The 144,179-nt window shown below is 40.2% G+C and overlaps 1 protein-coding gene, 1 non-coding gene and 2 pseudogenes across 12 annotated transcripts; 1 reads left to right on the top strand and 3 right to left on the bottom strand.

The window, feature by feature from the left end:
* Positions 1 to 1,976: 1,976 nt before the first annotated feature.
* Positions 1,977 to 3,112, bottom strand: LOC125911447 (proliferating cell nuclear antigen-like; annotated as a pseudogene).
* A 33,915-nt stretch (positions 3,113 to 37,027) lies between these two features.
* Positions 37,028 to 117,989, top strand: SAP130 (Sin3A associated protein 130). 11 transcript variants are annotated; one of them, XM_049615798.1, is made up of 21 exons: positions 37,028 to 37,170; positions 38,806 to 38,923; positions 46,847 to 47,082; positions 47,803 to 47,961; positions 49,250 to 49,370; positions 50,402 to 50,526; positions 52,179 to 52,303; positions 65,555 to 65,702; positions 65,865 to 65,955; positions 66,161 to 66,265; positions 70,814 to 70,955; positions 73,486 to 73,607; positions 78,989 to 79,291; positions 80,204 to 80,381; positions 87,103 to 87,207; positions 100,201 to 100,559; positions 103,923 to 104,171; positions 104,337 to 104,462; positions 115,462 to 115,565; positions 116,670 to 116,783; positions 117,043 to 117,989. In XM_049615798.1, exons 2-21 carry the CDS (start codon positions 38,812 to 38,814, stop codon positions 117,199 to 117,201), a joined length of 3,183 nt encoding a protein of 1,060 aa, XP_049471755.1. In that variant the 5' UTR covers positions 37,028 to 37,170; positions 38,806 to 38,811; the 3' UTR covers positions 117,202 to 117,989. The 11 variants fall into 11 exon arrangements, with proteins under 11 accessions (XP_049471755.1, XP_049471752.1, XP_049471761.1 ...); XM_049615795.1 differs by lacking the exon at positions 37,028 to 37,170 and adding an exon at positions 37,779 to 38,006 and having other exon boundaries at positions 80,207 to 80,381; XM_049615797.1 differs by lacking the exon at positions 37,028 to 37,170 and adding an exon at positions 37,783 to 38,006 and having other exon boundaries at positions 49,250 to 49,361; positions 80,207 to 80,381.
* LOC125912000 (small nucleolar RNA SNORA62/SNORA6 family) lies at positions 93,737 to 93,890 on the bottom strand. Its single transcript, XR_007454568.1, has one exon. It is a non-coding gene; the product is annotated as a small nucleolar RNA SNORA62/SNORA6 family (small nucleolar RNA).
* A 7,950-nt stretch (positions 117,990 to 125,939) lies between the features above and the next one.
* LOC125911445 (archaemetzincin-2-like) lies at positions 125,940 to 134,475 on the bottom strand (annotated as a pseudogene).
* Between the last annotated feature and the right edge of the window lie 9,704 nt (positions 134,476 to 144,179).

Raw genomic sequence — 144,179 nt, 5'->3', positions numbered from 1 at the left:
CAAGGATGCATTGTGGGAGATGAACACGCTCTATATGGCCACTGATGATGCAAGTAAGCCATGGAAATGTGGACATCCGGAGTCTATGGATGGGGCTGCACATTCAGGTCATGAGCTAGAGTTGGGGTGGGTGGGGGAGGTGGTGCCTAAACATGAAATGATGTGATCAGGGAAGCCACAAAAGTAAGCCAAACATCCTCAGGAGGCAGGAACAGGTCAATGGGGCCTGGAACAGAAAGGTTTCCATTTGTGCTGCTGACAATATTAGCTGTTTTTCAAAATGACCATCAGCTCCTTGGGTGGCCTTCTGGCCCTGGGAGTAAGGCACCTTCTTCTGGCAGGTGCTCAGCCATCCTGAAGTTACAGTCCGGGGGTCAGTTTCCTGGCCCAGTTACCAGTTCAGGACACTACCCAAGAGCTGCACTGGAAGAGGTGGCAAATGAAGAGGCAGGCTGTGGGAAGACATCAAGTCAAAGTTAGAACAAGGAAGTACTCGGTTAAAAGAAACTGGTCAGAAGGAGAGAACTGGTGGTAACCAAAAGGGTAGAAGCTGAAAGAAACAGATGAAAAAGACTCAGGGAAAGTGTAGCAGGGAGGCTGTGAGGCTATAAGAATATAGCTGTAGGGGCGCCTGTCGTAGGTTAAGTGTCTGACTCTTGACTTGGGCTCAGGTCATGATCTCACGGTTTTGTTGGTTTGAGTCCCTAATTGGACCTCTGCACACTGACCACATGGAGCCTACTTGGGATTCTCCCTCTCCTCGCTCTCTGCCCCTCCCCCACTCATGCTCTGTCTCTCTCAGAGTAAATAAACTTAAAAAAAAAAAAGAATATACCTGTAGAGAAGATTTTGTTAACAATTTATCTGCCACAGATTCCCTTTGACAGTCTCATGAAACCTGTAGGGCATTGCCAGAAAAATGTTCTTAAATGGTTTAAGACAAAATGCACAGGGCTCCAAAGGGAGCAAACTATATACAAATATGGTTATTATCAAAATGTATTTTTAAAATCTGTGCATAGTAATATAGGTGCTTCTTTATTAATATATTAAATAACAAGTTCAATCAGTAAATCTAATAACCCATATACTTTGTTTTTTAAGCTTTTCAAAAGCCAGATTTATTAAAGTATAATTTACATACAATAAAGTACAATTGGAGGAGTTTGACAAGTGCATAGTCTTGGAACCATCACCACATTCTACATACGTTAGTTACATCACTCCCAAAACTCCCATCAGGCCCCTTTTCCATCTCCTTCCCCACCCCCCAGGCACACAGAAGGTAATGAACAGTAACCTACTGGATTGTGAGTTCTTCCAGGTATTACACCAAAGAAACCAGTCATTTAAACCACGAAGGCCAAAATACACAGGGAAAAAGGACTTTAATGAAGCAATTCTCAATATGTAGTATGCCAGTTTGTGGCCTTGTGGCACCATTAGTAAGAACATTTCAACAATCTGTTTCACAACTGCTAAGATTAAGTCCCCAAAAAGGCTAGTTATCCTAGAAAAATTATTTTTGCACAAACATACTCCTTGGGCCTTAATTCATATCTACTAAATCTTTCAAGATTCTTTGAAAATGTTCCCTAGGCTAAAGAAACACTGCCCTATAGCACTGCTAGGCTTCTAAAACACACATGGCTTTGGGTTCATGAAGCTTCTTAAAGTTTTAGTTTTGCTAACAAAATTGGCAAAATAACTAAATATATAGGATTTGGTCTATACTTCTGTTCATTTCTTGAGTAAAGATAGAAGAACACCAAAGTAATTTTGGCAAATGAATCCTCTCCCCCCAGATATCTTGTCACTTACTGTATTTGGAATACTTTTAATGCCGTATCTAATGTATTATTTATCAGGCTCCTCTAGGCAGAAAAAATAAACACATTTCTAGAAAACAGTAGCTTGAACTGAATTCCCTAGGATACTTGCAACAGTCATGGTCCAAATGGAGGCACTGTGTTGTGATGTTTGAAATTCAAACAACTTTTATTTAAATTGAAAAAATTAAAACTGCATTTAGAGTCAAAACCCTTTTGTTATGAAAATCATGGGTATTTCTAGGTTAAGGCAGAGATATTTCTAGGTTAACAAGACCAGATTTGACTTCGGACTTTATTCTTTAAACAAACTGTACAGAATGGAGGAAGAAAAAGGTTATTTACATAAAATATCTACATATGTACTGAGAGGTACAAATTCGGAGACAGAAGAGACTTGAGTATGTGCTGGCATCTCAGAAGCAGTTCTCGAAGAGCTTAATTTTATTTTCTTGGATTTTAAGAATGCCTAAGATCCTTCTTCATCCTCTATCTTGGGAGCCAAATAGTACTTTAAGTGTCCCATGTCTGCAATTTTATACTCTGCAGCAGGGGTTCATCTGCAGACATACTGAGTGTTACTGTAGGAGAGAGTGCTGGGCTTTTGTAAAGAAGTTCAGGTATCTCAGTGCAAAAGTTAGCTGAACAGGCTGATTCATCTCTATGGTAACAGCTTCCTCCTCTTTATCGACATTACTTGTTTGTGACAACTTACTATTTCTATTTCCTCTTTCTCCACTTGCAGAAAACTTCACTCCATATTTTGCACAGGAAATTACAACAGCATCTCCAATATGACTGAGATCTCGGCATACACGTGCAGATTCACCAGAAGGCATATTTACTACATAGCTCCTCTTGTTCTGGAACTCCAAGTTGTTCAACAGCTAAATCCATTAACTTCATTCATAGTCTGAAAACTTTTCTTGGTTTGGAGCTTCGAATACAAGTGCCAGGGTGTCCGTATTATCTCCAGCCCTTAGGATAATGATGTCTTCAATGCCAGCACATCTTAGTGTTTTGGACATGCTGGTGAGGTTCACACCCAAGGCCAAGTTGCGGTAGCAGTGGTACATGTTGAAGTCCTCAGAAGGCAGGGTGAGCTGCACCAGGGAGACGTGGGAGGAGTCCAGGCTGTGCAGAGCTCACGTCCCAGCAGGCCTCGTTGATGAGATCCTTAAGCGCCTCCAGCACCTTCTTCAGGATGATGCCTGGACCAGGCGTGCCTCGAACGACGCAGCTACAGACGGAGCCCAGGAGCAAGTTGTAGCCTGCTCCGGCATCACAGGGTAAGAGCCAGCCAGCAAATGCAGAAGGGAAAGCCGAGATCCAGGGAGATAACCTACAAACCCATATACTTTTGATATAATGATGGTTGTAGTCTATATATCAAGGTTCAGTTTGTGTGACATGGTGTGGAAACATGGGTGATTTCAATTGGTGACAAAGTTACCAGTACTGCTAATATTACTGAAATCTGTTGCTTCCATCTGTAATTGATAGAAAAGGTCATTTTCAGATACACATTAGTGAAAATAAATATGTATCTTTTTCCTATCCAAGTTCACAGGCCCTGTGAATTCCATCCCCAAACTCCACCCTGGAACCCTATTCTAGACTTATTTTTGGAAGAAGCACAAAGCTTTGGAGACCATTTCTCTAACTTAAGCTTCTCCCTGTGAAAGGCAGGGCCAGAGTTTCTCCAGGTCTGCATAGTGCAAGTTTCTGGTTCAACTGGCTTGTTTCAGAGCTGAGAGGCAACAATCCTTCATTTCTTCCAATTCAATGTTTTTCCAACACTTTGACCTATAACCCATAATAAGAAATGCATCTTGCATTGAGACTCAGTACCCACCCATGCAACAGAAACTAAAATTTCACAAACTCTACCACCTATTATGTATATATTGCATATAGTTTGTTCGGGCTGCCAAACAAAATATCACTGACGTCAGGGATGAAATAGCAGAGATTTATTATCTCACAATTTTGGAGGCTGGAAGTCCAAGATCAAAGTATAAGCAGGTTTGTTTTCTCCTGAAGGCTCTCCCCTTGGGTGGCAGATGTGTCTTCACATAACTTTCCTCAGTGCACCTGCACCTTTGGTGTCTCTGATCTAATCCCCACTTCTTGTAAGGATACCAATCAGTCTGGATCAGGAATCCACCCTAAATGGCCTCATTTTAACAATATCACCGCTTTAAAGACCCTATCTCTGAATATAGTCACATCCTGAGGGACCGGCTGTTGAGACTCCAAGATATATGAATTTGGTGGAGAACACAAATCGGCCCATTACACATAGTAAAGTAAAATCATAACCACGCTTTCCTAAAATGTTATTTGCTAATATTTAAATGTAACACATACCCCTCCTGCCAGAATTAAGAAGACTACATTGCAATGTGTGTGCTTGCTAGTTGTAGGTTTAGGATGGCTTCAAATACAAGTTACAATGCAGTGTGCACAGCTAGCTCACATTCAAGTCTGTCTTTTGAGTTTTATCAGGTCTGGATTGTGAATTGTAGTTCACACCAATAGAACTGTGATTACAGAAATAATACATTCCTTTTCCTAGACAAATGAATTGTCTTCATCTCAATATCTTACCATCATCCTTCAATGTAAAGGAGAAACCAGATCATTCTTCAAGCTTCAAGTCTAATTCAATTATCAGCACATGTATATTTTCCCTAACTACATTTCTTTACTGTTTCAATTTTTTGTGGAAAATAAGGAACATAAGTTTGAGATACAGAATGTGAGATATAACAATACCTCCAATAGCGTTTGTTCAAACTATCTTCATTGTAACATTTTCTTCATATTGTAGTTAGGGCAATTACTTGATTTTTACTTGCTATAACATTAATGTCTTTTGAACACTTCAATATCCTAAATGTGTTGAAATCATGCTTCTCCTCTGATTTCAAACTTAGTTTATTTATTTATTTTTATTTTATTTATTTTTGAGAGAGACAGAGAGAGAGAGAGTAAGTGCACAAGCAGGGGAGGAGCAGAGAAAGTGGGAGAGAGAGAGAGAGAGAGAGAGAGAGAAAGAATCCCAAGCAACTTCCACACTATCAGTGCAGTGAGATCAGGTCATGATCTCAAGGTTCATGAGTTTAAGCCCCACATCAGGCTCTCTACTATCAGTGCAAAGCCTGCTTCGGATCCTCTGTCTCCCTCTCTCTCTGTCCCTCCCCCACTTGCGTGCACATGTGTGCACATTCTCTCTCAAAAACAAATAAACATTTGAAAAATGTTTTTTTCTAAATGAGATTTCTATTCAACTAAAAAAATGTACTTTTGTAGAAGGCAGGGAGTAATAATACAGTGCTTTTTGGATGAATTCAAAATTTTAAAACCATCAACTTAATATAGATTGCTATACACATAGGATATTATATATGAACCTCATCATAACCACAAACCCAAAACCTATAATAGGTACACACAAAAATAAAAAGAAAGAGATCCAAGCATAACACTAAAAAAGTCATCAAATCACAATGGAAAAGAGCAAGAAGAGAGGAATAGAGAAGAACTACAAAAACAACCAGAAAACAATTAACAAAATGGCTAAGTACATACTTATTAATAATTAATTCAAATATAAATGGTCTAAAAGTTCCAATCAAAAAACATAGGGTGGGGGAGCCTGGGTGGCTCAGTTGGTTAAGCATCTGACTTCCGCTCAGGTCATGGTCTTGCAGTTCGTGAGTTTGAGCCCCAAGTCGGGCTCTGTGCAGACAGTTCAGAGCCTGAAGCCTGCTTCAGATTCTGTGTCTCCCTCTCTCTGCCCCTCCCCTGCTTGCACTCTGTCTCTCTGTCTCTCTCAAAAATAAATAACCATTAAAAAATTAAAAAAAAACAACATAGGGTGGCTGAATGGATTAAGAAAAAAAAAATCACCTCTATGCTATTTATAAGACACTCACTTCAAACCTAAAGACCCACACATATTGAAAGAGAAGAGATAGAAAAGCTACTCCATACAAATGGAAGTGACAAAAAGCTTGGGTAGGTAAACTTATATCTGACAAAATAGACCTTAAAACAAAGGCTAACAATAGACAAAGAATGGTAACACATAATGATAAAGTAATCAATCCAAATAGAGGATCTAACAATTGTAAATATCTATGCGCCCAACATAAAAGCACCTAAATGCATAAAGCAACTATTAACAGACATAAAGGGAGAACTTGACGGTCATACAATAATAATGGGTGACTCTAACACCTCACATATCAATTTTGATATATCATCCAGATAGAAAATCAATAAGGAAAGAGTGGCTGTGAATCACACATTAGACTAGATGGATTTAATAGATGTATACAGAACATTCCACCCAAAAAAACAGCATCATACACACTCTTTTCAAGTGCACATGGAACATTCTCCAGAACAGGTCACATGTCTCCATAAAAAGATGAAACAAGTCTCCATAAAAGATTGAAATCATATCAAGTATCTTTTTTACCATAACAGATTCAAACTAGAAATCAATTATAAGAAGAAATCCTAAAGAAAAAAAAAAACACGCACACACAAACACATGGAGGCTAAACAACATGCTGCTAAACAGCCAATAGGTCAATTAAGAATCAAAAAGGAAGTGAATAATACCTTGAGAAGTGAAAATGGAAACACATGGTTCAAAATCTTTGAGATACAGCAAAAGCAATTCTAGGAGGGAAATTTATAGTGACAGAAGGCTAATTCAAGCAACAAGAAAAATCTCAAAAAAAATCTAAACTTACACTGAAAGTAACTAGAAAAAAAGGAACAAACAAAGCCAAAGCTAACAGAAGGAAGAAAATAATGAAAATCAGAGTGGAAATAAATTAAATAGAAACAACAAAAAAAAAAATAGAAAAAATCACTAGAATTAAGAGAGGTTCTTCAAAACTATAAACAAAATTGATAAAACTTTAGAAAGATTCATCAGAGAGAGAAAGAGAACCAAAATAAATCATATCAGTAATGAAAGAGGAGAAATTACAACTAACACTACACAAATACAAAGTTTTATAAGATATTACTAGGATAAATTGTATGCCAATAAATAAAAGCCTAGAAGAAATGGATAAATTCCTAGAAACACACAATCTTCCAAGACTAAATCAGGAAGGAATAGAAAATCTGGGGGCGCCTGGGTGGCTCAGTCAGTTGGGCGTCCGACTTCAGCTCAGGTCACGATCTTGCGGTCCGTGAGTTCGAGCCCCGCGTCGGGCTCTGGGCTGATGGCTCAGAGCCTGGAACCTGCTTCCGGTTCTGTGTCTCCCTCTCTCTCTGCCCCTCCCCCGTTCATGCTCTGTCTCTCTCTGTCTCAAAAATAAATAAACGTTAAAAAAAAAAAAAAAGAAAATCTGAACAGATTGCTACTGACAAAATTGAATCAGTACAAAAAACTCCCAACAAACAAGAGTTCAGTGGGGCACCTGGGTGGCTCAGTCAGTGAAGCGTCTGCCTTCAGCTCAGGTCATGGTCTCACAGTTCATGGATGCGAGCCCCACATTGGGCTCTGTGCTGACAGCTCAGAGCCTGGAGACTGCTTTGAATTCTTTCTGCCCCTCCCCCACTCATGCTCTGTCTCTCTCTGTCTCACAAAAATGAATAAATGTTAAAAAAAATTTTTAAATAAAAAAAAAAAACAAAAATAAGAGTTCAGGACCAGATGGCTTCACATCTGAATTCCACTAAACATTTAAAGATAAGTTAATACCTTTCCTTCTCAAACTATTCCAAAAAATAGGAGAGTAAGGAAAACTTCCAAATTCACTCTAGGAGGCCAGCATTACCCTGATACCAAAACCAGACAAGGACACTACAAAAACAAAACAAAACAAAACAAAAAACTACAAGCCAATATCCCTGATGAGCACAGGTGCAAAAATCCTCAACAAAATATTAACAAATGAAATTCAACAATACATTTTAAAAAGTCATCCACCACAATCAAGTGGGATCAATTCCAGAGATGCAAGGATGGTTCAGCATCAGCAAATCAATTAACAAATGAAGGATAGAAATCATATAATCATCTCAACAGATGCAGAAAAAGCTTTTGACAAAATTCAACATCTGTTCATGATAAAAAGTAAACTCAGGACAGCTGGGTGGCTCAGATGGTTAAGCATCTCAGTTCATGATCTCATGTTTGTGAATTCGAGCCCCACCTCAGGCTCTGTGCAGGAAGCTCAGAGCCTGGAGCCTGCTTCAGATTCTGTGTCTCCCCCTCTCTCTGACCCTCCCCTGCTCACGCTCTGTGTCTCTCTGTCCCTCAATAATAAATAATGTTTTAAAAAAATAATAAATAATAAAAAATTCAAAAATTCTCAACAAAGCACATTTAGAGGGAACAAGCTCAACATAATAAAGGTCATATATGACAAATCACAACTAAAATCAGTGAAAAACAGAAAGCTTTTCCCCTAAGGTCAGGGACAAGACAAGGATATCCCCTCTCACCACTTTTATTCAACATACTACTGAAAGTCCTAGTCACAGCAGTCAGACAAGAAAAAGAAATAAAAGTATCCAAATTGTTAAGGAAGAAATAAAACTGTCAGTATTTGTATGTGACACATTAGCATAAGTAGAAAACCTTAGAGACTCCACCAAAGAAAATTATTAAAACTAATAAAGTCATATGATACAAAATTAATCTATAAAAATCTGTTGCATTTCCAAATGCTAATAACAAAGTAGCAGAAAAGAAATTGAGGAAAAAAAATCCCAATAAGCCTAGTCAGAGAGGAAAATGGTGACAGACAAGGAGGACCCTAGGCTCACCTCATCCCAGCAATATAACTAGGTAACTATCAAATCATCCTAAATACCCCAGAAATCAGCCTGAAGACTGACAGAACAAGCTCCAGAACTAAAGGGAGACAAGAGTCCACGTTGAAGAAGGTAGAAAGTATGGTGAAGCAGCTTAGAGAAGAGATGGATCCTGGCTGCTGTTGAGGGAGGGGAGCTGTGGTCATATTAGAAGGGCAAGAGTGAGAAGCACACAGGCGAATACACAGGGAGAATATTTCCCCATAGCCATTGGCTTGGAAAGCAAGAGGGGCTGAATTCATGCCTCCTTGCAAATAGGGCAGCTTAAAGCCTGGAGAAGTAAAGGTCCCCAGACTTGGCTGGGATTGAGCCCTGCAGGCACTGTACTGCTCTTACAGAGAAGGCAGGCAAACAACCCTGGGGGATGGGTGACAACAGCATGGAAATGTCCATCTGAAGAACACATGGGACACACAGTGGAGAGATTATTCATTCTTCTCTTCTTGGAGAGTGTCCCTGAGAGGCAGTGCTCACAGGGCACCTCTCTGGGAACAAGGGAGCTGAATAGTGCCATTCTTCTCTGATGGCCCTCAATAGAAACGCAGATCCACCTGCAGGAAGCAACACAGTGTAGACATTGGCTACCTAACGTGCTTACACCAAGTCCCACTGCCTTAGGCTCTGATAGAACTGCCCTGCTCAGTCCCAGCAAGGCAGGCCCCTCCTGTAGAAGACCACACAAACTCCTGCCCACAACACGTCTCCTAACAACAGAATTTTGCAGGTCCTCAGTTCCAGAAGAGGTGGTAACAGGTCTCATTTCACAAGCAGACCATAGCATACCTAGTTAAAACTCACTACATCCAGGCCAGGAACAAGCATTGCCCACAGCAGGCAGGGAGAGCCTCTGCAGATGACTGGCCTGGAGGACAGAGCAGCCAGAACACAACAGCAGAGGCCATGTAACACATGCTAGAGGCATTCCCTGAAGTGCCAGACCCTGCACACTACAGGCTCTCTTCTTCATAAGGCCATTACTTTCAGGAAGAGGAGACATAACTGGGATTTCTAACACAGAGAAGATGGCAGAGACTTAGACAAAATGAGAAGACAGAGGAATTTATTCCAAATGAAAAAACACTATAAGGTCACAGCCAGAGATCCAAGCAAAACAGATATAAATAACATAACTGATAGAGAATTTATTTATTTATTTTTCAAAAGTGACATTTTAATTTGCCTGGTCAAACATTAGTTTACAGCCACAGGAGTAAAATTGCATTTACAACTCAAATTTCGTCACATTTAATGCTAGATATTGTGGAGCTAATATTTGGACATTAGTCTTTTGTTAAACATTAGCCAAAATAGGGGCGCCTGGGTGGCTCAGTTGGTTGAGCGTCCGACTTCGGCTCAGGTCATGATCTCGCGGTCCCTGAGTTTGAGCCCCGTGTCAGGCTCTGTGCTGACAGCTCAGAGCCTGGAGCCTGCTTCAGATTCTGTGTCTCCCTCTCTCTCTGACCCTCCCCTGTTCATGCTCTGTCTCTCTCTGTCTCAAAAATAAATAAACATTAAAAAACATTTTTTTAACATTAGCCAAAATAGATGCCTTATTATTTTTTAATTAATAGACCTTATTATTTAGTATAGATTTATTTTTAATATATTTTGTTATCTATTTATTGTTTAATTTACAGCCAAGTTAGCATACAGTGTAACGATGATTTCAGGAGTAGATTCCTTAATGCCCCTTACCCATTTAGATCATCACCCCTCCCAAAACCCCTCCAGCAACCAGCAGTTTGTTCTTTATATTTAAGAAACTTTTAGGTTTTGTCCCCCTCCCTGTGTTTACATTATTTTTGCTTCCTTCCCTTATGTTCATCTGTTTTGTATCTTAAAGTCCTCATATAAGTGGACTCATACGATAGTGGTCTTTCTCTGGCTGACTAATTTTGCTTAGCCTAATACTCTCCACTTCCATCCATGTAGTTGCAAATGGCAAGATTTCATTCTTTTTGATTGTCGAGTAATACTCCATTGTGTAGATATACCGCTTCTTCTTTATCCATTCATCCATTGGTGGACACTTGGGCTCTTTCCATACTTTGGCTATTGTCAATTGCGTTGCTATAAACATTGGGGTGCATGCGCCCCTTCGAAACAGCACACCTGTATCCCTTGGGTAAATACCTAGTAGTGCAATTGCTGGGTCATAGGGTAGTCCTATTTTTAATTTTTTGAGGAACCTCCATACTGTTTTCCAGAGTGGCTGCACCAGTTTGCATTCCCACCAACAGTGCAAAAGAGATGCGCTTTCTCCACAGCCTCGCCAACATCTGTTGTTGCCTGAGTTGTTAATGTTAGCCATTCTGACAGGTGTGAGGTGGTATCTCATTGTGCTTTTGATTTGTATTTCCCTGATGATGAGTGATGTTGAGCACTTTTTCATGTGTCTGTCGGCCATCAGGATGTCTTCTTGGAGAAGTGTCTATTCATGTCTTTTGCCCATTTCCTCACGGGATTATTTGTTTTTTGGGTGTTGAGTTTGATAACTTCTTTATAGATTTTGGACACTAACCCTTCATCTGAAATGTCATTTGTAAATATCTTCTCCCATTCCGTCTGTTGCTTTTTACTTTTGCTGATTGTTTCCTTCGCTATGCAGAAGCTTTTCATTCTGATGAGGTCTCAATAGTTCATTTTTGCTTTTGTTTCCCTTGCCTCCAGAGACATGTTGAGTAAGAAGTTGCTGCGGCCTAGGTCAAAGAGGTTTTTGCCTGCTTTCTCCTCTAGGATTTTGATGGCTTCCTGTCTGACGTTTAGGTCTTTCATCCGTTATGAGTTTATTTTTGTGTATGGTGTAAGTAAGTGGTCCAGGTTCATTTGTCTGCATATTGTTGTCTGGTTTTCCCAGCATCATTTGCTGAAGAGACTGTCTTTATTCCATTGGATATTCTTTCCTGCTTTGTCAAAGATTAGTTGGCTATACATTTGTGGGTCCCTTTCTGGGTTCTCTATTCTGTTCCTTTAGATACAGTTTTTGTGTCAGTACCATACTGTCTTGATGATTGCAGCTTTATAATACATCTTGAAGCCTGGGATTGTTATGCCTCCAGCTTTGGTTTCCTTTTTCAAGGTTTCTTTGGCTATTCAGGGTCTTTTCTTGTTCCATACAAATTTCAGGATTGTTTGCTCTAGCTCTGTGAAGAATGCTGGTGTTATTTCCAGGATATGTTTTTATGCGAAAAAAGAAAAAAAGCACAAAGTGCAACCTCAGAGCTGAGAGCATGGAGCCTGCTTTGGATTCTGTGTCTCATTCTCTCTCTGCCCCTCCCCCACTTGTGCTCTGTCTTTCTCTGTCTCCCAAAAATAAATAAATGTAAAAATAATTTTTAATTAAAAAAAAAGACCATAACAAGAGACAGAAAAGGGCACTATATAATTATAAAGGAGACAACCCAACAAAAACATGTAACAATTGTAAACATTTAGGCACCCAACAGGAGAGCCCTCAAATATATAAAACAATTAATAGCAAACATAAAGGAACTAATTGATATTAACACAATAATAGTAAGGGGATTTAATACACCACTTATATCAATGGACATGTCATCTAAACAAAAAATCGGGGGTACCTAGCTGCCTCAGTTGGTAAAGCATTCGACTCTTGATCTTCAGGTTATAAGTTAAAGCCCCAAGTTGGGTGCAGAGATTACTTAAAGTAAAATCTTTTGGGGCACCTGGGTGGCTCAGCCATTGGGCATCCAACTTCAGCTCAGGTCATGGTCTCGCAGTCCATGAGTTCGAGCCCCGCGTGGGGCTCTGTGCTGTCAGTTCGGAGCCTGGAGCCTGCTTCAGATTCTATGTCTCCCTCTCTCTCTGCCCCTCCCCCACTCGTGCTCTGTCTCTCTGCATCAAAAAATGAATAACCGTTTAAAAAAAAAAATTTAGAGAGGCGCCTGGGTGGCTCAGTTGGTTGAGCGTCCGACTTCACCTTGGGTCTTGATCTTGCAGTCCGTGAGTTCAAGCCCCATGTCAGCGCCTGTGCTGACAGCTCAGAGCCTGGGGCCTGCTTCGGATTCTGTGTCTCCCTCTCTCTGCCCCTCCCCCCCACTCATGCTCTGTCTCTCTCTCTCTCTCTCTCTCTCTCTGTCAAAAATAAATGAACATTAAAAAAATTTTTAATAAAAAAATAAAAATAAAAAAATTTAGAAAGGAAAATCTTTAAACAGAAAATCAGCAAGGAAACAATGGCTTTGAATGACACACTGGATCAGATAGACTTAACAGATACATTCAGAACTTCCCATCCCAAAACAGCAGAATGAATGCACATTCTTTTCAAGTGCACATGCAATATTCTCCAGAATAGATCATATATTGGTTCACAAAACAGGCCTTAGGCAATATAAGAAGATTGAAGTTCTACCATGTTCCTTTTCTGACCACAATGTTATGAAACTAGATGTCAACCACAAGAAAAAATCCGGAAAGACCACAAATACATGGAAGTTAAATAACATGCTACTAAACAATGAATGGGTAAGCCAGGAAATAAGAGAAGAAATGAAAAAATACATGGAAACAAACGAAAATAAAAACACAACAATCCAAAATGTTTTGGATGCAGCAAAAGCAGCCCTAAGAGGGAATTATAGAGCAATACAGGACTACTTCAAGAAGCAAGAAAAGTCTCAAATAACCTAACTTTACACCTAAAGGAGCTGGAAAAAGAAAAACAAACAAAATCTAAAGCCAGAAGAAGGAAGGAAATAATAAAGATTAGAGAAGACACAAATGATACAGAAACTAAAAAACAATAAAACAGATCAATGAAACAAAGGGTTGTTCTTTGAAAAAATTAATAAAGTTGATAGCCCTCTAACCAAACTTATCAAAAAGGAAAGAGAAAGGAACCAACAGAAGAGAGAAAAGAAATAACAACCAACACCACAGAAATACAAACAATTATAAGAGAATATTATGAAATGCCATATGCCAACAAGTTGGACAAACTAGAAGAAATGGGTAAATTTCTAGAAACATATAACTTCCCAAAACTGAAACAGGAAGAAATAGAAAACTTGAACAGAATAATAACTAGCAAGAAATTGAGTTAGTAATCAAAAAACACCTAACAAACAAAAGTCCAGGACCAGTTGGCTTCACAGAAGAATTTTACCAAACATTTGAAAAGTCAGGGGCTCCTGGCTGGCTCAGTGGGTTAAGTGTCCAACTCTTGATTTTGATTCAGGTAATGATCTCATTGTCATGAGATCAATCCCTGCATCAGGCTCTGTGCTGTCAATGCAGAGACTGCTTGGGATTCTCTATTCCCCTCTCTTTCTGTCCCTCCCCCACTTGCATGTTCTCTCTCTCTCTCTCTCTCTCTCAAAATAAACAAATAAAAGCATAAAAAACAAAGAAGAGTTAATATCTTTTCTTCTCAAACTATTCCAAAAGATAGAAAAGGAAGGAAAACTTCCAAATTCATTCTATGAGGCCAGCATTACCCTGATACCAAAACCAGATAAAGACACACACACACATAAAAGAGAACTATAGGCCAATAACTCTGATGAATATCAATGCAAAAATCCTCAACAAAATACTAGCAAACAGAACCCAACGATACATTAAAAAAAAATCATTCACCATGATCATGTGGGATTTATTCCTGGGTTGCCATTGAGGTTCAATATTTGCTAATCAACCAATGTGATACATCACATTAATAGAAGAAAGAATAAGAACTATATGATCATTTCAATAGATGCAGAAAAAACATTTGACAAAGGACAACATGCATTCATGATGAAAAAACACAATAAAGTAGGTTTAGAGGGAACATATCTCAACATAATAAAGCCCATATATGAAAAACCCACAGGTAACATCATACTAAATGGAGGAAAACTGAGAGCTTTTCCTCTATGGTCAGGAACAAGACAGGAATGATGTCCATTCTCACCACTTTTATTCAACATAATGCTGGAAGTCCTACCCACAACAGACAACAAAAGAAATCAAAGATAGGGGCTTTTGCCACGACGGCAAGGATGGATGAAGCAGAGCAGCGAGTAAGTGACATAGAAGACAAAATTATGGAGAATAATGAAGCAGAAAAAAAGAGGGAAACTAAGGCAAAAGAACATGATACAAGAATTAGAGAACTCAGTGACTTATTAAAAAGGAATAACATCCAAATCATAAGAGTCCCAGAAGATGAAGACAGAGAAAAAAGGGGAGAAGGTTTATGTGAACAAATTACAGCTGAAAACTTTTCTAATCTGGGGAAAGACACAGACATCAAAATCCAAGAAGCACTGAGAACTCCCATTAGATTCAACAAAAAACAACCATCAACAAGGCATATCATAGTCAAATTCACAAAATAAACAGACAAGGAAAGAATTATGAAAGCAACAAAGGAAAAAAGGTTCTTACCATACAAGGGAAGACAGATCAGGTTCACAGCAGACCTATCCACAGAAACTTGGCAGGCCAGCAAGGAGTGGCAGGATATATTCAACTTGCTGAATCAGAAAAATATGCAGCCAAGAATTCTTTATCAAGCAAGGCTATCATTCAAAATAGAAGGAGAGATAAAGAGTTTCCCAGACAAGGGGTGCCTGAGTGGTTCAGTTGGTTAAGCATCTGACTTTGGCTCAGGTCATGATCTCAGTTTGTGAGTTTCAGCCCTGCATTAGGCTCTATGCTGACAGCTCGAAGCCTGCTTCAGATTCTATATCTCCCTCTCTTTCTGCTCGTCCCTGCTCATGTTCTGTCTCTCTCTCTCTCTCTCTCTCTCTCTCTCAAAAATAAATAAATTAACTAACAAACATTTTTAAAAAATTTAATGAAAAAAAGAGATTCCCAAACAAAAAATAAAGGAGTTTGTGACCAAGAAATTTTAAGGAGGACTCTCTGAGGGAAGAAAAGATGAAACAAAACAAAAAGACCAAAAGCAACAAAGACTAGAAAGAACAAGAGAATACCACCAGAAACTCCAACTCTACAGGCAACACAATGGCAATAAATTCATATCTTTCAGTACTCACTCTAAATGTCAATGGACTAAACACTCCAGTCAAAAGACATAGAGTATCAGAATGGATAAGAAAACAAGATGCATCTATATGCTGTTTACAAGAGACCTATTTTAGACCTTAAGTCACCTTCAGATTGAAATTAAGGGGACAGAGAACCATCTATCATGCTAATGGTCGCCAAAAGAAAACTGAAGTAGACATACTTACTTATATCAGACAAACTAGATTTTTAAATAAAGACTGTAACAAGAGATGAAGAAGGGCATTATATCATAATTAAGGGGTCTATCCACCAAGATCTAACATTGTAAAGATTTACATCCCCAACATGAAGACACCCAAATATATAAACCAATTAATTATGAAACTCAAAATCAATGACAAGAAAAAATTCGGAAAGACCACAAATACTTGGAGATTAAAGAACATCCTACTAAAGAATATATGAGTTAGGGGCGCCTGGGTGGCGCAGTCGGTTAAGTGTCCGACTTCAGCCAGGTCACGATCTCGCGGTCAATGAGTTCGAGCCCCGTGTCAGGCTCTGGGCTGATGGCTCGGAGCCTGGAGCCTGTTTCCGATTCTGTGTCTCCCTCTCTCTCTGCCCCTCCCCCGTTCATGCTCTGTCTCTCTCTGTCCCAAAAATAAAAAAATAAAAAAAAAAGTTGAAAAAAAAAAAAGAATATATGAGTTAACCAAGAACGTAAAGAGGAAATTAAAAAGTACATGGAATAAAATGACAGTGATAACACCACAGCCCAAAACCTCTGGGATGCAGCAACGGCAGTCATAAGAAGGAAGTATATAGCAATCCAGGCCTTCCTAAAGAGGAAAGAAAGGTCTCAGACACACAAAAAAACTTTACACCTTAAAAAGCTGAAAAAAGAACAGCAAATAAAACCCAAAACCATCAGAGGATGGGAAATAATAGAAATTAGAGCAGAAATCAATGATATCAAAATCAAAAGAGCAATAGAACAAATCAATGAAATCAGGAGCTGGTTCTTTGAAAGAATTAACAAAATTGACAAACCTCTAGCCAGATTGATCAAAAAGAAAAAGAAAAGGACCCAAATAAATAAAATCAAGAATGAAAGAGGAGAAGTCACAACCAACACTGTAGAAACACAAACAATAATGAGATATTATGAGCCAGTATGCCAATAAATTGGGCAATCTGGAAGAAATGGACAAATTCCTAGAAACATATAAACTACTGAAACTGAAACAGGAAGAAATAGACAATTTGACCAAACCCATAACAAGTAAAGAAATTGAATTAGGAATCAAAACTCTCCCCAAAAACAAGAGTCCAGGACCGGATGGCTTTCCAGGGGAATTCTACCAAACATTTAAAAATTAGTCAAACACCTATTCTTTTGAAGCTGTTCCAAAAAATAGAAAAGGAAGGAAAACTTCAAACTGAATCTACAAGGCCAACATTACCTTGATTCCAAAACCAGACAAAGTCCCCACTAAAAAGGAGAACTCAGACCAATTTCCCTTATGAACATGGATGCAAAAATTCTCAACAAGATACTAGCCAGCTGGATCCAACAATACAGTAAAAGAATTAATCACCACAATAAAGTGGGATTTATACCTGGGATGCAGGGCTGGTTCAATATCCATGAATCAATCAATGTGATACATAACATTAATAAAAGAAAGGACAAGAACCACATGACCCTCTCAATAGATGCAGAGAAAGCATTTGACAAAATACAGCATCGTTTCTTGACAAAAACCCTCGAGAGAATAGAGATAGAAGGATCACACCTCAAGACCATAAAAGCCATATATGAAAGACCCACCGCTAATATCATCCTCAGTGGGGAAAAACAGAGCTTTCCCCCTAAGGTCAGGAACACGACAGGGATGTCCAGTATTGCCACTGTTATTCAACATAGTATTGGCAGTCTTAGCCTCAGCAATCAGACAACACAAAGAAATGAAAGGCCTCCCAGTCAGCAAGGTTCAGTCAAACTTTCACTCTTTAAAGTCAGCATGATATTCTATGTGGAAAACCCAAAAGATTCCACCAAAAAACTGCTAGAACTGATCCATGAATTCAGCAAAGTCGCAGGATATAAAATTAATGCACAGATATCGGTTGCATTTCTATACACCAATAATGAAACAGCAGAAAAAGAAATCAATGAATTGATCCCATTTACAATTGCACCAAAAACCATAAAATACCTAGGAATAAACATAACCAAAGAGGTGAAAAATCTATGCACTGAAAACTATAAAAAGCTTATGAAAGAAATTGAAGAAGACACAAAAAAATGAAAAAAAATTCCATGCTCCTGAATTGGAAGAACAAACATTATTAAAGATTGATACTACCCAAAGCAATCTACATATTTGATGCAATCCCTATAAAAATAACACCAGCATTCTTCACAGAGCTAGAGCAAACAATCCTAAAATTTGTACGAAACCAGAAAAGACCTCGAATAGCGAAAGCAATCCTCAAAAAGAAAACTGAAGGTGGACGCATCACAATTCTGGACTTTAAGATGCATTACAAAGCTGTAATCATTAAGACAGTATGGTACTGGCACAAAAACAGACACTCAGATCAATGGAACAGAATAGAGCTCAGAAATGGACCCACAAACAATGGCCAACTAATTTTTGACAAAGCAAGAAAGAATATCCAATGGAATAGAGTCTCTTTCAGCAAGTGGTGCTGGGAAAACTGAACCGTGACATGCAGAAAAATGAACCTGCTCCACTTTCTTACACCATACACAAAAATAAACTCAAAATAGACAAAAGACCTAAATGTAAGACAGGAAGCCATCAAATCCTCGAGGAGAAAGAGGGCAAAAACCTCTTTGACCTAGGCCGCAGCAACTTCTTACTGAACATGTCTCTGGAGGCAAGGGAAACAAAAGCAAAAATGAACTATTGGGACCTCATCAAAATAAAAAGCTTCTGCACGGCAAAGGAAACAATCAGCAAAACTAAAAGGCAACCGATGGAATGGGAGAAGATATTTGCAAATGACACATACCTTTGTTACTATCCAAAATCTATAAAGAAGTTATCAAACTCAACACCCAAAAAACAAATAATCCAGTGAAGAAATGGGCAAGACATGAATAGAGAAGACATCCAGATGGCCGACAGACACATGAAAAGATGGTCAACATCACCTATCACAGGGAAATAGAAATTAAACCACAATGGATACCACCTCACACCTGTCAGAATGGCTAACATTAACAATTCAGGCAACAACAGACGCTGGCGAGGATGCGGAGAAAGAGGAACCCTTTTGCACTGCTGGTGTGAATGCAAACTGGTGCAGCCAGACACTCTGGAAAACAGTATGGAGGTTCCTCAAAAAATTAAAAATAGAACTACCCTGGGGTACGTGGCTCAGTCGGTTAAGCATCAGTAAACTTCGGCTCAGGTAATGATCTCACAGCTCATGGATTTGAGACCTGTGACGGGCTCTGTTCTGACAGCTCAGAGCCTGGATCCTGCTTCAGATTCTGTGTCTCCATCTCTCTCTGCCCCCTCCCTCTTGCTGTCTGTCTCTCTGTCTCTCAAAAATAAATAAACATTTTTTTAATTAAAAAATAAGTAGAACCCTACGACCCAGCAATTACGCTACTAGGTATTTATCCAAAGGATACAGGTGTGCTGTTTCGAAAGGGCACATGCACCCCAATGTTTATAACGGCACTGTCAACAATAGCCAAAGTATGGAAAGAGCCCAAATGTCCATCAACTGATGAAAGGATAAAGAAGATGTGGTATAGGGGCTCCTGGATGGCTCATTCAGTTAAGTGTCCGACTTAGGCTCAGGTCATGATCTCACAGTTTGTGGGTTCGAGCCCTGCATGGGGCTCTGTGCTGACAGATAAGAGCCTGGAGCCTGCTTCAGATTCTGTGTCTCCCTTTCTCTCTCTTCCCCTCCCCTGTTCACACTCTGTCTCTCAAAAAAGAATCATTTTTAAAAAAAAAAAAGATGTGGTGTATATATAGACAATGGAATATTACTTGAAAGCAAAAAGAATGAAATCTTGCCATTTGCAACAAAGTGGATAGAGCTAAAGTATATCATGCTAAACAAAATTAGAGAAAGACAAATATCAATGACTTCACTCATATGTGGAAATTAAAATACAAAACCGATGAACATAAGGGAAGGGAAATAAAAATAATATAAAAACAAGGAGGAGAACAAAACACAAGAGACTCTTAAATACAGAGAACAAACTGAAGTTTGCCAGAGGGGTTGTGGAGGGGGGGGATGGGCTAAGTGGGTAAGGGGCATCAAGGTCGACACTTGTTGGGATGAGCACTGGGTGTTATACATAGGGATGAATCACTGGAATCTACTCCTGAAATCATTATTGCACTACATGCTAACTTGGATGTAAATTAAAAAAAAAAAAAAAAAAAAAAAAAAAAAAAAAAAAAAAAAAAAAAACTCTGGATGATTAGTAAAAAATATGGCATCAATATAAATGTTTGTTTTGTAGCCCAAATTTCTGGTGTACTTCTGTGGGGGATATCTTAAGATGTATTATAAAGGTTTGTGGAAATGGATTAGTATAATGATTGTTAGCTAATTGCCCAAATGAATTTCTCCCTTTCTTTCTACTAATACAGTATTTCTAAGGTAATAGACAAGTTGAGTCACAGTAGTGGGTGGTTAGAAGGAATTATTTCTTGTGTGTAAAAAAAACCAATATCAAATAAATAAATAAATAAAACCCCAATAACTTAGGGGTGCCTGGGTGGCTCACTTGATTGAGCATCTGTTTTCGGCTCAAGTCATGATCTCATGATTTGTGAGTTCAATCCCTGCATCAGGCTCTGTGCTGACAGCTTGGAGTCTGGAGCCTGCTTCAGATTCTGTGTCTCCCACTCTCTGTGCCCCTCCCCCACTCACACTCTGTCTCTCTCTCTCTCTCTCTCTCTCTCTCTCTCTTTCTCTGTACAAAATAAATAAACATTTAAAAAAAATTTTTTAAATAAAAATAACTTAAGAAATAATAAATCATTTTAAAAAATCAAAGGCATCCAAAATGGCAAGGAAGTGTGAAACTTTCACTACTTGCAGGTAACATGATGCTATACATAGAAAACCTGAAAATCTCTACCAAAAAACTGATAGAATTGATAAATGAATTCAGTAAAGTCATAAGATACAAAATCAACATACAGAAATCTGTTGCATTTCTATAAACCAATAATGAAGCAGCAGAAAGAGAAATTAAGGAATCAATCCCATTTACAATTGCACCAAGAACACAAAACACCTAGGAATAAACCTAACCAAATATTTGAAAGACCTGTACCCTGAAAACTATAAAACATTCATGAAAGAAATTGAAGATGACACAAAGAAATGGAAAGACATTCCATACTCATGGGTTGGAAGAACATACTGTTAAAATGTCTACACTACCCAAAGCCATCTACACATTCAGTGTAATCCCTATCAAAATAACATGAGCATTTTTCACAAAGCTAGAATAAATCCTAAGATGTATATGGTACCACAAAAGACCCTGCATACCAAAGCAATCTTGAAAAAGAAAAGGAAAGCCAGAGTCATCACAATTCCAGACTTCAAGTTATATTACAAAACTGTAGTAATCAAAACAGTATGGTACTGGCACAAAAATAGACACATAGATCAATAGAATAGAATAGAAAGCCAGAAATGAACCCACAATACATGGTCAATTAATCTTTGACAAAGCAGGAAAGAGTATCCAATTGGAAAAAGACTGTCTCTTCAACAAATGATGTTGGGAAAACTGGACCACAACATGCAGAAGAATGAAACTGGACCACTTTCTTACACCATACACAAAAGTAACCTCAAAATGGATGAAAGACCTAAATGTGAGACCTAAAAACATAAAAACTCTAGAAAAGAACACAGACAGTAACCTCTTTGACATGGGCTTTGGCAATTTCTTCCTAGATATGTCTCCCGAGGGAAAGGAAACAAAAGCAAAAATAAACTATTGGGACTACATCAAAATAAAAATCTTCTGTGGCACCTGGGTGGCTTCGGCCTCCAACTTCTGATTTCAACTCAGGTCATGATCTCATGGTTCAAGGGTTCAAGCCCTACATAGGGTTCTGTGCTTGCAGTATGGAGCCTGCTTGGGATTCTCTCCCTCTCTGCCTCTCTCTGCTCCTCCCCAGCTCATTTGCTTTCTCTCTCTTTCAAAGTAAATAAACTTTTAAAAAATTTTAATAAAAAAATAAATAAATCTTCTGCACAGTGAAGGAAATAATCAACAAAACTAAAAGGCAGCCTACAGACTGGGAGAAGGTATTTGCAAATGACATACCCAATAAAGGATTAGTGTCCAAAATATATAAAGAACTTATAAAACTCAACACCCAGGAGCACCTGGCTGTCTCAGTCTGTAGCTGATGTGACTCTTGATCGTGGGGGTATTGAGTTTGAGCTCCACATTTGATGTAGAGTTTACTTAAAAACAAAACTCAACACTCAAAAAACGAATAATCCAATTAAAAAATAGTTGGAAGACATAAATAGACATTTTTACAAAGAAGACATCCAGATGGCCAACAAACCCATGAAAAGATGTTCAACATCACTTTCATCAGGGAAATACAAATCAAAACCACAATAAGATATCACCTCACATCTGTCAGGATGGCTAAAATCAACAACACAAGAAATAATGAGTGTTGGTGAGGATGTGGAGAAAGGGGAACCCTCATGCACTGTTGGTGGAAATGTAATTTGCTTCAGCCACTACAAAAAATAGTATGGAGGTTCCTCAAAAAATTAAAAACAGGGGCGCCTGGGTGGCTCAGTCGGTTAGGCATCCAACTTTTTATTTTGGCTCAGGTCATGATTTCACAGTTTATAAGTTCCAGCCCTGCTTCAGGCTCTGTGCTGGCAGTGTAGAGCCTGCTTGAGATTCTCCCTCTCTCTCTCTGCCCCTCCCATGCTCTCTCTCTGTCTCAAAATAAATAAATAAACTTTTAAAATATTCAAAATAGGGGCACCTGGGTGGCTCAGTCAGTTGAGGTTCTGACTTCAGCTCATGATCTCGTGGTTTGTGAGTTCAAGCCCCACGTTGGGCTCTGTAATGACAGCTCAGAGCCTAGAGTCTGCTTCGGATTCTAAATCTCCCTCTCTCTCTGCCCCTCTCCTGCTCATGCTCTGTCTCTCAAAAATAAATAAACATTAAAAAATTTTTAATAAAAAATTAAAAATAGAATATCATATGACCCAGAAATTCTACTTCTGGGTATTTATCAGAAGAAAATGAAAACACTAACTCAAAAAGATACTTGCAACCCTATGTTCATTGCAGCATTATTTATAAGAGTCAATATATGGAAGCAACATATGTGCCCATCAACAGATGAATAGATAAAGAAGATATGGTGTATATACACAATGGAATATTACTCAGCCATAAAAATGAATGAAATCTTGTCATTCATGACAACCTGGATGGACCTAGAAGGTATTATGATAAGTGAAACAAATAAGACTGTAAAAGACAAATATCAGATTATTTCACCTGTATGTGGGAACCAAAAAACAAAACCACCACCACCAAAACAGAAAAGAGATTCATAAATACAGAAAACAAACTGATGGTTGCCAAATGGGCAATAGGTGTATAGGTGAAGTAGGTAAAGGGTACAAACTTCTAGTTACAAAAATAAATAAATCTCAAAGATGAAAAGTATGGCATAGGGAATATAGTCAATAATATTGTAATAACTTTGCATGATGACAAATGGTAACTATATTGTGGGGACCATTTTGTAGTATACATAATTATAGCATCACTATATTGTATGCCTGAAACTAATATACTATATGTCAACTACACTGCAATTAAAAACTAGGACATATTCTATATCCATGCATGATAGGTGAGTATTTCTTAAATGTCTACTTTGACACACAATATGCCATTAAATATGACACTGAGACATTTTCATTAATATTTATATAACAACTAAGACATTGGAATAATAGTTTTATTTCATTTTTATTTCTTTGAACACATTTAATGGGCTTTTTTATAAGTTCAGCATGAGTTAATTCTTATATGTACTTTCAGGTAAAAGTGAACATTCTTTTTCTTTCCATTCAAATATGCAACTGCTCTCACAACAGTTATTGAAAAGATAATTTTATTCCCATTGAATTACCTTTGCACAATTTGGAAATGCAATTTATTGTACAGAAGGGGGATTTGTTTCTACATTTTCTATTCTGTTCCATTGAATGACATAGCTATCCTTACTGCAATACTTCGTTGTCCTGATGACTGTAGCTTTACACTAAGTCTTGAAAGACTTGAAATCAGGTAGTACAGGTCTTCTGACTTTATCCTTTGTTTTTAAGATTTTTTTAGGTCTTGGGGACCCTGTGTGGCTCAACTGGTTAAGCATCTAACTTTGGCCCAAGTCATGATTTTATGGTTTGCAAGTATAAGCCCTACATAGGCTCTCTGCTGTCAGCATGAAGCCCGCTTTAGATCCTCTGTCCCCCTTTTTCTGCCCCTCCCCAGTTTGCACACGTGCATGTGCATGCTCTTTCTCCCTCTCTCCCTCTCTCAAAAATGCATATTTAAAAAAAAAAAGATTGTTTTAGGTCTTTTGCATCTCCTGATTCTAAAATGTGTATATCCATTACATGTGTATACAAACATACGTATCTCTTTTTACACTTTAGAACCAGCTTGTCAATTTCTGCAAGAGCTTGCTGGGATTTTGATTGGGATTATGTTGAATCCATAGATTGATGTGGGCAAAATTGTCACTTTAACATTTAGTCTACTAATCCAAACACATGGCATGTATCTCCACTTATTTCATTTTTCAGTTTCTATCAGCAATCTTTGGAGATTTTTTATATACAGTGTTTTGTAAATACGTATTTTGTTAATTTTACCCATAAGTATTTTATTTTTGTTGCTATCATAAATGGTATTATTTCTAAATTTCATTTTCTTAAAAGTTCATCACTATTATATAGACACAGAATTGATGTTTATATATTGACCATATATTCTATGACCTTGCTACATTCACTAACTTGGTTGTTGTTGTTCTCTGGTTCTCTAGCTTTCCAGGATATAGGCCCATTTGACTTTCCTTCACTGTCCAAAAATACCTGAAAGAGGCAGATTCCTAGTCCCATTTGTGCTGACTTTACAGGCATCTCAGCTATCCAAGGCTGTAGTGGTGAAGTGGTTGCAATAGTGGAACAAGATGACAAGTCCAGTATTGTCACTTTTATTTGGGATCAGACAGGAATACTTGTGTTAGAACTGTTTAACTGCACAGAATTCATAAAATAAGAAAAAAATTTAATATCAACTCTTGGAAATATTTTTAAATGTCTCTCTGACCCCTCTGGAATTTTCTATTTCCTCTTACTTCAGCTTCTCTATCCAGGAGACCCTTGGGAGCTGTGACTTCTGGTGTCCAGAGGTCTTCTCTGCCTCTCCCTCTGTGATTCCCTTGGTGCCACACTACCTCAGGGTGGCAACTCCAATCTGGCCAAGGACAAAACTGAAGTAATTTCCATTTCTTTCTTGCCAACGTGGGACATATTCTCGCTCGTGATTATTCTGATAATTCTTCTTGCACAGAAGACTTGTCTGTCAGGTCCCTGCTCAGCTTTTGGGGGAGGGGTGGTGGAGTAAGGGCATAGTAGATGGGAGGGCCTGGGACATTGTCAGAGCTGCGGGAAAAAGAGGAATCAGAAGAGCATCAGGGATAATGAAGGAACAGTGAAGAAAGGAGAGACTAAGTCAAGAAGGGTAAACAGAACAGCTGACCAATGCCTGAATTAGCTGTTTATATACACAAAAATGCTCTTATTGACATAGATTAAAATGTCATGATAAAATTTCAGACTTCCAAACAAAACTATAGTAGTTAAAACAAAATAGTATTGGCACAAAAAAATAGATGCATAGATCAATGGAGCATAATAATAGAAAGCTCAGAAATAAACCTACAGTTATGTGGCCAATTAATTTTCAACATAGCAAGAAAGAATATGCAGTGGGGGAAAAGGCAGTGTCTTTGACAAATAGTGTTGAGAAAACTGGACAGCAACATGCAGAAGAATGAAACTGGACCACTTTCTTACACCATACACAAGAGTAAACTCAAAATGGATTAAGGGCCAAATGTGAGACCTGAAACCACAAAAATCCTTGAGGAGAACACAAGCAGTAACCTCTTTGACATGGGCCATAGCAACTTCTCCCTAGATATGTCTTCTGGGGGAAGGGAAACAAAAGCAAAACAAACTATTGGGACTACATCAAAATAAAAAGTTCCTGCACAGCAAATAGTATCCCAAATATATTTTAAAGTTATACAACCCAACATCCATAAAACAAAGAATCCGATTAAAAAATAGGTGGGAGACATGAAGAGACATTTCTCCAAAGAAAACATCCAGATGGCCAACCGACACATGAAAAAATACTCAACATCACTCATCATCAGGGAAATGCAAATCAAAACTACAATGAGATTTCACCTCACACCTGTCAGAATAGCTAAAATCAACAACACAAGAAACACAAGTGTTGGTGAGGATGTGGAGAAATAGAACCCTCGTGCATTGTTGATGGGAATGTAAACTGATGCAGCCACTATGGAAGATATTATAGAGGTTTCTCAAAAAATAAAAAAAAAGAACTACCCGGTGACCCAGTAATCATACTACTGGGTATGCACTCAAAGAATACAAAAACACTAATTCAAAGGGATACATGGATCCCTGTATTTATTGCAACATTGTTTACGATAGCCAAATTATGGGAGCAACCTAAGTGCCCATCAATAGATGAATGGATAAAGAAGATATAGTATATATATGCAGTGTAGTATAATTCAGCCATAAAAAAGAAGGAAACCTTGCCATTTGCAACAACATGAATGGATCTAGAGAGTATAATGCTAAGCGAAACAAGCCAGTCAAGAGAAAGACAAATACCATATGATTTCACTCATATATGGAATTTTAAGAAACAAAACAAATGAACAAAGGAACAAAAAGAGAGACAAACCAACACAGACTCTTACTGTAGAGAACAAACTGATGGTTATCAGAGGGGAGGTGGGTAGGGGGATGGATGAAATAAGTGAAGGAGATCAAGAATACACTTATCTTGAAAAGCTCTGAGTAATGTATGGACTGGTTGAATCACTATACTGCATACCTGAAACCAATATAACACTATATATTATCTATGTGGAATTAAAATTTTCAACTTTAAATGATTAAAAGCAAATAGGAAAGTATACTCAAATGCTGAAAAGCAGGACTGCCAGCTCTAGAGCCATCTGAGGATTCTTCACAAGGATGCTAGACTCCAGAGAGTCAGGCCTCCAAAGGTGACCTCTATGGTGAAGAGTTCCTTTTACCAAAGCAGATAGTTTTTCTCAAGGCCAGCTTGCTGGAAAAAGAGGCTCTAGAACAGAGGTCTTTGAGCTAGATGGCTCAATCTAGTGTGAGAGAAAGCCAGGTGATTTCGAGATGTGTGGATCAGGAAGGAAAAAAGGGCCCAGACAGGTCTGGCAAGCCACCTGTGCTTTTCCCTATTCCAGATCCAAGAGAGGCTGCAGTGACCCAGTAGATTTTGTGGATCACCTCCTTCCTGAAGGGGCTGGACTCCAACTGGCTTAGCTGATCAAAGGTATTATCAGTGGAAGTAGTTAAGCAGTGGGGACTCCAGGGGATTTGCCAAACAAAGCTTTGTAGAAGGGGCAGGAGCAAGTCTCTGCACCTGGAGAGAGTGCCCACTGGACTTTTTTATATGGCCCATGGCTTCTGTGTGGCAAGTGAAAGAGGCGGTAGGGAATGTGTCCAGGAATGGAATCATATGCCAACTTTTCAGAGGGTCTGAGGCCACCAAGAGTCAAAAGGGTCCAGACTGAGCATCTGAAAAAAAGGCCCATGGAGTCCACAAAAGGCCTTAGGGAGAGGGAGTAGGTATGAGATCTGATTCTGCAGACTGTCGGGATGGCTATGCCCTGATACTGCTTGACTTCCCACTAACATTGTACTGGCACTCAGCATAGTAGCCTAGCATCTTTTTTTTTTTTTTTTTTTTTTTTTTTTTATTAAGATGCTCACTTTATTGAAGTGGTCTGGGACCAAACCCACAATGTCTCTAAGGTATGTTCCTATATGTATTTGTGAATTTTGTTTTTAAAAAATTTATTGGGTTATCATTGCCAATAGATATCAAACTAAAGTCGTTTTATAGCTTACTTTTTAAAAATTTAATTTATTCTTTAATTTACATCCAAGTGAGTGAGCATATGGTGCAACAATGATTTCAGGAGTAGATTCCTTAATGCCTCTTCCCCATTTAGCCCATCCCCCCTCCCACAACCCCTCCAGTAACCCTCTTTTTGTTCTCTATATTTAAGAGTCTCTTGTGTTTCTTCCCCCTCCCTGTTTTTATATTATTTTTGCTTCCCTTCCCTTATGTTCATCTTTTTTGTATCTTAAAGTTCTCATTATGAGTGAAGTCATATGATATTTGTCTTTCTCTGACTGACTAATTTTGCTTAGCATAATACCCTCCAGTTCCATCCACATAGTTGCAAATGGCAAGATTTCATTCTTTTTGATTGCCGAGTAATACTCCATTGTCTATATGTACCACATCTTCTTTATCCATTCATCCATCGATGGACGTTTGGGCTCTTTGCATACTTTGGCTATTGTTGATAGTGCTGCTCTAAGCATTGGGGTGCATGTGTCCCTTCGAAACAACACACCTGTATTCCTTAGGTAAATACTTAGTAGTGCAATTGCTGGGTCATAGGGTAGTCCTATTTTTAATTTTTTGAGGAACCTCCATACTGTTTTCCAGAGTGGCTGCACCAGTTTACATTCCCACCAACAGTGCAAAAGAGATCCACTTTCTCTGTATCCTCGACAACATCTGTTGTTGCCTGAGTTGTTAATGTTAGCCATTCTGACAGGCGTGACGTGGTATCTCATTGTGCTTTTGATTTGTTTTTCCCTGATGATGAGTGATGTTGAGCATTTTTTCATGTGTCTGTCAGCCATCAGGATGTCTTCTGGGAGAAGTGTCTATTCATGTCTTTTGCCCATTTCTTCACTGGATTATTTGTTTTTTGGGTGTTGAGTTTGATAACTTCTTTATAGATTTTGGATACTAACCCTTTATCTGATATGTCATTTGCAAATATCTTCTCCCACTCCGTCGGTTGCTTTTTACTTCTGCTGATTGTTTCCTTCTCTATGCAGAAGCTTTTCATTTTGATGAAGTCCCAATAGTTCATTTTTGCTTTTGTTTCCCTTGCCTCCAGAGACATGTTGAGTAAGAAGATGCTGCGGCCTAGGTCAAAGAGGTTTTTGCCTGCTATCTCCTCGAGGATTTTGATGGCTTCCTGTCTTACATTTAGGTCTTTTGTCCATTGTGAGTTTATTTTTATGTATGGTGTAAGAAAGTGGAGCAGGTTCATTTTTCTGCATGTCACTGTCCAGTTTTCCCAGCACCACTTGCTGAAGAGACCGTCTTTATTCCATTGGATATTATCTCCTGCTTTGTCAAAAATTAGTTGGCCATATATTTGTGGGTCCATTTCTGGGTTCTCTATTCTGTTCCATTGGTCTGAGTGTCTGTTTTTGTGCCAGTACCATACTGTCTTGATGATTACAGGTTTGTAATACAGCTTGAAGTCCGGGATTGTGATGCCTCCTGCTTTGGTTTTCTTTTTCAAGATTGCTTTGGCTATTCAGGGTCTTTTTTGCTTCTATACAAATTGTAGGATTATTTGTTCTAGCTCTATGAAGAATGCTGGTGTTATTTTGACAGGGATTGCATTGAATATGTAGATTGCTTTGGGTAGTGTTGACATTTTGACAATCTTTGTTCTTCCTATCCAAGAGCATGGAATATTTTTCCTTTTTTTGTGTGTGTCTTCTTCAATTTCTTTCATAAGCTTTCTATAATTTTCAGTGTATAGATTTTTCACCACTTTGGTTGGATTTATTCCTAGGTATTTTACGGTTTTTGGTGTGCCCCAACTTCTTCCTTCCTCCATGGAGATGCCCCAGCTCCAATGCTTCTGCTCCTCTCTGACTTTTCCAGTTGCCCCCATGGCTCCTCGGGAGCAACTCTGCTTTTACCCTCATACTCGATCTACCCTGATTCCTCCAGGGAGCTGACCTGTTCCATCTGCCCTGTGTCAGCCTGTATGGCAGGTCTGCCAACATGGCTTACCAGAACATGAACTCCTGGTGTGACCTGAGAGCATAAAGATAGGAAATGTCTTGTCTGGTGTCGGACAGCTGACTAGAAGCAGAGTCAGGGTAGAAATCAGATCCCCAAACCCCAGGACTTAATTAGACATGTAGCATGGTACATAGAATAATGGCCTACCAAAGATGCCCACCCTCCGATCCCTAGAACCTTACATGGCAAAAGGGGATTTGCAGATGTAATTAAAGTTATAAATCCTGAGATGGGGAGATTATCCTGCATTATTCTGGTGGGTACAGTTTAATCACATGAGTCTTTAAAAGCAGAGAGCTTCTCCCGGCTTGCTCAGAGAGATAAAATGGAAGAAGAAGAAGAAGAGATTCAAAACATGAGCGGGACCCTGTATTGCTGGCTTTAAAGATGAAGAAGGAGCCCAGATCCAAGAAATGTGAGCCCTCAGCTGACACCAGCAAGAAAAGAAGACCTTGGTCCTACAAACGCAGGGATCTGAATTCTGCCAACAAGGCACATGAGCAAGGAAAGCCTCCAGAAAACAGCCTGCCTGACACCAGGTGAGATTTACATTGGACGAAGGAGCTGAGAAACAATAAGACAATAAATGTGGGTTCTTTCGGTTTGTGGTAATTTTTTATAACAGCCACAGAAAACTAATTCAGATACATACTCAAAGGTTCACAGCACCCAAAGAAGAGCCCAAAGAGCAGACTCCAGAAAGGGTAGGAGCCCAGACATCTCTGGCATCCTATGTACCAGAACCTTGAAGGGTGCCATGAGATGACTGGGCTCCATTCTCATTCAATGTCTGCCATGTCTCCACATAAGTTTCCAGTTCATGAGAGAGAATTCACTCTTCCAGCAGGGCCCATACCAATCCTGGTGGTCAGGGGACAGGACCATGTGATTGTCATCACCATATGTGGGGTTGTGGAGATGAGTCTTTCCTAGGAGGAAGGACTATGGATTAGCCAAAACACCAGTTGCTCACTGGTAGTGTTCAGGCACATTCTTCTATAAAAAGTGTTTGAACGATGGTTCTTCACTGGGATTTCTATGGTCACACAGGCCTGGGAGTAAAGATATTGTCATAATAATGGTCACCACTTATTTGTTCTGTGACTCTGCCTCTACCCTTCTGCAGGGAAGTTTTATTGTATTTATATAATGTTCTCTGAGGGTGGTGATGGAAGTGTTTCATTGGGTTCTGTGTAACTAGCCTCTGTGGAGTGCCTGTCACTTAGTCTATCGGTGAAATGAGTGGCCCATTCTTCCTGTCTGCTCCATAGGCCATTCTTCCTGTCTGTCCACATGTCCAATGGACATGTGCCATTGTCTTCTCCTCTGGCTGCCGGGGTGATCTCTCTTGTCCTTTGTAACACCACAGACAGTAACCTAGCCTCTAATGTGGGCACACTCACAGCTCTGCTTCTGGCAGCCACCGCGGGATCTCAGGGTTGGGGGTAACAAATGACATTGGCATTTGTTACTATGGAAACTATTCACAGCTGTGTTAGTGGTTCTTTGACATCTCAACCTCCCACAGAGGCTGAAATGAAAAAAACATTCTTTCTGCCTTTTGTGTTTCTCTCTACCCTTTGCATGAGTTCTGTGAAATACCACTAGTTGCCTACTGAATGACCAATCTTCCCTTCCTTCCTAAAAATAGTGTCTTCAATTTTTAGCTAGACACATTTCTGTCAAGGAAAACACCTGCAGTCCCCAGACTCTTTTGCAACACAGTGTCTGTGTTCCAGCCACTGAGATATTAGTGGAATAGTCCTGTGCAGCTTCCAGTAAAGATGGGGCCTTTTTTGCTCCTTACTCCTGGCTAAAATACAGATGTGATGGTGTGGTACAATAAATAATTTGTCTGGTCTTTGTGCTGGGTTCCTGGCATCAAGCTTCAAAAAAGTTTGGGATCTCCTGGATGAGGAGGGTGACTTTGTTATGTTAATGAGATGATTCCTGGTGGGCCTTTAGATAGCTCTAGGATGGGGCAGAGGGCTGGGGCTTTCAGCTCTGGTGTTGGAAAAGGGGCTGGAGATTGAGTTCAGTCATCTGGCCAATGATTTCATTGCTCATGCTTACATAGTGAAATACGACTATAGATTCTAGACATTGAAGTTCAGAGAAGTTTCCTGGCTGATGAACACACTGATGTGCTAGGAGGGTGATGCACCCCAATTCTGTGAGAAGAGGGCATACAAGATCTGCATTTCCTCTCAGATCTCACCCTATGTGTGTCCTTGACAATAAAACTGTAATTGTAACTATAGTGCTTTCCTGAGTTTCATGAGTCATTCTGGTGAGTTTTTAAACAAATTTGTGGGAACCCCCCAAATTTGTAGCCAATTAGAGGTGCGAGTGGCCTGGGGACCCCCTGAAATTTATTGCTGGGGGCAATAAGTGAGGGCAGCCTGGGGAGGACCCTGCCCCCAACCTGGGGAGGCCTACACTAATGGGTGGTTAGTGTCTCGACTGAATTGCAGTCCACTTAGCACTAGACCAGCTGGGGTGGAACCAGAGTAATAGATGGCTAGAGCTGGTGCTGCCAACTTGGATCATGAAATTTGACAAAGCAGGAGACAGCAACTGGGATCTTTGTAGATGGCATGGCCACTGTATCACCTCTCAACTGCCTGCCTTCAGGTTCACACCTCACCTTGACAGGGTTAGGCTGCTACAGTGAGACTCACTCAAGTTAATGTGAATTTATCAACAGGTTGGGCATGGCTGTAAAGAAGATGGGTTCACTCTGGCTCATCTGTATATGCAGATGCTGTAGTTGAAGACACACAAACCTCCTCTGGGTCAGTTCTAGAGACTGAGTCAGCTGGTTGCTCTGGCTTTCTTTTTCTTCTTTAATGTTTATTTATTTATTTTTGAGAGAGAGAGAGAGAGAGAGAGAGAGAGAGAGAGAGAGAGATACCACAGGGAGGGGAAGAGAGAGAAGGACACAGAGAATCCCAAGCAGGCTCTATCCTGTCAGCACAGAGCCCAGTGCTGGGGCTTGAACTCAATGATCGTCAGATCACGACCTGAGCTGAAATCAAGAGTCAGACGCTTAACCAACTGAGCCACCCAGGTGCTCTGGTTGCTCTGACTTTCTAAGAGGTAATTGTCCATCTCCCACCCACTGTCTAATGAATTGTCCCTTATCTGTTTCTGCTTCTATGGTTTCTCCCGACTTCCAGTTGTCCTTGGGAACTCTATGCTGCTCTTTTCTGTCTATGGCTGCAGCCTGTTTCTGGCTCAGTTTTCTTATGGTTTTCATTGATGCTCAAGCTTTTCAGCTTCTGTTCCTTCTCTTCTTCTATATATTTCAAATTCTACTTTCAAATTCTGGAGAATTGAGACGTTTGGTCAATTACATTCCTTCTAGTTTGGACAGTATATTCCTTCAGGACAGCCTATAGAATAGATGCCCTAGGATCAGATGCCACTCTACTCTGAGTGTATTAGTTAGCTATTGCTGAATAACAAATCACCACAAACTCAGCAGCTTAAAACAACACATGTATTATCTCAATTTCTGTGGGTCAGGAGCCCAGGTGTATCTTAGCTTCATTCTCTGCTTATAGTTTCAAAGTCTACAATTACAAGTATCAGCTGGACTAAGTTCTCATCCAGAAGCTTGACTAAGTAAGAATCAGCTTCAAAGCTCACCCAGGTTGTTGGCAGAATTAATTCCCTTGGTGTGTAGGCTTGAAGGTCTAAGCCCTTGCAAGTGTTTTCTGGAGGCCACTCTCAAATCCTAGAGGTTGCTTACAATTCCTACAAGCCACCTACAGTCCCTTGCCATGTCGCTTGGCTGTTTCATCAGCCCAGGTAGGAGCCTCTAGATCAGGTGTGGCAGCAAGACAGTCTCATAGAATATGACATGTCATGGAGTGGCATTTCGTCACCTTTGTCATATTCTATTGGTTACAACAAATCACGGGTCCTCCTCATACTCAAGGGAAAGGAATTATACAAGGGAATAAACACCAGGAGGAGGATCATGAGAGGTCATTCTAGTGTCTGCCCACCACACCTAGCATACATGCATTTGGGGTAGGGACAGTGGTACAGAATGTGGTGCCAGGAGGAGACAGATGCTGAGTCTGGCCTCAGTAATAAACAGATGAAGGTCATAAAGACAATGGATATAAGAAAGTTCAAAAACATCACATCCTTTATATCTATAGTTCATTTAATCTATACAAAAAGATTGAGATAGGTAACGGTATTCTCCCTTTACAGATGAGCAAACAAGAAGGGACTAGGTTTCTCTGTATGAAGAGCTGGGCCAATGGGAGTTTCTGGACTTAGAGGAACTGCAAAGAGTATCATTGGACCACTGAGGCTCTTACAGACTGAGAACCATTGGGGTCCAGTGCCAAAGGCATTGTTTACATCACAAACACGTATAGGCCACCTGCTGACACTTGACTGACCACCACAGGACACTTGCATTGAGAACCTGTGCCCTTTGTTGGCAGAGGGGAGTAGTTACTTCCCTTTCTTTAGATAACCACCTAGTATATGCATACCTGTTGGTGTCTCTGCTCAATCCATCAAAACTGTCTTGTATGGGCAACATCATTTTCAAGAATCCAAGAGAGTAATGAGTCCCTGAAACTGATAGGGGGCTTGAATACCTGAGATATATGGAAGATTCATCCCAGCCAGGGCACCAGGAGGTTGTCTTCAGCACACCAAGCCCAGTAGATGGGGATTCTAAAACCTAGCAACACAACCATGGATTTTCCTTCAAGTGTACATGATATGAAGGATTGGAGATATGCATGAATACAGCAGCAGAGACTATCCCTAGTAACTAAAGAAAACTCAGATTTCACTCATGTACTCTGACTTGTTTGTGACTAGACTCAGCAAACATTTATTGAATTCTTCCTGTTTATTGGAGATATAAAGATCAGTGGTTTCTTTGCCTACTCCAGGAGAAATACAGAGTAGACAGTGCTACATTAGAGGTACTGAAGAAGTTCCAGGAAGTATCCTGTGGAGGAGAAGGGAGGAGAGGAATTCAGGGAAGGCTTGTAGTAGATAATAAATCCTTTTCTTTCCAGTTAGGTAGCGTAGAATCAGCAGGACTCTACCGGATGATCACTGAAGGTTGAGGCCTTTATAGAAGGCATGTCAGTCTTGAGCAAAACTCTGGAAGTCAAGCTGTTTGGAGATTTGGTGGAAACTACTGTTGAGAGAGTATCCTATGTTTGGGTAGGAGAGATTAAATTATTAAGACCTTGAATACTGGATTTAGAGATTTATTCTGAAGTTACTGAACGCCAAGGATGGGAAGAATGGACTCAGATTAATGTTTTAGAAAAATAACTGTGGAGGACAGATTGGGGGCAGGATGAGATTCACATGGGGGCACTCATTACAGCACTGCTCTAATCCAGACAAGAAATAGTGAAAGCTTGAGCCAAGGCTATGGTAACCATTGGAAAAGGGGTATAGAGGTACATATGGTGATGTTAGGAGATGGAAAAGTGGAAAATAACAACAATAAAACCACAGGCAGAGAGGATGGTGATGCCATTCATCAAACCCAGAAATCAGGAGTACATACATGAGACAAATCAATAAAGGTGTTCTATCAGTTACTTTTCAGGGGGTTGTAAGACATATTTGTGGACCTGTAAGTGTACAACTATGAGAGAAGTCACATTGTGTAGATAAGATTTTGAGTCATTTTCAAGAATGATATTTGAAAGTGTGAGAGTGCATTAAACCAGTTAGGAAGATAGTATAAATCAGAAGATGATTGGAGCCTTGGAGAAGGCTGTATTTGTGAGAAAGAAGAGGTACCATGGAGTTTGATAAGGATAGGAGTAGAACAAGGAGAAAGCGTGGTTATAGAGGCCAAGGGAAGAACACTTTAAGGAGGAATTACTGTCAACAAGGTAGAGGAGATGAGAACTAAGCAAGGACCACTGGGTGAAGTAGGTCACTGGCAACTTTTGGGGAGGAGTTTGAGAAGAGTGGCAGGAGCAGAATCCAACAAGGGGTAGAGACTGCCTAAGGAGAGAGCAGACTAAAGTATATCACATCAGTTACTTTCAGAAGAAATCTGAGAAGGGAAGAAAGTGAGAAAATGGCTTGAGGAAGGAGAGGGGTACTTGAGGCTCATCTTTGTTGCCTTGAGCTACTATCGTCCTACCAATCAGTTATCTTACAGAACTGTGCACGATAGAAAGGAGAGATTTAAGCCCCTCTTATTTCTAACTTGTCACAAAAGTCCAGGCCTAAATTACCATCTGGGAAAGGAGGAGGGGAACATAATACAGATCCAAATTTTGCTTCCCCAGTTTTCGCTAAGACTTCTACAGGTGTACAAACTCCAATCTTCCACCCCAAACAAAACAACAAAGCAACACCATCCCCCTTGGCTTCTTTGTAATCTGGAAAAAACTGAGCAAGTGCACAGTGCCCGAGCCTTGCGTCAGGATCCCCTCTCTAGCCGGCCTGATTCAACCCGAGGGTGTACCGCTCTGGGGCGGCCCAGCCCGGTGCGCAGTGCCTGAGGCGGCGCGCTGGGCGCAAACCCCACAGAATAGCTCCAGTTCAGCGCACCCGATTCTCCCACGATGCTTAGGCTTTGCTAGCCGTGGTTGGCCTTCGGTGGTGACATCAAGTCCCACACACCGCGCGGGGAAGTGAGCACAGTCAGGAAAACCCTCGGCCCTGCCTGCGGCCTCTTCGGCCCGCTGCAGTCGGCCTCCATTACCCTTTTCCCGTGCCGCACCTCCATGGGGAAAATGCAACCTAGTGCCATCAGCTGAGGCAAAGGGGTGGGATTCACTACCTTTTTACTAAGCAAAGAGAAAAGGCAGAATCCACTCTAGGCAGCAAAGGGGTGTGTTACACGGGCCGGGTCGCCCGGAGGTCCCGCCCAGGCCCGCCCTCCTGGCACCGGAGACTACATTTCCCACAGGACCCCGCGGCTCCGAGGGGCAGGCTCGTCCGCTCTCCGGCTCATACTGGGCGGTGACTGGCTTCCCCAGAGGGAGGCGGGGTCTACCCCAGCCAATAGATGAGAGGCTCGTTACGGCGGCGGAAGCAGCGGCGCTGGGCTGAGGGGTGGGGGGCAGAGTGCTAGCGCCCCGGCGGTGGCGGCGGGTCCAGAGCCTGAGGACGTCGGCCCCAAAAGCAGAGAGCGCACAGGAGCGAGCTCGAGGCGGCGCGGCGGCCCCTCGGCGCAGCACCCAGGTAATGGCGGGACGGGCGCCCGGGAGGGGAGGGGAGGAGACGAGGGGGCGGGGCGGCTGAGCCGGGCTGCAGCGTCCGTCCCGCTGAGCGTCCCTGGGGAAGGGCAGCGGTGCCTCGTCTCCTGCGGCTCAGATCTACGCTTTTCCATGAGCTGGGCTTGGCAGTTGGGCCGGCGGCAGGGACCCGGTGTCCTGCGGCAAGGAAGAGAGAGGCTCCAGGAGGGGTGGGCTGTTTCGGGCTTGGGGGCGTGGCGGGCGTGGGCCCTGGCGGGGAAGTAGAGCGGCTGGGGGAACGCCGGCGGGCGGGCGGCCCAGGGAGTTTGGCTCCTGGAGCAGTTTAAAGTGACTCTCCACATCCGGGCCCTGCGCCCGCCGCTTTCAGACCCCGACCGAGGCGGGGCCTCCCACCTCTCCGCCCCTCTCGCCGGGAGCGCTTGTCTTCCTCTGCCATTGGCTCAGCCTCGAGGGGTTTGGGCTGCCCCGGCGAGGCTCGCGCCTGATTGGCTGGGAGTCGGCGGGAGGGTGGGGCGGGATCAGAGCGCGCAGGCCTCTGCGGATTGGTGCGGGCCCTCGAATGACGCGCCCGGCGTGGGGCCAATGGGCGGGCGGGGGAGGTAGGGGCAGGTTAGGGGGCAGAGTACTGGAGCGGAGCCCCAGTGGGGTGGCGGGGGTGAGCGGGGCCGGCTGGGCTGGACAGCGGCGGGCCCGAAGTGGGCTCCGGTAGGATCCGTCTCCACGACTCCGGAGCCCAGCGCTGCCACCGAGATGGGCCCTCCGCGGCACCCCCAGCCCGGCGAGATGGAAGCGGGAGGTGCGGGCGGCGGGCGGCGGCTGCAGGTAAAGAGGCACGCCGCTTGTGCTAGGGATCCCTAGAATGCCGTCCTCCCTCTTCCCCGAGAGTCTCAGACACCCGAAGTGTGTCTGGAAACCTGTGTTCTCCAATCTCAGCGGTGGGCTTTGGGGTGGGGGTGGGGTTGCGTGCGAATCGAAAGACCGGTAGAGCTTGGCTCTTGAGGGAAAAGTGAGGGTCGATTTAGAGAAAGTGGTGAAGGTCTCTGGTTCCTCTGGCTTAGTGGGGGGTGGGGGTGGTCTGTGAGAGAAAGGCGGAGGAAATCGGTAAACGGAAGCCTGTGCAGAAAATCATTTGAGAGTTCTTTTGAAGTAGGTCTTGATGTCAGCTTTCTGATATCTTAGAACAAGGCATCTCCCCTCAGATTCCTCCTATGACATATACATGACAGCTGTGGTCACCTTGGTGTAAGCTTTAGTCTTTCAAAGGGACATGCTATTTTCCATAAAACTTTATACCGATGTATATGTATTGTGTTAATACCTGTCATGTGGCTGTTGTACAGAATTCAGTGTCGATTTTTTAGAGTGGTAAGCTGTATTTATGGAGTGTCAGTATCCCCCAACACCACACAAATGATTTTATTATTGAACCTATGTCCACTAAAAACTTAACAGAATTTAGTTTACTTCTGCACTGTATATTGATCACAAATAATTGTTCTAGGTGAATGATGCTGCATTTGCTTTTCTAAAGGAAAGTATAGGTACTGGAGATGCTTTAATTTCTCATTATTGATTCTAACGTGAGAATTTAGTAATAACCATATGACTGTATGCACTGCAGGTGGAAATGAGTTCTCAACAGTTTCCTCGGTTAGGAACCCCATCCACTGGGCTAAGCCAGGCTCCTTCACAGATTGCAAACAGTGGTTCTGCAGGATTGATAAACCCAGCTGCCACAGGTGAGATATGCGATGTTCTCCTATATTGCTTCTTGTTTTAAGAATGTTGCCAGTTTGGGGGGGTGCCTGGATGACTCAGTTAGTTCAGTATCCGATTTCAGCTCAGGTCGTGATCTCACAGTTCGTGGGTTCAAGCCCCACATCAAGCTCTGTGCTGACAGCTCAGAGCCTGGAGCTTGCTTCCGATTCTGTGTCTCCTTCCCTCTCTGCTCCTCCTCTGCTCACACTCTGTTTCTCTTTTTCTCAAAAATAAATAAACATTTAAAAAAAATTTTTTTTAATTAGCAAATTCCTTGTGGGATTTTAGTAAATACTAGGTTATCAAATTTGAATAAAGGATATATTATAATTCTAATCTAAACAAGGCTTTTTAAATTCCTTTTTTAATTCTTTCACTTGTACTAGAGTATACCAGAAACCTACGTTAAAGCATTCCTACAAGAACTATATTTTTAATACAGTAGTGTGTTCTCCTTTAATTAATGCCCAGAGTATTATAGTGCCATGAGAGAGTCCAAACTATGTAAGGCATAGTTCTTGCCTTTTATGAGCCTATGAACTAGGAAAAAGGTTTGAAAAAAAACAGTACATTTGACCCTTGAAAAATATGGGTTTGAACTCCATTAACATGTGGATTTTTTCTGAAAAAAATAGTAAAGTACTGTAAATGTATTTTGTCTTCCTTATGATTTTCTTTTTTCAATAATTTTTTAAAAATTTATTTTTAGAGATAGAAGGTAGGTGAATGTGGGGGAAGGACAGAGTGAGAGAGGGGAAAGAGAGAATCCCAAGCAGGCTCCACACTCAGTGTAGAGCCTGAAGCGGGGCTCGATCTCACAACCATGAGATCATGACCTAAAGCAAAGTCAAGACTGGGCTGCTCAACTGACTTGCCTCTTCCTTATGATTTTCTTACTAGCATTTTTTTTTGTAGCTTCATTTATTGCAAGAATATGATATATAATACTTATAACATACAAAATATGTATTAGTCAACTGTTACAGGTAAGGTTTCTACTCAACAATAGACTATTAGTAGTTAAGTTTAAGGAAATCAAAAGTTATATGCAGATTTTTGACTGCAGGTGTGGCCATCACCTAACCCCTACATTGTTCAAGGATCAACGGAATATGCACACATATATGCACTTAGTTTTTGGTTGTATACCCTTTGAGTGCTATAGGTCAGTGGTCCTCAGCAGGGATGATTTTGCATTCCAGGGAATAATTTGGCAATGTCTGGATACATTTTTGGTTGTCACAACTAGGGGGTGCTATTGACATCTGATAGTTAAATGTCAGGGATGCTGCTAAATGGGCCTTAGAGCTTCCCCTGCCCCGGTGCCCCAAAGTATCCAGTCCAGTCAGTAGTGCTGAAGTTGAGGAACTCCTTCAAGTGGTCTTTTCTCTAAATGTGTCAAGAAAAAAGTTGGCACTGCAAAGTGGAGTATTTCTTTTTCTATTCCGTTTTCTTCACCTCCTGCTTCCTAAGTTCCTTATCGTGGTAAATGGTACCACTGTCTGCTCATGGTACCACTGTCTGCTCAAACCAGGAACATGGCCTCGTCTTTAATTGCTTTGTCTCTCTCTCTTATCTGTGAGCTATGGCCCTTTGTCTAGTGTTTCAACCTCATTATCCCTTTGCTTCCCTCCTGCCAACTTTTTTTTTGTTACAAATTCATTTCAGTTCTCTTTAGACTTGAAATAACTTTAAGCTACTTTATGTCTGCTGCTTAATAGTAGCTACTCATTTTCTAAATGAATGACAAAAAGTTCCCAATTTTCTTGACTCTGAGACTTTATACATTCTGTTCCTTTTGCCACAATCTTCCTTCTTCCTTTTCACACTCACTTATCTGGTTAGTTCCTGTTCTTCCTTGAGGTTTCATCTCAGATGTCACTTTCTCTAGGAGGTGTTTACTGATTCCACCATCCGCAAGTCAGGGGTTGGACCTCCTGGAATGAGGGCTAGAACCACATCCACCTTGGGTACCTTTGTATTTGCTGTACTTGCTCCATCATAGGACACAAAGTAGTGGTCATCAAGTCCTTACAGAGCCACTTAAAGTTCTTTGCTTTTTAATAAATATTTTTGACAGTATTTTGTCTTTGATATAAATTCATAGAATAATTTAAAGAAACATAGCTTAGGGGCACCTGGTGGCTCAGGCAGTTAAGTGTCCAACTTTGGCACAGGTCACGATCTCATGGTTTGTGAGTTTGAGCCCCGCATCAGGCGCTGCACTGACAGTGCAGAGCTGGCTTGGGATTCTCTCTCTCCACCCCTCTCTCTGCCCCTCCCTGACTTGCATGCGCGCTCTCTCTCTCTCTCTCTCTCTCTCTTTTAAAATAAATAAATGAATGAATGAATGAATGAATAAAGGAGCATAGCTTAAAGGGAGTATTTTTGAATGTCTATTTGCAGAGAATTATGCTGCTTATTAAAAATGGTGTCATTTAGGAATAATTGCCCTCAGATTTTGTTGAGGAAATCATTGACTTAAAATTGTCTGTAATTTTACTTGTGAATAGTGTGTGTTTTTTCCTTCTATTGCTCTCAGAGAAGGAAACAAAAGTTTTCCATGAGGAATTAAATATTTTCTTGATATTTCCTATCGCTTTTATCAGAAGTAAAAGCATATCAGGATCTCAAACACGTTCAAATTTCAGAAGTGTAGACTACAACCAGTGTTCTTAACTACCCTTTCAGGATTCTTTTCAGGTAAAAATAAGCTGAAATGAAGAACTCAGATATCTGGAAGGAAATGATAAATGGTTTCAAAAAGATCTTAACAGGAAATGCTCAGTAAAGTGTATCTTAATGAAATTGTCAAAAATCAAAGTCTTCCTGGACAAATAGGTTTGGGGAAAGTTGTTAAATTGTCCATTCCCTCAAAAATTTAATTATGGGAAGATCTGTTTGGATAACAGGGAAGGTTCAAAACATTATATATAAAGAAAATACTAGGGTGCCTGCCTGGCTTAATCAGAATAGCATGTGACTCTTGATCTTGATCTTGGGGTGGTAAGTTTGAGGCCCACATTGGGTATAGAGATTACTTAAAAAAAATTTTTAAAGCCCTTTAAAGAAAAAAAGGGGGGAGCCAGGTGGCTCAGTCAGTTGAGCATCCAACTCTTGATTTCGGCTCAGGTCTTCATCTCACACTTAGTGAAATCTAGCCCTGTGTCGGGCTCTGTGCTGATAGCACAGAACCTGCTTGGGATTCTCTCTCTCTCTCTCTCTCTCTCTCTCTCTCTCTCTCTCTCTTCCTCTCCCAGCTTGCATACATGAGTGCACGTACACTCTCTCTCAAAATAAATAAACTTTAAAAAAAAGAAAAAAGCTCTTAGAACTAGTAAGTGAAATTAGTAAAGGTTTCAGGATAAAAGTTCAATGTATAGAAACCAATTATATTTTTAAATACTAGCAATTTTTTTGAAAAAGGAAGTTTTTAAAATGTCATTTGCAAGAGCATAAAAAAAAAAAAACAAAATATTTAAGGATAAACTAACAAAACGTGTGTAAGACTTAGGGTTAAAAACCTATGAAAAACATGGCTGAGAATAATTAAAAACCTAGATAAAAGTGGGGCACCTAGGTGGCTCAGTCAGTTAAGTCTCTGACTTCTGTTCAGGTCATGATGTCACGGTACGTGAGTTCCAGCCCCTCAACAGGCTCTGTGCTGACTGCTCAGAGCCTGGAGCCTGCTTTGGATTCTGTGTCTCCCTGTTTCATTGCCCCTCCCCTGCTCACACTCTGTTTCTCTCTCTCTCAAAAATAAATAAACATTAAAAAAATTTTTTTTTAACCTAGATAAATGAAATGATCAATCATGCCTATGGATTGGAACACTCAATATTTTTAAAATAATAGTTCTACCCAAGGGGATCTGTAGATTTTTAAAAATCCTGATGAAAATCCTTTCATGTCCTTTTGTAAAACTTGCCAGCCTGAATCTATATTTATGTAGAAACCAAAGGATCTACAATAGACAAAGCAATTTTGATCCCCCTAAAAAGAAAAGAAAGTTGGAGGACTCTACTACGTTATTTTAAGACTTGCTGTAAGCTTACACTAATCAAGACAGTGTAGTATTGGCATAAAGATAGAAATATAGATCATTGAAAGTGGAGGATCCAGAAACAGACCCATACATAATAATGGTCAACTGATTTCTGACAAATGTACATAGATAATTCAATAGGGAAATGATAGTCTTTTCAACAAAATAGTACTTGAACACCAGAATATCCATATGGAAAAAATGAACCTTAACCTTTACTTTTGCCTTACATGAAAATTAACTCACAATGTATCATTATGGACCTAAACGTAAAACTTAAAATTTCTAAAAGAAAACATGGAAACTGCAGTGACCAAATACTGTTTAGGTCACAAAAAACACTAATTATGAAAGAAACAACTGATACATTGTACTTCATCAAAATTAAAAATGCCTGTTCTTCAAAAGACACCATTAACAAAAATGCAAGCCACAAAGACATTTGGATAAATATATCTGCAGAGGACTTATATCCTAAATATATAAAGAACTCTTGTAACTTAATAGCTTTTGCTATTTGAGACACTCTGATTTTTTTTAATGGGCAAACTTTGAATAGACCGATCACCAAAGACACTATAGGAATGTCCAATAAGCACATGAAGGATACTCAATTGTGTTATTTCCTCAAGGCTATGCAAACTAAACCACAGAAAATACTACATATCTACTATACTGACTAAAATTAAATACCAGCAATACCAAGTTTGAGGTGTTCATGGAGCAAGTAGAATCCATACCTTCTTGTTGGGAACGCCAGATAATCTAGCTACTTTTGAAACAGTTTGGCAGTACTTCATAGAGTTAAATATAAACTTGACCATACAACCTAGCAATCCCATTCCTAGATATTTCCCCAAGATAAATGGAAATGTATGTTCAAAGACTCATACTTCAGTGTTCCTAGAAGCAATGTTCATACTTCAGTGTTCCTAGAATCAGTGTTCCTAGAAGCAATAGCCATAAACTGAAAACAACCCAGAATTTATCAGCTGGTGACTAGATAAAGTTTGGTTTATACATACAGTGGAAAACTACTTAATAAAAAGGAACAGACTGCTAGCATATAGAACAACATAGATGAACCTCAAAAACATTATACAGTTAACCCTTGAACAACCTGAGGGTTAGGGTCACTGGCCCTCTGAGTCAATTTGAGTATAACTTTGACTCCCCCAAAACTTTACTAATAGCCTAGTGTTGAGCAGAAGCCTTACTGATGACATAAACAATGGATACATATTTGTGTTTTATATATCATATACTGTATTTTTATAATGAAGTAAGCTAGAGAAAAGATAATGTTACAGAGAAAAGCCTAAGGAAGAGGTACACCTGGGTGGCTCAGTTGGTTGAGGGTGTGATTCTTGATTTCTGCTCAGGTCATGATTCCAGGGTTGTGGGATCAGTGCCCGTGTCAGGCTCCATGCTGAGTGTGGAACCTGCTTACGCACATGCACGATCTCTCTCTTTCTAAAATAAAGAAAGAAAGAAAGAACAGCATATGGAAGAAAAAATCATTTACAGCACTGTACTGTATCAAAAGCCACGTGTAAGTACAGCTGTGCAATTCAAATCCATGTTGTTCAAGGACTGACTATACTAAGAGAAAGAAACTGACACAACAGACCAAATATTGTATGATTCTATTTGTATGAAATTCCAGGAAACACAAAACTATAGTGTTAGAAAGCAAATTAATGGTTTCTAAGGGGTAGGAGGGTCTGAGGGAGGGAACTGACTGCAAAGGGGCATGAATGAACCGGTAAGAGTAATGGAAAATGTTCTCCATCGTGATTGTATTGTGGTTAGAATACTGTATACTCCTGCAAAAACTCATCTAATTTTATACAAAGGCTTAGTGGATTTTCTATGTAAATTATACCTCAGTAAAGCTGACTGACTAAAAAATGGACAAAATATAGAAACATACACTTCATGGGGCATCTGCATGGCTTAGTCGGTTAAGCATCCGACATCGGCTCAGGTCATGATCTCACGGCTCGTGGGTTCGAGCCCCATGTTGGGCTCTGTGCTGACAGCTCAGAGCCTGGAGTCTGCTTCGGATTCTGTCTCCTGTCTCTGCCCCTTCCCCACTCGCACTCTATCGGTCTCTCAAAAATAAATAAATGTAAAAAAAAAATATTTTTTTGAAAAGAAACATATACTTCACAAAGGAAGATACTTATGAATGACCTGTGATCACATAAAAAGAAGTTGCACATCACTAGTCATCATGGAGATGCTAACTGAAATCACCATGAGAACCCCGCTAAACACCCACTGGAATGTCTGTGTATCAAGAATTGTAAGGATAAGGAGCTGCTAGAACTCTGATCCGCTGGCTGATGGGACTATAACACGGTACAACCACTTTGGAAGGTATTTTGGCAGTCTCCTATAAACATTTACTTACCATTTGACCCAGCAGTTCTACTCCTAGCCTGTTGGTTAAGAACGTAAAAAAAAAAAAACAAAACTGTTGTTGAACTCTCTAGTCTTCGAATAGCCATTTTATTGTATGTAAATTGTACATCAATAGAGTGGTTTTAAAAATCAAAGTAAAAAAAATCTGAATGACCAGGGAGAAAAACCAACATATAACAAAATGTAAAATGTACATCTGTCTTTTCACGTAACACCTGTACTCAGAGATTTTTTTCCTGAGGAAATCGCTGGACAAGAACTCAAAATACATATGGATGTTTATCCCAGAGTTGTTGATAATAGCAAAAATTTGGAAATAACCTAAAAGCCCATCAGTGATATAATGGTTAAAAAAGCTATGGTATATCCAATGGGATTTCATTTAGCTTTTTTAAAAATTTTATTTATTTATTTTGAGAGAGAGAGAAGGCATGCATGGGAGGGGCAGAGAGAGAGGGAGAGAGAGAATCCTAAGCAGGCTCTGCCCTGTCAGTACAGAACCCAATGTGGGACTCGAATTCCCTCAATTTTTAAATTGTTTTTAAATAGTTACATGTTGTTCTGGTCCAGAATTCCCAAAGAAAGAGTGTATAGCAAAAAGTATCTCTCCTATCCCTATTCTCTCAGAATCTACTTTCTTTCCCATCAAGAAATCAAGATACTTTGGGAGTTATGTTTCTACATAAGAAAATAAAGGCATGTATGATTACTTTTTCACTGTTCTGTACCTTGCTTTTTTCCTTTAGATATGTTTTTGCATAATGCACATTACCGATTTTTTAATAAGAATACCTAAAAAGCTTCCTTGTCTTATTTTTATAGTTGCATGGTAGTCTGGGAGTATACCGGAATTTATACATCCAGTCACCTGTTGATAGATACGTAGGTTTTAAAAATTCCTTTACTGGAATAAAAATGGTGAAACAAATAATGTACACAAGTCATTTTACACATGTACTATGTATTTTATAGGATACATTGCTGCAAGTGGAATTGTTGAGTTTCAAAAGGTGTACATAATGATGATAGGATTGTAATAATGATAGAGATCTCCATGTTTGTTTTGTAGGAAATTTGTTTTGAAAAGCTGTATGTTCTTGGGCTTAAGAATATTTATGTTATCTTTTTAATGTTAGGTTTTTATAACTTTTTAAATAAATACCTTAAATGAAAGCATCCTGTCTTGCATTGCTCTTCCAGCTGTTTGAGATCATTTTTTTTTTTTATTTTTTTTAATGCCTTCTTATTTTTGAGAGAGAGTAAGTGGGTGAGGGGCAGAGAGAGAGAGAGAGAGGGAGACACGGAATGCAAAGCAGGCTCCAGGTTCTGAGCTATCAGCCTAGCTGACAGCTGTATGTGCTGTTTACTTCATTAGTATTATTTAACACTGAAAGCATATGACATGCGGTTTCTCCCTTAATGCCCTTACTAGTCAATGATGAATCTAGTCGAGAGGCTGAAGTCACTGCCAGGGAGCACATGGGTTCCGGCGGCTCCCTCCAGTCCCGTGAAGAGAAGCAAGAGCCTGTTGTGGTAAGGCCCTATCCGCAGGTGCAGATGTTGTCTACACACCATGCTGTTGCATCGGGCACACCCGTCACAGTGACAGCCCCACCAGCACATCTGACGCCAGCAGTGCCACTCTCCTTTTCGGAGGGACTTATGAAGGTAATGGAGAGGTTTAAAATTTCACATTAAACCACAGCTAAGGACTGGCTCATATTCCTGACAGTATTCACAGAGTCTTAGGCCGCATCCAGGATATCACAGCATTCTCTGTTTGACCCATCAGTTCAGCTCTTTTCTGTCGCTCAGAGCTCTGCTGTTCTGCAGTGCCTATCTTGTGCCGCTGGGCAGTTGGCATCACAGGATCTTTTCTAGTATCCATTTTGACATTGACTTTATTCAAGTTAATGGGCATGCTGACTTAGTTTTTATCTTGGAGTGGCACTCTTCTCCAAGGTTTTGTTTTAAAGCTCACTAATTTGGGGGTATCTGAGAATATCGCCTTGTGTATTACCTTGTCGCAATGTTTTAGTTACTGGGAGTTTTGTTTACTTCCACCCAAACTTGGGATACAGCATTGTACAGAAGAAAGAATGTGGGCTGTGAGCCATCCAAGTCTGGGCTTCAGTCCCAGTTCCAGTTTTTACTGTCTGTGTGGCTTGGAGCAAGTGACATAGCCTTGCTTTGTATGCTTCCTCATCTGTAAAATGGAAATGCTGGTACTTGAATGGAAGAGCTGTGATGCTAAGAGATAAAATATATAAGGCTTCTGGATCTTTCCTGGCCCTCTCCAGGTTTGATTTGTGTACTTTTTTAACTATAGAAGGAAATGCATCACTCGTAAAAAGCTATTGATTGTTTCGTGTGGTTTTCTGTTCGCAGCCGCCCCCGAAGCCCACCATGCCTAGCCGTCCCATTGCTCCTGCTCCACCTTCTACCTTGTCACTTCCCCCCAAGGTTCCAGGGCAGGTTACCGTTACCATGGAGAGTAGCATCCCTCAAGCTTCAGCCATTCCTGTGGCAACAATCAGTGGACAACAGGTTTTTCTCCTCTTAATTTGCTGATTTTCAAACTGAGATGCCAAACTGTTGATCATTATTTATTGAATGCCAGCAGTACATTAGGCACTGTATTAAATTAAAAAATTAAATGGTCACTGGTATCTGCAAGGGGAGGATAGCAGGTTTGAGAGAGAAGGATATCTGCAGGGAGTAAAACCAACATGCACAGTGGTCTTTGTCATTTGGCCAGTATGTATTGAGCATCTGCTATGTGTGAGGCACCACCGTCCATGTGAGATACAAGTCTAGACAAGACCGTCCGTATCCTTGAGGTGCTCAGAGTCCACTTGTGCTGGTTAGCTTTGGGGGGTGGAGAACAGCCTCATGGCAGTAATGCTTCTTTAGGATTTTTCTCTGAGGAGGATGATGGTGTATGTCTTGGGCACCTAGCAGGTGCCCTCAAGCAGCTCATCAGTCATGAACATTTATTTTGTAGTCTCATGTTTTAGCTTATGTTTTTTGGCTGAAATTCTACTCCTACTCTATAATATGTATATGATTTATTTAAATATTTTGAATTATTGACCAGTGAAAAAACCTGAATCTAAAAACTTTCCCTTCCAGTTTTTAAGAAAAAAATTGGTATTCCAAGAAGACACTATGTTTTTTGTTTTTTGTTTTTTCTCTTGTCATACTGCTGAGTACTCCCAGAAATACTGGAACCCCCACTTCGGTATCACTGGCATAAGGGTTGGGAGCCTCTGAGGAAGGTCCTCTAAGGAGGGGAGGAGTTGAGGAACTTGTATGGGAGTACCTGCTGAGTGCTAATTGACATTTACTTAGAAGTCCTGCATAACATAAAGAGTGGATGAATGCAGTGGCACGTAAAGAAAATAGAATAGGGAAAAAAAAAAAAAAGAAAATAGAATAGGAAATAAGAATAAAATAGAGTAAGCTTTTGGCTTATTCTAAAATAGAATAAGCTTTTTGCCAACGCAGAGATAACAAGTGTGAAAGACTAATATTGGAGATGAGAGTGTCCCAAAGTGGGCAGTCAAATGAGTCCATCTGTTAGAGATCTAGCACCTACTGTGGCTCAAGGCAGTTGAAGTGTCCTCACAGTCACTTACCCCACGCTTGCGGGCATGGGTCTTCATGTAGTATGTTGCATAAAAAAAACTAAACATCCTTTTCCTTGGGGTACTCACTGTCTAAAAGGAACACCCTGACCCACATTTGGAGGCAGCTGACCTCCTAGAAGCAATGGCTAAGCATCAATGGCTAAGACCAAGCACATGAAAATAACATTGTGTCTTGTTTCTTGCAGGGACATCCCAGTAACCTGCATCATATCATGACCACAAATGTACAGATGTCTATTATCCGCAGCAATGCTCCTGGGCCCCCTCTTCACATTGGAGCTTCTCATTTACCTCGAGGTAAAAACTGTACGTTTTGCTTATGTTCTCAAAATGCATTGGCAGATACACATTTGGTAAGAGATACAGTAATAAAAAATGTATCTAGAATCAGCTTATTAAAGTTATAGGACAGCAGAAATAAACTTAGAGCAATACACATTTTTGGCATGGTCAAATATGTGCTAATTATAGTCATACCCCAACAAGCATGTGTGTATGCTTTTGGGTGTAAACTTAAAACAATTCAGATTTTTAGTAGGGTCTAAAGATTGTCCTTTATAATGAGGAACGCCTCAGACCTATGACAGTCCAAAATGATCTTGATGTTTAGAATAAAGTCACAGATACGAATACTGAATATTTTAAAGGTTTAGTGATAATGGTAACTCAAGCAATACAGCTGTAAGATGGATTTATTCTTACAGTTAAATTCTGATAGGTTGTCAAGTATTAAATTCAGTGACTTTTCTCAGCTACTTCATCAGCCTTATGTTGGAGAGTGTAAAATCATTGTTGGCAAAATCAGGCTAACAAGTACAAAACCAGGTTTACTTGGTCATAACGTAATTCATTGGTCCCCAGAGCAAAGTTCACAGATTGCAAGGGCGTCTGTGTTAGATCGAAAGTACTTTCGTGAAAATACTAAGATGTCATTTGCCTGTATTTGACAATACAAAGGCAGAGGTAGTTCAGGTGAACCCTCGCTGATGGTTAAACCGCTGGAGCCTTGGCCTAAATGAAGGCAGCAGCCCCGCGCTGTGCTATTCAGTGTGTGCCTCTCTTCTGTATCCTTGCAGTTAACAAAACAGAAAACAGTTTCATTTCATAGTGTCCTTAAAGAAGCAAAACAGTTTACTAATCTTAACAAATCACAACCCATGAGTGCACTTTTTAAAATTTTCTATGTGACAAAAGGGAAGTATACAATACGGCATGTCAGCTAAATTACTGACATACTGAGTTTTAGAACATATCTGCACTCTTTTCCTAGGGCATATGATTGGAATATTTAAATGGTGAGCCCATAAGCCATACTAATGACAAAAATTATTTTCCAGGTGCAGCCGCTGCTGCTGTGATGTCCAGTTCTAAAGTAACCACGGTCCTGAGGCCGACTTCCCAGTTGCCAAATACTGCTACAGCTCAGCCGGCAGTACAGCATATCATTCACCAACCTATCCAGGCATGTCAGCTTGTGGGTAGTCAGCCAGCAAGTATCAAGTGCCTACTCAGAGTTCTTGACTCTGCTAGAGCCTGGGAGAGTCCTTTGACCTCACGTGACTTTTGATATAGTCACCAAGGTGTCCAGAAGGTTGAGTTCTATACGGTGTGAGATGATCAGCCACGGAGATTTAGAAGAGTGGGGCCAAGAGAAGCTGTCGTAGGGATGGGTGTAGAGGGAGATTCAGAGAAGTGAAGAGGCGGCGAAAGGGAGTGAGACTATGCACAGTGGCAAGGAAGACCATGGCACTTGTATACTGGGTTTAGTAAAGGTGAGCCAGAACAGAGAAGTTTTAATTCACATAGGGATGTATGAGCCCCTAAATACTTCGTGCACATTTTTATACATGTGTGTGCTTTTCAAGAAAGGCAGTCTGTGCCTTTCAACTTTTTTCCAAGGAAATCTATGGCCTCAATTGTACTGAAGTATACTGTGTTATGAGGTATACTGTGATGTCTCTGAATTCAGAGCTTGAAGATACAGAGTGTAAACTTGATTTTATACACAGCAGAGAGCCACTAAGTTTTTTGAACATAGTAATATGAGATCACAGAAAACTCTTTGAAAGATTAATGTAGCTGAACCACAGAGGGTAGATGCATGTTCAAATACTTTTGGGGGCCAGACTGGTCACATATATGGAACAGCTGGGTTTAACACAATCAGGAAGATTGCTGGGTAGGACACTGGGTAGTACATGTCCAGCCTAGAGTTTTCAATTTAAAACAAAATAAGAGGGCTTGCTGGCTAACAAAGCACATTTGGAGACTCATTCGGCCCCCGGAGTGTAAATGGTATACAGGAAGGACAGGAGAAAGAACCCAAACAGGGAGTTCTAAAGCTAGTGTGATGACCTGGTGTGAAACAAGCTGTAGCAGTAGGCGTAGGCACTGCAGATCGAAGGTCTGGAGATAAGAGGCAGATCCAAATGGGCAGCATTTGCGAATTGAACTGCATGTATCGGGGTCAAGAAAGGGACTACTCAGAAGAGCTCAGATGATCGAAAGAAATGACAGTGGACAAGCCAGTGAAGCCCAGGGTGGAACTTGTCTGGTGAAGATTTTATACACAGATGTAGTATAAGGGAAGGTAAGAGAAGTACATCCATGTGAAAACAGCCAGAGAGCAGCTGGGCACCCTGAATCTTCCATAAGCAAATGCTGTTTTCACGTGTTTGCTGGCTTAGAGGGCCCGAGAGCCAGCATCTCCATCCGACGGCTTAGAGCCCTCTGTGGAAAGTACTTGGTTGTGTGGGAGTATAGAATGTCTATGTCAGAACCAACAACAAATCTGTGGGCACTCTAGATCTGAAGGGTTGGATCCCAACTACTCCCCATAGGATAAAATGTTGAATCTAGTCATATTTGGAAAGGAGGAATTTATATACTCTATCCAGCCAAAATGGGAATTTTTTTTGTAATTCTGACTCTTGGTCTTAAAATTACCTATCTGAACATAGAATTCCTTAGTCAGAATGGTGAGAATCTCCTTTCATTTGAACAACATACTTGTTTGGAGGCCCAGGTTTTAAATTACACTTACAGTGTTTGGCTTATTGTATTTTATTTTGCTTTTTGTTTTAAATGAAATATTTTTTTCTCTTCTCTTGGTAGTCTCGTCCACCTGTGACCACCTCTAATACCATCCCTCCTGCTGTGGTAGCAACTGTTTCAGCCACCAGAGCTCAATCTCCAGTCATTACTACAACAGCAGCACATGCTACTGATTCAGCACTCAGGTATATTTGGGGCTTAAAGATCTAGCCCTCCTTCTTTACCTTTTTCTTTCCTTCATCCTTTCATTTACCTCAGTAAATACTCCTTGAGTGCTTTTCTATGAACTCTGTAGTGTTCTAGATACTAGAGGTAAAGCAGTGAACAACGAGACATTCCTGCCCTCATAGAGTTTCTATTTTTAGGGGCTGGAGACACACAAAAACAAAGTGTCCTAGATGGTGCAAAGTGCTTTGGGGAAAAATTAGATAGGGTGAGATTTGGAGCGACAGTGTAGGCAGTGCAGGCCTACCACTTCATGTAAGATGATCCGGGAGAACTGTTGATAAGAACAGATTGGAGCCAACAGTTGAAAGATGTAATGAAGTGAGCCATATGGCTGTGTAGGATAAGAGCATTCTAAGCAGTGGGAACAGTAAGTGCAAAGGCCTGAGATTGTAGTGTGTTTGCCACGCCTAAGGAGAAGCAAGAGGCTGATGGGAGGAGAACGGCCAGAGATTATTTTAGGAAGTAACAGGGTCTCCATATCACTTAGGGCCTTAGGAAGCCCTTTACAGATTTAGACTTTGCTGGGGTGCAGCGGGAAGCCTTACCAGAGTTTTGAGCAGAGCAGCAGCATGATCTGAAGTTTTTGGTGGATCAGCTGTGGAGAGGCAAAGTGGGAAACAGATGGTTTAGAAGGGTGTGTCAGGAATCCAGGAAAGAGGATTGCTGGAGGTGGAACCTGGTTAGATCCAGAGTAGAGGTTTGAAGTTGGTTGAGGACTTCTGAAGAATTATATAGGGGCAGTGAGAGAATAGGAAGAGTCAGGATTTTGGCCCTGCCAGTTGTGTAACTAGGAAGGTTTCGCAGCAGTAATACTGCGTGGCTAGGAAGGTGACATCATGTGGCTAGGAAGGTGATGCTGCAGTAACGTGTGATGAAGAACAGTGGGAGGACTAGCTTTGGGGAGGAATCCCTGATTGGTTTTGAGCACTGGAAGATGGTGTTGACTTCTGAGCACTGAAGTGGAGATGTTGAGATAGGTTAATAGAGGAGTTTGGAGTCCAGGTAAGAGTTCTGAAGGAGATAATTCAGGAAGACCATATAGATGGGGAAGAGGTTTTTGAGAGAAAAGGTCTCCCAGGTGAGAGGGCTGAAGGGGGAAGGAGTATTCTCAGGGGAGAGCCGAGATTCATTAGGGCAGGGAGGTAAAGGATATATTCAGATTAGAGATTGCGGATTTGCTAGAGATAGACTGTAAGTCTCTAGGCTGTATTGGAAGGTTTGGGTATCTGAAAAGGGAGAGATCAACAGGGCCCTACAGGGATAAAGTCTGGTTGATGAGGAATGATCTGGGGTGCCTCTAAGGAAGTACACCGTTGGGTGAAGACATGATGGTATTTGTCCTCCTGATCCCCAAGGCATATTGCATTGTATTGCATTGTGGGAAGGTTGTGAAAGTTGGGCGGAGACAATGGGATGTGAGTCTTGCCAGGAAGTCTTTCTTGATTAATACCTTTGGTTATGTGTTGCCTTTGGCAATATAAACAAGAGTGATTCACTGAACAGAAGAAGGGGTAGTAGGCATGAAGACCAAAACAGTCAGACGAGACCATCCATAAGTCTTGATTACCAGCTGGAGGCAGGGCAGAGTGGTGAGGAAGAAGTCTAGATGTCTCCTTGGTTTTTTTCCTTGTTTGACCAAGTAAGTAAAAATGAAACAAGAGAAAGAAAGCGAATGTTAGAAATAATTTTGATTTTTGGGATACTGAGTTTATCCATGGAACAATCCAGTGGCTGTTGTCAGCAGGTGGTTGAAGAGATGTCAGAGCCAGAGATAATGGGTTTGGAAGATATCAGCCTGTGGGCTACAGTTCAAGGTTGGGGGTATGAGTCTCACCAGGGGGAATAAATACAGTGAGAAGAGGGTCTGGAACAGAACTCTAAAGAAAGTAACTTTTAAATGTAGAAGAGTGCCTAGGACTTCTATTTAACCATTAGCTCTGTCATTCACTAGCTGTGTGGCATTAGGCAAGTTTCTCAACATTACTGATCCTTAGTTTCCTCTTCAGTAAAATGAGCATACTTTACCTTTTGGTAATTTAAAATGTTGCCTGAGGTATAGAGAGACACAACTGCCCAACATAAAACAGATTATATGTTGTTCATTTTAATTTTGTATTACCTTGAAGAAGTTAATGTATTCAGGGGTGCCTGGGTGGCTCAGTCAGTTGAGTGTCCCAACTCTTGATTTCAGCTCAGGTCATGATTTCACAGTTCGTAGGATTGAGCCCTGTGTTGGGCTCTGCACTGACAGCACAGAGCCTGCTTGAGATGCTCTCTCTCCCTCTCCCTCTGCTTGCTCGCTCTCTTTCTCTCTTACTCTCAAAATCAGTAAATAAACTTAAAAAAAAAAAAGTTAATATATTCAGATGGTATGAGGAAATTTGAAAGTTAGAAAGGTGCAGACAATGAAAACTAGAGTTTTTTTTTTTTTAAACCATGTTATCAAAGTATCTTTTCCTTGTATTGAATTTTTTTTTTAATTTTTTTTTTTTAATGTTTATTTATTTTTGAGACTGAGAGAGACAGAGCATGAATAGGGGAGGGGCAGAGAGAGAGGGAGACACAGAATCGGAAGCAGGCTCCAGGCTCCGAGCCATCAGCCCAGAGCCCAACGCAAGGCTCGAACTCACGGACCGTGAGATGGTGACCTGAGCTGAAGTCGGACGCTTAACTGAGCTACCCAGGCGCCTCTCCATTGTATTGAATTTTTAATTAAAAACTGGTTGTTGAATTTTGTGAGGTGTACTTTGAGCATTTTGCCAGTCTCAGTACTCTGGGCGCTAGAAATACACCAGTGAATTAAACAGGCAAAAACCCTAATGACCAGATGATTTTTCTACTTAAATCTTTAACAGTGATAGGGGCACCTGGCTGACTCAGTCAGTTAAGTGTTCGGCTCAGATCATGATCTCATAGCTCGTGAGTTCAAGCCCTGCATCGAGCTATACATTGACAGTACAGAGCCTACTTTAGATTCTGTCTCTCACCCTCTCTCTCTGTCCCTCCCCTGCTCACACTATTTCTGTCTTTCAAAATAAATAATTTTTTTTTAAGTTTAAAAAATCTATAACAATGATAAATTTCTAATATTTAGCTCCCTTTGAATTGAGCCAGAAAGTTTATTTATTTTTTTAATTTTGTTTATTTTGAGAGAGACAGAGAACATGTGAGTGGGGGAGGGGCACAGAGAGAGAGAGGGAGAATCTCAAGCAGGCTGTGTGCTGTCAGCATAGAGCCCAACGGAGAGCTTGAACTCACAAACTGTGAAATTGTGACCTGAGCCAAAGCTAAGAGCCAGATGCGCAACCAGCTGAGCCACCCAGGTGCCCCTGAAGCCAGAAAGCTTAAATAGACCAATTTCTATTGGAGAAATAGAAAAAAATTTCAAAGCAACATCTCCCAGAAAAGCACTCGGCCCAGACGGTTTCACTGAACTCTATCAAACTCTCAAAGACCAGATAAACCAAAGGTAATTAAATTGGCTTAAGGCATAGAAACAAAGGAAAGTTCCAAAAAAATTTTAAGTCTTATTCTTTTTGTTAAACAGAGTAATCTTATCTGCCAATTTTTTAAATCATTTTTTATTGTTCGTTGCTTGATTGAATGAACTCTATTACCTTCCTCAAAAAGAACTTACAGGACCAGTATTTTGAGTTTTCATATGTTCAGAATCATTTTGCAGTTATCGCTATACTTAAGCAGTAGTTTAACTGATAATTCTTTTGTTTCTGTATTCTTTCTGTGAGTACTTTATCAAGTGTTTTTCCTCTGCCTTCCAGAACTAGATGACGTAGAGAAGTAAAGCCAGCTTTATTTCTTTTTTTAAACACCTTAAAAGGATCTTGATATTTTTGCCTGATTGCCTAAGATTTTTTTTCTTTGTTTTTTGTTTTGTTGTGTTTTGTTTTTGTTTTGTTTTTTTAGAGAGAGAGAGAGCATGAACAGGGGAAGGGGTCGGGAAGGGAAGAGAGAATCTTAAGCAAGCTCCACCCTATGCACTGAGCCCAGTATGGGGCTCAGTCTTGACTCTAGGATCATGGCCTGAGCTGAAACCAAGAGCTGGAAGCTCAACCAACTGAGCCACTCAGGCGCCCCTAAGGCTCTCTATCTTTGAATTTCGATGATTTAAATGGGATTTGTTTTGTAGTGACCATTGTGTATTGTTCTGTTCTGAAACATGGTGTATGTTTTTAATCTGCAGCATGACACCATATTTATGAACAGTTTTCTTGGATTGTGTCTTTATTCTATTCCATTTTAGTGGGAGGGGCACCCAGTTATGTGTTTGTTGGATCTTTTTTGCATGACTTCCTTATCTAAGCCTTATTAACTTTTCCCCCTTTTGGTTCTGCTTACTTTCTCACAATCTTCTGTTTCTTACTGAGTTTCTACCATTGTCTGGCATGCTCTACTTTTTAGTTTTGCTTTCAGTCCTGATGCAGCTGAATATTTTCTTCTGTTTTTCTCTTGAGCTATGCTTATTTTAGCCCCTTCTGTTGTCTAATCATGTCCAGTGAGCTCTTACATCTTTGTTTTGTGTTTTCATTTCTAGAAGCAGTTATTGCATCAGGTTTCTTCATTCATGGCACAATTTTTATCTGCTTAGTGAAAGTATTTCTAATGAACTTCCCCTTTTTCTGTCCACCATTTTTCTTATAGCATCATGAGATAGATCCTGTGCTGGTTGCGTTCTGACTACTCATCTTTGAATGGAGTTGAATGTATTCTGCGTCATCTATTTGTAATTGGTTCTTGTTGTAGGCTGGGCTGTGTACTGGATTAGGGGAGATTTTCCTAATGGCTCAGAATCCTATGTTTGTATTTTCTTGGTCATTACTTCTCTCCTGCTAGTGAAGATAGATTGTCCCAAATGGCAGTTTTTCTCTTCCCTGCATCTCACCACATGCTGTTTGTTTGTTTGTTTGTTTGTTTGTTTGTTTTTTAAAGTAAACTCTGTACCCAACATGGGACTTGAACTCATGACCCTGAGATGAAGGGTCACATGCTCTACCAACTGAGCCAGCCAGGTGCCCCTCACCACACCCTGTTTTTCACATGGCACTTATTTGTGTGTGTGGTTAATAGTTTAACCCTACATCGTTGATTCTTGGATCTTGGAACTGGTCCGAGTCCAGGTTCTGCTTCAGTGACCCCTCTGATTGTTACAAACAAAAGATTATGGTTTCCCGTGTCAGAGTATGCTCCTCACTTTGGAGAATTATACTTGACTGGATCTTGTCCCTTAAATTATAGCCGCAGAAATCCTGTCTGTATTGGCTCATGTTTGAGTATCACTGCCTTGGCCGTTCTGCTACCCCTTCTGTGGTTTGAGTTTTCAGGTCTCTCCTAGTTTTGCCAAAGATGGAGACTGAATTCCATTTTCTTTTCCTTGTTACTGTTTTCTGAGAGGTGAGAAAATCCCAAACCAGCAGTCTCTGCCTACAGTACTTCTTGTTTGTCCTCACTCTAAAGTGAAGCAAACATCCAGTTTAACACTGGAGGATGCTCATTAGTCTACTCATTGTAAATTAACCACATAGTTTCTGTATTTGTCTAAATTGGGTGTCTATTCCTAGAGCTGCCTCTGAGGCCATTAAAAAGAAATAGTATAGTGATTAAGACAACAGACTTGGGAGCACTTTCTAGCTGGCTGACCTTACTTAATCTCTTTGATCTTTTTTTGTATAGGAGGGTGTTGCTACTATGGATCAGGGATATTTTCTTTACTCGGTGTATTTTAATGAAAATCCCTTTCTTTCCTAGCTGCCCCAAATTTGGCTAGTGAGAACCCCTACAAACTGGCTTGAGTGTCATTTTGATATCTCCTTTTGGACTTCACAAACTTTCCTATTTCTGGTACATGATAAATGAGGCCCTTTTTTATTTTTTCTGCTTCCCTGGTCTTGAAATCAGCCATTTCTGCAAAGATTCTTGGTTCTCTTTAGTGGAGAATGGGAATTAGAACCCAAGATCTGGGTGCTAGGGGTACACATTGCTCTTGAGGTATCATTCCTTTTGGGCTCTTTCTGTGGACAGAGGTAATCAATATAGTAAACATAGTCATGGCTTCATGCTGATATCTCCAAATGAAATTTAACATTATAAATTTTTTCTTTCCTCGATTTTACATATATATATATATTTTTTAATTTTTCTAACATTTATTTATTTTTGAGAGAGAGAGTAAGCACAAGTGGGGAAGGGGCAGGGAGGGTGACAAGAGGATCCAAAGCAGGCTCTGTGCTATGAGTGCAGAGCCAGATGCGGGGCTCAAACTCACGAACTGTGAGATCACAACCTGAGCTGAAATCAAGAGTTGGCCACTTAAACAACTGAGTCACACAGGCGCCACATATATATACACATGTACATATACATACATGTATACGTATATGTATGTGTGTATGTGTATATATATGTGTGTGTGTGTATATATATATATATATATATATATTTTGTTTTTTGTTTTTGTTTTTTTTAGGTTTATTTATTTTGAGAGGGTGAGAGAAAATCTCAAGCAGTCTCCACGCAGTCAACGTGGAGCCCCTCCTCAGGCTCAATCTCACAAACTGTAAGATCATGACCTGAGCCAAAATCAAGAGTCAGACACTTGACCAACTGAGCCACCCAGACTCCCTCCTCAATTTTACACTTGTGCATCTTTCATACTGAAAACCTTGTGTCCTCAAGACATTAGCATAACTAGTTGGGTTTTCTGATCTATAATATTAAAAAAATAGTTTCATAGTAACACTTCAGCGTCCCAAGTCCACCGTCGAAAATCAACCCCTTATTTTCTGTAGATTTGCTCACAATAAGACTGAATGAAGTTTAAGACTTCTTCACAGTTCTTTTGTCCTCAAACTGGATCCCACTAAACAAAGTGAGAATGTGTTCAAAAGTCACTTGATTATTTTCTCTGTGGGATATCCAAAATGTAAATATATAAAAAGGTATACAGTGAGAAGTATCATTCTCTTCTCTGTCCCTCAGGTACCAATTTCCCATGTTCCTATCCCTTTGCTTTTTAAGATAACCTGTTCCTAGTTTTTTGGTTATCTTTTTAGTGCATGTTTATTATAATTTAATACATAGTTAGGACTGTTTGTTTAAATTTGTTTTTTAATTTTAAGGATTTAGTTTTTTTTAAGAGAGAGCATGCATGCAAGCATGGGAGGGGAAGAGAAAGAGGGAGGAAAAGAGTCCCAAGCAGGCTCTGTGCTGTGAGCTTCAAGCTTGATTTCACGAACTGTGAGATCATGATCTGAGCCAAAATCAAGAGTTGGATGCTCAACTGACTAAGCCACCCAGGCACCCCTAGAATTTACTTTTTGATTTAACTTTTTAAAAAACATGGAAAATATTTATTTGGTTCAAAAGTCAAAGCTATATAAAAAGATGGACTCTTAAGTGTCTGTGGCTACACCTAACTTGCCATTTGCTCTTTGGTGAGTCCCCATTTTATTACTCTCTGATTTGGTGTCTCAGGGTTTCTTTTTATGAAGTAAGTATATGCATACATAAACCCATACATTTTGTTTGTTTGTTTGTTCCACTCCTTTCTTACAGAAAATCTAGCACGTTGTATTTATATATACTGTTTTGTATCTTGCATTTTTCTCTTAACAATATATTCTGGAGAGGACTCCAAATCAGTACCTAGAGATATCTTATTCATTCCTTTTATCTTTGGCTGCATTGTACCCCATCTTATGGATGTTGTGTTGGACATTTTGACACATGTGCTGTTCCATGTTTTAGATGGTGTATTTTCAAAGTCTGTTTGTGGAAGTGAGAGTGCTAGGTCAAAGAGTTAATACCTCAATTTCCTCATCTAGAAAATGGCAATAATATTAGCTACCTCAGAGATCATTATAAAAAGTGATTATAGGGGTACCTGAGTGGCTCAGTTAGTTAAGCATATGACTTTGGATCAGGTCGTGATCTCGCAGTCCATGAGTTCGAGCCCCACGTTGGGCTCTGTGCTGACAGCTGAGAGCCTGGAGCCTGCTTTGGATTCCGTGTCTCCCTCTCTCTCTGCCCCTTCCTCACTCGCACTCTGTCTCTCTCTCTCTGTCTCAAAAATAAACATTAAAAATGTTAAAAAAAATTTTTTTAAATAAATCATATTAATACATGTAAAGGACTTAGAATATGCCTAGCATGTAATGTATGTTATAGAAATGTTAATATTTATCATTTTTTATTAAGAGTACACGAAAAGTCAAAGATTACTATACACTATAGTCTGTGCTTTCAAAACCACTTAAAACCATATTTGAATCCTTAATACAGATATTCTTTTTTGGGTATTTTTTGCATGTGCTGGACCTCTTAAATGTCAATGCATTCAAGGTGAATTGAGGAGACCCTTTCCCAGTTATCCAAATGTTGGCGTTATTCTTTGTTATGAGGTTTTTCAGAATTACTTTTATAATTAAGTTCATCCATCCTAAAATTTGTCCTTATTTTAATTATATATACATGTATCTCTCTGAATGGTTTTCATTATAAATGCTAGGAGCAGGTATCTTATGTGACGCTGTATTCAGCACATTATGTTGTCAACTATTAAAAATCCAGTCTCCAGGGCGCCTGGGTGGCTCACTCAGTTAAGTGTCTAACTTCGGCTCAGGTCATGTGAGTTTAAGCCCCACATTAGGCTCTAAGCTGACAGCTCAGAGCCTGGAGCCTGCTTTGGATTCTGTGTCTCCTTCCTTCTTTGCCGCTTCTCACCCCTCTCTCTCAAAAGTAAACATTAAAAAATCCAGTCTCCAAATGGATTTTTACCTGATAAAGCTGCAGAGACGTCCTGATAGCTGGAGCAACAAGTTTATGCAGGTGGTCTGTGTCCCCAAATATCTGCTCTTCTCAGGTTATTCTAAAGTCACCTTCGAAGAGGGTGTGAAAGCCACGTAGGGAAGAATCCAGGCTGTAAAACAAAGTCATAATTACTGTTCATTCACTGGACCAGTGGTGTTCAGAATCCTGTTAATTTGAGCAAGGACTGAGTCTCCACTTGCTGCATCAAGAATAATATCTTTAGGCAGATTCAGCAGAGATTGTACCAAACATCTGACCCTGCAGCCCGCATTTGGACCCTCAGGACAGTGGGTCCAAATGGTCATCGTTGGTAATGTTAGGAGCCACAGAAGTACTTCGGTGGTTTGCAGTGTGGTATCTTGCGCAGTGTGGATCTCTACATCCTGGTCAGAATTGGTCTACCATGTATGTGCTAATCTAGTCCAATATTCCCACCAGCGTGCCATTTCTCCGGTGGTGACTAACCAGGCTGTGAAATAGGCACAGCTTGTATTTTTCTTCTTTGTGTTTCTGGATATAACTTTTGGGCTCTATGACTTATAAAAAAAATTGGATTCTACCATAATAATGGAGAGAGAAAATGAAACGGAAACAAAATCTCAAAGTGGTCATTTAAATTATCAAGAGAACATCCATTTCTCATTCCCACCCTTTTTTAGATGACTAACAGAAGAGGCATAATAAAGGCTTGAAATGAATGACCAAAAGACTTTTTAGGACTATCCAGGTTTTTATGTTTCTAGTTTTTTTTTTCTGGCTTGAGAACATGAGAGTCACTTAAGAGGAAATCTTTTGGGGTCCTTTACATCTTGGGTGAACATAGGGAATGGGTTTGGGGAAATGGCTCATCCTGGAAAAAACAAAAATCCAAACATGAAAATCCAGTCTCTGGTAGTAGGCTTTCTCTTCAGTGAGTTCTACCAAGTTGCATAGTTGTGTTTGTGGCCAGTCTTTTCAGCTTTCCTTTAAACTCAAATGATAGGCATTTAGTTTTCTTTTCAGAAAGAAAACCATCCTTCATTCAGTTTTAACATTTTATACACTAATATCCCCCATGTCTGTTTTTTAAGAATTTTGAGACAGGATTCTTATGATGAAATTAACCATTGCTTAGTTTAGATACATGCAGTCCTGGGGCACCTGGCTGGCTCAGTTGGTTGAGTGTCTGACTTCAGCTCAGGTCATAATCTCACAATTCATGAGTTCAAGCCCCAGCTGTGCTGACAGCTCAGAGCCTGGAATCTGCTTTGGATTCTGTGTCTCCCTCTCTGTCCCTCCCCTGCTCATGTTCTTTCTCTCTCTTTCTCTCTCTTTCAAAAATAAATAAACATTAAAAAAATTTTTTTAGATATATACAGTCCCAATCAAGTCTACCTTTACAGCTCAACTTACCAACTTCTTTTTAATTTGTAGTCACATGTTTTCATAATACAAAAGCATAAAAAAAGATGTGTAGTAAGGAGTGTTGTTCTCTCATCTGTCCCCCGTCCACCAAGATCCTATGTTCCTTTCCCTTTGCTTTTCTAAATTACCTGATAATAACTTACTGGCTATCCTTCCAGGGTTTCTTAAATATGGTCAGATTCAGGGGCACCTGGGTAGCTCAGTTGGTTGAGCACCCGACTTTGTCTCAGGTCATGATCTCCCAGTTCAGGAGTTCAAGCCCCACATCAGGCTCGCTGCTGTCAGCCTATCAGCGCAAAGCCTGCTTCAGATCCTCTGCCCCCTCTTTCTGCCCCTCCCCGCTTGCGCTCTCCCAAAAAATAAATATGTAAATAAAATATATATAGTCAGATTCACATGCAGTTCTTACTTCTGTCCTTTTTAACCAAAAATTAACTCATAGATTCTCTTTCTTTTCATATAGGAATATACATCAAAAGTTTCCCACATTCATAGACCGTTTCATTGTTCTCTTAGTAGCAGTATAATGAGCCATTGTATGTATGAATGGGTTTGAGGTTGTTTCCAATACTTTTCCTATCATAAGTAATACTGCAGTCAATAACGTGTGCAAGAATATCCATATTCCCAAAGTATAGATAGATTCCCAAAAGTAATCAGCAATTATATACAGTTATAATTTTGATATCTACTAATTGCCTTCCTTAGGGTTTATACCAGTTTATACTCCATCCAGAATGTTTAAGAAGTGTCTGTTTCCAGGCACATGAAAAGATGCTCAACGTCACTCCTCATCAGGGAAATACAAATCAAAACCACACTCAGATATCACCTCACGCCAGTCAGAGTGGCCAAAATGAACAAATCAGGAGACTATAGATGCTGGAGAGGATGTGGAGAAACGGAAACCCTCTTGCACTGTTGGTGGGAATGCAAACTGGTGCAGCCACTCTGGAAAACAGTGTGGAGTTTCCTCAAAAAATTAAAAATAGACCTACCCTATGACCCAGCAATAGCACTGCTAGGAATTTACCCAAGGGATACAGGAGTGCTGATGCATAGGGGCACTTGTACCCCAATGTTTATAGCAGCACTCTCAACAATAGCCAAATTATGGAAAGAGCCTAAATGTCCATCAACTGATGAATGGATAAAGAAATTGTGGTTTATATACACAATGGAGTACTACGTGGCAATGAGAAAGAATGAAATATGGCCCTTTGTAGCAACATGGATGGAACTGGAGAGTGTTATGCTAAGTGAAATAAGCCATACAGAGAAAGACAGATACCTTATGTTTTCACTCTTACGTGGATCCTGAGAAACTTAACAGAAACCCATGGGGGAGGGGAAGGAAAAAAAAAAAAGGAGGTTAGAGTGGGAGAGAGCCAAAGCATAAAAGACTCTTAAAAACTGAGAACAAACTGAGGGTTGATGGGGGGTGGGAGGGTGGGGAGGGTGGGTGATGGGTATTGAGGAGGGCACCTTTCGGTATGAGCACTGGGTGTTGTATGGAAACCAATTTGACAATAAACTTCATATATTGAAAAAAAGAAGTGTCTGTTTCCTTGCACCTTGAACAATAGTATCCATTTGGGGGATTTTTTTTGGCCATTCTGATAGGTGAACAGTGATGTCTCAGTGTATTTTAAATTGTATTTCTCTTCCTATGAGTAGGGGCGAGCGTCTTTTCTTTATTAAGGGGCCGTTTGCATTTTCCGTTAGTGAAACGGAACTGGCTATGCATATCCCTTGCTTGTTTTCTTTTGGGGAATTATTTTTCTCATTGACTACAAGGAGATCTTAGTATATAAAGATCACACTTTCATTTATGACTCTTTTGACTATGTTTATAGTGTGTTTTGCTCTATGTAGGTTTGCTTATTTGTTCACAGGGTAAAATTTATTGATCTTTTTATAAGTTTTGGATTTTCAAAGCTTCTAGTAGTTAAAAAACTCTCTTCCACTCCAAAGTTATGAAAGAATTCTTTTTTTTTTTCACATGCTTTTTTAAAATTTCTTATAAAATCTTTGATCCTTTTCCTATGTATCCTGGTGTAATATGTGAAGCAGGGATCCAATTTTATTTTTTCCAAATGGCTACCTAGTCTTCCCAGCATCATTTATTATCAAGTAGTCCATTCTTCCCCCTCTGACTTGAGATGCCAACTTTGTTATAATGTCAAGTTCTCCTGCCACTGTTGGAATTTCAATAGCTTATTGCCAGTTAATTTGACCTGCTCTCTGTGTGGATATCCCTTTCATCATTAGGCACTCATAACTAACACTTTAAGGAATGACATGGAAAGGAATAATACAAAATTGGGAGCAGGTCAGTGCTTCAAGGGCCCTGACATAGGCTGCTGTTAATCGAGGTTGTCTGTAATCCTCCCTCATAACGTGAAAACCTTAGTGTGTATCTCCAGTTTTGTCCGCAGAGTGAAGTGTATTGATTATAATAATGCTTACCTAAGATTGTCCTAGAGTGTTGATTAGCTACACTAAGAGTGCTGAGAAGGACTAAGAATTAATTGATTTGGTTCATGGTGCATATTGATACCTTTGGAAATGAGGTTTATGGGACTTTCAGGAGAGAAACTTAACAGGCCATTTACGTCCTAGGTTCATCTGTACACTTTACAGACCTACAAAAAATACAACTGTATGACAGTGGTCTAGTACAAGATAGTAAATGGAATCTCCTGGGTGGCTCAGTCAATTGGGCATCCAACTTTGGCTCAGGTCATGATCTGGCGATTCGAGTTCCAGCCCCACATTGGGCTCTGTGCTGACAGCTCAGAGCCTGAAGCTTGCTTTGGATTCTGTGTCTCCCTCTCTTTCTCTGCCCTTCCCCAGCTCACACTGTCTCTCTCTCAAAAATAACATTAAAAAAAAAAAAAAAAGACAGTAAATGGCCTTGACTGCCTGCATCAAGTCTAGAGGCAAGTTAGAAGTCACAATGTCTTTTCTTCCCTTTTCAGTCGGCCAACTTTGTCTATCCAGCATCCACCATCTGCAGCAATTAGCATTCAGCGTCCTGCCCAGTCACGGGATGTAACAACAAGAATCACACTGCCATCTCATCCTGCATTAGGGACTCCAAAACAGCAGCTTCACACCATGGCTCAGGTAAAACCAGAGGCAAAACCACCCATGTAGGCTGTGGGTTAAAACCAGAGTTGTGCAAAACTTGATAAGAACCTCGCAGTATGGAAGGCAGCAATTGCTTTTAACTGCATTGAGGTTGAGCTGTTCTTGTTTATAACTGTGTTGTGGATCTCCCCCCGCCAGAAAACTATCTTCAGCACCGGTACACCAGTGGCTGCGGCCACAGTAGCACCTATTTTGGCAACCAACACCATTCCTTCAGCGACTACAGCCGGTAAGTTGGCAGCCCTGCTCTCCTGCTAGGGAAGTGTGAGTCTTAAGTGTTGAGTTAATTTTTCATTTCTCAGCTTCAGTCAGAGGAAACGAATAGGCTAGAAGAATTTTCTTATCTTTTCCTAAGACCTTTTGTCAGGTTTTGGAGAATCTGTAATGTGTGTAAAGAGATCATTGTTGAAAAGGTTTTTTTTCTCCAATTTCAGGCTCTGTGTCACACACACAAGCTCCCACAAGTACAATTGTTACCATGACAATGCCCTCACATTCGTCCCATGCTACCGCTGTGACCACCTCAAACATCCCAGTCGGTAAGTGTCCTGCAACCTTCACACAGAGCTTGAAAGGGATTTTTCTGCCCCTCTGACCAGGTCTTCATATACAAGGCTAGTATTGGTAGGGTTTTTTTTTTTCTTTCTAATTATTGTTGTTGATTTTCAAGGCAATGCTGAATTTAACTCTTAAATGTCTTTGTCATACAGATTTGGCATTGAGAGTAAGGGGGAAAAAGAGGATAATAATGTTTGAGAGCTCAAAGTAAACATTATTTTAACACAACTTTGACTTCCTCATTCATCAGACTTTACCTCTTCTGTGTGTACCTATTAAGAAATAAGTTAACTTCACAGACATAGACAAGATTCACAGGAAAAACAGGAAAGAAGCACGGATCTGGAATGAAGAGAACTTGTACACGGCTGGATTGTTTAGGAAAAATCTCTGGATGATGCACAGCAGGAAGGGTGATAACCCTCAAGTTGATTACCTTAGGTTCTCATCTGACTGCTACCTCAAGATACTTCACAACCGTCATAAAATTTCTTCTAAGCTTTGTTTGTTCCCCTTTTAAATTTGTATATGCCTTGAATATTAAGAAGCAGATCTTTGAGGGACACCTGGGTGGCTTAGTCGGTTAAGCGTCTGACTTTGGCTCAGGTCACAGTCTCATGGTTTGTGGGTTCGAGCTCCGCATTAGGCTCTCTGCTAACAGCTTGGAGCCTGGAGCCTGCTTCAGATTCTGTGTCTCCCTCTTTCTCTGTCCCTCTCCCGCTCATGCTCTTTCTCACTTTCTCTCAAAAATAAACATTAAAGAAATTTTTAAAAAAGAAGAGGAAAAAATCTTTGAAACATTTCTGGCAGCCAAACTTTAATCATTAAGAGCAGGGATCGAGCGTCTTTCTGTGTAGCGCCAGATTATAAATATTTTAGGCTTTGCAAGCTTCATAGGTCTGTGTCACAACTGCTGAGTTGTGGATAATATGTAAACAAATAAATGAGTGTGACTATAGTTCAGTCTTTTTATGGACACAGAAATTTGGATTTCATATAATTTTCATGTGTCATGAAATGTTCTTCTTTTGATTTCTGCCCTCCCTGCCCCACCATGACAAAGTATGAACCCATGTACAGCCCATGGGCCATACAGAACCAGCATCAGGCGGGAGTTGCCCACAGGCTGCCAACACCTGTCCTGGGGGCTGAGGTCTCACCGTCACAGCTTCCAAAGCAGAGACTGACCTGTGAGGCAGAGCACTGCCCCAGGTTTAGTTTCCAGGGTTAGCTTTGATTTGGTTGTATGAAATTAAGCATGTCATTTTACTGTTTATTCCCAGAGACATGGGACAGCTGCCATGTTTTTCATAAACTTTTGGAAGAGTGCTTTCTGTGAGATGACACACTGACATACTTACCTGCCAGAAGTCTGGTGAGCAGACACGGAAGAATGGCTTCCCCACTGCTACATTCCAGTGTTCCTTCCCTCTGTGATTCCTTCCTTTCTTCCTTCCCACGTCAGACAGCTTCACATCCCTCTGGGAAAACTTGGAGGACACTTTTCCGGAATGATGGTGGGACCCAGGAAGTCCTTCCCCCTCCCTTAGATAATTTGGCCACGCCAGTCCTTAACTTGGTAGTAAGTCCCACAGTAGGCTTTTAGCAGTGAAAAAACACTGCTACTGCCTCTTTCTCACGTTACTGCTCACTGCATCTTGGCATTGGAGAGACCATACTTCTTTCACACCCCTCTGAATTTAATTCCCTCCTTTGAAAAGAAGTTCGGAGGGTATGATTTTAGCATTGACACACTTTTATTGGAAAAGAACGTTGCTTATTCCATATTGTCACCTCACACCATTTTCTGATTGTGTCTCCTCAGCACTGTAACAACAGATCCAGGTTTATTCTTGCCATCTTTATAGTCAAGAGCCTCACTAGCATATCTATAGCTACGAAGAAAGTTAGACCAGTAAAGAGAGGACAGTGTGCCCTATAGGGGCTCTCTGGTTTCATCTTGAATCCTCTCTGTAAAGAGTTATTTAGACATTAGTTCCTGTTAATGTCACTGTATCTTCCCAAGCGGTCACACTGTGGAAGTAAACTCAGAGTACCAGGAGAAAGAAATATGTGCATTCATTTGGCTAAAACAATTAACTTTTTACCTGTCTTAAGTTACAGGGCAGTATTCTACATCTCCCAGCTATTTAATCTTTGATTTTTTAGCCATTTCGTAAATTCTAGATAAAACCATTTGACAGAAGTGTCCAGATTTAACATCTGCTACTTAATGTGACTGATTTCGTCTAAGTCCCACTAGGCTCATATTCTAGTTTTCTTTTCCTGTTTTACGGTAAGCCAAATACTTTCCTGTTACATTACTAGATGATCCCTGTGCAGAGGTACCTCAGTTGAGAAAGGAAACCTGATATTAACCCTACAGCATTGGTTTTCAAGTAGGGTTTTAGGGGATATATTAAAATCACTTAAGCAGCTTTTTCTAAGTAACACTTGCTTTCTCCAGGTGAGATTAAATACTGAATTCAACCATTTTTACTAATAGAAATGTGTTGAGTCAGGGGGAAAAAAGCCTAATTAACCATGAGCACAGTTTCTGCCTTTAAGGAGTGCTCATTTCCAGTAGAATACTGTCTTTATTTTCTCCATGCTCTGGCCTACATATGACAGAGGTGTTGGAATTATAAAAAGCAGAATCGGATGATCACAGCATTCAGAAAACCAGGGATTCTCTTTGGAGGTGGCATTATGTTCAACTTATGATTTTTGCATTATGTTTTTCCTGAAGTGTTTGGGTGTTTTTTTTGCTTTGTTGTGTTTTGGGTTTTAGATAATTGATAATATGTGGCTTATTTTAATTTTTTGAATGTTTATTTTTGAGAGAGAGTTGGGGGGGGGGGGCAGAGAGGAATGGAGACACAGAATCTGAAGCAGGCCTCAGGCTCTGAGCTGTCAGCACAGAGCCCAATGCAGCACTCAAACCCATGAACCGTGAAATCATGACCTGAGCCAAAGATGAACCCTAACCAACTGAACCTCCCAGGGGCCCTTGTAGCTTTTTTTAATTAGAAACAAAGGTACAGCAATAAATTTATGGGTGTGTGTATGGTTTACCAACCAGTGGTTAGCTGCTCTGCCTAATGACAACTGTATTCCTATTGGAAGCATTCTTTTCTCCTACCTTTTATGGGCACAGTGGGAAAACAAGGCTTGGTTGCTCCCCCTCTCCTTACCACCAGTGGAAGATGTGTCATGCCAGCTTCTCCATTCATTAGCCATTAGATGTCATCATCAGTGGTTGAACTGGGCATTCCAGTATCCTCCTGCAGAAATTTCTCCAGCTGCCTCCCTTGGGAAATAGCTGGGGATCGTGGTGGGTTTGTGCTGCTTACTGTCGGTGTTCAGTGCACTGCACTTTGGATAATGTAGTGGCATCATCCTCGTCACCAGTGTTTATGTGCCAGTCACTGCTGTGACTTGGGTCTCACACGGATGGTAGCTGTCCTTCTGTCTCTCTGATGTAGCCTGCAGCTCTCCTTTCCAAATTCCCTCACATAGAATTAACAGGTCTGTAAGAACACTAAAGTAGGTCCCGGTTCAGCTGTACCGTCTAAACAAAACTTGATTGCAAATACTAGAGGAGAACAAACTTTGAGCCTCACATTAGATTTGAAAACCGTATGTAGTCATCTTGATTTTGCTGTAAAGCATTATGGAGGGGCGCCTAGGTGGCTCAGTCAACTAAGCATCCAACTCAGTCTTGGCTCAGGTCATGATCTCATGGTTCGTGAGTTTGAGCCCCAAGTCAGGCTCTATACTGACAGCACGGAGCTTGCTTGGGATGCTGTCTCTCCCTCTTTTTCTGCTCTTCCCCTGCTCGCTCACTCGCTCTCTCTTTCTCTCTCTCTCTCTCTCTCTCACGTGTGCGCGCTGTCTCTCACAAAAAGAGCATTATGCATTTCTTTCAAAAACGAAAGCATTATGTAAAATCACAGGATGTTCAGAGGACCTAAGAAATAAAGTGATTATCAGGGCGCTTGGGTGGCTCAGTCAGTTGAGCATCTGACTCTTGGTTTTGGCTCAGGTCACGATCTCACGGTTTGTGAGTTCAAGCCCCACATCAAGGCTCTGTGTTGTTAGTGCAGAGTCTGCATGGGATTCTGTTTGTCTCTCCCTCCCTCTCTCTCTGCTAAGTAGAAGCTAAGATCTTTGCCATGTCTGTATTCAAAATTTTGATTTTTTTTTTCCTAATTAAAATTTTTTCTCCTTTTAAAAAAAAGGCCTCCAAGAAGCCAGGTCCAGGGGAAAGGACCTGATTACTGGTATTTTTGTTAAAGTACTGATGATGTTGAACCCTTTTTGACAAATAAATATATGAACGTATCAGTGGAGTATTGGATTGAAATAATTCAGTTGAATTTTATGTACTCCTCTTCTTTTATTATGAAAACTAAAAAGCCAGGCTTCTTATTACTGTTTGCATTCTTAAGATTGTTGCTAGCCAAGAATGTTTTGGCATGCCAATAAAAGCATATGAGAGGTAATGTGATTGGATTTTGCATTTGTAGCTAAGGTGGTGCCTCAGCAGATCACACACACTTCTCCTCGGATCCAGCCTGATTACCCTGCGGAGAGGAGTAGCCTGATTCCCATTTCAGGTCATCGGGCCTCTCCAAATCCTGTGGCCATGGAAACCCGAAGTGACAATAGGTAGGAGGGAATGTGCTGGTTACACTGCCCCATTGTGTCATTAGTTGGTTTGATTTTTCAGTAACAAAATGTCTCACAATATAGTATATATACACTTATTTTCAAATTTGCTCCTGAAAATAATATGTTGTACAATTTATTTTTTCATTTTGTGAAAATGTGCTGTGTTTATTTAGCTATTCTCCTTTTGATAGATGTTCTGCTAGTATCTGCTTTTTTTGTTTGGTGTGTTTCTGTGTTTGATTTATTTTGAGGCAGTCTGACCGTATGGATTGCAGCATCGTGACCCTTTCTCCCTAAGTACTTTCCTTTTCAGCCCCAAAGAACAGAGACCTTCTCATAACCACAGTGCAATTACCCAGAATGATTCTTTAGTCTTCCATTCCCGTTCAGTGACATTTTTTAAGACTATGGACAGGCCAGTTGTTTTTGTAGAACGTTCTTCAGTTTGGGCTTGTTGGATACTTTCTTCATCATTAGATTCAGGTTATGCATTTTTGGAGCAAATACCACTTAGGTGATGCATTCTTCTTACTGTCACTGCAGCAGAGAGCTTATGACGCCCTTGTGTCTCACCATTAGCCATGGCAATGCTGGTTATGTAATGAAGGTGGTGGTTGCCAGATTTTTCCATAAAGGTATATTTTTCTCCTTTGTAAACCACTGATCCGTGTGGAAATACTTTGAGACTGTAAATACCCTGCTCCTCAGTAAACTTCGTCTCAGTGGTGTTAGCATCTGTTGATGCTTGGCTGAATCACTTGATGCTTGCAGTATGATGGTTGCAAAAAAGTGACTTTTTCCAAGTCATTTCTTCCACATTTGTCAGTTGGCATTCTTAAGTAAATAAGTTTTCTCTTATTTACACCCATTTATTTGTTTTGTTGTGCATCTTATTTTTTTAAATCAGTATGCGCTCATGGATTTGGTCTATTCACTATTATAATCCTTTGCTGTCCTCTGTTTTGATGCTCAGATTTTCTCTGGGAGCTTCTTGAGACCAGTTCCTGTGGGTTTTGTCATGTCCCATACATTCTAGCCCTTCCTTACTTTCCACTGTAACAAGATACTCCACACTCCTCAATAGTGTCTGAGCCCTGGCATCTCCCATTTCCCCAGGGAGACCTGGCTCCTTTTCATCATTTAGAAATCTGGATCTAGGCGGTAGCTCTGTTCATTGCTACTGGATTGTAATGACAGGCCCTTTTAGCAGACAGAAATAGGAAGTATGTGATGTTGTAAAAACTCTTTAGTACACTTGATACTTCTAGTTCGACCCCATTTCTTCCGCCATTCCGTATTTGTATCTCTTCTTCCCCAGTGAGAAGCTGGTACATACAGTACTTATGAAGTAATTTCAGAATTAGATCATTTTTAAGTGTTCTTGTTTGAGGACTGTGTGTTCTTGTGTGTAGGAATGCTTTTATAGGTTTTAATATGTTGGTCTTCTGTCCCATTCACCTTGCTAAACACATCTGTTAGCTCTAAAACTGGTAGATTCTCTTGGATTTCGTATGTAGGTGTATGAGGGATTTTTTTCATTTCCATTTCACATACCTATTTTTTTCTCATTAACTAGAGCTTCCAATGTGGTGTTGAATAGAGCAGAGATAGTGAACATTCTTAACTTATTCCTCACCTGAATGGGAATTCTTGTGAAATTTCATTATAGATTTTGGTAGATGCTATTTTCAGATTGAGGAACCAAGTTTTTTCCTATTCCTATTTTTTAGGTATTTATATCATGAATAAGTATTGAACGCGATTAAAATTTGGAGGGGGAGTATTTTTTTAATTCTATTCTAGTTAACATTTAGTGTTATCTTAGTTTCTATTAAATATTTTTTGTGTATCTTTTGTGATACTTCAAATGATTGTCCTCTTAATTTTTTAATAGCATCTAAAACAGTAGTAGAAATTCTGATAGTGGGTCATTCTTCCTGTGATAAACCTTATTTGATCATGATGTATTTTATTTTACATAGTACTCTATTGAGTTTTATTTAGAAATTTTTGTATTGATGTAGAGAGCGAGATTTGTTTATCTTTTCTACTATTCTCCCTGTCCAGTTTTGGTATCAGGACTACATTAAGCTAAAAAAAAGTAAGTTAGATCTTGTTTCTTCTTTTTCTCGTCTCTGAATCAGTCTGTAGAAGTTTGGGGTTATCTGTATTATGTGTGTTTGATAAGATTTCCAGTAAAAACAGTCTGAACTTAAGAGTCTTTCAAATGGAATTGAGCTGAGCAAACCTTTGATTGTGAGTTTTTCTTTTGAGTCAGTTTTGGTAATTAGTACTCTGTGTACATTTTTATGTTTGTTGATAATGGTTATTTATAGTACCCATGTATTTTTAAAAATCTTACTCTCTTGGTGTGTGTCCTTTGATCTGACAGTTTATTTGGTACACAATTGGGGAAATGTCGGTATGGCATATAAGGGTATGAAGATGATCTGGGGGATAGGATCATTTGAAAGTGAAGAAGAAAATAGATCCATTTTGGCTCATATTATCTGTCTTCCACCTATAGACCGTCTGTTCCCGTTCAGTTCCAGTACTTTTTGCCAACATACCCACCTTCTGCATACCCACTGGCTGCGCACACGTACACCCCAATCACCAGCTCTGTGTCCACCATCCGACAGTATCCAGGTACAAGCCCTGCTAGGGGACTTTTAACTTGCCGATTTTTGTAAGCAATGAAGTGAAAGTTGCCGAGTGAGTATTTCTAGAATGGGTTTTCTTACTCCACCTTCTCTTTTCAGATTCAGATAAGGTGATAATCTCAGGCTTTAAGGTTTTAGATCACATCTGTGTGATCTATAAAAAAGTTGCTGCTTATTAGTATATTTGCATGGTTTTATCCCACCTTGAGGATAATTATGTTAACAGTTTATCTTAAAATGGCAGTATGGTTAAAATGGTAAAAGCTGTACTTTTATGGAGCTTCTGTTGTTTTGTGGGATATCTGTTGTGTTTGTAATATCAGTCCAGTTATGCTCAACACTCACCATCCTCACTTGTAAATAGTGTTCTTTTTGCTAATCCAGAAAAAATAATACTTAATCCTCAGGGTTTGTGTTTTCTTTTCCCATGAGACCCTCAGCTTGCTTTAGGCATAAGAGACCAGACTGTGGGTGTTGCCTTTCTACTGTGTGACCCGGGACTGCAGCCAGGGCTACATGGAGCCATTGAGCACTTGAATGGGGACCCAGCACAAATGAAAAACTGATTTTTTTCTGTTTTACTTAATGAAAATTAGAGATATTTTGAATATGTTTGGAACAATTTAGTGATCATGAAACTACTGTTTCAAAACTGTAGATTATATTGAATCAAAATACAAATGAAATATTTTTGATAAAAACTTACCTGATAAAAATTGAAGTCAGTATCTGATTTGAGATGCGCTTTAAGAACAAAACATACCCTGGGGTGCCTGGATGGCTTCAGTTCAGTGTCTGGCTCTTGCTTTTGGCTCAGGTCATAATCCATGGGGTCATGGGATCAAGCCCCATGTTGGGCTCTATACTGAGCGTGGAACCTGCTTAAGATTCTCTCTCTTTGCCCCTCTACCCCTCTCACGCTTTCTCTCTCTCTCTCTCTCTCTCTCTCTCTCTCTCAAATAAAAATGTTTGAATTTAAAAAAATGTTTAAAAAGTGAAACTTACCTGGGGTGCCTGGGTGACTCACTCGGTTAAGGGTCTGACTTCGGCTCAGGTCATGATCTCATGGTTCGTGAGTTCGAGCCCCTCATCGGGCTCTGTGCTGACAGCTCGGAGCCTGGAGCCTGCTTCAGATTCTGTGTCTCCCTCTCTCTGTTCCTCCCCCCAGCTCGTATTCTGTTTCTCTCTCTCTCAAAAATAAATAAAGATTAAAAAACAAATTTTTTTTAAAAAAGTGAAACTTACCCTGAATTTTGAAAACGTAGTATGGAAAAGAGAATGTAAAATAGCTTATTAATTATTTTATAGTGATTATATTTTGAAATCGTAATATTCGGGGTATATTGGTTTAAACAAAATATATCATTAAAATTAATTTGGCCTGCTTTTTACTTTACTAATGTAGCTACTGGAAAATTTATAGTTGCAATGGACTTAACATCTCCATTGGACAACATTGGTCTAAAACTTTCAGATTCTCAGGTTTAATTTAAATAGCTTTGAAAACAGGTTCCTCAGTCTCTGCTTTGGGTTTTTTATTGTTTGTTTTTTTCTTTCCCCACAAAACTTTCTCCAAGGCTTATTTTAATGTGGGGAAGTAGCTGATGAAATGTTCTGAGTTTTCTTTCCTATTTTGCTGTACATCAAAGTAATAACATCTTTTTTTTTAACGTTTATTTATCTTGAGAGAGAGCACGAGCAAGAGAGGGGCAGAGAGAGGGAGAGAGAGTAATAACATCTGTTCAAAAGAAACTTCTAACTATTCTTTATTAACAGTCCTATAAAGGTAAAACGTGTTTACCTGATGTCAGAGTAGGATGCAAGGGGCGCCTGGGTGGCTCAGTCGGTTAAGCGTCTGACTGGCTCCTGTCATGATCTCATGGTTCGTGAGTTTGAGCCCTACATCAGGCTCTGTGCTGATAGCTCGGAGCCTGGAACCTGCTTCAGATTCTGTGTCTCCCTCTCTCTCTCTGCCCCTCCCCTGCTTGTTCTTTCTCTCTTTCTCTCTCTCTCTCTCTCAAAAACAAACGTTAAAAAAAAAAAGTAGGATGCAAAAAGTATGGTAGAATCGCGTTGACAGTTAAGTAAACTTCACGTGTGTGTGTGTGTGTGTGTGTGTGTGTGTGTGTGTGTTACATTTAATGCTGAGAATTCTTAAGTCTCCATTAGTAACAACACTTAAAGTTTCTTCATCTACCTCAGCCAGTTGATACTTCTGTAACAGTGCAGTCATGGTTGCCTTTCTGGAAAAGATAACTCATGACCAATATGTATTTTTCTGAATGCTGTCCAACTGTAAAGGACATGCAGAGTCCCTCTTGAGCTAGAACCATCTCTGCAGACACTATCATTTTATATAAATGTTTATTTGTAAACATCCATCAGAAGAGGACTGTCAGAAGTATTGGGGATCCTGCCAACCATCTGTTTCTCTACATTATTATTTTTCCAAGTGTCTTCTTTTACCACTGCAGTACTCCTAATGGATACAAACACAGAAAAATGAGTAGTCCAGTCAACAGCACTTACTTCTTCCAGTATCAGTGCTGTCATTGTTGGTCCACAGGAGGGGTAATATATTATTTCTCAGACATGTGGATCTTTGCATGGATGGACACAGCTGAAGGAATGATTTATTAACCAGCTTACAATATCGTGTTTTCAAGTGGCTCCTTTGTAAATGATTATAAAGCAGATGTTTCCAAATCAGAAAGAGGACAGGAAAATTTGTGTATAATAGCCTCCGATCTTGCAAAATATGAGATTATTGTAATACGTAGTTTATGATAGATTAGACTAGTTGTTCGTGGGCTCTGGTTGTGTATAAAGATAGAATCTTTTTGGTTATTTAGTTATTAGGTGTAGATACAAATATGTAATTATGAATATATACACATAATCTATATACTCTGTAAGTAATTGATCCATCTCAAATTGTTCCTGAAATTTCACTTGTTGTAGAGATGTTTTCCATTTCATTCATTTATTCATTCATGCGTTAATTTCACAAATATTTATTGAACCCTATTGTTGTATGTAAAGTCCTATTCTAGGCTCTATTTTTAAAGTTGACTCTTAAACATCTTACTTTGATCAAGCTTAGAGCCACATGGGGAGATAAGACATGAAGAACCATTACTGGAGAGAATGTGCTAATCCCAACAAAAAAGGCTTGAGCAAAGCCAGGCTGCTTCTGAGCTAAGGTTATTTCTACTTTGAGAGGGTAGGCTTAGAGGTCAGGAGTGACTTCCTAAAAGAAGTGACATTTGGAAAGCATCTCTCAGAATGAGTAGCACAGAGCCACGGTGGGACTGGGGGAAAGCACTTTTCTGTCTGTGAAGAAAGTGCACAGAATATGCTCTCGGAACAGAGTGGTTTGGTATGGGCAGGAGTGTAGTGTGAGTGAGGATGCTGCACGTGGAATGAGATCAGCCCTTGAAAGGGTTGGGGTGGTGACTGGACTGCATGTTCAGGCAGGAGACCACAGCCGTCACTGAACAGAAACAACAAAGGTTCACTCACTTCTCAAGAAGAAACTAATAATTTGGTGGGTGTTGATTTTTTCTTCTTTCTTTTACAGCAAAGGAAGAATTGCAATATAGCAATGATTATAAATTTATACGTCCTAACATTTTGCTGTGATTTTCTCATTCATAATAATAATCTCTTTTTAACCAGTCTGTAGTTTATAGAACTTAAATTACATTGTTTCCTTTTTTTAATTGGTGTATAATTGACATGACATTATCTTAGTTTCAGGTGTACAACACGTGATGATTTGATATTTGTGTATTTATGAAATGAGCACCATAATAAGTCTAATTAATTAACATCTATCACCTCAAATAATTACAGATTATTGTTTGTTGTGAGGAGAACTTAAAGACCTACCCTCCTAGTAACTTCCAGTGTACAACGTAGTATTGACTCTAGTCACCATGCTGTGCGTTACATCCTTGTGACTTATTTATTTTATAACTGGAAGTTTGTACTTTTGACTCCTTCACATATGTCTCCCACCCTACATTCCCTGCCTCTGGCAACCACCAATCTGTTCTTCATATCTGTGAATTCGGTTTGGTTTTGTTTGTTTTTAGATTCCACGTGCAAGTGACATCATAGCGAGTTTTTTTCTGTTTTTGTCTGACTTATTTCACTTAGCTTAATATTCTCAGGGTCCACCCATGTTGTCACAGATGGCAAGGTTTCATTCCTTTTTAAGGCTAAATAATTGTGTGTGTGTGTGTGTGTGTAGATATAGATATCACATTTTATTTACCCACTTATCTGTCAATGGAACCTTAGGTTTGTTTCTATATCTTGGCTATAATAAATAATGTTTCAATGAACACAGGGTGCATATATTTTTTTCGGGATTGTTTTGATGACTGAGAAGAAACATCTTTTTTTTATGTTTTATTTTGAGACAGAGAGGGCATGTGGGGGGAGGAGGGGCAGAGAGAGGGAGAGAGAGAATCCCAAGCAGGCTCTGTGCTGACCCAGTGTGGAGCTTGAACTCACGAACCGTGAGATCATGACCTGAGCCAAAATCAAGAGTCAGATGCTCAACCATGAGCCACCCAGGCACTCCAGAGAAGAAACATCTTTTGTATTTTTCTTTTCACAAAACGTGAAAAATCCCTTCTCTGTGGTTTCCTGGGAATGCTGTTGTTTTCATTTTTATGTTACAGAGTTTGTTCTTATTATACGTGATAGAAAAGAAAGGAAACTTGCTTGTTTTCTCTCTCTTCAGTGGATATATGGAATTTAAAATTCATAACTACTGTTTATCAGAAATGCTTGTGATGGTGGTTCTGTCAATTAAAGCAAAGATTCTTGACCTGGGAGCTACAGATGTATTTCAGAAGGTTTATTTTAATTATTTAGCACAGTTCCCTAGCTCATGTTTGGAACTTAATGGATGATTGCCTTTCCTGCTTTTAATGCTATTTCTAGTAGTTACCTGCAGCAAGATCAAATCAAATTGATAGGAAATGAGGGGGGAAACTCCAATGTATAGAGCTTTATGTAATGCTTTTAAAAAAACCAAAAAACAACAGAATTTGGGAGCATCTGAGTGGCTTAGTCAGTTAAGCATCTGATTGTTGATTTAGGCTCAGGTCATGTTCTCAGGGTTTGTGGCATCGAGCTCCCTGCCTGCTTGGGATTCTCTCTCTCCCTCTCTCTCTGGCCCTCCCTCATTTGCTCTTGCTTTCTCAAACTAAATAAATAAACTTTAAAAAAAAAAACAGGATTTAGAAATTTTACAGTGGAAAATTCTGTTTTCATTTTAGTGTTTTTCTCTTTATGTGGACTATGTCCAATCAGAGCTAACATTCTTATAGTCACTTTCTGTCTCATTTTCAGTTTCTGCTCAGGCTCCAAACTCTGCCATCACAGCCCAGACTGGCGTTGGGGTGGCATCCACAGTCCACCTAAACCCCATGCAGTTGATGACCGTGGATGCTTCTCATGCTCGACATATCCAAGGGATCCAGCCAGCACCTATCAGTACACAGGGGATACAGCCAGCCCCCATCGGGACTCCAGGAATACAGCCGGCACCAATGGGCACACAGGGAATTCACTCAGCAACCCCAATCAGCACACAGGGACTCCAGCCTGCTCCAATGGGTACTCAGCAGCCTCAGCCTGAAGGAAAGACTTCAGGTAATTTGAGTTTTTTGCAGGGAGGTTGGTGTGGAAGAAAGAGATATACTGGGTTTAAAATCCTGGTTCTGGGGCACCTCAGTGGCTCAGTTGGTTAAGTGTCCAACTCTTGGTTTCAGCTCAGGTCATGATCTTGCAGTTCATAAGTTCAAGCCCTGCATCAGGCTCTGTGCTGACAGTGTGGAGCCTGCTTGGGATTCTCTGTCTCCCTCTCTCCGTTGGTGTCTGTCTGTCTGTCTGTCTCTCTCTCAAAAAAAATAAACTTTAAAAAAAAATTGTTTAAAATCCTGGTTCTGCCTCTTGCTGGCTTGGTGGTTTAAAGTAATTTCTCTGTGCCTTAGTTTCCTCCTTATAACATTGCCTAGAACTTATCTGTCAGGGTCATTGTAAACATTAGAAACTATATATACAAACAGCCTAATATGCATTTGCACATGTTAGGAAGCACTCTGTAAAGTTGAGAGAGCCGATTCATCTTTCCACAGTGTTCTCATTCTGCTGTTTCTTCCGAGTTGTATGTAAAGTTGTAAAATTAAAGTGGACTGGAATGTTGGTATCATTTTTAGGGGTTGAGAGGCAATGGTATTTCACAAGAATTGTAGGAGACCATTTCTTGAAGTCTACTATGTACTTTATGTATTTTATCTGATTCATTAGTAATTATGATTCCAAAGCAAAGAGAAGTTGTTACTGATCATGCATCAATAGACTTAGTAACCTCCCACTTTGCCATCTGCTTTTAGGCAGATGAACATTGTGCTCTAAACCTTACTTTCTTGAAGTTGATCAGTTATAACACGGGTACTCTAATTCTGGTGGTCTAATTGTTTTTGCCTTACGTGACATTTTAGTAATGTTCGCTTTTGTTTCCCTTTCTTCATTGTTCTCTTCTGCCCTCTCCCTGTCCTCCAGCAGTGGTATTGGCGGATGGAGCCACAATTGTAGCCAACCCTATTAGCAGTCCATTCAGTGCTGCTCCAGCAGCAACAACTGTGGTGCAGACCCACAGCCAGAGTGCTAGCACCAACGCTCCGGCCCAGGGCTCGTCCCCCCGGCCAAGTATCCTCCGGAAGAAGCCCGCCACGGATGGGTAGGTAGACCCAGTAGTGCCACATGACACCTCTAGTTCTGAGTATAGTTGGTAGAAACATTAGGCTCTCTATTGTGCTGGTAGCAAACTCTAAATCTCTCATCTTCTGTGACATTTTTAATCTCTCTCAAAATAACCTCACCCCAGGCTTGTTCAGTAGAGCCTTGCCAAGCCCAGACTGTGGGACAGTAAGAATCCAGGAGTCTGTGGGGGGTTAGTTTATAAACAGCCATTGCATACTACTTTAGGAGTTCTCTCTATTTTGTGGAGTTTAATCCTAGACTCCCTAAGTCGCTTCTAACAGACCCTTCAGGCTTGTCTAGGTAAGCACATTAATGTGTACTGCATTTTTGTTTTTTTTTTTTCCTCATCAGCCAGCATGCATTGTTGTTCAGGACAAGCAGTTTCCCAGGTGTGTTAAGTAAGGGTCCTATTCAGCAGCAGAAGTGTACTGTGTTGCCATAGAACCTGAGTTGGTGGGTGATGGGCAGGAAGGTATGTGCTGTGCTCTGAAACTTAACTTGAAAACTTGGGAGGTGGGAGATGGGCAGTCACACTTCATAGAGCAGAGTTTCTGTGGCTGCACTGAGCTGATGTGTGTCTACAAAAGATTATAAAGGTTAAAGCATAGTGAGAACATAAGCTGCTGGGTCCATACAGGGTTTCCTGACGTGTGGAGCTTTGCCTAGACCAGACTCTCTTTTAAGGATAAATCAGTCTGTGGCAAAGGAGCTTTATCAATGAAAATGCAGGGCAAAGCTTGTACTAAACATGGCAGGTTGAACATGCACTTCTAAATTTCTTATCCTCTCAAAACCCCATAGAACTTTTAGCAAAGAGGCTTTTTAGAAAGATATAAACACACAAGAATGAGGAGAGAATAGAAGACTGGGTTAAACAGAAGCAGGGTTGAAATGTGTTTGAGAGGATCAGAGCCCTGCATCCCCTTCCCTACCCATACTTTGCAGTGCACTGCCCTTCCCAACCCCAGCATGCACCTGGAGAGTTTAACACTGCAGATGGTCCACTGAGATCAAGTAGCACAAGGAGGGGGGGCAGGAGTATTATACCAGAAACAGATTTGCAGAGTGCTGAGACTTACCAGTCCCCTTCTCCCTTTTAGCCGGCAGAACCCTGGCAGTTGAACGCTGTTGACAAAAAGTGAGATGTTGAATCCACTTTCTTTCTGGGCTTGTCCAGCCGAAGGGAAAAGATGCAGATACCAGCACTAGGGGTTTCCTAAGGTCAGGAATCAGATCCCCCTTATGTGAAATTTAAAGTAGACAAGTTCTTCCATGAGCTCAGAGCTTCCAGCCAACGTTAGTCCCCTGTTCCTAATCATGAACACACATCCAAGCAGGTTTCTGAGGGCCTTCTGGCAAACCACTAGACATACTGAAAAACGCAGCTTGGAACATAAAGCAAGGCAAGGAGAACAAAAACAAAAAGTGAAAGCAAATAAAGACCAAAACTGAATGCTGTCTTCAAAGGACAAAAAAAGATGTATCTGTGCAACAAGAAGGCAGTGCTATCGAAAAGGAACATTTAGAGAACAAAAGAGTGTGTCCTGAAATTTAAACTACAACAGCAGAAATTGAACTCAGAGGAGTTGGAAAATATAGTTGAGGAGGAGCTCTTTGGTGGCTAAGTCCGTTAAGGGTCCAACTTGATCTCAATTCAGGTCTTGATCTCAGGGTTGTGAGTTCAAGCCCTGCATTTGGGCTCCACACCCAGCGTGGAGCCTACTTAAAATTGAAAAAAAAAAAAAAAAAAAAAAAATACAGGAGTGCCTGGATGGCTCAGTCAGTTAAGCATCTGACTTATCAGGTCATGATCAGGTCATGATCTCACGGTTTGTGAGTTCGAGCCCCTCATCCAGTTCTGCTAACAGTGCAGAGCCTGCTTGGGATTCTGTCACTCCCTCTCTCTCTCTCTGCCCTTCCTTTCCCCTGTTCTCTCTCTTTCTCAAAATAAATAAACTTAAAAAAAAAAAAAACTTAAAAAGTATAGTTGAGGAAATCTCTCAAAAGTAGATTGAAAAATAAGAACACAAAAATAAGATAGAAGAGGAAAGACAAGAAAATCAAAGAATCAGCTCAGGAGATCCCGCCTCCCAAGTAATGTTGTTTCAGTGAGAGATCTGAGAAAAGGAGGAAGATCACTTAAAAAATAACTCCTAGAAAATTTCCAAACCTAAAGGGCATGAGTTTCCTGATTTAAAGAACCGCAACATGCCCAGCACAAGTAGATGCAGTGCGTGTTAATAAACCAGCACTGAGAGGGGCGCCTGGGTGGCTCAGTCAGTTAAGCGTCCGACTTCAGCTCAGGTCATGATCTCACGGTCCGTAAGTTCAAGCCCCGTGTTGGGCTCTGTGCTGTCAGTTCAGAGTCTGGAGCCTGCTTCCGATTCTGTGTCTCCCTCTCTCTGCCCCTCACCCACTCACTCTCTGTCTCTACCAAAAAATGAATAAACGTTAAAAAAAACTTTTTTTTAAACTGGCACTTAGATAAACATGTTGAAATCTCACAACCCTGGAGACAAAAAGATCTGCCCCCTTCTCCTCCACTTGGCTACCTCCCTTTAACCTTTCTGCTGTGCCCCCATAGCTGAGTTGTCATCATCGGAATTCCTTCCTCTTTGAGTGTGTCTGCCTTCTTTAAGTGGAACTTGGCTCTTCCTCAGGATCTCGACTCCTGCACTCTCCCCAAAGTAATGGCTGTCTCTCTTCCTGATCCTCCTGGTGCTGGGGTCCATGTCCTCTTGGTGCCTCACTGCCACTTTCAAGCCATCCCTCTTCGAAAGCACTCGGTTTGTATTCAGATTTCATAAAATTTGCACTTGAAGAGTATACTTTCACATAGCCAAGTCATTCCAGGCCCACTGAAAAGTTTTCTAATAACTGAATCAAATATCAGTTTTAAATTCAAATTATTTAAATGAAATACCGGTATAAATTTTGCTCCTGGTTGCACTTGCCCATCATTCCAAGTACTTAGTAGCCCCGTATGGCCAGAGACTACCTTGTTGGTCAGAGCAGCTCAAGATCAGATTCCAGTTCAATTTGGGGGTATGTTTGTATGTCCTTCAGAAGGTACCTAACATCTGGCTGTCATTCTGTCTGAAATGATATCCCAGGTCTCTGATTTCTCAGTTGCTTAAATGCCTCTCCGTCTTCCCCCATCCATCAGCACAAACCCACAAGCACAAGCCTTCCTTGACCTTTTCTTCTGTCCTCTGGTGTCCCACAGCCTACCTTCTGTCTTCCCACCTCACCAGCAGTGGTGAGCACACTACCCACCAGGGAGCCTTCCACCCGTTGATGCTACCCCCTTTCATGACCTTTCTCTCCTCTCCTTGACTCAGTTTTTGGGGTCTGCTGCAATCACTTCCTTGCATATGGCCCCCACTTCCTTGCACCCCTCTTCACTTTGTCAAAACCAGAGTCAAATCCAACTTTCTGCTGAATTTGCGCAGCAGATTGTGGTGGGGTAAACAACCGTGTTGACTGGCCTTGCTTAACCTCAGAGACCTCCACTAGGATCTTGAAGAACAGCATAGGATGCTGTCCTAAGCCACTCTCCTGGACAGTTGCCCCCTGTTCCTCTCAGAACTCCCACACTTCCTTACCCATGTTCACTACCAGCTAATGAACTTGATCCCTACTTTTTTGAGAAAAATGGAAACACCCAAAAGAGAACAACTCTAGCTTTCAATCTCCCTACCTGCCGGCATCTGTATCCCACACTCTACTCATCTCATCTTTTACTGTGGACAGACTCTTAGCCCTTCGCTCTGGAGCCCCTGACCGCTGCCTTTCTAGCCTGCTGAGAACAGTGCTGTAGCTCTCCTCCCTCTCACCTGTTTACCAGTGTGTTCTCGCTGGTGTTTCCTTCACATAGAAAGCAAAAATATGCTCTCACGGGTTTTTTTGCTCCTATTTCCAAAGAAAATAAAGGAGTTTGCTAACTCCATTTTTTCTTCCAGTTTCTTTCTCTCTCCACGTTTTCACTGAGGTATAGAAAACTGCATAGATAATGCTGGTATGGGGTAATTTAGCACCGAGTGAACACAGCATGCAACCACTATCTAGGCAAGAAACAGAATACTACCAATACTTTCTCCCAAAGGGAATTAAGCAGTTTATCTTTTGACCTTGTTGACTTGCTTTGCTTCTTGTGGCATTTGTGTTGACTCATATATTACGTGTTTTTGTATGACTCCATCTTCCTTCCCTTTGTTTAGTTCATCCACGTTAATTGTATGTGATTGTAGTATTTTTATTGCTATGTGAGATGCCATTAAATAACAGTACCATAGTTTATCCATGGATGTTTGGGTTGTTTCCAGTTTGGGGCCATATGTTATCCTGAACATTTTTGTGCATGACCTTTGACACATAGCTAAATGTATTTGTTACATACCTAGGAGGGGATTGGCTGGGTTGTAGGCTATGCTTTATGTGCAACTCTGGTAGGTACCTACGTATGCTCCAAGCAGGCAGGGAGGGAGGGGGGTCATCGCATTCATCATCACCGGCACTTGTTGTTGACACTCTTTAAGTTTGGTTAGTCTGTGGATATAGAGTGGTGTATCTCACTATGTTTAATTGTTTTCTTCGTTTTCTGCGGGGGTAGTTAGTGGAATTGGTCTTATGTCTTACTTTTTATTATGGGAAACTTTAAACGTAACAAAATTTTGAACATATGAATGTTATACCCATCATTCAATTTCAGTTATCAGCTTATCACCTCATGGCCAATCAATTATGTTTAATCTAGATGCCTACCCACCCCCTTCTACTATATTATTTTGAAGCAAATCCTAAATAGTACATCTTCTCATTTGTATACATTTCGGCATGTGTCTATTGAGAGATACTTATGAAAAAGTATAACCTCATAATATCAAATATCTAGTTCAAATCTCTAGGGGTCTCAGAGGTCACAACTTTTTTGTTTTAATTTATTTGAATCAGTATTCTGATAAGGTGCCCACATTGTATTTAGTTGATATGTCTCCTAAGGCTCTTCTATATATAGATTTCATTCATCTCTTTTTTCCTTGCGATTTATTTGTTGAAGAAACTTGGTCTTTTGTCCTGTAAATTTTTTCCTCTCCTTCCCTGTCTTTCCCAGGGTTTTGTCAGTTACATCCCCTTTGTGTTTCTTAGAACTGCTATAACAAATTACCACAAATCTGGTGGCTTAAAACAACAGAAATTTATTCTCACAGAGGTGCCTGGCTGGCTCAGTCGGTGGAGCATGCAACTCTTGATCTCAGGGTTGTGAGTTCGAGCCCCATGTTGAGTGTAGAGATTGCTTAAAAATAAATCTTTTAGGACGCCTGGGAGGCTCAGTCATTAAGCATCTGACTTCAGCTCAGGTCATGATCTCACGGTTCATGAATTCAAGTCCCACATCGGGTAAGCTTGAGCCCTACTTTGGGTGAGCTTGAGCCCCACTTCTCTCTCTCTCTCTCTCTGTCCCTCACTCACTTGTGCCTTCTGTCTCTTTCTCTCTCTCTCTCTCAAAAATAAATAAAAATCAAATCTTTAAAAAAAAAACTTACCCTCACAGTTCTGATGGCTAGAAATCTAAAATCAGGATGTCAGCAGGGTGTTCCCTTGTGTATGCACCAGGGAGAATCCATTCCATGCCTCCTTGCTAACTTCTGGTGGCTATTGGCAATCCTTTGGCTGTGGGAATATCACGCCAGTCTCTTCTTCTGTATTCACGTGACCTTTCCTGTGTCTCTCTGTCTCAAATATCTCTCCTTTCCGTGATAAGGATACCAGTCATTGGATTTAGGGTCTACCCTCCACACCAGAAAGATCTTAACCTTGAGATCTCTAACTAAATTACACTCACAAAGACTCTATTACATTCACAGGTACAGGGATTAGGACTTGGATATCAATTTAGCCCACTACCCCTGTAGTTTGGTTTTGCTGTTCTTGTCCCTACCACGTTGTCTCTTGTTACTTGAATCTAAAGCTTGAATAGATTCTTTTTTTATTATTTTTTATTTTTGGCAAGACCAGTTTATAAATTAAAATGTCTGGTAGTCCCCCATTTTGAGATGTTAGCAGACTTGGTGATCACTGTCTGGATCCATTAATTAGGCTTTGCAAAATGGTGTATTCTGGTTCAAGCCATTTTCTCTCAGCCCACTCATCTGGCATTTGCTTCCAGCACTCTGCCGACACTGCCCATGTCACACTTACAGCTTCCACATTGCTGAGCCCGCTGGTTCCCATCTGAGCCACACATGGCCTCTACTGGATGGCACAGTGACGCTAACTTGGTCACCTTTCTTTCACTTGACTTCCAGGAACTTTTTCTCAGGTCAACATAAACATGTAAACACAACAGTGATCGGGAACACTTAATACGGATGTTAAGTTTGATAATAAGTAGAAAGGAGATGTGGCGTGGTCGAAGCAGCAGCTAAAAGAGTCACAGTGGTTGCTTCCTGGAGAGAGATGGGCAGGAAATGGGGAGAGATGGAGGGGACCTGTGTTTTGTTAAAAGCTTTTTAGTGCAATTCGGCATTTTCAATAACATATCTATAGTATTTGGATAAAATTTTAAAAACCATTTTAAAAAATGCCTAGCAAATGTAGTGTTTTTATTTTGCCATAGTTATGCCTAGCAAATATTTACTTCTTATCCTTTAATGCCCTCGGACTGTTGTTTTCTGGGTTTGTCTGGTCTCTTTCAGAATGGCAGTTCGGAAAACCCTCATTCCTCCTCAGCCTCCTGAAGTGGCTAGCCCTCGAGTGGAAAGCTCTATGCGGAGTACATCTGGGTCACCTAGGCCTGCAGGGTGAGCACATAAATGTTATCACTCTTGGTTCCAACTGCACACAATTGAGGAGGAAAGAGTCTAACATGTGACAAATTTTACATGATTTGCCTGTGTGCATCTTTTTATATCCACATTCTAGCTGTGTGACCTGGACATATTTCTCAGCCTCTCTGATTCTTATTTATGAAATAGCCGTACTTATAATATCTGCTTCATTGGATTCTTGTGTATTTAAATGAAATGATGCATTTAAAGTGTTTAAAACAGAGCCTGCCTCATAGTAAACACACAGTTATCGTTGCTATCAAAAATGGCATCATGTTGGGGCGCCTGGGTGCCTCAGTCGGTTAAGCGTCCGACTTCGGCTCAGGTCATGATCTCGCGGTCTGTGGGTTGGAGCCCCGCGTCGGGCTCTGTGCTGACAGCTCAGAGCCTGGAGCCCATTTCGGATTCTGTGTCTCCCTCTCTCTCTGCCCCTCCCCTGTTCATGGTCTGTCTCTCTCTGTCTCAAAAATAAATAAACGTTAAAAAAAATTAAAAAAAAAAAAATGGCATCATGTCAGTAGTTAATACATGCTGCTTTCTTTGTTCTTCATTCCACCAGTAACACTATTTTGGGAAAGAGAGGCAATGTAAGAACATTTAAAGTGTAAAGTTAAAATCATTGTCCTGTTCCCCACCCACCTTGCCAGTCCCACTAGCTAGAATTAATATTGATTGGTAACAGTATTAAGTATCTTTCTGCATCTTTTGTCTATGTACACAGGTAGATAGATTGAGTCTTAAAAACAGGATCTTGCTGATTAGAGTGTTCTGTATCTTGCCATTTTTACTTCTGTCAGTAACAGCTTGCCATGTTAATGTATTTAGATGTACTTCATAAAACTTCATTCAAGAAGAAAATTATGAATGCCTTGTATGTGCCAGGTACTGTTTTAGAATCTGGGAATATAGAAGAGTGACCAAGACAAAGTGTCCATTCTCCTTAAGCTTATTTTCTAGTGGGTGTAGAGAAACAAATATGTGAAGGAAAAGGAGGCAGTGTGAAGGGAACGTAAAGCGATGGGAGGCAGAGGTGACACCATCCAGAAAGCCTTCTCTGAGCAGAGGTTGAAGGGCTGGAAGGAAGCGCCACATGCTGCCTGATGTCCAGCTGCATGAGTCAGAGCAAAGAGCGGGGCCAGGAATTATGTGGGAGGACATGCGGTCGTTACTTTACGCAGTAGTGCAGAAAAGTACAAATAACCATTCAAGGGGCAGCTGTGAAAAATAATCATAATTGTAGGGGGTGGGATTGTACTTACTCTAGGATCTTTAAAAACACTGAAAATACTCAAAACTCTCTCATTGTCAGTTATATATAAGGAAGTGAAAAAAGTAGTAAAACTAACACTTACTTGGTACACTGTAATTTAAACATGAGAAACATTGAGAACTAAAGTGTCTTCTAAAAACTAATCAAGAGTAGTTTGAACAGCGCTTGCCGCCTTCACATTGTGTAACTTGACGCAGAGCGACAGTCCTTCCGTGTGTTGGTGAATTGTCATACTCCTTTCTAAGTTTCGGTCTGCTTCTGACATTGTATCCTGTATCTTTTCAGTGTTGGCAAATTGTCTCCAAGAGTTCATTTAATGTGAAATTTTTTGCCAGCCTCACTTCTAGGGATATCTTCATCCTTTTTATCAAAACCCTCTGCCATAACTAACACGTGGAGTACAAGTGCACATTTCAAAGCAGAATCTTTTCACTGTGCTAGCAGCTTCATCAGATAGCTTAACATTAATTCGTTAAATTAAAGTTAATTAATTACTTAACTTTGAAGTAAACCAGCCTTTATTGGCCAGGAAAGGATTTGTTGTTTTGTTTTCATGGGTTGTTTTTTTTTTTTTTCCCATTCTCCTTGAAATTGGCCTTTTTCTTTCATTGTGCCAGCTAACTTTACCACTTAGACCTGAATAGGATTGAATAGTCCTCAGTCCAAAGTAGAAGTCAATACTACATTTTGCCACAGCAGCTTTCTGTGCCCAGTGCAATTTAAACTAAAAGATGATAAGCGACTTTACCGTCTTTGTCGGTAAAGTCAAAGTCCAATTCATTGGATTCTGTCTGTGTGGTCCATGCCGTATCTTCATACAGGCCTAGTGCTCATCCTGTCTTCTCTTTGCTGTTGCTGGTTTCAAATCTTCTAATCACATCCAATTTCACTTCCAGAATGACTGTTTTTTTCTCTGCATTTTTATCTGCGTTGGCCAGTTTTTGCTCTCTGTCATCCATTATTATAAAATTTCACCTGGGTTTGTCTCTGGGAAATAAGAGACTGCACAGCTCCACACTTTGCTGTCCGCATAAACTGAATAACAGATTCAGTAACCAGTCATGGACAAATTTCGAAGGAAGTGATGTGATTGGTCATAGATCCTGATGCACATCTGTTAGTTACATAGTGATTTATGGACTGAGGAGGCAGCAGCGAAGTTTGCATAAAATTGCTTAAAGTTTATATAACTACTCACAGTTAATATTATAGTGAGTGGTAGCTCAAATTTGAACTGCATTTGTGGGAGACTGGTATAATGTAGTTACACATATATACGTATGATTCACACACTGCACAAAGTCAGAACTATCTATATGTTAGGTATATACAAGGAACAGCAAGAGAAACCAGCCTAGAACGAGAGGAGAGTTGCACAGCATGGTTCAGAGATATAACTGAGGGCCAGATGATGTAGGGCTTTGTGGATCATTCAGTGTCCTTTCGATTTTATTCTGGGTAAGACTGAGCCATCAGAGGTCTAAGGCATAGGAGTGACATGATTTGACATTTTTTTACAAGAACTGCTCTGGCTACTGTGCTGGGAATAAACTGCAAGGAAGTAAGAGTGGAAGCAGGGAGACCAAGTGAGAAATAATACAACCTTAGACTATCATAGAGGCATGGACCACTGTGGAGGTAGTAAAAGTCTTCAAAAGAGTTCAGATTCTGGTTGTATCTTGAAGGTACAGCTGACAGAATTTTCTGACAGAAAGGGAGAAGTCCGGCTAGGAGGTTTTGCCTGAGCGACTGCAGATAAGGAATTATTCTTTCTGAAGTAAGGAAGCCTATGGGAATAGGAGAGAAAAAACTTTTTCTTTAAAAAAAATTTTTTAGTGTTTATTTATTATTGAGAGACAGAGACAGAGCGTAAGCAGGGGAGGGGCAGAGATAGAGGGAGACACAGAATCTGAAGCAGGTTCCAGGCTCTGAGCTGTCAGCACAGGGCCCGACGCGGGGTTTGAACTCACAAACCGTGAGATCATGACCTGAGCCGAAGTCAGACACTTAACCAACTGAGCCACCCAGGCACTCCGAGAGAAAAAACTTTTTAAGTTTAGTTCTAAATATTTTACTCTTGAGATCTCCAGGTGGTTAGACACAGCCAAGTGGAGATATCAAATGTATAGTTGGATATAAAATTCTGAAGTAGATACAGTCCTAGAATTGAAGATAGAGGTCTATGCTGGTGATTAAGTTTTGGCAGATACATGTTTCTAACACCGTGAGAGTGGAAGAGAGCCCATCGACAGTGAGTATAGAGAATAGACCTGGTACAAAGACCACGTGTTCAGACATGTCCTCTTAGGAGATCAGAAAAACGAAAAACCAGAAAAAGAGACTGTATTCCTATTCCTTTACTGTGTGATGTTCTCAGAAGTGTTGGTGCCATAATTAGTCCTCCATTAATGAACACTTAAATTATTTCCATTTATCACTGTAATAAATACTGCAGTGAATCTTTATCATTGAGCCCCTTCGCAAACATTTCTCTGGAATACATTTCTGGAAGTAGCGTTACTGGGTCAAATTAAATGTGGAGATTAAATTCTGATTTCCAGTCACTGTATCTGTTTATATCCTCATGAAATGTGTTCCCATTTTCTCCACATTGTTGCCAACATTAGATACTGAACTTTACAAATTTAATACATTATCTTTGTTTTTCAAGTGTTTTTTTTGTTTGTTTGTTTTTTTTAAGTAGCACTAGAGTTAACTTTTAAAGTGCTGGGAAAAAAATACAGTAACTGAAGCGTCTGTGACATACAAAAGTACATTCCTTGTAAGCAACTGTATGTGCAGAAACTTAGGTGAGCAGGGGCTATTTGCAGAGTCTTTCCCAGACTTAATATGGTTCCGAGGTAGATTGTGGAGGTAGGGCCCCGCGCATGCAGGCACCCAGATGGCCTTCCTTGCAGTGGGCAGTCTGTTCCTGTGCCACCTGAAAGAAGGGAGCATTTGGACGGTGAAAAATAACTAGCTGAAACCAGAGCAGTCTCCCCACACTCCCACGCCCAAGTGAAAGGAATCTCATGGAAATTGCTGCTTTTAGGAATAGCCCACCTCATTCACTGATGAGTAATAAAAGGATATTCATGTGAAGATAACTAAAATTAAAACATAGGAAAAGAGCAACAAAATATACTCATTTGTTCAGTAAGAACATGCACCAGAAAAGTGCTACAGAATAAGTGTGAAACTTATTTTAAAATTCTGACTGTGAATTTAAATTACTTAATGACGTTAGCACCACCTCACTGATGGAAAACACACAAAGGATGAAATGCAGACTAAGTGACAGGACATAAAGGGATGACATGTGAAGGGATAGAACTCAGTAAAGATCTAGAAGAAACCACAGAATGAAGGTAAAATTAAAATAGAAAACAGTGTAGACATAGAGGATAGAAATGGAAAAAGCAAAATTAAAAAACATTTTTTTAATGTTTATTTATTTTTGACAGAGAGAGACAGAGCATGAGCAGGGGAGGGGCAGAGAGAGAGGGAGACACAGAATCCGAAGCAGGCTCCAGGCTCTGAGCTGTCAGCATAGAGCCTGATGCGGGGCTCAAACTCACAGACTGCGAGATCATGACCTGAGCCGAAGTTGGACACGCAACCAACTGAGCCACCCAGTTGCCCCGAAAAAGCAAAATTTTTAAAAGAAATAAATATAAAACAAAAACCATACAAAATATACTATGATACAAGATCAAACATATACATGTCAACATCTCAGAAACCAATATGTGAGTTAAAAGTAAGGATGTGTTAATGTTGTCATTAATTATTTTTAAGTGCTACACGACATCGGTGTATAATTACTGGCAGCTTAGATTCAGTGAAACACTGCAGTAGAGTGGTGTTGTGTGGAGATAGTGGAGGGTTAAGGGAGGGAACAAGAGTTCCCAGTACATCCTTTGAAACGTGAATGTATCACTGGGGCACCTGGCTGGCTTGCGCAGAGCATGCGACTCTTGATCTTAAGATTATGGGTTCAAGCCCTACATTGGACATAGAGCTTAAAAAAAAAAAAATGAAACGTGACTATATTACCAATTCCAAGCCAAAAGATTAAGGAAGATTAAAATATAAAATGGGGGAGGGGGTAGCACCTGGGTGGCTCAGTCAGTTAAGCGTCTGACCAGCTCAGCTCATGATCTCTTGGTTCAATGAGTTCAAGCCCCGCATCAAGCTCTGTGCTGTCGGCTCAGAGCCTGGAGCCTGCTTCGGATTCTGTCTCCCTCTCTCTCTGCCCTTCCTCTGTTCACACTCTGTCTCTCTGTCTCTCAAAAACAAACATTAAAAAGTTTTCTTTTGGGGCGCCTGGGTGGCGCAGTCGGTTAAGCGTCCGACTTCAGCCAGGTCACGATCTCGCGGTCCGTGAGTTCGAGCCCCGCGTCAGGTTCTGGGCTGATGGCTCGGAACCTGGAGCCTGTTTCCGATTCTGTGTCTCCCTCTCTCTCTGCCCCTCCCCCGTTCATGCTCTGTCTCTCTCTGTCCCAAAAATAAATAAAATAAAATAAAATAAAAAGTTTTCTTTTAATAGAGAGGCACCTGGGTGTCTGAGTCAGTTGAACGTCTAACTTCAGCTCGGGTCATGATCTTGCGGTTCATGGGTTCGGGCCCTGCATCTGGCTCTGCTAACAGCTTGGCGCCTGGGTCCTGCTTCGGATTCTGTGTCTCCTTCTGTCTCTGCCCCTCCCCCAGTCATGCTCTGTCTCTTTCTCTCAAAGATGAATAAACATTAAAAAAATTTTTTTAATGTTATAAAATAGAAAACAGATTTAGAAAGTAAATCCAAAAGCTGTTAAAATAAATTTAAAATACGAACTTTAAAACAAATCACATAGTACTAATTCATCCTCAGACTCTCCCCGAAACCTATAGAAATTCTCCAAATACAGGCAGACCTATCAGATCTCTGTCAGTTCCATTTTTTTCTAGTTTACATCCCTCCCTCCTTAAAGCCTTGCTTCCACCTACTCCAGTCTTCACTGGTTGCTCTCTGGACTCGGTGCCCAGCTGTTATCCCTTGTGTTTCCTTTGTCCTTCACAGTCTGAATTCCCTTCATCTCATCCCTGGTGACGTATATTTCCTTTTTTCTTGATTTACTTTCTGATTTGTTAGAGCATCTCTTTTGCAGCAGACAAACAGTATGTAAGATGTCAATTTTTGACCCTTTGCAAATCAGGAAATGTCCTTTTTCTGCCCTTACTCTTTTTGTTTTTATTTTTAGCAAGAATTACTATCAAACTCCATTCACTGGGCCACGGACCCTTGTGGTGGTAGCAAAAGACTTGCCCCTCATGTGGCACACTACCTACACTTGTGAGTTCATTGGCCAGCCAGTGGCCTCAACTCCAAACTCTAACAGTGGGCAGGGCCATCACTCTGGAGTCTAAGTCTCCTTTCTCTCTGTTGTTGAGATTAGGTAAAGTATATTGATCTGTCCTCAACCCCACTGATTCTATCTCCACTGTGCTCCTGAGAATGTCCAGTGAGTATATTTGGTCAGTTATTGTTTTTCACTTCTGTAATTTAAATTTGGATCTTTTTATAACTTTGATTGCTTTGCTGAGATTTTTCTGGTTTTTTTTATCTTTTAAATTTGTTTTTCGTCTTTTGAATTTGTCATTGCTTGTTGAAGCATTTTTATGATCTCTACATCCTTGTCAGATGCTACCCGACATCATTCATCTCCTGTTCAAGTTGTGATTTTCTTGGCTCTTGGTTAGACAAGTGGTTTTCTGTTTGGACCTGGACCTTTATGGTCTTAGAAGACCCTGGAGTTTATTTCTAGCTTAATGTTTTGGCAGTCCTCCTCTCACATGGCCGCAACTGGGGAAGGGAAAGCATTGCCTTCTCACTGCCAAGTGGAGAGTTGAAGGCCAGGTTTCCTGCTTGACCTCTTTTGACACCACTTCAATAGTGAGATGGCGGAAAGAGAATCACGCTGCCTCATTACAGCCTGGCAAGTGTAGAAGTCTAGGTTCTCCACAGCCTTTGCCGGAGAGCGTGGGAATTGGGACCACAGTCGTTTCTGTGGTGTTTCACTGGGAGAGCAGTTATTGTCTAGAAGTCTCCTGTCTTGCTCAGCTGCTCCTGTCTTGGTTCCTTGAGCAGATTTTTCTTGGGATTTTTGTCTGTGCCCTTTGACATTTCTGTATTATGGCCTTCCAGGACCCAGACTGGAGCACAGTCAGAAAGGAAACCCAGGGAACTCACTGCTATGTCTTCCTTTGGTCCTGAGCGCCCTAGCCAGTCTGCCTTCATCTCTCAGCAGCTGTTTTGTTGGTTTTATATGTAATACTCATGATTTCAGCTATAATTAACTAGGAAGAATATGAAAAAGTATGTCCAGGCCATCTTTCCATAAACAGAATTCCTGCTTACACTCTTAAATAATACAATGGCTGGGAGAAGTTTAAATTGAAAATCTCTTTTTCTTTGCAGACGATATCTTCAACTTTATCTCATAACGTGCTTTTTTGGAGTTCTTAATATGAAAACCTGTAAATGTAGAACAAAATAGAGAACACAGTATTATTCAACTAGATTTAACTTTTAGTATTTTGCCATATATTCCCTTTTTTGGTGCGATCAAATTACAGAATTTCACTTTTAAGTAATTCCTTGGGGGGTACCTTGACTGGCTTAGTTGGTAGAGCATGTGACTCTTGATCTCTGGGTCATGAGTTCAAGTCCCACATTGGGTGTGGAGTCTACTTAAAATTTTTTTTTAATATATATATTCGTGCATTTTGACAATTTAATTATGTGTCTAGGTGTGCGTTTTTTCACCTTTTCCTACACAAGTTGGTTGATTGATGTTTTTCATCAAATCTGGGGAGTCTTTGGCACAGTTTCTTCAGATATTGTTTCTGCCCCATTCTCTCTTTGCTTCTGGGACTCCCATTATGTATGTGTATGTTGGTACAGTTATTGCTGTCCCAAAGTTCTCTGAGGCTCTGTTTATTTTTCCTCCTGTGTACCCACCCTTTTTTTAAGTTTTTTTTTTTTTAATGTTTATTTATTTTTGAGAGAGAGACAGGGCATGAGGAGGAGAGGGGCAGAGAGAGAGGGAGACACAGAATCCGATGCAATATATATATATATATATATATATATATATATATATATACACACACACACACACACACACATACATATATATATATATATATATATATATATATTTTATATATATAATCTCTTTGCCCAATGTGGGGCTCCAGCTCATGACCCCGAGATCAAGAGTCACATGCTGTACCAACTGAGGTAGCTGGGTGCCCCAGAAATACACTTTTGAGTCTTGTTAGTGATTTTCTGTTTTCCTTTCAACTCTTATATTTTTCAAGTGCAGAATTGCTTTTTGGTCTTTTTTTTAATAATTTCTGTCTCTTTATTAATCTCAGTTGCTGAGACATGATTTTTAGGCTGTTCTTATAACCATGATCTCCTTTAGTTCTTTAAACATATTTACAATAGCTAACTTAAATTCTCTGACTAGTAAGCCTAACACCTGTGCATCCTTAGTGACCGTTTTATTGCTTCCCCCCGCCATGTTCAAACATTGCTTTGTTTCTTTACATACCTCAGAATTATTGTTGAAAACTTGACATTTTAAACGGTGTGTGGCAACTCTGGAAATCAGATTCCCACACTTCCCTGGGGTTTGTTGTTGCTGCTGGGGTTTGTTGTTGGGTTTTGGTTGTTTAGGGACTTTTGTAAAATAATTCTTTAAAATCACTGTCTTTGTCTAGTGTGGCCACTGAATACTCTCTTAGCTTTGTAGTCATCTAATGATTAAACCGATTTCCTTGAATGCCTGGAACCAGTAAGTCTCTGTGTTTGCTAAGGGCCTTGTGTGTCTTGGGGTAGCCCATCAACACTGAGGCAGGCAGTTTTACATCTCTTTTTTCTTTTCGCTTACACAGAGCCAGAGGTGAGAACCTGTGTCCTTCTTGGTTCTTTCCTGGGCTCTGCACAGCCCAAGGTACGCACACAGTCCTACATGTATATATTGCTTCCTGAATTTGCCAGAAATACGTTGGAGCTTTTTGAAGCCCCTGTGGACATTTCATTCTCCAACTTTTCCTTTAAAGCTTTTTGGGTAGCTTATTGTTTGCCCCACTTGTTACCATCCTATCAGTTAGCTGGGAAGCTGATCACTTGTGTCTGATTTGTTCCAGTACTCTAGAAGTAAAAGGTGTTCACACTGAGCAGGTCTGGTAGATAAGACAGTCTTGCAAATGGGAGCAGCCAGTTTGTATAATGATAGTTCTCTGGTCAAGAGGGTTTGAAGGGCCTCTAGCCCCTCTGGTAGCTGCCAGGCTGATGGTTTTTGCCGTAAGCATGGACTGGTGGTTAGCAAGCCTACCATTGGCGGTGGAAAGGGAGAGAGAGAAATAGGGCAGGGGCGCCTGGGTGGCTCAGTGGATTAAACATCCGACTTCAGTTCAGGTCATGATCTCATGGTTCGTGGATTTGAACCCCGTATCAGGCTCTCTACTGTCAGCACTGAGCCCATTTCAGATCTGTCCCCCTCTCCCTCTGCCCCTCCCCTGCTTGCACACGTTCTCCTACACGCTCTCCCATTCTCTCTCTCTCTCTCTCTCTTTTTAAAAAAACAAAACAAAACAAAAAAAAAAACAGTTAAAAATAGGGCAAGTTAAACACCACAGACTTTATTGGTCTTACTGAGGTTTGGCTGATTTTCTTGAATAATTTTGCTACATTGTTCATTTCCAGAGTTCTGAAAACATTGTTAATGCCAAGTTTTTGTTGCTTTTATGAAAGAGAATTTTCAGAGATCATTACTCCCACATTAATTCTCTTTAATTCCAGAATAATCTTTTCCTGTACCCCACCTTTATTTACTTATTTTGAAATAATTTAAGACTCACAAAAAGTTATAAAATAGTGCAGAAAGTTCCCATGTACCCTTACCCAGCTTCCCCCAATGATTACGTCTTACATAACCCTCGTATTTTTTCAAAGTGAAAAAATTGGCATTAGTACAATGCTGTTGACCAACTACAGACCTTATTAAAATGTCACCAGTTTTTCCCCCCTTTGGTGTATATTTGAAATCTCATCCATGAATAGATTTATATAACCATTATCATGATCAGATTGTGAACCTCTTTTGTTGCCACCAAGATATTCCCTTATTCACAGTCATACCTTTCCCGCAAACCTAATAATACCTTGCCACTTAGCTGTGCCCCACCAGAATTTTTTCATTTTGAGAGTTTTATGTAAATGGAATCTCAAATTAAATATATACTCTATATATGTAATATATATATTTTTTCATACCTAATGATGCTGGCTTATTTTTTCACCAAATGTTGTACTTTTGAGACCCATCCAAATTGTAGTATATATCAATAATTTCTTCTTTTTAGGGTGAGTAATGTTACATCACATGGGTATACCCGTATGCTTATTTACCCGTTTGCTTATTGAGGTTCATTGGGATTGTTCTGGTTTGGGGTTATTAGAAATAAAGCTGCTATGAACATTCAGGTACAGCTTCCTTGGTAGACATATATTTTCACTTCTCTGGGATAAAAATCCCGAGTATAGTTGCTAAGTTACATGGTCCGTGTATTTTTCATTTTATAAGGAACTTCCTAACTGTTTTGCAGACTGGCTGTACCGTTTCAAATTTCCACCGGCAACATGTGAGATCCTTGTATCCTAAAACCTTGCTAACCTCATTTATTAGTGCTAGGAGGTTTTTGGTATATCAAGTTGCTCTACATCCTTTCCTGTGCTTGCTATTATAAAATCTTAAGTTTTATTTTCACCGTCTGATTGGGGTGTGGTAGGATATCATCAAGACTTTAATTTGCACGACTCTAATGGCTGATGGTATTGAACATCTTTTCATGTGCCTGTTTGCCTCCTGGATATTTTCTCTAGTGTTTGTTCCTTATTCATATAAGTTTGTTCCTTATTCATGTTGTCTTCTATTGAGACTGTATGTTTTCCCAGTATTGAGTTTACAGAGTTGTTTATATATTGTGAATATCATTCTTTTATCATAGATAATAATGTGTTTTGGTTTGTTTGTCTTAACCATTTTTAAGTGTACATTTCATCGGTGTTAAGCATATTCTCACTCTCAGGCAGCCCTCTCCAGATCTATGCAGAACTGCAACTCTCTATGCCCATTATTCAGCCACTTCCATTTTCCCTCCTCCTAGCCGACGGGGGCCACTGTTGTACTTTTCTTTTTTCAGTGAATTTGACTACTCTGGGTACCTCATGTAAGTGGAATCAACATAATGTGTTTCACAAATATTTTTTTTTCAGTCTGTGCCTTGTCTTTTACTTCTTAAAGTGGTCTTTAGCAAAGCAAAAGTCTTAATTTTATTTTCTTTTTTTTAGCAAAAGCCTTTACTTTGCTAAAACTCAATTTATCATTTTTTTCTTTGGAGTGTACTTTTGGTATCATGTCTAAGAACTCTTGACTAAATCCTGGGGGGAGGGAGTTGTGTTTTTATAAAACTTTTATAGTTTTACATTTTAAACTCAGATTTATGATCCATGTGGAATTCAATTTTGTATATGGTATGAGATTTGGTTTGATGTTGAATTTTTTGCCTATGGAAATCCAATTGTTTTTGGCCTTGAACTTGAGGGGGTACTTTTCATACCTTAAAAAGTACTGCTTTTCATATCCTGAATTTTCAGCATTAGTATATAAACCTTTACAGCTATTAAATGAAATATTTTACTGGGATACCTGGCCAGCTCTGTCGGTAGAGCATGTGACCCTTGATCCTGAGTTCGAGCCCCATGCTGGGTGTAGTGATTATTCAAAAATAAAGTCTTTAAAAATATTTTTTTTTACTTTAAAAAATAATGTTTAAGAAGAATTTGTAATGACATGAGGAACTACTTCTGATAAAACTGAAAAAAATAGGATATATAGTTTTTTTCTAATTTTTTTTTAATGTTTATTAATTTTTTGAAAGAGAGACAGAGCATGAGCAGGGGAGGGGCATAGAGAGAGGGAGATACAGAATCTGAAGCAGGCTCCAGGCTCCAAGCTGTCAGCACAGAGCCCATTGTGGGGCTCGAACTCATGAGAACTGAGCCGAAGTCGGACACTTAACCGACAGAGCCACCCAGGCGCCTCAGATAAACAGTTTTAAACATTAAATGTATAGCTACATTAGAGGCCTGAAGTATTCTGGTAAAACAGCTGGAAAGTTGTGATGCCTCTGGGTAAGGGGCTGGGTATGTGAAGTGGAAGAAAATTATCTTCAATTTGTGTTCTTTTGAATCATTACCATGTGTGTGAGCTTCCTCTTCTATAAGAAATAGGTTTACAAGAAACTACAGACAAAGTGAGTATGATTGTGATTTCAAAACAAAACTTCATAAGGCAACATGTGCATTAAGGAATTGGGGGAGAAAAAGACTAATGTAGTAAAAGTTCTTTGACTTTTGATGATGTGACTTTAAGTGAATGCTGTTTTCTAAGTTAATTTTATCACTGCTTATAAAATTTGGTAGGGTGGGCCCAGGTGGGGATATTTTTAAAACTTACCTTAAAGTTCAATATCTAGAATCAAACTAATAGAGTTAGGGTTGTGCTGTGCATTGTACAAAAAGAACTGGACAAACACCCATCCTCCGAGATGTTTGCTACATTATCTTCATTTTCGTGTTTCAGTGCCAAGCCTAAGTCAGAAATCCACGTATCAATGACCACTCCAGTCACTGTGTCCATGGAGACCGTGTCCAGTCAAAGCAATGACCAGCCCACCATTGCAGTCCCTCCCACGGCTCAGCAGCCTCCACCGACCATCCCAACCATGATCGCAGCCACGAGCCCCCCATCACAGCCAGCCGTCGCCCTCTCAACCATTCCCGGAGCGGTCCCCGTCACTCCTCCTGTCACTACCATCGCAGCTGCCCCTCCACCATCAGCCGCTGTGGCCGGCAATCTCTCCTCTGTGTTGGGCCCTCCGGTACCTGAGATAAAAGTTAAAGAAGAAGTGGAGCCAATGGACATCATGAGGCCGGTCTCTGGTAGGTTCATTCCCGGAGCACTCTTCATTGGCACATGACACTCCTTGGGCCGGACTCCTGGGACCCTCAGCCGCAGAGCGCGATCCCTTGGGGTGCACTGTTTGCATTTCATTCCTTTTAAGAAAGAGAAGACTCCCTAACAAGGCTCCTTTTGAAAACAACCCATTTTTGCTTCCCTTTTAGCACTAATTTTCTTTCTTCAACAGAATCATGAAAAGGATTAACATTTCTCCAAGAATATCCTGAACTAGAGCTTCTGTGGCTATCTGTTGTATTTTCTTTTCCATTTCTCATTTTGGTTTCTGAGTCTTATCTCTTTTTTTCTTAATGTAGTTAAAACATTGCCAGTGTTATTTATTTATTTTGGAAAAACTGATCATTACTTTCAGTAATGTTACTGTTTATCTCTTTCGGATTTTTCTTTGTTATCTCCTTCCTCTACTAAATTTCAGATTAGTTTCTTTTTTTTTCTAGTTTCTTGTGGTATAAGGTTTATTTGAACTTTTTTCTTAATACAAACTTTTATAGCATTAAAAAAATAAAAATAGAAAAAAATAAAATTAAAAATAGAAAATAAGGGTCAAGATAAATCAAGCCAAGGGCTAATTATCTAACAGTTTATTCCCTGCCAGTTTGTGTTGCCTTATTATGCAGTGAAGTAAGATCTATGTTGTTGAAAATACTCTCTTGATAAACTTACATGTGATTAGTTAAATCTTGAAATTACTCGCTACTTTCTTTCCCTCCTCTCCTTGACTCTGAACTTCCAGCGTGTGAAATGCAGGTTACTTTGGAGGTTTTCTGATTGTTTGTATACTTGTTAATAATTTATTGAGGAACGTTGCTTCCCCCGACTGCAAAAATAACATATCATGTACAGTATTTATGAAATGCCGATAAAGCCCAGGTGGAAGGCAAGTCATTTTGTACTCCCGTTACCGGGCGTTGCCCTCTTAGCATTTTGGCATAAAGGCCTCCATCCCCCCATGCTGTTTGTTCAGTAAGGGGTATGGTTGTGCTGTGTCTGCAGTTATTAAACCTGCTGTTTATTTGTATTTAGTATGCCATGAAATATTCTTCTTACCCATTATTTTATATATATAATACCCACAATATTATTCTTACCCACATTCAGCCTCAGTACTCCGTTGAAAGACACCTTGGATAACCCAGCATGGGAAATTAAATGTTTTCCATTTTACTGTTCTCTCTTGATTTGGATAGTTCCTCTTACCTCTCTGTACTGGAAAACTGATGGTAATCCTGCCTCAAATTGTAGGGCTTGACACCAGGTACTGTGACACATCCTTGTACAAAACAAGTACATCTCCATCCTCTTGGAGCTTACGTTTTAGCAGGGGAGAGAAACAGTTAAGAAAAGCAATGACAGATACAGGCATACCTCAGAGAAATTGTGGGTTCATTTCCAGACCACCACAATAAAGCAAGTATTGCAGTAAAGTGAGTATCACGGCGCCTGGGTAACTCAGTCAGTTGAGTGGTTGACTCTTGATTTCAGTTCAGGTTATGATCTCACTGTTTGTGAATTCGAGCCCCACATCAGGCTCTGTGCTCACAGCACAGAGCCTGCTTCAAATCTTTTGTCTCCCTCTCTCTGCCCCTCCCCTACTTGCATGCACGGTCTCTCAAAGAAATAAATGCTAAAAAAATTTTTTTTGATTAAAAAAATAAGGGACGCGTAGGTGGCTCAGTAGGTTAAGTGCCCAACCTCATGATCTCGAGGTTCATAGGTTCAAGCCCCGTGTCGGGCTCTGTGCTGACAGCTCAGAGCCTGGAGCCTGCTTCAGATTCTGTGTCTCCCTCTCTGCCCCTCCGCCACTTGTACTCTGACTGTCTCTCAAAAATAAACATTTAAAAAATAATAATAATAAAGTAAAATGAATATCACAATAAATCAAGTCAAATGAATTTTATGTAAAAGTTATGTTTACACAATAAGTGTGCAATAGCATTAGGTCTTTTTTTTTTTTTTTTTAATGTTTATTTATTTAAGGGAGCATGCACTCACAAGCAGGGGAGGGGCAGAGTCAGTGCAAAGCCTGACACGGGGCTCCATCCCAGAAACCATGAGATCATGACCCAAGCCGAAATCAAGAGCCAGACACTTTACCAACTGAGCTATCCAGGCACCCTGTGATAGCATTATGTCTTTAAAAACAATATACATACCTTAATTTAAAAATACTTTATTGCTGGGGCATATGGGAGGCTCAGTCATTTAAGCATCCAGCTCAGGTCATGATCTCACCATTCGTGAGTTCGAGCCCTACATGGGTTCTCTGCTGTCAGCATGGAGCCCACTTTGGATCCTCTGTCCACCCTGTCTCTTTGCCGTTGCCCTTCCCCCACTCATTCTCTCTCTGTCTCTCTCTCTCTCTCTCAAAATAAACTTTTTTAAAAAATACCTTATTACTAACAAATGCTAACCATCATCTGAGCTTTCAGTGAGTCATGATCACTGATCACGATCACCATAACAAATATAATAATAATGAAAAAGTGTTACCAAAATGTGACACAGACACAAAGCAAGCAGATGCTGTTGGGAAAACGGTGCTGGTAGACTTGCTTAACACAGGGTTGCCACAGACCATCAATTTTCAAAAAGCACAGTATCTGCAAAGCACAGTAAAGTGAGGTGTGGCTATGTGAGGGAAAGTCAGAGCTATGAATTTAAGAAGAGTTTTAAAGGGAGGGCCTCACTGAGGAAGTCATCTTTGAATAGAGGCATTAAAAAGATGAAGTGCCAGCTGTTCGGATATCTGGAAAAGGAGCACTCCAGGCCTGAGGAACATGCCTGGTGTCCTCCATAGCAGAGACGGTTCAAGCAGACAGTCCAGGGATAGTACTGGACTCCATAGGGTCAGAGATCCAAGGTCCTACCACCCCTAGTTTGACCTCGTGCTTTAGATTCAAGAGAGCTGCTAGAACTCCAGCTATCGTATCTGAGTTCCAGGGTGACAGAAGACAAGGAGTAGAAGGTCACACCTTCATTTAAGGACACTTATAAAAAATGCTACAAAACACTTCTGTTTTCATTTCATATGGCCACACCCATCTATAAAGGAGGCTAGTAAATAGTCTTTCAGCTGAGTGGCAGAGTGCCCATCTACAGGTGTAAGGGTCCTCATTTAAGGATGGTGAAATCATGATGTATTAGGGAGCAGTCGGCACCCTCTGCCACAAGTAGGGTGCTTAGCACACTACCAGCCACATAGGAAGATTCAGTAAATGTTACTTCTCTTTTCTGTCTTAGCCATTCTCATTGGTTGCAAATCCAGTGAAGCTTCCCATAATGCGTGGGTTCTCTCACACATGTATGTGCTCTTTTTCCTATGACAGCAGTTCCCCCCCTGGCTACCAGCACTGTGTCTCCATCTCTCACATTGCTGGCTAACAACCTGTCCATGCCTACAAGTGACCTACCACCTGGTGCCTCTCCAAGGAAAAAGCCTCGAAAGCAACAGCACGTGATTTCTACAGAAGAAGGGGATATGATGGAGACGAACAGCACTGACGACGAGAAGTCCACTGCCAAGAGTCTTTTGGTGAAGGCTGAGAAGCGCAAGTCTCCCCCCAAGGAGTATATTGGTAATGGTCACTTGGGCTAGTTATTGTCACGTGAAGCTTTCCCACTTAAGTTGGGAGTCCATCCCCAAGGCTGTTCCCATAATCCTTCTTAAAGTTACATCTTGAGGATTCTTGACAATATATAATAAGTTATTTAATGTCTTCCTTTTCTTTTCTTCTGAATAGATGAAGAAGGTGTGAGGTATGTCCCAGTGCGTCCAAGACCTCCCATTACTTTGCTCCGTCACTATCGGAACCCTTGGAAAGCTGCTTACCACCACTTTCAGCGGTACAGTGATGTCCGGGTCAAAGGTTAGTTTCCCCAGAAACATCCATTGTGAATGCATGAAATTGGTCTCAGTTGACTGTATGGTAATCATAGTAGAGTAGAAAGACAGAATTACAGTTTTCTAGTTTCCAGAAAACCCAGGGGGTGACACAGTGACCTCCTTAGCCCCCAGGGTAGTTATGGAAAAGCTTTATTGTTATTGGACATAGTCCACATTAGTCCCTAGGATGCTGAGAGATACATTGTAAGCCCCAGGAAATTTATTTTCCAAAACACCTTTTGTTTAACATGTGAAGCTCCTGAAATGGTCTAGGGCAAGCCTTCAGTAAACGTTTTGTTGTGGTTGTACTTGAGAATTACTTTTTCATAAACCCACATATAGTAAAAATAGCTGATAGTACTTGCAAATATCTGCAAATATTTGTACGAGACGGTAGACTTTAAAAGCATCATTAATCTCCGGTATAATCATGGCACAGAGAAGTGTAAGTTTTCAGAGAATTGATCACATTTCCCCTTCCCTCAAATAAATTCTACTTGGAAACATCTCTGATGGTTTCCTTGAATCCTCAAGATGAGTCAGATGGTATGGACTATAATGTCTGCGAGCAGGGGTAAAGCTTCTGTTAGTTCAGTCTCTGAAGGGAACTCCAGAGGTGGCTGCATGTCCAGCAGTTCTTATGAGTGGACTTTGAGGTCTGGAAAGAGGCTCGATTTCCAGATACCAGAGTGGTGGCCTTTGGTGGAAGCAGGGAGTGGCCCAGTAATAAACATCTCTTCATGGCACAGGAGTTCCATGTCATAGCAGGAAAGTATTGTAAAGTATAGCCTGATAACATTTATGCCATATGGAAGGATTGTTACTACTGCCTGGGACTTGCTGTGCAAAAATTTATCCCAGGAAAGGTAATCTGACCACTGAAAGTGTTGATTCAGATGGTCTCTTGACTATTAAACTTTATTGATCTACTTTGCCCAAGCTTTAAAATCATGTTCATATACATAAATCAAGATGGAATATTGAAAATTGGTCAGGTAATTCACAGGAAGAAGAAAAAAAAACAGAACAATAAGCAACACAGGAAACAAACTCACGATTAGTAGTGGAAGTTCTAGACACGCCATAAGTCAAGGAAGAGATAAAAAGACTATATGGGTTGGAAAAGAATAAATAAAACTATCTCTGTTTGCAAGTGACATCATTGTCTACATAGAAAATCTCAAGGATTCCATACAAAAAACTCCTGGAAGTAGTAAATGAGTTCAGCAAGGTCGCAGAATACAATGTCAACACACAAATCAATTGTAATTTTAGATACAATTTTATACTAAAATTGTAATTCTCGTATAAATCTAGCAAAACATACGTGTTTGCTGATAACTATGAAATGCTGACTAAAGAGATCTGAATATCTGCGGTTTGTGAGTTTGAGCCCCACATTGGGCTCACTGCTGTCAGCCTTTCAGCGCAGAGCCCACTTTCGATCCTTTGGCCCCCTCTCTCTGCTCCTCCCCCACTTGCCCTCTCCCAAAAATAAATATTAAAAAAAAATGATCTGAATAAATGAAGAGACGTGCAGCATTCATGGATTTGAAACTCAACATAAGATGTCAGTTTTCCCTAGATCAGTAGGTTTGTTTGATACAGTTCCTAACAGACTCACAGAAAGATTTTTGTAGACATAGTAAATCTTATTCGCAACTTTACATGAAAGGTATAAAAAGTAGAATAGCTAAAATCTTGAAAAAAAAGAGAAATCGTTTTTTCTGATATTAAAGCATATAGTTTATCTATAGTAGTTTAAACAGGGTGGTATTTGCAGAGGAATATACATGTAAGTGCCTGGAATGGAATGGAAAATGCAGAAATAGACCCATACAAATATGCTCAACTGATTTTTGACCAAATGGAAAAATAATTAAGTGGAGGAAGGAGAATCTTCTTATTTTTAACAAATGGTGGTGGACATCCATAATTGTAAAAAAAGAGAGAAATAGCCTCAACTTAATCCTCACACCTTATACAAAAGTTAACTCAAAATGGATAATAGATTTAAATATTAAATGTAAAACTGTAAAACTTTTAGAAGACAACCTAGGATAAAGTCTTCAGGACCTAAGGCATGGTGAACAGCTCCTAGACACGACACCAAAAACACTGTCCACAAAAGGAAAGGAAAATAAATTGGACTTAATAAAAACTTCTTATCACTGAAAGACTCTGTCAGGATAAAAAGATAAAGTATAGACCAGGAGAAAATACTAGCAAACCACATATCTGATAAAGGGTTCATATTTAGAATATATGTATTAGGAACTTTCAATACTTAACAGTAAATAAAAACAATAATCCAATTAGAAAATGGACAAAGGCATGAAGAGACACTTTACCAAAGAGGATAACACGGATGGCATGCACAAAAAGATGTTCAAGGGGACAGAAATTTCCAGTCTTTAAGTGGGATCTGCACATAGAGACTTTCTTACAAAGTGTACTTTGGTGGGGAAAAGAGTAACTTTACAGTGGACACACCCTACAAACACCACCTCAGTCAGGTGTTCAAGGTCAGTATGAATAATGACACATCGTGCTAATAGTATGCACTCTTCTGTTCAAACATAAGTGACTGTCAGTGTAGACTGCTGTATGCATTAGATGTTATATATAAAACTGATGATAACCACAAGTCAACAACTAGTAGTAGATATGCAACAAATATAGGAATCCAAGTATATCACTGAAGAAAGCCAGCAAACCATGAGAGAAGAGAGCAAAAGAAAAGGAACAGAAAAAAACTACAAAAACAACCATAGAACAAGTAACAAAATGGCAAATAGATACCTGTCCATAATGACTTTGAATGTAAATGAACTAAATGCTCCAACCAAAAGACATAGGATGACAGAATAGATTAAAAAGCAAGACCTATTTCAGACCTAAAGACACATGCAGATTGAAAGTGAAGAGTTGAAAAGGCATTGATCATGCAGATGGAAGTGAAAAGAAAGCCGGAGTAGCAATGCTTATATTGGACAAAAGCGACTTTAAAACAAAGAGACAAAGAAGGACACTATATAATCGTAAAAGGGAACAATCCAATAAGAAGATATAACAGTTGTAAATATTTGTGTACCCTGCATGGGAGCACACAAATACATACAGCAGCTAATAACAAACATAAAGGAAATAGTCAATAGTAATACAATAATAGTAGGGGACTTCATCCCACTTACATCAGTGGATCGTGCAAACAGAAAATCAACAAGGAAACGGTGGCTTTGAATGACACATTGGACCAGGTGGATCTAACAGATACATTCAGAACATTCCATCTCAAAACAGCACAATACACATTGTTTTCAAGTGCACATGGAACATTCTTCAAAACAGATCACATGTTGGGCCACAAAACAAGTGTCAACAAAGTAAAAAAGATTGAAGTCATACCCTGTATCTCTTCTGACCACAGCGCTGTGAAACTAGAAATCAACCACAAGAAAAAAGCTGGAAAGAATATAAATACATGGAGGTTAAATAGCATAATACTAAAAAAATGAATGGGTCGACTAAGAAATGAAAGAGGAAATCAAAAAATACATGGAGACAAATGAAAATGAAAACAAACACAATCCAAAATCTTTGGAATGCATTAAAAGGTGTTCTAAGAGGGAAGCTCATAGTAATACAGGCCAACCTCAAGAAGCAAGAAAAATCTCAAGTAAGTCTTACTCCTAAAGGAGCTAGAAAAAGAAGAAAAACCTGAAACCAGTACAAGGGAAGAAATAAAGATTAGAGCAGAAATAAATGAGAAGCTAAAAAAAAAAAAAAACCACGATAGAACAGATTAATGAAACCAGTAGCTAGTTCTTTGAAAACATCAACAAAATTAATAAGCCTTTAGCCAGAATCATCAAAAGAGAGGACTTGAATAAACAAAAACAAATGAAACAGGACAAAGAATAACCCAACACCACAGGAGTATAAGAATACAAAGGAGTATAAGAGAATATTATGAAAAATTATGTGCCAACAAATTGGACAACATAGAAGAAGTGGATAAATTCCTAGAAACCTATAACTTCCCAAAACTGAGTCAGGAAGAAATAGAAAATTTGAACAGACCGGTTACCACCAATGAAATTGAATCAGTAATCAAAAAACTGCCAACAAACAAAAGTCCAGGACCAGATGCCTCCACAGGTGAATTCTATTCAACATTCACATGTAAAAATTTTTTTTAGTTTTAAGTAGACTCCATGCTCAATGTGGGACTTGAACTCACAACCCCGAGATCAAGAGTTGCATGCCCTACCGACTGAGCCAGCCAGGCACCCTCTACCAAACATTTAAAGAAGAGTTAATACCTATTCTCAACCTATCCCAGAAAATAGAAGAGGGAAGAAAACTTCCAAATTCATTCTATGAAGCCAGCATTACCCTGATACCAAAATCAGATAAAGACACCACAAAAAAAAAAAGGATAGGCCAGTATCTCTGATGAACATAGACGCAAAAATCTTCAACAAAATACTAGCAAGCCAAATCCAACAATATATTTTAAAAAGTCATTCACCATAATCAAGTGAGATTTATTCCTGGCTTGCAAGGGTGGCTCATTATTTACAAATCAATCAACGTGATACATCACCTTAATAAAAGAAAGAATAAGAACCATGTGAATATTTTAATAGATGTAGAAAAAGCATTTGGCAAAATGCAACCTCCATTCATCATAAAACCTTCCAACAAAGTAAGTTAGAGGGAACATATCTCAACATAATAAAGGCCATATATGAAAAACCTATAGCTAACATCACAGTCAGTGGTAAAAACTGAGTTTTTCCCCTAAGAACAGGAACAAGACAAGGATGTCCACTCTCACCACTTTTATTTAACATATAACTGGCAGTTCTAGCCACAGCAGTCAGACAAGAAAAAGAAATAAAAGGCATCCAAATTGGGAAGGAAGAAGGAAAAATTTCACTAATTGCAGATGACGCACATAGAGAAAACCCAAAAGACTCCACCAAAAAACTATTAGAACTAACAAATGAATTCAGTGAGTTTTCAGGATACAAAATAATTATACAGAAATCTGTTGCATTTCTATGTACTATTAATGAAATACCAGAAAGAAAAATTAAGAAAACAGTTCCATTTACTGGTGTACCGAAAATAGTAAAATACCTAGGAATAAACTTAAACGAGGAGGTGAAAGACCTGTACTCTGAAAACTATAAAACATTAATAAGAGAAATTGAATATGACAAAAATGGAAAGATGCTTATGGATTGGAAGAACAAATATTGTTAAAATGCCATTACTACCCAGGGCAGTCTACAGATTTAATGCAATATCTATCAAAATACAACAGCATTTTTCACAACTATAACAAATAATTCTGAAATTTGTATGGAATCGCAAAAGACCCTGAATACCCAATGCTGTCTTGAAAAAGAAAAACTAGAGGTTACCACAATTCCAGATTTCAAGATAGAATACAAAGCTATAGTAATCAAAACAGTATGGTACTGGCATAAAAATAGAAACCTAGATTAATGGAACAAAATAGCCCAGACATAAGTCCATAATTATATGGTCAATTAGTCTTTGACAAAGGAAGCAAGACTATCCAATGGGAAGAAGACAGTCCATTCAACAAATGATGTTGGGAAAACTGGACATCTGCATGCAAAAGAATGAAACTGTTGGAGCACCTGGGTGGCTCAGTAAGTGTCTGACGTTGGCTTAGGTCATGATCTCATGGTTCGGGAGTTCAAGCCCCATGTCAGACTCTGTGCTGACAACTCAGAGCCTGGAACCTGCTTCAGATTCTGTATCTCCCTCCCTCTGTCCCTCCCCCACTCACTGTGTCTCTCTCTCTCTCTCTCTCAAAAATAAATAAACATTTTTAAAAAAATTTTTTAAAAAGGAATGAAACTGAGCCACTTTCTTAACACCATACACAAAAATAAACTCAAAATTGATTAAGGATCTAAATGTGAGATCATAAAAATCCTAGAGGAGAACACAGGCAGTAATTTCTCTGACATGGGCCATAACAACATTTTTCTAGATAGGTCTCCTGAGGCAAGAGAAGCAAAATCAAAAATAAACTATGGGACCCTATCAAAATAAAAATCTGCACAGTGAAGGAAACAACAAAACTAAAAGACAGTGTACTGGATGGTAGAAGATATTTGCAAATGACCTATCTGATGAAAGGTTAAAAGCTTTTATAACTCAACACCAAAAACACCTAAATAATGTAAGCAACAAATGAGCAGAAGACATGAACAGACATTTCTCCAAAGAAGACATCCAGGTGGCCAGCAGACACATGGCAAGATGCTCAACATCTCTCATCACCAGGGAAATGCAAGTCAAAACCACAGTGAGCTACCACACCTCACGCCTGTCAGAATGGCTAAAATCAAAAACAAAAGAAGCAAATGTTGGGGAGAATGTGGAGAAAAAGCAACCCTTGTGCGCTGTTGTTGGGAAAGCAAACTGGTGTAGCCATTGTGGAAAATAGTATAGAGGTTCCTTAAAAAATTAAAAATAGAAGGGCACCTGGGTGGCTCAGTCGGTTGAGCCACTGACTCTTGATTTCAGCTCAAGTCTCATGATCTCATGGTTTGTGGGTTCGGGCCCTGCATCAGGCTCTGCACTGATGGTGCAGAGCCTGCTTGAGATTCTCTCCTTTCTCTCTGCCCTTCCCCTGTTCACACACGCTCGCTCGTTCTCCTGCTCTCTCAAAAATAAATAAATAAACCTTTTTTTTTTTTTTTTTTTTTTTCTGATTACGAGTTTTTTTTTTAATTAGAAATAGGGCGTCTGGGTGGCTCAGTCAGTTAGGCATCTGACTTCATCTCAGGTCATGATCTCATAGTTCCAGAGTTTGTGCCCCGCGTTGGGCTCTGTGCTGACAGCTTAGAGCCTGGAGCCTGCTTTGGATTCTGTGTCTCCCTCTCTCTCTGCCCCTCCTCCACTCGTACTCTGTCTCTCTCAAAAATAAACATTAAAAAGAATTAGAAGAATTATCATATCATGTAATTCCACTATTGGGTATTTACGCAAAGAGTATGAAAACACTAATTTGAGAAGATTTATGCACTCCTATATTTATTGCAGCATTATTTACAATAGCTGAATTATGGAAGCAACCAAGGTGTCCATTGATAGAGGAATGGATAAAGATGTGAGATATATACCCAAGGGAATATTACTCAGCCATAAAAATGATTGAAAGCTTGCCATTTGTAACAACATGGATGAATCTAGAGGGTATAATGCTAAGACAATGCTAAGTGCCATATGATTTCACTCATGTGGAATTTAAAAACACAAAACAGGGGTGCCTGAGTGGCTCAGTCGGTTAAGCATCTGACTTCAGCTCAGGTCGTGATCTCACAGTTCGTGAGTTCAGGCCCCGCGTTGGGCTCTGCGCTGACAGCTCAGAGCCCGGAGCCTGCTTCAGATTCTGTGTCTCCCTCTCTCTCTGCCCCTCCCCTGTTCATGCTCTGTCTCTCTCACTCTCAAAAATAAATAAATGTTAAAAAAAACAATAACAACAAAGAAAGAGACAAACCAAGAAACAGACTCTTAATTATAATTCTAGAACAAACTGATGAAACAGATTGTTACTAGAGGGAAGTTGGGGAGGAGGGATGGATGAAGTAGGTACAGGGGATTAAGAGTACACTTCTGGACTGCCTGGGTGGCTCAGTCGGTTAAACATCCGACTTCAGCTCAGGTCATGATCTCATGGTCTGTGAGTTCAAGCCCCGCGTAGGGCTCTGTGCTGACAGCTCAGAGCCTGGAGCCTGCTTCAGATTCTGTGTCTCCCTCTCTCTCTGCCCCTCCCCCACTCATGCTCTGTCTCAGAAATAAATAAACGTTAAAAAAAAAAAAAGAGTACACTTCTGATGAGCACTGAGAAATGTATAGAATTGTTGAATCACTATATTGTACACCTAAATACTAATATAACTGTATGTTAATTATACTGGAGTGTGTACCCCTCATAGTCTTTGATGGCGTTGTCACTTCCCCTCTGTATCTCCTCTCATAACTGCATTCTAATCCTGAGAAACATCAGACAGATCCACATAGAAAGGCATCTTTCAAAATTCCTTGACCAGTACCCTTCAAAACTGTCAAGGTCATCAGAATCAAGGACAGTCTGAGAAACTGTCAAGCCAAGAGCTGTCTAAGGAGACATAATATTTTCATTAGGTCCTAGAATGGAAAATGACCATAAAATGTATTTGTTTGTTTGTTTGTTTATTTTGAAAGACAGAGTGTGAGTGGGGGAAGGTCAGAGAGAAAGAGAGAGAGGGAATCCTAAGCATGCTTCACACTGCCAGCACAGAACCCACAAAGCATGAGATCATGAGACCTGAGCAGAAACCAAGAGTCAGACGCTTAACAGACTAAACCACTGAGACACCTCCATAACATTTATTCCTATACTATGGGAACCCACTGTTCCTAGGAGTGCCTTTAGGTTTCAGCTTCATAGTCTGTGGCACATGGAGCCTGTTGCTTTGGAAAAAGATTAGAAACTACCTGTTTTATGGCCTGTTCCCCACCCCCCGCCCCAGGTAGAATCTCTGAGCAAGGACTCTGGAGGTGGGGTGGGGACAATGGCAACCTTCTCTCTGAAGGTGAGCAACCTTCTCTAGGAGGTGAGCATCCAGTGGAAGGGAAGAGGAGTGAGCAGCCTGGGGTCCTCTTGGCTTGCTTCTCCTAGCATAAAACCATCACTTCAAAAAGCGGGAAAAGGGTTCCCAGGGCCCCAGTGTTCTTAGCACACTTGCCTTGGGTACAGTCTCCATTCTGGACTAGGGATTGAACAGAAGAGAACCCCTGCATCTCAGTTGTACACACCTAGTACTTAGCCTCAGCAGCAGGTAGCAGGGGTCAGGATGGGAAATCCTGATGACCTGCTTCTCCTGGGAAGATCGCCTTCCACCTGGCAGCTCTAGGGAAGGGAACCCCATGTTCTGGGCTGCTGCAGTCCGCATGGGGTATCCACCTCACTGAGCTGGGAGAGAAACAGAGAAATGGTCTTGATTCAGATACCACGCACTCTCTGTTCTTACCGCAGATGTGCTTAAATATATGTTGCATGAGTAGAGTTGCATTTCTGTTTTCCCTTAATGTGCCTTCCCAGAGGTTTAAATAGTTACTAAAATTTTCTCTTTCACTGGAGAGATCAGTGGTGCACTGTCATTCCACAAGTCAGTTGTCTTGCACACTTTGCCCAGCTAGCTGCTCAGGAAGGCAATTTGCCAGTGTCATAAAAACCGGAACATACACTTACCATATGACCTTACACTCCTGGGCATTTACCCAGAAAAGTGAAAACCTGTGTCCACACAAAAATCTGCACAGCTGTTCATAGCAACTTTTGTTGGAGTAGCCAGAAACTAGAACGTACTTATTGGCCATTTGTATATCTTTTTCGGAGAAATGTCTGTTTGGATCCTTCGACTTTTTACACGATTTATCTCTGTATTATGGAGTTGTAAGAATTTTTCATATGTTCTACATACAAGTCTCTTATCAGATGTATCCCTGTACCATCTTTGCAGTTTCCTCTGAGTCCATCATTATTTCAAAGTAAAGAGTTTTTTTTAATGTCTAAAATGAAATACCCAAGTACAGTACACCAAGTACTGGTGAAATCTAAATAGGCTGCATCATCATCATGGTTGTGGCATTGTACTGTGGTTTTACAAGATGTTACCACTGGGGGAAACCAGGTAGAGTACTTAGGATCTCTGTGTTATTTCTTACAAATTCATGTGAATCTCCAATTGCCTCAAAAGTTTAAAAAGTCTTTAAATCATATGCACGCTAATATTTACCTACTAGGTAGTTTTTTTTTTTTTAAGGTTTATTTTTGAAAGAGACAGAGTACAAGTGGGGAAGGGGCAGATAAAGAGGGAGACAGAGAATCCAAAGAAGGCTCCAGGCTCTGAGCCATCAGCACAGAGCCCAATGCCGGGCTCGAACTTGTGAACCGCAAGATCATGAGCAAAAGTTGAATGCTTAACCCACTGAGCCACTCAGGTGCCGGGGGGGGGGGGGGTTAATTGATAAACTTCTTAAAGCAGTTTTAGGTTCACAACAAAATTGAATGGAAGGTACGGGGATTCCCATGTACCCTCAGCTCCACACATGCACAGCCTCCCGCACTATCAACATCCCCACCACAATGGTAGATTTGGTGTGTTTGATGAACATACATGAACACATCATTATCACCTAAAGTTCATCACTTACATTAAGGCTTAGTATTGGTGTTCTATATTCTGTGGGTTTTGACAAATACATAGACAGTCTTTTCAAGAATATTTTTTTAAATAATAAAGTAAAATTTTTAAAATATTTTAAAATAATTTTTAATGATCTGTTAATCTGTAAATACATTTTAAGTTATAGCTAAACAGTAATTAAAACTTCACATACACAGCTAGACTCATCTTTGACAAGTACCCCTCTATCCTAGTTTATCCCTCCCCAGTCCAGATGATACGTTTCATATTTATTTTACTACAGTTCTGGTTACTGGACTTTTCTATCCAAATGTGAAATGTTATACAAATTTGATTCCTTTCATTTCTCCAACATCTAGATAACAGCAAAACTCTTCTAAAACTTCATGCCCAGTTCTCCACAGGCTTGGAAGCATCACACATGAGCAAGGGCTCTAAGCAACCACAGACCAGTTCCCTTCCTTTAAGAGATTAAAACATTAATTTGCTCTCTTTTGAACTCTCTAGATTAGCAGAGTACATCATTATGGCATTCTTCAGGGATGAACAAAAGGAGAAACTTTGATTCATGTTGTGACCTCTATTCCTAATGACTTCAATGCAAAGGAGTTATTTAAGTAAAGATATTTAAGTGAAGACATTCTTGATAACATAGTAGCACCTCAGCAGCTTGAACCCGAATTCTTTTAGCTTTATAAAAATTGAAATACACTTTTTATTTTTTTATGGCTCCAGAAGAGAAGAAAGCTATGCTGCAGGAAATAGCTAACCAGAAAGGGGTGTCCTGTCGTGCTCAAGGCTGGAAAGTTCACCTCTGTGCCGCTCAGTTGCTACAGCTGGTAGGTGGAGTTCTAGTAAAGTTGTTATGTCCTGCTGACATGAGGAACAGGTGCCAGAGGCATCCGTATTCATAGTGTTTCCTTTTGAGTAATTCTGAAGCATTTCCATCTGGGTGATGGCAGAGTTTTTACGTATAATACGTAATATTATAATTATTATATCTATCCCAGAGATAGAGTTCAAACATATCTTAGTCTGATGCCCGGAACCAAAATATATTGAACAACTGTGGGTGTAAGACCCACAGTTAAGCTTCAGTATTTTGTGTTGCCATGAATCTGAAACAGAGAGCCTCGAGTGACCTGACTGTAAACCCTTGCTGCCCACAATGCTCCTTATCACGGGAACCAGGCTCAGCTCCCACCTCTTCCTGATTAGTGGGATTTATTTCCCTGCCAGTTTGCAATATTGTTCAAATAAGCTGTCCCATCCTCCCATGGGAACTAGGGGACACCTCTCCCTCTTGATACTACAAAGCCTGCCTCCTACAGCCCCTGCTTGTTCACTCTGTTCCTGAGTGCAGCCCCTGCGTGGCCCTGCATGGTGTGTGATGTCCTCCTCCCCTGGGCTGTGAGTATATCGACTAGTAAACTGCTGTTGATCTCATGTGTGTCCAGTGTTGGCTGGTGTTACGTGTCCATTTCCATCACCCTAGGGCGGGAGTCCTTCTTCACCAAGAAGGTGAAGGGGCACCAGTCAAAACAACCTCATGAAGTTTTCCATCTTTGGAGTAGCACTGATGTAAAGAACATGGTCTATTATGAGTATCTAAAAATAAAGTAGTGCTGTGGCTACTTTTTGTACTTTAGAAAAGCATATTCTCTGAAACCTTTAGACTTTTTTTTTTAGAGCAGTTGTGAATTCAGGGTAGTATTTAAAAGTTATCCTTGAAGATGGACTCTGTGATGCAGTGTTCTGTTAATCGTTGTTGAACAGTTTCCCTTGCTCTACATTAGCGCCCTAGTCCTCGGGAGAAAGGATCCTATCACCCACACAGTTCTCACACCAGTTTACAGAAGTGATTCAAGGTGGGTGCATCTGCCTGACGTTACTCAGGAAAAGTACCTCTGAGGTCATGATGCCCTTCCTCTTGTGTGTTGCAGACAAATCTGGAGCATGATGTTTATGAAAGACTCACCAACCTACAGGAAGGGATTATCCCAAAGAAAAAGGCGGCCACTGATGATGATCTGCACCGAATAAACGAACTGATACAGGTTTGATTGAGCCCTTCCCTCTGACCATCCAGTTTAGGGGGTTATCCCTACGCAATGGTCTTACTTCTCCCATTTCCCTACCTCTTTCACTAACTTATTTAGTAAAAACCTACTGTTTACTTCAGCCTGCAATACCAAGAAAGACTAAAACGTTTTTTTATATGACAGCCTCAGAATGCCCTCAGTCCAAAGGTGAAAAGTTATTTAAAAGCCTGGTGGTCTCCTGATTACCAATTGGTGATGATGTCTTCTGTTGCAGGGAAATATGCAGCGGTGTAAACTTGTGATGGACCAGATCAGTGAGGCCAGAGACTCCATGCTTAAGGTTTTAGATCATAAAGACCGTGTCCTGAAGCTTCTAAACAAGAATGGGACTGTCAAGAAGGTGTCAAAATTGAAGCGAAAGGAGAAAGTCTAGACCCAGAAGAATCAGGACTTTGGAAACAGAATTTATGAAGAATGATGGTGCGGGTGGGGGGAGGGTTTTGGTTCTTTTCAAAATGGAACATTGAAAAAAAGGAAGTGTTCCTTAATTCACACAAGAAAGCAGAGGGACCCATGGTACCCAATGGCACAAACGGATCAGAGCTGTTCTGATGCAGTGAACTCCATTCTCTCTTTCAGGCATATCCCTCTTAAACTCGCTGTGTCACAAACGACTCCTGATGCATCGGTGTCTGCCAGTGAGAATCAGTGACACAAATGAGTGGCTGGCAGTTTTCAGCCTTCTGGTTTATAAATTGTATTTATCTGACGGATTCCTGCAGGACCCATACTGAGCCTGGACTGAAAGTATCCACTTGGACCATCTGTTATCTCTCTACACTGAAAAATCAAACCTCTTCCCCTCAGCCCAGCCAGTTCTTATCTGTCTGACCTTCAAATGCCTGAGCTGGCCTTTTACAGCAGTGTCATATGGCACCAAGAGACTTGCCACATCTCACACTCTAAAGGGTTTGAACTATTAATTCTTGTCATTTTTTTAAAGAACCATTTCAAAGTGAAATTGTTATATTGTCTGTCCTGCGTGTGTCAGAGTTGGGTTTTTGTGGAGGTTCCGAGCAAGCAACATCTGAAGTTGCTCTGAGATCCTTGTTCTGAAGTACATTCTCAGTTATCTGTACTTCGCGTAGCTGGTGTGATGCTGTTGATTGTATGTACCGCACATCTCCCAATGTTAATAAAGGACTCAGAGAGGTTTTTGTACATGAGCAGTTTGCATCTTTTTATCAAGTGAATCAGGGCTGTGCTGTCCACCATGTGTGTATCCTACTGTAATTTCTCACACATTGTTGAGAGTTGACTCTGCTAAAGTTTTGTTCTTCCGTATGAGTGAGTTCCTCTTATCCTGGTGTTTTGAAGAGGTCACAATGGCTCTTGGTTGTCATAAATACAAGACTGTGTTTTGTCCCATTGCAGGCACAAATTGGTCAAATTACAGGACTGAGGCTGCAGGAGTGGGGGTAGGGCTGCCAACGATGGTGGATTTTCTTCACACGTTTGCTCTTGCTTCCTCCGAGCCACCTGAGTGGTGTAGTGGCTAGGCCTGCTTCCTTTGAGCACCAGCCGCCACCTCTGTCCCTTCCAGCTGGATGTTCTTCCTTAGGACATGGGTTGCCAACTTGAGCCTGAAGCTTACCTCTTTGCCCCGACCCAAATAGATTTAAGATGGGGAGTCTGTGCCAGTTCTGCCCTGGTCTTTGGGACTAACACTCTGCCTCACCTGCAACAAGCTTCCTCCAGTTGGAACGGTAAGCTCCCATCTGCTATGGCACTGGAGAAGAAACAAAGCAGGCTTCTGGTTAGGCCACATAGGCCTGGGTAGCCTAGGCCAAGAAGCCCTCAGAATAATCAAGGCTATTCCACTAGAGGTATGGAGCCAACTTTAAAAGGTATTATTGGTTGCTTGCTAGACACCAGTGCTGGAAGCATGTTCCTTTGCCTCAGTTTCTCTTCTGTGCACACATTGCCCCCATGGTTTCATGTGGTGTGCTGGCTGTGATTCACGTACTTGGGATCCTGCATTACAGACCTGTTCTGTCTAAAAGTATTGTCACCTCACTTTAAACAAAACTTAACCCTGGTCAAAGGAGCTTGTCAATGCAGGTTAGAACAATAGTGTTTTCAGTACTTCCTTGCCTTATACTGTCAGAAGTTGGGAGAGGCAGGGGGATGAGTCTTGTCACGTGTATTTGCCCATTTCACCATTCCCACAGTCAAGGTCATATCCATCAGACCCAGTAGTTTCTCCTCATGCCTCTGATTTCTTCCCTCTCACCCCTACCTGCCTCCCTATCTTTAGACAAACACGAGTCTGCCCTCTTGTCGCTGGATTCGTTTGTGTTTTCTGGAATTGTATATGAGTGAAATCATACAATATATTCTTTTTCAAGGGAGGGTGTCTGCGTGCTTTACTCAGCATAATGGAAATTTTTCCTGAAATTCATCCATGTTTCTATAGGTCATTGCTTTTTGTTGCGGAGTACCAAGCTCTCCACTGCATGGATGTTTCACAAGTTGTTTTATCCGTTCACCTGTAGGAAGACTTTCAAGTTGTTAGCAGGTTTTGATATTATAGATACAACTGTTCTGTACATTTCTTTGTATGGACATATGTTTTAATATTAAAGTACTTCTGCTTTCCAGGGGTTTATAAGCAAGAGATAATCCAGAGACCAGGCTTTTGTTCCAGAAAACTATCATTCACAAACTTAAAGATTAGAAAGAATTGGAAATATATTTGGGGTAAGGCTTGGATTTGGCTCCTGTTCTCTACATTGGAAAATCAAAGAAACATAAAACGGGGGAAAAAAAGTTTTAACCTATCTGCTTTGTCTAGAAAATCTTTCATATATATTTTTTAACACAGATATTTCAAAACCCCGTTAAATAGAAATATGCCTTATAGTATTTTCATTTTCAGTGTTTTTATCACAGTAATAATATAGAATCACACAATTTTAGAGTTTAAAAGCTATTTAAAGATTCTCAACCTGGGAAAAAATGGACACCTTTTGAAAGGATTATTTTTTGGTACTTTTTTATTGTAAAATACAACACAGATAAAGAAAACTACATGAAACAAGTGTATAGCTTCATAAATTTTTTAAAAAAACAACTTTGAAATTACCACCCAGGGTAAAAACTAGAACTCTGTTGGTCACCTCAGAAGCCCCACCACTGCCCCATCCCAGTCACAACCCTCTACCTCCCTGCAAACAGACACTATCTTGACTTTTTCAAATAACCAATGTTACTGTGATACAATTATGTGGAGTAAAATACCCAAATCTTAGCTTTATAGTTTTATGCATTTTGACAAATACATAAACGTTTAGCTAACATCTGAATACAGGTATATGTGACATCACCATAACCCCAGAAAGATGACCCCTTTGTAGCCAACACACCTCTGCCCCTTACCAAGGTAAACAGCTCATCTGTACATTATCACAGATTAGTTTTGTCTGTCCTTGACTTCATATAAATGCAGTCATAGAGTATGTGCTTTTTTGTGTCTTATTTTGAGATTCATCCATTTGTTGTACGTATCATAAATCGTTCCTTTTTACTGCTGAGTGGTATTCTGCTGTGTAAATATGCAAGTTTACTCATGTCCCTATTGAAGGACATCTTGCTTGCTTCTGGTTTTTGACCATTGTGAATAAAGCTGCTTGCTATAAACATTTGCACACAGGTTTTGTGTGGAAATAAATTTTCAGATCAGTTGGGAAAAAAACGAAGAATGTGATTGCTGGCTCACGAGGTAAAACTGTTTATTTTTGTAAGAAACTCCCAAACTGTCTTCTAAAGTGACTGTCCCATTTTACATTATCATCAGCCATCAGTGACAGTTCTTGTTGCTTGGCATCCTCTCCAATGTTTAGTGTTGTTGCCTTCTGGATTTTAGCCATTCTAATAGATAAATAGTGGTTTCCTGCCTTTATGCATAATGACATGATAATCACTTGTCATATGCTCATTTGCCATCTTTATACCATTTTTGATGAGGTGTCTGTTCAGATCTTTGCCCATATGTTAATTAGGTTGTTTTCAGATTGAGTTTTAAGAGTTCTCTGTATTTTTAGGATACCAGTCCTTTTTCTGAAAGGTATGCATTTTGCGAATAGTTTATTGCTATCTATAGCATGTCTTTCCATTTACTTAACAGTGCCTTTAGAAGAGCAGAAGTTTTCAATTTTAATAAAGTACAACATCAATTTCTTTTTGTGTGTGTGGATCATGCTTTTGGGTTATATCTAAAGACTGCCAAACCCAAGGTCATCTAGATTTTTCTCCAATATTTTGTTATAGGAGTTTTATAGTTTTGTGTTTTACATTTTAGGTCTGTGATCCATTTTGAGGTAATTTTTGTGACAGTGGTAAGGTCTGTGTACATGTTTGTGCTTGTGTATTTCCAATCCCAGCACCATTTGTTGAAAAGACCATCCCCATTAAATTACCTTTGCTCCATTTGTCAAAGATCAATTGACTGTATTTGTGTGGCACTATTTCTGGGCCCTCTCTTCTGTTCTTCTGATGTACTTGTGTATCATCTCGCCACCAGCACCGCTCTGTTTCAATCACCATAGCTTTTTTTTTTTTTAATTTTTTTAAATTTTTATATTTTTTAAAAAATTTTTTAATTAATTTATTTCTGAGATACAGATAGAGACAGAGGGTGAGCAGGGGGGTGGAATGGAGAGAGAGGGAGACACAGAATCCGAAGCAGGCTCCAGGCTCTGAGCTGTCAGTACAGACCCCAATGTGGGGCTCAAATTCATGAACCACGAGATCATGACCTGAGCCAAAATCGAGTCAGACGCTTAACCGACTGAGCCACCCAGGCACCCCTTAATCACCATCACTTTATAGTCCTGAAGTTGAGCAGTATCGGTTCTCCAACTTGGTTCTTCACTGTTGTGTTAGCTATTCTGGGTCTTTTGTCTTTTCATATAAATTATAGAATCTGTTAATATGTATGGAATGCTCTGCTGGAATTTGGATTAGGACTACATGGAATCTATAATCCAATTGGGAGAGAATTGGCATCCTAATAATGTTGGATGTTCTAGTCCATAAATACGGATACCTCCATTTAGTTAGGTGTTTTATTTTTTCATAAGAGTTTTGTAATTTTCCTCATATACATTTGTACATATTTCATTAGATTTATACTTAAGTATTTCATTTTATGTGTATGCTATTATAAATGGTACTGTGTTTTCAAATTGTAATTGTTCACTAGTAGTGTATAAGAAAGCAATCAACATCTATATACTATTAACCTTATATGCTGTGGTGTTCCTATATTAACAGAAGTGCTTTTGCCAACTTCTTGGGACTTTCTACATCAACAGTGCCATCTGTAAACAAATACAGTTTTATTTCTTCTTTCCCAATCTGTATAAGTTTTCTTTCTTTTTCCTGTCATATTGCAGTAGATAGGACTTCCAGCAAGATGTTGAATAAGAGTGGTAAGAGGTCCAATAAAGACTGCATTGGCTTCTTCTGCCATTAAAAAACAAAACAAACAAACAACAACAACAACAGCAAACAGTGGTAAGAGGGAGTATCCTTCTTTGTTTCCAATCTTAGGGATAAAGTGTCCAGTTTCTCACCATTAAGTACGATGTGAGAGAAGGGGCTTTTCTAAAAGTTCTTGATTAAGTTGAGGAAGTTCTTTGTTGCTAGTTTTCTGAGAGTTTTCAATCATAGAATGGATGGTGGGTTTTGTCATATGTTTTCCTGCATCACTGGTACAATCATATGAGTTTATTTAGCATGTTGATTTAATAGATTACATTAATTGACTTTTTAAATTGCTGAACCAGCCAATCAAACCAGCATACCTGGAATAAATTCCACTTGGTTATGATGTATAGTTCTTTTTATACATTGTTAGTTTCAACTTGCTGATGTTTAGTTACATCTATGTTCATGAAAGAACATATGATTTATTTTTTATACTTCTCTTTATCAGTGTCAGGGTGATGCTGATGTCCTAGAAGGATTTAGGAAGTGTTCTCTCTGCTTCTGTTTTTTGGGGAGAAGTGTAGAGAATTGGTATAATTTCTTCCTTAAATGTTTGGTCAGATTCACCGGTGAAAACATCTGGATCTGGTACTTTGTTTTTTGGAAATTACCAGTTATTGATTCAATTTTTAAAATAGATATAGGCCTATTTCTCCTTGTGTGAGTTTTGGCTATTTCTTTCAAGGAATTTCATTATTTCATCTAAGTTAGTAAATTTGTGGGCATGGAGTTTTTTGCAGACGTCCTTTTTGGGTTTTTTGGGTTTTTGTTTTTGTCGTTTTAAGATTTCATTTTTAGAGGCACCTGAGTGGCTTAGTCAGTTAAGCATCCAACTTCAGCTCAGTTCATGATCTCACAGTTTGTGAGTTCAAGCCCAGTGTCGGGCTCTGTGCTGACAGCTCAGGGCCTAGAGCCTACTTACTTTGGATTCTGTGTCTCCCTCTCTTTCTCCCCCTCCCCTGCTGACACTCTGTCTCTCAAAAATAAACACTAAAAAATTTTTATAAGGTTTTATTTTTAAGTAATCTCTGCATCCAACATGGAGCTTGAACTCACAATCCTGATATCAAGAGTCACATGCTCCACCAACTGAACTAACCAAGCATTCCTTTATTATCTTTTTCATGTCCATGGGATCAGTAGTGATACCTTTCCTTTTTTGTTGTTGTTTGGATTTTGAGGGGTGCCTGGGTGGCTCAGTAGGTTAAGCATCTGACTCTTGATTTCAGCTCAGGTCATGGGATTGAGCACCATGTTGGGTTCTGCACTGGGCATGGAGCCTGCTTAAGATCCTCTCTCTTTCCCTCTGCACCCCCCTTCTCAAAAAAAAAATTTTTTTTTTTTTTTTGAGATGGGGCATCTGACTGGCCTACTCAGTAGAGCATGTGACTCTCAATCTCAGGGTTGTGAGTTCAAGCCTCATGTTGTGTGTAGAGATTACTTAAAAATAAAATCTTAGGGCGCCTGGGTGGCTCAGTTGGTTGGGTGGCCGACTTCGGCTCAGGTCATGATCTCGCGGTCCGTGAGTTCGAGCCCCGCGTCGGGCTCTGTGCTGACAGCTCAGAGCCTGGAGGCTGTTTCAGATTCTGTGTCTCCCTCTCGCTGACCCTCCCCTGTTATGCTCTGTCTCTCTCTGTCTCAAAAATAAATAAAACATTAAAAAAAAATTTTTTTTAATAAAATAAAATCTTAAAACTTTGAATTATAATTCACATAACATACAGTTCACCTACTTGAAGTGTATAACTCAGTGACTTTCACTATATTCAGAGTTGTGCATCCATCCCATAATCAATTTGAGAATATTTTCATTGCCCCCAAAATCAGCCCTGTACCCAGAACCACTACTCCAATTTAGGAGTTGAATCCATTTTTGAGTTAATTTTTGCATCTGATGTGAAGTAAAGGGTCCAACTTCCTTCTTTTGCCTATGGCTTACCAGTCTTCCCTGCCATGTATTGAAAAGGCTTCTTTCACCTCATTGAATTGTCCTGGCAGTTTGTCAAAGATGAGTTAATTATATATGTGAAGAATTACTTCTGAACTGTCAATTTATTTCTTAAGATTTTATTTTTAATCTCTATACCCAATGTGGGGCTCGAACTTACAACTCCAAGATCAAGAGTTTTATGCTGTACCCCACTGAGCCAGCCGGACGCTCCTGATCTCTCAATTCTATTCCCTTGATCTGTATGTCTAAACTTAGGGCATGCTATCTTATTTACCTCAACTTTTTAAAAAATGTTTTCAATGTTTCTATTTATTTTTGAAAGAAAGCATGCACACAAGTGGGGGAGGAGCAGAGAGAAGGAGACAGAGGATCCAAAGCAGGCTCTGCACTGACAGCAGAGAGCCCGATGTAGGACTTGAGCCCACAAACCATGAGATCATGGCCTGAAGTCAGACGCTTAACTGACTGAGCCACCCAGGGGCTCCATTGTTTACCTAAACTTTATAGGAAGTTTTGAATTTGGAAAGTGTGAGTTCTCCTTTTTGTTACTGTTTTTCAAGATTGTTCTGGCTATCCTAGGTCCTTTGAATTTCCAGGTCAATTTGGGATTAGCCTCTCAGTTTCTGCAAAGAAGCTGTCTGGGATTTTGATAGGTACTATGTTGAATCTGTAGATAAATTTGGGAAATTTTGCCACCTTAATATTAAATCTTCTCATCTATAAACATGGACTGTCTTTCCATTTATTTGTACTAATTTAATTTCTTTCAACAGTATTTGGTAGTATTCAGAGTAAAAGTTTTCCATTTGTTAAACTCAGATACAACTGATTTTTTATGGTATTAATTATTTATATTAAAGCAGCTTGACTGAAATATAATTCACACACTGTATAGTTGACCCATTTAAAAAGTACAATTGAGGGGTGCTGGGGTGGCTCATTGGTTAAGCTTCCCACTCTGGATCTTGGCTCAGATCATGATCTCACAGTTCATGAGATCAAGCCCCATGTTGGGCTCTGCACTGACAGTGCGGAGCCTGCTTAGGATTCTCTCTCTCCCTCCCTTTCTGTCCATCCTCCCCTTTCAAAATAAATAAACATTAAAAAAAATTAAAATGTACAATTAAGTGTTTTTCTATATGTTGCATTATATATATGTATATATCACATTTTATCCATTTACCTGTTAAGGGACACTTCATTGTTATTTGTACCTTTTGGATTGTAAATAACTTCCTAGTTTGTTTTTGTTTCTGTTTTTGTTTTTGTTTTAAGTAGGCTCCATCCCCAGGGCTTGAACTCACAACCCTGAGATCAAGACCTGAACCAACTGAGCCACCCAGGCTCCCCGTGGATTGTAAATAATGTTCTAGTGAACACTGGCATACAAGTATCTGTTCAAGGGCTTTACTTCACTTTGGATATATATTTAGGAGTGGGATTTCTGAATCATATGAAAATTCTGTGTTGGGGCACCAGGGTGGTTCAGTCGGTTAAGCCTTGTACTTCGGCTCAGGTCATGATCTCACAGTTCGTGAGTTCGAGACCCATGTCGGACACTGTGCTGACAGCTCAGAGCCTGGAGCCTGCTTCTGATTGTGTCTCCCTCTCTCTCTGCCCCTCCCCCGCTCACACTTTCTCCATTAAGGTTTCCTCAAGTTTTGCCAAATTCACGTTATCCTCCTGACTGTGTTTTGGAGTGATTCACCATCAGTCCACCTCACCAGCACTTTGCATCTTTCTACAATATGTTGAAACCAGCAAACTGCAACTTGTGCAAACTGATGGGGCAAAGATTTAGGAGAGGTAGTTGGCTTTTTCTAAGTGGCTGGAGCCTCACATTAGACATACAAGGCCCTGACAGCGTTGCAGTCCATATTTGTGTGTAATCTCATTGACTAAAGTCTTATAAGACTGACGCAGCAAAATACTAGTCACTGTAGGTATAGAAGAGTTATCAGAAATTGAATCGTCACTTGATGTTTCCTGGATCTCTTTACTTTGTTCTTCCTATCATGAGCTATAAAAAGTCACTGCCATAACCTGGCAAAGCTGAATATTCCCACACCATCTGTCAAAGAGGCCTGTCCAAAGAAAAAATTCCAGGAATCTCTTGAGTAAAGATCAATTGTTGTTTTCCCCACAACAGAATGCATCTTCGGGTTTCTTTTTTGTTAAACCTTCACAATGTGCCCTGCATACATTTGTGGATGTTTTGCACTATTGTTGACTCTAACAATGCAGAAACAGGAAGTGTTTCTAGGAGTTTTACTGTGAACCCATAGAAAAGTTTGCACTGTAACGCTTGAGCCATGTAATACATTCTTAACTAGTAATTCTGGTGTTTCCTGGAGATCCAGTATATACCAGTGGACTGTATGTAAATACTGCATTTCTTTGGGGAGGGTGTCTTTCTACAAGGATCACTGAAAACCTGTTCAACATTGTCAGGAGCCTCATGATGGGAAGGGATCCGATCTGATTACAAATGCAAGGTGATGACCTATCAGAATGGCTAACATTAACAATTCAGGCAACAACAGATGTTGGCGAGGATGTGGAGAAAGAGGATCTCTTTTGCATCGTTGGTGGGAATGCAAGCTAGTGCAGCCACTCTGGAAAACAGTATGGAGGTTCCTCAAAAAATTAAAAGTAGAACTACCCTATGACCCAGAAATTGCACTACTAGGTATTTGTCCAAGGGATACGGTGTGCTGTTTCAAAGGGACACATGCACCCCAATGTTTAGAGCAACTCTATCAACAATAGCCAAAGTATGGAAAGAGCCCAAGTGTCCATTGATGGATGAATGATAATGGATGAATGAATGGATAAAGAAAATGTGGTATAGATAGATAGATACAGATATATATATATATATATATATATATATATATACACACACACATACACACAATGGAGTATTACTCGGCAATCAAAAAGAATGAAATCTTGCCATTTGCAACTACGTGGATGGAACTGGAGGGTATTATGCTAAGTGAAATTAGAGAAAAACAAAAATCATATGACTTCACTCATAAGAGGACTTTAAGATACAAAATAGATGAGCATAAGGGAAGGGAAGCAAAAACAATATAAAAACAGGGAGGGGTACGAAACATAAGAGACTCTTAAATATGGAGAACAAACAGAGGGTTACTGCAGGAGTTGTGGGAGGCGGAATGGGCTAAATGGGGAAGAGGCATTAAGGAACCTACTCCTGAAATCATTGTTGCACTATATGCTTGGATGTAAATTAAAAAACTAATAATTACAAAAGAAAAAAATGCAAGGTGATGAGTCCAAAGAGAGCACTGTCTCTGGCTAGAAGGATTCACTCACCAAATGCTGTTCCCCAGCATCTAAGTTCTCATACTGTTACACAGTGCTGGATTCTTTGAGATGAGAGCTATTTTTAGTGTCTGTTCAGGTGGTCACACTGTTTCCATCTTTAGAGACAAAGGTTCCCATTGAAGTTTTTGCCTTGGACAGAAGTGTCTACACCTGGCCATAGAATTGTGTAGGATGCCTTCCCCACATCAGGCCTCAATGCCGCGCACTCACCTCCCACGGCAACCCTTGCACACCTCCATTTCTTCTTGCATTAGTTTGGGTAGAATATCCTTTTTATTTCCATAAAATTGATAGTAATGTCCCTACATTCATTTCTGATTTTTTTTTAATTTTTTTAATGTTTATTTGTTTTTGAGAGAGAGAGAGAGAGAGACAGAGAGTGAGTGGGGGAGAGGTAGAGAGAGGGAGACATAGAATCAGAAGCAGGCTCTAGGCTCCGAGCTGTCAGCACAGAGCCTGACACAGGACTCAAACTCACGAGCCATGAGATCATGACCTGAGCCAAAGTTGGACACTCAACTGACTGAGCCACCCAAGTGCCCCATCATTTCTGATTTTAGTAATTTGAATCTTCTTTTATTCTTAGTCAATCTAGATAAAGGTTTTTGTTAATTTTGTTGATCTTTTCAAAGAACCAACTTTTAGTTTTGTTGATTTTCTCTTTCTGTTCTCTTATCTCTATTCTGTTTTTATTTCCTTCTGCTAGCTTTGGGATTAGTTCGCTTTTTTTTCCTAGCTCCTTAAGATGTACAATTAAGGTTACTGACTTGAGATATTCCTTTTTTCAGCATATACATTTACAACTATAAATTTCCCTCTGAGCACTGCTTGTGCTGCATTCCTTAAGTTTTGCCGTGTTGTGTTTCCACTTGTCTCAAGGTGCTTTCTAATTTCCCTTGTTAGTTGTTCTTGTGGTTAGTTAAGAGTGTTTGTTTACTTCCCACCTGTTTGTAAATTGTCCAGTTTTATTTCTTTTATTCATTTCCAGTTTCATTCTATTGCGATTGAAAAAGATATTGTATATGGTTTGAAGCTACTTAAATTTATTGAGACTTGTTTTGTGGCCTAACATATGGTCTCTTCTGGAGAATATTCCACATGTACCTGAGAAGGATGTGTAGCAACTCCTGTTGCTAAGTGTTCTGTATCTGTCTGTTAGGTCAGCTCAGTTTATAGTGTTGTTCACATTCTTGGTTTCCTTATTCATCCATCTGGTTGTTTCTATCCACTGTTGAGAGTGGCTAGTGTAGTCTCCAACTATTATTGTTGAACTATTTCCCCTTCAATTCTGTCAATTTTTCCTTCATATAGTTTTGGTGGTACTTATTTCTGGATATGTTTATAATTGTTATGTCTTCATGTATTTTATGAAATGTATTTTTTGCAGTGTACCATTTGGATTCCCTCCTTTCAGTTTCTGTATATATTATTTTCCTAGGAGTTACCTTAGGGATTACAATCAACATCCCAAATTTATGGTGTGCTTGGTGGTGTCTTTCTTCATTTTGTTTTTCTTCCTACTCTTCTGGATAATTAATGTCTAATCTTCAAGTCCAGTGATCCTTTCTTCTACTTGCTTAAATCTACTATTGAATCCCTCTAATGAGTTTTTCATTTCAGTTATAGTATTTTCAGCTCCAGATTTTTTTTTTTTGGTTGCTTTTTATAATTTCCATCTCCTTACTGATATTCTTATTTTGTTCAGACGTCGTCTTACTAATTTCCTTCAGTTCTTTGTCTATGGTTTGCTTTAGCTTATTAAACACGCTTAAGGGGGCACCTGGGTGGCTCAGTCGGTTAAGCGGCCGACTTCGGGTCGGGCCATGATCTCGCGGTCGGTGAGTTCTAGCCCCGCGTCGGGCTCTGTGCTGACAGCTCAGAGCCTGGAGCCTGCTTCAGATTCTGTGTCTCCCTCTCTCTGACCCTCCCTTGTTCATGCTCTGTCTCTCCCTGTCTCAAAAATAAATAAACGTTAAAAAAAAATTAAAAAAAAAATAAACACGCTTAAGACTCTTGATGTAACATCTTTGACAAATAGCTCCAATATCGGAGCTTCTACAGGGATTATTTCTGTCAAACTCTTTATTTCCTGTGGATGGATCATATTTTTCTATTTCTTTGTTTTGTAATTTTTTGTTGAGAAGTGGACATTCTGAGCATCATGTTGTGGTAATTCTGGAAATCTAATTCTCTCACTTCTTAGGAGGGATTGCTGGGTTTTGCTTGTTGATGGCTGAAATCATCCTTTGTGGCTTTTCCATATGTTATTGCAAAGTGTGTCTTTTTTGTTGTGTGTGTTCACTGAAGTTTCCCTTCTGTTGTCTCTACAGTCATCCAGTGACCTGACAAAGATTTCCTTAAATATGTGGCTCCTGAGAGAGAGAGAGAAATACATCCTATCTTTAAATTCTCTCATGGCTGGGAGGCACTTCAGCCCATGGGAGTTGAAACAATTACCAACTTCTGTGCCTGCCACCCATTGATCAAAAACAGCAATCAGAATGCACAACCCTGACTTTTGGAGGATAGAGTCATTCTTGCCTACTCTGGCTCCAACAAGCCACACTAGGAACATCAGCTGCTGACCCTGTGGCTGCCTGCTCCAAGGATAGGAAATGGTATCCCCTTTCTCACTAAAGTTGCAACTGACAAAATTTACCAGCCTCTTCATCAAAGTGTCTGCTGGATGCTGCAAGTGTTCTACATACTCTGGAGTTACCACATAGTTGCTTCGGATGGTTCCCTGCCAACCTTGAGTATCGTGCCAGTGGAGAGATGGATTCCTGGCACTCACATCTTCCCTGATGTCACTACAGTGGATTTTTGTACAGTCAACTTGTGTCCTGCAAACCTGCTAAATTTGTTTATTAGTTCTAATTTTTTTTAATGGATTCCTTAGGATTTTCTGTATACAAGACCATGTCATCTACAAAGAGAGAGCTTTACTCTTTCCTTTCCAGTCTGGACAACTTTTATTTCATTTTCTTGTCTAATTGTCCCAGCTGTAACTTTGAGTAAACATTGAATAAAAGTGTTGAGAGAGGATATCCTTCTCTTGTTCCTGAACTTAGGGAAAAGCATTTAGTAATTTACCCATTAAGTCTTAATGGGTTAGATGTGGGTTTTTCATAGATATCCTTTATGAGGTTGAGTAAGTTCTTTTCTGTTACTCGTTTCTTGAGTGTTTTTATCATGAAAGAATATTGCAATTTTTTAAGGAATATTGCATTTTATCAAATGCTTTATCTATATCTATTGAGATGACCATGTGGATTTTGTTCTTTATCCTATTAATGTGATGTATTATGTTAATTGATTTTCAGATGTTAAATCAGCCTCGCATTCCTTGGGTATATCTCATTTGATCATGATGTATACTCCTTTTTATTAGTGAATGGATTTGATTTGTTAATTTTGGTTCTTAGGGTTTTGTTGTTGTTTGGGTTTTTTTAGTGTATAGTCATGAAAGATTGTGTGTGTGTGTGTGTGTGTGTGTGTGTGTGTGATGTCTTTGTCCATATTGTTATCAGGGTACTACTGGCCTCAGAATGAATTGGGAAGGGTTCTCTGCTCCCCTAACTTTTGGAAGAGTTTGTAAAGGATTTGTATTGGGGCGCCTGTGTGGCTCAGTTGGTTAAGCATCTGACTTCGGCCCAGGTCATGATCTCATAGTTTGTGAGTTTGAACCCCATGTCAGGCTCTGTGCTGACAGCTCAGAGCCTGGAGCCTGCTTCAGATTCTGTGTCTCCCTCTCTCTCTCTGCCCCTCCCAAGCTCATGCTCACACTCTGTCACTGTCAAAAATAAATAAACTTAAAAAAAATTTTTTTAAGGATTTGTATTAATTCTTCCTTAAACATGTATTAGAATTCATCAGTGAAATCATCTGATCCTGAGATTTTCTTTGTGGGTAGTTTTTTTTTTTATTGCTATCTCAGTTTGCTTACTTACTATTGATCTATTCAGATCTGTTTCTTCTTGAGTCAGTATTGATAGTTTGTGTGTTTCTAAGAATTCATCCATTTACTCTAAGTAGATTTTTTGGATTAAAGTTGCCTCTAGTATTCCCTCATGATTCTTTTTAGTTCTGTAATGTTGATACTTTAACGTTTCCTCTTTAATTTCTGATAATAGTAGTTTGTGACTTCTGTTTTCTCCTTGGTCAGCCTAGTTAGAGTTTTATCAATTTGATTGATATTTTTAAAGAACCAGATTTTGGCTCTGTTGATTTTCTCCATTGATTTCCTGTTGTCAATTTCATTTATTTCTGCAGTGATTTTAATTATTTCTATTCCTTTAGAAACTTGATTTAGAAAGTTGTTATTCTTTCTCTGGTTTCCTAAATTGGAAGTTTATATTTTTTTAAATCTTAGATCTTTCTTTTTGTCTACTAATATGTGTTTAGAGCCATGAATTCCCTTCTAAACACTGCTTTCACTGAATTCCACAAATTTTGAAGTTTTGTATTTTCATTTATTTCAAAAGTCTTACCTTCTCTTGAGACTCTTTTGACCCACGTGCTATTTAAAAGTGTGTGGTTTAATCTCCCAATATTTTGGGATTTTCCAGCCATCTTTATGTTACTGATTTCTACAGTATTAAATTTGTTAAGATGTATTTTATGGCCCAGAATGTGATTGCTCTTAGTAAATCTACTCTGCCATTAATGGATGTCCCTATCTTGACAGTTATGGTAATCACATTTTTTAAATTTCCCCATAGTTTTAAGAACCAGTGTATATCTCTTAACATTACAGTCTGTCTTATCTGTTCTCTGTCTTTGATATACCTTTTAAATTTTTAGTAGGTGGCCCTTGTTTTTTTCTTAAAATTTATTTGTAAAATTTTTTTAATGTTTATTTATTTTTGAAGGAGAGAGAGAAAGACAGAGCATGAGTGGGGAAAGAGCAGAGAGAGAGGGAGACACAGAATCTGAAGTAGGCTCCAGGCTCTGAGCTGTCAGCACAGAGCCCGACGCTAGGCTCTAACTCACAAACTGTGAGATCATAGACATGAGCCGAAGTCAGATGCTTAATGGACTGAGCCACCCAGGTGCCCTTCTTACAATTTATTTGTAAAAGCACTCAATCCTTTAAGTTCCCCGCATTTTGATTTTTTTGATTGTACTTAGTACTATAGTTCAAACATGGTTTTCTGTCCAATGGATACAGAGTCTTGGTCAGTTCATATATTTTTTTTTTTTGAAAGACTACTTATCGTATTGTGTTCTTTCATTAGGAGTTACTTATTGTCTGATTGTATCTTTTTATAGGAGCATCCTTAGGTTGGCTCTTGATTCTTTCTGATATGATTTTGCTATCTGGTATGGCAAGATATTCTAGACACATCTTACGTATATCCTGCTCTTTAGTCATTCTTCCAAGAATCTCTGGTTTTATTTACTAGGAAGCAGTATTTTCATAGCATAATCTAGGTAGTGTGGCATGACCATTGTTTTTGGGTTTGTAATTATTGCTAGGATCTTTTAGTAGACAGATACACAAACATGTTTAAGTAGTGTTTACTAGGTCCGTCTACTGTCAAGTTATCCCTCCCTCCTCCTTTCCATAATCAACTCTGTGGAAGCAAGTCTCTAAACATAGCTCACATTAAGGGGGTGAGGAATTAATCTCCATCTCCTTTAGGGGTCTCCTCTGACTTTTTAAATAGTTGTGCTGTACCTACAATGTCAGAACATACTGACAGCAGGTAGCATACTATACTCTCCCTTTTAACCCGTGATTAATATTAATTTCTAGGGAAAAAAAAATATTGAATGCTTACCACCAGTCTTATGTCCATATCTCTCTAGTCATTTTGTTGCCTGAAACTTCCTCTCTAGTAGATTTCTCAAGAAGTCCTCATCGAGGGGCACCTGGGTGGCTCAGTTGGTTAAGCGTCCAACTTCGGCTCAGGTCATGATCTCACAGTTCGTGGCTCAAGCCCCGCATTGGGCTCTGTGCTGACAGCTCAGAGCCTGGACCCTGCTTTGGATTCTGTGTCTCCTTCTCTCTCTGCCCCTTTCCCACTCATGCTCTGTCTCTCTGTCTCTCAAGAATGAATAAACATTAAAAAAATTTTTTTAATAAAAAACTCTCACTTATAAATTAACTTTTACCATTTCAATAGCATGAAATTGGTATTTTTTTAAGGTACCATGCTGTTTATTTTTTTTAAGTTTATTTATTTATTTTGAGAGAGAGAGAACCAGGGGAGTTGGGGCAGAGAGAGGGCGATAGAGGATCCAAAGCAGGCTCTGAGCTGTCAGCACAGAGCCCAATGCGGGGCTCAAACCCACAAATCATGAGATCATGACCTGAGCTGAAGTCAGACGCTTAACCGACTGAGCCACCCAGGCGCCCCGCAGTTGGTATTTTTAAAGCACTGTCAGGGATTTGGGGTAGCAGGTTGCTGCAGTTATTGCCTTCAGGGTACAGATCATTCCTGCTTTCTCTTCTCATTACACCTATCTATATTCTCTTAGTTTTCCAAGCTGTACAACAAATTACCGCAAAGTTAGCAGGTTAAAACAACATTTATCATTTCAGTTGCCATGCTTCAGGAGTCTAGTATAACAGAACTACATGGCCTTGATCAGGGTCTCGCAAGGCTGCAATCATGGTACCAGCCAGGGCTGGGAGCCCATCTGAATCCTCCTCCAGCCTCACAGGTTTTTGGCAGAATTCATTCCTATGGAACTCAAGATGGCTTGCCCTTTCAAGGCCCAAGGAGTGTTTTTCTGGCTGTACAACATAAAAGGGAAGGTGGGTGTGGTAACCACAAAGGACTGCAGAATCAAAGCAAGCAGAATAGTCTGACTCACACAGACCCACGGCACTAGCCGGTTAATCATCGTGTTCCTAGAAACGAAATAAATAGGAAGCCTATGAAATTCTTACTTGGTCTGTATAAGCAGAAAAGTTCTAGGTCAAGTGAACAAAAGTCTAACTCAAATCATAAAATAGATCAATTCCCAGACTTGAGCCAGTTCCCAGACCAGGAACCCCTTGAACGAACCAGGGAAATGGGTCCCCTTGACCTTTACCAGATCCTTTACAGCCATTTACCTGGATAACTGTGCAGTGGGTAAAAGGAAACAATCAGACCACTCATGGATTACTGGACACTGGCTGTGAATAGGCATTGACTACAGGAAGCCCAAAACGTTACTGTGGCCCTCTGGTCAGAGTAGGGGCTCAAGGATCAATGAGATTTTAACTCAGGTCCATCTCACTGTGGGCCTAGTGGGTCCCCAAGCCCATCTTGTGGTGATTTCCCAGTTCAGAATACATAAATGGAACAGACATAGCTAGCAGCTGGCAGAATCGCCACATTTGCCCTCCAGCCTGTGGAGTGAGGGCTACCAGTGTGGGAAAAGCCAAGTGAAACCCTTAGAACTGTGCATACCTAGAAAGCACATCAGAAGCAACTCAGGGACACCTGGGTGGCTTAGTTGGTTAAGCATCTGATTCTTGATTTCATTCAGGTCATGGTCTCAGTGTTCATGAGATTGAGCCCCACATCGAGCTCTGTGCTCACAGCGCAGAGCCTGCTTAGGATTCTCTCTCTTTCTCTCTCTCTCTCTCTCTCTCTGCTCCTCCCCTGCTCACATTCTCTCTCAAAATAAATATTTAAAAATATTTGTTAAAAAAAAGCCATTCAGCATTGCTGGAGGTACTGCAGACATCCGTGCAAGGACGTGAAAGGTGACTCCCAGCTCACCCTCACCCCCATTAAGCCCCCCTATGTGGCCCTTGCAGAAAACGGGTGGGTCTTAGGAAATGATACCAGATTATCACAAGCTAAAGCAGGTAGTGATTGGAAGCTGCTGTCCCAGCTGTGGCTTTGTTGCTTGTGCAAATTAACATCCCCTGGTGCCTGGCATGCAGCTATTGATCTGGTAAATTCCTTTTTCTCCACAACCTGTCCATAAGGCCCAGCAGAGCAAAGCAGTTTGCTTTCGGGTGGCAAGACCAGCAATACACCTGCACTGTCCAGGAGGACATCAACTCTCCAACCTCCTTGGATTTTGGAGGCAATGTACTCCTCATTTGGGTGTGTTACTCTGGCCCATCTGCCAAGTGACCCCAAATGCTGCTAGTTTTTAGTGGGGCCCAGAACAAGAGAAGGCTCTGCAACATTCCAGGCTGCTGTGCAAGCTGCTCTGCCACGTGGGCCATGTGACCCACAGATCCCGTGGAAGTACTGGAAGTGTCAGTGGCACTAGGGATGCTGCCTGGAGCCTTTCACAGGCCCCTGTAGATTTATTGCATTACAGGTCTTTAAGATTTTGGAGTAAGGCCCTGACATCCTCTGCAAATAGCAACTCTCCTTTTGAGAAATTGCTCTTGGCCTGCTACTGGGCCCTAGAAGAGACTGAATGCTTGGCTGTGGGCCATCAAATTACATGTGACCTCAGCTACCTATCATGAACTGGGTGTTATCTGACCCACCGAGCCACAACGTTGGGCGTGCACAACCACACTCCAGCCTCAAATGACAAGTGGTATATATGTGACCAAACCCGGGCACCTGAAGGTGCAAGTAAATTACGTGAAGAAGTGGCCCAAATGCCCATGCTCTCCACTCCCGCTGCATGGCCTTCTCCCTTCCTTCCTGCACCTGTCACCTCACAGGGAGTTTTTTGTGACTAGTTGACAAAGGAAGAAAAGACTCAGGCCTTGTTTACAGATGGTTCTGCGTGATATGTAAGCACCACCTGAAAGTGGATGGTCGTAGCCATGCAGCCCCTTTCTGGGCCATCCCTCAAGAATAGTGGTGAAGGAAAATCCTCCTAGTGGGCAGAACTTCAGGCAGTATGCCTGCTTGTCCACTTTGCTTGGAAGAAGTGGCAAGATGTGTAATTGTACACTGATTCATGGCTGAGCCAATGATTTGCTTTCATGATTGGGGACTTGGAATATGGTTGGAAAATTGATGACAAAGAAATTTGGGGAAGAGGTATTTGAATAGACCTCTTTGGGTAAAAAAAAAAAAAAACCATAAGTATATTTGCATCCTATGTTCACCAAATGATGATCTTAGCAGAGGAGGATGTTAATAATTAAGCAGATAGGATGACCCATTCTGTAGACATCAGTCTGCCTTTCCCCAGCCAGCCCTAGCATCACCTAACTGGCTCATAAACAGAGAGGCTATGATGGCAGAAGTGGTTATGCATGGGCTCAGCAACATGGCCTTCCACTCATGAGGACTGACCTGGCTATGGCCACTACTGAGTGCCCAATCTGCCAGCAGCAGGGACCAACACTGAGCCCCCAATATGGCACCATTCCCCTGGGTGATCAGCCAGCTACCTGGTGGCAAGTTGATTACATTGGACTGCTTGCATCATGGAGGGGACAGTGTTTTGTTCTTACTGGAAAAGGCACTTACTCTGGATATGGATTCTCCTTCCCTGCATACAAAACTTTTGCCAAAACTACCATCCATAGAATTACAGAATGCTTTATCCTCCATCATGGTATTCCACACAGTATTGCTGCAGTTCAAAGAATTCACTTCACAGCAAGAGAAGTGAAGCAATGGGCTTATGCTCATAGAATTCACTGTCTTACCATGTCCCCACCATCCTGAAGCAGCTGGTTTTTGAAGACTCAGTTACAAACAGCCCCGAGCTGGGTGGCAGTACCTTGCAGTGCTGGGACAAGGTTCTCCATTAGGCTGTATGTTCCATAAAACAGCAACTAGTATCTGGTGCTATTCCTTCCATAGTCAGGATTCAAGAACCAAGGGGAAGAAAAGGGAGTGGAACCACTCACTGCTACCCATAGCAACCCACGAGCACATTTGCTTCCTACTCCTGTGACTTTATGCTCTGCTGGCCTAGAGGTCTTAACTCCAAAGGAAGGGAAACCTCCACAAAGAGACACAACAGTGATTCCATTGAACCAGAAGTTAAGACTGCCTCCCAGTCACTTTGGGCTTCTCATGCCTCTGAATCAACAGGCAAGGAAGGGAGTGACTGGTGGATTGGTCCTGACTACCATGGGGAAATTGGACTACTACATGATGGAAGGAAAGAAGAGTGTGTCTGGAGTACAGGACACCCCCAGGCCGTCTCTAAGTTCCATGTCTTGTGATTAAGGTAGGTGGAAAACTACAACAACCCAATCCAGGCAGGACTAGTAATGACCCAGACCCTTCAGAAATGAAGGTTTGAGTCATCCCACCAGGTAAAGAACCACAACCAGCTGAGGTACTTGCTGAAGACAAAGTGAATACAAAATGCTTAGTAGAAGGTGTTATAAATACCAGCTGTGACACATGACTGGTTACAGAAACGAGGACCGTAATTGCTATGAGTATTTCCTCTTCATTTTGTATTGAATACACTTTTGTTTAGATATATACATATATTAAGAAAATATCTCTGTTTCCTTTCCTCTCTTATTCTCTCATATAACATGAGATATACTAACTTTATATCATGGTGCTTGGTACTGTTAATTTTAAATCATGTTATTTGAGCTACAGAATATCAAGAAGAAGAACAAACATCACTCAGGGACTTGACCTCCTCTTCCAGGAAAGGGGTTAGCAGGTTTTGGGTTGTATACAAGATAGTAGTATCACATTAAGGAGAATTATAACCTTGTTACTATCTTTCTTTGGAGATTAAGTATGGTTTAAGGAGATGTGTGTAGCTGACAAGGGGTGGACTTGTGATGGTTAATTTATGTGTTAACTTTACCAGGGTAAGGAATACCCAAATAGCTGATAAACATTTCTGATTGTGTCTATTATAAGAGTATTTCTGGAATAAAGTACGTGATTCAGTAGAGATCCACCCTCACTAACGTGGGCAAATACCACCCAATCCATTGAATGCCCAAACAGAACAAAAAGTCAAAAGAAGGGTGAATTCACTCTCCATCTTGAGCTGGGCCATCTTTTCCTACCCTTGGACGTTGGCCTGGTTTTTGCACCTTCAGACTCTGGAACTTACACCAGCAGCCCCCTGGTTCTCAGGCCTTTGGCTTCAGAGTAAATTATACCACCAGCTTTCCTGGTTTCCTAGCTTGCAGATGGCAGTTTGTGGGACTTCTTGGACTCCATAACTACATGAGCAAATTCTTACAATAAATCTCCTCAGATACATAGATAAGCAGATGGATGGATGAATGGATGGATGGATAGATAGATACATAGATAGATGCGTTTATTCAAGTACCCTGGATGAGCTAATTAACATCCTGAAGTCTCAATTGCCACATTTGTCAAATTAGGATCATAGTTCCTATTTCTGAGGTGTTAATGAGATGATTAAATGGGACATTCTATTCAAAGCCTTTAAGACAGCAACACAGGGCCAGGCATTCAGACAGCGATGAACATTCACTGCTTTCATCAGAGGTGAGGGACCTCTAGATCAGAAATAAGTGTTAAAGGGTAGGAGAAATGGGTGTAGGTGGCCAAACCTTCCAGTTATAAATGAGTCTTAGGGATGTAACGTACAGCATGGTGATTACAGTTAGCAACACTGTATTGTACAGTTGCTAAGAGTGCAGATCTTAAAAGTTTTCGTCACAAGGGAAAAAATGTAGAACTATATGAGGAGATGGGTTTAACTAGACTTACTGTGCTCATGATTTTGCAACATATGCATATATCAAACCATTATGCTGTATCCTCGAAACTAACACAATTTTATATTTCAATTATATCTCAATAAAATTGGGGAAAAAGATTAGTAAAGTGCAACATTGCAGTGATATTAAAGAACGAAATTGCTTTGAAAGCCATTTAAAGGTGTTTGAAAAACTTATGATGAATTTTTGAACTCATGACTTTACTTTTATATAAAAATGATACATTCTCATTATTGTTTTTAATTAACCCACGCAGAGAGATATAAAGAAGAAATTAGTAAATGTGCCCAAACTCTACCATTTAGGAAAAAATTAATGTTAACATTCAGTGATTATATTTCTAGACATTACCATAAGAGGGAGATAATTGAGATGAAAGGCAGATAACACTTTTATAGAATGGATTGCGCTATGCAAACTATTTTTTTATATGAACAGCATTAAACTTTATTTTGCTTAAATTTAAAGGTGAAAAAACTAAAATGGAATGGAGGGAATTACTGAATTTTAGTATAAGAGGTGTTAATTCTTTTTGGAGCTGCCCTTTGAAGGGGAGCAGAATACACAACTCTGTCACTTTGGCATGTGGATTATTTTGAGCTGAAGTCAATCAAGACCCTCTGGAAGACCTATTTACTTCCCCTTTAACTACCTAGAAGAATTTAGATGGAGAGTGTGGTTCAGGAAGAGGACTGTCACCAGGAATCACTACAAAGAATATGGGGTAGGCATGTTAAACTGCGGGGGAAGCTGGCAGGGCCTGGAGATCAAATTCTTCTGTGTCCCACCTCTCTGCAAAACATGGCAAATACGTTTACCAAACATTTGTTCTTCCTAACTTCCAATAAATTGTCTTTCTCCTCCCTTTGAAGTCCCAGATCCCTACCCCTTCTCCTCTGCTCATGATGCCATAGTATATTCAATTGCCTGACTGCCTGTAGGGCTCCTATTATTATGAGGCTCCTGTACACATATAATTAAATTTGTTTTTCTCTTGTTAGTCTATCTCATGTCAATGTAATTAGTAAGCCAGCCAAAGAAACTGGAAGGGAGGAAAGAGAAGTTTTCCTCCCCTACCCTCTTCTAGTATACAGGCATACCTTATTTTATTACACATAGCTTTTTTTTTTTAATGTTTATTTATTTTTGAGAGAGAGAGAGGGAGGGAAAGGGAGCAAAAGGGGGGAAGGACAGAGACAGAGGGAGACATAAAATAGGAAGCAGACTCCTGGCTCTGAGCTGTCAGCACAGAGCCTAATGTGGGGCTCAAACCCACTAACCATGAGATCGTGACCTGAGCCAAAGTCGGATGCTTAACTGACTGAGCCACCCAGGCGCCCCTATTGTATTTAGCTTTACTGTGCTTCACATATACTGCATTTTTTACAAATTGAAGGTTTTTTTACAGCCCTGTGTGGAACAAGTCTATTGGTGCCATTTTTCCAACAGCATCTACTCACTTCCTGTTTCTGCATTTGTTCACATTTTGTTAATTCTTGCAATATTTCAAACCTTTTCATTGTTTATTTGTTATGGTGATCAGTGATCTTTGTTGTTACTATTATAATTGTCTTGTGGTGTCATGAACATCCCATGTAAGATAAGATGGCAAACTTAATAAATAAATATCGTATGTGTTCAGACCACTCCATCAACCACTAGTTCCTGTCTGTTTCCCTCTCAGGCCTCACTATTCCCTGAGACAAAACAATATTGAAATTAGGACAATTAATAACCCTACAATGGTGTCTAAATGTTCAAGTGGAAGGAAGAGTCACACATGTGTTACTTTAAATTAGAAGCTAGAAATGATTAAGCTCAGTGAGGAAGGCATGTCAGAAGTCAGTACAGGCCAACAGCTAAGCCTCTTACACCAAAGTCAGCCAAGATGTGAATGCAAAGAAAAAGTTCTTGAAGGAAATTAAAAGTGCTACTCCAGTGAACACATGAACGATAAGAAAGCAAAACAGCCTTGGGGTGCCTGGGTGGCTCAGTTGGTTAGGTGTCCCACTTTGGCTCAGGTCATAATCTCATGGTTCATGGGTTCAAGCCCCATGTCGGGCTCTGTGCTGCCAGCTCAGAGCCTGGGGCCTGCTTCGTATTCTGTGTCTCCCTCTCTCTCTGCCCCTTCCCCACTTATGCTCTGTCTCTCTCTTTCTCTCTCTCAAAAATAAATAAATGTTAAAAAATGTTTTTAAAAAAGTGGATCCTGAAGATGGTACTGAGTTGCGGCAGTCTCATAAAACTTGAGCAGATGAGAAGTTGCTTCTTATGGATGAGCAAAAAAATGGTTTACTGAGATGGAATCTACTCCTGGTGAAGATGCTGTGAAGATTGTTGAGCTGACAACAAAGGATTTTGAATATGACATAAACTTAGTTAATAATGCAGTGGCAGGGCTTGAGAGGACTGACTTCGATTTTGTAAGAAGTTCTACTGTGGGTAAAAAGTTATTAAACAATATTGCATGCTACAGAGAAATCATTTGTGAAAGGAAGTGTGGATAGATGCCACAGACTTCACTGTTGTCTTACTTTAACAAATTGCCACAGCCACCCCACCTTCAGCAATCAGCACCCTGGTCAGCAGCCACCAGCGCTGAGCCAAGGCCCTCCACCCGCTAAAAGTTTAGACTCACTGAAAGCTCAGATGATAGTTTGCATTTTTCAGCAATCAACTGTTTTTAAGTATGTACATTGTTTTTTAGACATAAAAACTACTTCACACTTAATAGACTACAATATTGTGTAAACATAACTTTTTATGCACTGGGAAACCGAAAACTGCATTGACTTGCTTTATTGCAATATGTACTTACTTTATTATGGTGGTCTGGAACCAAACCCACAATATCTCCAAGATATGCCTATATAGCATAGTTTTCCCTGAAATTAACATACTTAAATTTAAAAAAAATTTTTTACATTTATTTATTTATGTAATCTCTATACCCAACATGGGGCTCAAACTCATGACCCCAAGATCAAGAGCCACATACTCTCCCAACTGAGCCACCCAGGCATTCCTGTAGTGAACATACTTTTTAAATATATATATTTAAACAATTACTTTGTTTTAAATTTTTTTTTAATGTTTATTTAGTTTTCAGAGACAGAGAGAGCACGAGCAGGGTTGGGGCAGAGAGAGAAGGAGACACAGAATCTGAAGCAGGCTACAGGCTCTGAGCTATCAGAACAAAGCTTGATGTGGTGTTGGAACTCACGAACCACGAGATCATGACCCGAGCCGAAGTCAGATGCTTAGCCTACTGAGCCACCCAGGAGCCTGTACATGATTACTGTTTTTAATGTTTATTTTATTATTTCTTTTGAGAGAGAGAGTGTGTGCACAAGTATGCACTGGCAGGGGAGGGGCAAAGAGAGAGAAAGAGATAGAGAGTCTCAAGCAGGCTCCACGCTGTCAGCGTGGAGCCCGACCTGGGACTCAGACTCAGTCACAAACTGTGAGATCATGATCTGAGCCAGAATCAAGAGTTGGGACACTTAACCCACTGAGCCCCCCAGGTGCCCCTGTAGTGAACACACTTAAATTGCATGTCAAAGAGACACGCACAAGAAAAAAGTGATAGAGAACAATTGCCATAAAGACCCTACTTGGCATGCCTGACTGGCTCAGGTGGTGGAGTGTGCAACTCTTGATCTGGGGGTTGTAGTTTCAAGCCCCATATGAAGTGTAGGAATTACTTACAAATAAAATCTTAACAACAACAAAAAGACCCTACTTGGTTACATTTTTGAACTTTAAGGATAAACATTTTTTCAGACAACTAAGCAAAAGGCCAAGTGTCCATGCAAAGACAATTCCGTGGGAAAAGAATAGTCTTTTCAAAATGTTGCAGGGCAACTGGATGTCCACATGCAAAACAATGGTTTGGGATACTCACTTCATACTACATGCAAAAATTGGATCCAGATGGCGGAAAAACCGATATGTAAGAGCTAAAATTATAGAACTCTGAGAAGAAAACAGTGTACCTAGGTAGACAATTTCTTAGATATAAATCCAAGCATAAGTGACAAGAGATAAAAATAAGTTGGACTTTAGCTAAATTTAAAATTTTTGTGGGGCACCTGGGTGGTTTTGTTGGTTAAGCGTCCAACTTAAGCTCAGGTCATGACCTCATGGTTTGTGAGTTTGAACCCTGTATGGGGCTCTGTGCTTGTCAGCATGGAGCCTGCTTTGGATCCTCTGTCCCCCCCTTTTTGCTCCTCCCCTGATTTCTCTCTCTCAAAAATAAAATAAAAACATTAACAAATTTTTTAATTTAAAACTTTTGTGATTCAACCCCAATATCTATAGCAGCGCTATCGACAATAGTCAAAGTATGGAAAGAGCCCAAATGTCCATCAACGGATGAGTGAATAAAGAAGATGTGGTATATATATACAGTGGAGTATTACTCGGCAATAAAAAAGAATGAAATCTTGCCATTTGCAACTATGTGGATGGAACTAGAGGGTATTATGCTAAACAAAATTAGTCAAAGACAAATATCATACGACTTCACTCATATGAGGAATTTAATATACAAAACAGGGGCGCCTGGGTGGCTCAGTCGGTTGAGCGTCTGACTTTGGCTCAGGTCATGATCTCATGATCTGTGAGTTCGAGCCCTGCATCGGGCTCTGTGATGTCAGCTCAGAGCCTGGAGCCTGCTTCAGATTCTGTGTCTCCCTCTCTCTCTGCCCCTCCCCCACTCATGCTCTGTCTGTCTGTCTCTCTCTCTCTGTCAAAAATAAACATTAAAAAAAATTTAAGATATAAAACAGATGAACATAAGGGAAGGGAAGCAAAAATAATATAAAAACAAGGAGGGAACAAAACATAAGAGACTCTCAAATATAGAAAACAAACTGAGGGTTGCTGGAGGGGTTGTGGATGGGGGGGGGGATGGGCTAAAGGGGTAAGGGGCATTAAGGAAGAC

The sequence above is a fragment of the Panthera uncia genome (genome assembly GCF_023721935.1).
Source record: "Panthera uncia isolate 11264 chromosome C1 unlocalized genomic scaffold, Puncia_PCG_1.0 HiC_scaffold_3, whole genome shotgun sequence".
Classification (NCBI taxonomy): domain Eukaryota; kingdom Metazoa; phylum Chordata; class Mammalia; order Carnivora; family Felidae; genus Panthera; species Panthera uncia.
Note: the sequence above shows the minus strand (reverse complement) of the source record. Positions and strands in the feature narration are given on the sequence as shown.

Bases quoted from the DNA above. Each gene is read 5' to 3' on its own strand.
- SAP130 (XM_049615794.1), top strand. From the start codon at position 37,935: ATGGGCCCTCCGCGGCACCCCCAGCCCGGCGAGATGGAAGCGGGAGGT. The intron at 100,560-103,922 runs GTAGGTTCATTC...TTCCTATGACAG, and splicing joins CATCATGAGGCCGGTCTCTG to CAGTTCCCCCCCTGGCTACC. The intron at 116,784-117,042 runs GTTTGATTGAGC...CTTCTGTTGCAG, and splicing joins GAATAAACGAACTGATACAG to GGAAATATGCAGCGGTGTAA.